Source organism: Mya arenaria, chromosome 14 (genome assembly GCF_026914265.1).
Source record: "Mya arenaria isolate MELC-2E11 chromosome 14, ASM2691426v1".
Lineage (NCBI taxonomy): Eukaryota > Metazoa > Mollusca > Bivalvia > Myida > Myidae > Mya > Mya arenaria.
The window spans coordinates 24,629,403-24,742,589 of NC_069135.1; the positions used below are offsets into that span (position 1 = coordinate 24,629,403).

General features: G+C 34.2%; 7 protein-coding genes across 10 annotated transcripts; 4 read left to right on the forward strand and 3 right to left on the reverse strand.

Moving 5' to 3' along the window:
- Positions 1–5,488: 5,488 nt before the first annotated feature.
- On the reverse strand, positions 5,489–8,236 carry LOC128215943 (melatonin receptor type 1A-like). The gene is made up of 2 exons (XM_052922543.1): positions 8,228–8,236; positions 5,489–6,298 (listed from the first exon to the last, which is right to left on the reverse strand). Exons 1-2 carry the CDS (start codon positions 8,234–8,236, stop codon positions 5,489–5,491), a joined length of 819 nt encoding a protein of 272 aa, XP_052778503.1.
- Positions 8,237–15,000: 6,764 nt separating this feature from the next.
- Positions 15,001–17,223, forward strand: LOC128216941 (uncharacterized). Its single transcript, XM_052923668.1, has 4 exons — positions 15,001–15,342; positions 15,532–15,806; positions 16,099–16,222; positions 17,085–17,223. The coding sequence occupies exons 1-4, from the start codon at positions 15,249–15,251 to the stop codon at positions 17,162–17,164; spliced, it is 573 nt and encodes a 190-aa protein (XP_052779628.1). The 5' UTR covers positions 15,001–15,248; the 3' UTR covers positions 17,165–17,223.
- Positions 17,224–20,166: 2,943 nt separating this feature from the next.
- Positions 20,167–29,112, forward strand: LOC128215944 (uncharacterized). Its single transcript, XM_052922544.1, has 6 exons — positions 20,167–20,299; positions 20,485–20,949; positions 26,438–26,697; positions 26,898–27,021; positions 27,792–27,956; positions 28,297–29,112. Exons 1-6 carry the CDS (start codon positions 20,218–20,220, stop codon positions 28,740–28,742), a joined length of 1,542 nt encoding a protein of 513 aa, XP_052778504.1. The 5' UTR covers positions 20,167–20,217; the 3' UTR covers positions 28,743–29,112.
- Positions 29,113–38,467: 9,355 nt separating this feature from the next.
- LOC128216861 (uncharacterized) lies at positions 38,468–52,705 on the reverse strand. The gene is made up of 6 exons (XM_052923550.1): positions 52,497–52,705; positions 45,731–45,987; positions 42,420–42,543; positions 41,140–41,331; positions 40,841–40,930; positions 38,468–40,643 (listed from the first exon to the last, which is right to left on the reverse strand). The coding sequence occupies exons 1-6, from the start codon at positions 52,588–52,590 to the stop codon at positions 40,042–40,044; spliced, it is 1,359 nt and encodes a 452-aa protein (XP_052779510.1). The 5' UTR covers positions 52,591–52,705; the 3' UTR covers positions 38,468–40,041.
- Positions 52,706–67,296: 14,591 nt separating this feature from the next.
- LOC128217084 (uncharacterized) lies at positions 67,297–73,640 on the forward strand. The gene is made up of 5 exons (XM_052923953.1): positions 67,297–67,459; positions 68,722–68,981; positions 69,184–69,307; positions 70,832–71,017; positions 71,416–73,640. Exons 1-5 carry the CDS (start codon positions 67,363–67,365, stop codon positions 71,904–71,906), a joined length of 1,158 nt encoding a protein of 385 aa, XP_052779913.1. The 5' UTR covers positions 67,297–67,362; the 3' UTR covers positions 71,907–73,640.
- Positions 73,641–74,136: 496 nt separating this feature from the next.
- On the forward strand, positions 74,137–98,614 carry LOC128217083 (copine-8-like). Of its 4 annotated transcripts, none has more exons than XM_052923949.1 (20): positions 74,137–74,642; positions 75,893–75,933; positions 76,192–76,238; positions 77,803–77,906; positions 79,264–79,303; positions 79,825–79,898; positions 81,747–81,778; positions 82,863–82,891; positions 83,491–83,594; positions 83,979–84,083; positions 84,759–84,800; positions 86,121–86,196; positions 87,489–87,607; positions 88,188–88,340; positions 89,175–89,250; positions 90,085–90,212; positions 92,078–92,180; positions 93,033–93,090; positions 93,743–93,816; positions 94,654–98,614. In XM_052923949.1, exons 1-20 carry the CDS (start codon positions 74,566–74,568, stop codon positions 94,852–94,854), a joined length of 1,683 nt encoding a protein of 560 aa, XP_052779909.1. In that variant the 5' UTR covers positions 74,137–74,565; the 3' UTR covers positions 94,855–98,614. The 4 variants fall into 4 exon arrangements, with proteins under 4 accessions (XP_052779909.1, XP_052779912.1, XP_052779911.1 ...); XM_052923952.1 differs by lacking the exon at positions 74,137–74,642 and adding an exon at positions 74,779–74,827; XM_052923951.1 differs by lacking the exon at positions 74,137–74,642 and adding an exon at positions 74,870–74,958.
- A 3,628-nt stretch (positions 98,615–102,242) lies between these two features.
- On the reverse strand, positions 102,243–109,242 carry LOC128217725 (putative Dol-P-Glc:Glc(2)Man(9)GlcNAc(2)-PP-Dol alpha-1,2-glucosyltransferase). The gene is made up of 3 exons (XM_052925074.1): positions 109,088–109,242; positions 107,789–107,986; positions 102,243–105,239 (listed from the first exon to the last, which is right to left on the reverse strand). Exons 1-3 carry the CDS (start codon positions 109,235–109,237, stop codon positions 104,175–104,177), a joined length of 1,413 nt encoding a protein of 470 aa, XP_052781034.1. The 5' UTR covers positions 109,238–109,242; the 3' UTR covers positions 102,243–104,174.
- Positions 109,243–113,187: the final 3,945 nt, after the last annotated feature.

Below are 113,187 nucleotides of genomic sequence, written 5' to 3' on the forward strand. Positions count from 1 at the left end.
AGTGCATATACACTTTAAAATAAAACTAGGTATGTTGATCAAGGAGTACCGCCTTGGACCGGTCAGTTAAATATAAATTTACTTGGGGTTTAAACCAGTTTGTGAGCACAACATCACTATTATCCCATCAATCCCGAATAAAGTTATTCTTTAATTTTCTATTCATACATAAAACCGAGGTGTGTATATCAAGGATTTTTAGGTACCGTTTTAGTGGGGGTTTAAACCAGTTTACGTGTACAAACCTCACTCTTATCCAAACACTCCTGTTTTTGAGAAATAATGCATCTTTAAGTACAATGGGACCTTAAGTCGGTGCAAGGGCGTTGGCCATGACTTCTTTTCGCATAAATATTCTGTTTTTCACGTGAGGTATATTCATAGTCAGAAACAATTTTAAGGTAAATAATTTAGTGAAGTATATCAATTGAAATTCTTGGAATTAGTATTGTTTATTTATTCAAGATTGTTATTTTGATCAAAGGATTTACTTAAACAGTAGGGGATGACCAGACGTTTTGTTGGTTGAAACCTTAATGCATGCTTATGATTTAATCTAAGCAGTACCTATGTTAGTCATTGCTCATTTGCATAACAGCAGGATAAGAATATAAACTGACTTGACATGCAGTAAAAACACACCAAGAATCTTTAATGAATACAAGTATACACATACTGTATGTTGAATTTTGCTGATAATTGCCCTGCTTACTTAGGTTTCAATGACAGTGTCAATGCGTTTACCAAACCACATATCAACGGCGTTAGTTGGATGTTTGTTATCATATGGCGTTGTGAATTTTGTGTGTGCTTGTTTGGCATTGATCCTCGTGACTTCTAAAGGATCTCGGTAAGCTTTTATGCTACTGTGCTTCCATTGTTTTGTTTGAAATTGCGGCATGACTTTTATCAATTTTCGTTATCCAGTAAACAACTATGTGATAACATTTTCTATGTTTAAAAGCGTTATAAGGGAAATTATGTGATGAATGGGAGGCCATATGATAGCCACAACTTACATCTCGATAAGCGAAAGCTGGATAATTTCCGCATATTGTTTCTAATGGCTTCTGAATAACCTTAGATTGCTTGCCTTTTGGAATTTGTATGACCATTATGATGCATTGAACTGGTCAGATTAAACACGACCACAAGATAATTGGTGGATGTTTTCATTCTGATTTTGTGATTTGTTATCATCTCCTACGTTCCTGTAAACTGTAATTGAGTATTTGAATCCTTGGAATTAAACAGACAGTTGGAGTAACACTTATTTTTGTAGTTTTTTTAGAAAACAGCTGCATTTTTAATAGAGAATTCAGAAATTAAACAGTAGCAATAGGGTGTTGCATATTCAAATTTTCTTTGGTCTTCTTCTTTCCTTTATGGGGCTATTTCCATTGCGATTGCTACGAAAAGGGTTTGGAAATTATCGCTTATCTGAAAATTACCATTTTTGTTATCAGTAGCTGTGTATTAATGTCCATCTAAATATTAAAAATAATATATGTTTCATACGTTACTCATACGCATGCATCTTTTAATTCTCAATATAAAACTTCATTACTTTCATTAAAATTAATAAAACAATTATATAGTCTGCATATATTATTTACATTCATACTGTAATGTGTATTACAGATTTGCGGTACAACACTAAAATATTACATTCATACTGTCGAAATAATTGGGGGTTCTTGAGCAACAACATATATAATAATATTTTATTCATATATACCCTGTAGGGACTTTCTTCATACCAAGGATGTAAATTCGTTCTGTCATTTTAATCTGATGAAACCATATCCTGTCGCCATAACACTTCGTGCTTTTTACATAACTTCGTTATTGTATCATAAATGCATCCCCCTGCGGCCTACTGCGGAAGGAAAAGCGGAATTACCAGACAACAAAAATGAATCTTACCATTTGTATAAGTATTCAACATAGGTCTGCAAGAGGACGAATACATTCAAAAAGGGTAACCTTACAGATATTTAGAATCAATACGGTGACAAAATTGTCTTTAATTAAGAGAATCAGTCCAAATCTATTAGTTATATGTGTGTGCGAATTCGGCCCGAAAACATTCTAACAATGTTTAATTGCAAAAATGTTGAATATATTAATAACGCATTGGAAACTGTAGGGGCAAACGCAGATGCCATGAAAACATGAATACCCTGTTTAAAAGCACAATGATAAGCCCTAACATACACGTCAAGGGATACACACGAAACAAACAAGAATCAAAATGTCAAATTACTTACCTCAACTTTAAAAAAAATGAGATATTTATCGTGATTATTAACAAGAATTCAAACTATGAGAATATTCATTATTTTTCAATAAGAAGGCACATTGTCGTTTTATAAAAAAATAAGAAGTTAATTTGAGACAAATGTAAACAGTGCACGAGTGAAAATCTACATGTCGACTGTCCTGGAAATTTTGAATTAATCACTATCAAACTTAAAATGTAACATAAGTTCAAAGACAACAACCCATATCAACAAAAAAAACGTCCTTCGTTACCGAATCCATTGGCACTTTGTGAGCATGTTTTGGGTCAAATTTTAAATTGCTTTGCGCATTTTGCTTCTAAAATGTGTTTTCGTTTATTCATTGCATTTGCTTACTAACATTAAACATTTAAAGTACAAGGTATTTTAAATTGTGTAAAGAAGTTTATATCTATTGAATATTTACAATACCCTAAGCAATTTCAACTAGGAAAAACACAAACATGTGTCATTTTCGTTTCAAAAGAAGCGTTTCGAGTTACGGTGATGTATTTCATATAATCAAATTTGTCATACATCATAATAATTGTACCAAATCAATAAGATAATAACAATCGATTTATATAATATATTGTGTATGTTTTGACATTATAGCAATAGTAATAGTAACGAAGGTTTATGTACTGTATTAATGTAGTATATGTATACTACATTCAAAGAGGAAATATCATGGTGTGTAATAAAATAAGTTATTATCACTTCTAAAACATATTGATTTTAAAGTATATGCATGTTATGTTATCTAACAAACTGATATAGTTGCACATTTATGATAGAAAAATATAACATTTTAATAAGGACCTGGTGCACGTTTTAACTACTGAAAAGTACAATAAACATTTTGCAAAATCTAAGGTCAAATGAAAAGGAAATTGTGTTTTGCGTAAATATAAGTAAGTTTATTTTGTTTGAAATAATTATTTGAAAAAAAGAAATGAAAACAATTTTGGAAACGAAAGTTTATTTAAAATAATTAAAATAATTATGATAATACAATGTATTTACGTTTAGTTGTTTAATAAATGTTATACATTGTTTTGTATGTCTCATACAATCATAATTGGCTTAAGATGGCGTTTGGTATGGTAATCAAACCATAACATAGATTATATTTGTTCAAGAGTCATAAACGATTTCTATGCATTTTTGTACTATATGCATTTTACCAACATAGTTTTTAGCAATCGTTTACATAACGTTTCAAAAACTTTACTTCGATGTCGTTCTGTCAGTAATGAGAAATAAAAAAATATTTGCTTTTGAATCTGATTCTGAAATCAATGTTTAAGTGTAAGAAAACTTCGTTACTGTCGACTCTTTGGACCCTAAGCACAAAATAAAGGTTTTGGTCTAAAATACATGCGAGGTATAATGTCTGTTTTTGACAAAGACTATCTTGATACAATATAAAGTATTTTAAGGAACACAAGTATAAAATTAAACAGTTTAAATCTGTCTTGATTTTTGTGTTTGGACCATTGCGATATTAAGCATCATATGTTTGCAATGTTCAATTGATGTTCACTTTACATAACTTTGATATAAGACATGATGGCACGTCAATTACTTAAACATTAATACACAAAAACAAACATAAAACCTTCGTTACCATTCTGTAACGAAGGTTTATTGCTATATATTTTCAGTTTCATTGCGAAACGTGTTTGCTTTGATTGTGCAGCAGCATTCCATGAGAAACTGAAAGACTTTATTAAGGGGAAAACGACCCTTTTAAAAAGGGTGAACACTGCTGCGAAAAAAGGCAACTTATATATATTTATTGTGAAAGGCTCTCTGCATGTATAAATGTCTGTGAAAATAAAATCTTATTTTCTCTAATTGGTGCCAGCTATGGTGTTTGGTGGTGTAAGGGAAGGCAACACTGACTGCAGACATAAGCATTTTAAGCTATTAATGAAATAGCGTAACAAATGCAAAGGTCGCAAGTTTTAGGTAACGAACGTTAAAGTAACGATGGTTTATTTTTAAGATGATAATAGCGAGTTGTTATTCCTGGAAATGGCAAACCTTTGTAATAATTCGCATTATGGAAGTGCGGGCTCCAATACTAACAACTAACATAATTTGTTTTAACAACTGCTTACAGTGTCAGTGAAAGTAAATGGAAACGAAAGTTTAATCAATTAATTTACAGAAGGATTCCTAGTTAAATTGAGGTGATTTTCGTCTGACCAAACATCCCTGTAACGTGTGCTTCGGAATTGAAACATATTGTAAAGTTTGAACATTGATTTAAACTGATAGTAAACAATATTCATACAATATATGTAAACAAGTTATGTACCTAATATGTAGGAAAGTAAAGGTAAGCAAAATATGTTCATTAAAAGTGTTTTTCATTAGTAGATATATTTCACTTGAGAAATAGATAAATATGGCCAATGAAATACTGGTTTATGTTTTTCTTAAAATCTTTATGAGCATGAAAACTGTGGCGGCGCCGATAACGAAGGTTCAAAATATTGCATTTTGCTTCAAAAGTTTCAGTTAATTTTTGATCAGGAAGAGAGCAATGACTAAACAATAACTTGCCTTACCAAGGTAGAGTATATGATGAGGAAAAATGAGTTTGTACATAAGTATTTTTTATAGGAAACCTGGAACATTAAATGGACCGAAATGCGCATTCGTATTGATAATCAGTGAGCACGCAAACTTTACCGAGACGAAATTAGTGGGCTTAGTCGCCTTAATAGTGTTGGTGTCATTGGGGCCAGGACATTCCTGGGCTTAATCAAGCTTATGGGAACCCAGTCTAACACTAAGCCACTGTAAATATGCATCTATAGTGTTCTAAGTACAAGATGTAACATTAACAAATTCATTACTAAAATTCTTATTTCCAATGTCTAGCATTCCAATGTAATGTTATTATCGTTCTCAAAGATACCGGCGGAATAAATGTTTGCAAATATGTAATTCTTTCTTTCTAGAACATGGCTAACTTATGACAATAAAACGTTGTGGATATATCATATACCACTTTTAAACTTATAGTTTATATATAGAAATCCTTGTTTACACATGAAACAGAAGCAGACAAAATAAATAAACTCAATTTTCACATTAGGTAATGCAAAACAATGAAACAGGAAAAAAAAATGGGGAAAACACCATCTTTTGTCACTCTTGCAGTATAATATTTGCCGTTTTGAGGCATTGGATTAGGAGTGTCTAATGGCTTCGATGACTTTTACCTGATGTATTTCTATTCTGTGCACACGAGTGTTTGTCTGTTTTTTGCAAAACAATAGCATTTTAAAAACCTCATTGAACGCCTTTGCAAAATGTTTATTTGTCATAAAGTAAATAAACCAGTTCATAGACGGGTGCAGATGGGCAAATATAGTGATGTTTAGATGAACTTCGTGAGGAAATGTGTCTTTCGAATCGATAACAATTAGAAGGGCGTAGGGCGTCCAGCATGACACAAATACGGCGTAAATTAAGAACAACGTTTTAGCAAGGCGGAAACTCTTCAGAGGCCCGTCGGCACTGTATGATTGAGAGGTTTGCTTCTGTATTCGACGTCTATGTTTCCGGACGTAAATATAAATCCTCAGATAGCATAAGCCCGTGATGATGGAAGGTATCCATACCAAAATGACAGAAAATATAATCGTGAATGGGAAGGTCTCCATTCTGTCCCATATACATTCTAAACTTTTTCGGTCAAAACCATGGTCACCAAAGCCTACAGTATTCATCAAGACGAGAATTACTCCTACAGAGTATACCGATAATGATATGGCGCAACAGGTTTTCTTAGTAAATATTTTGTTATAGATGTCGTTGGCACAAATGTAAACATATCTGTTCAAGCTCATGGCTGCAATCGTCATCAACGACGTCACACACGATATGGTACAGATACTGGCAACAACCTTGCAGAGACCCGGTACACTGCCAAAAAACTCCTCCCCCTCCAGCTTGGCTGAAATTGAAACACAGTTAAATATAAAACAGTATATGACCTATATCGATTATTTAAGAGTAGTAGTAATATTGAATGCTACAATAGTACTGCAGGTGCTGAAAGTTGGGACCTGGCTTACTATGTGTTTCAAATATCCCCTGTATAACAATAAGTTTATCCGTTAAGACAATTTATACAGAAAATTACAAATCCTGGCAATCACTAGTATTGAAATATTATTTGATAGTATTAAGCAAATGTAAAATAAAAAAGTAGTTCTTTAGATTTATGTACAATACACTTTACGTTTTAATTACATTTAAACATACTTGAGTGACCACCCTGGAAGAAAATTTAAAATTAAGTGGCCTTCCATAGTGCAAATGTCGTTTGAAGGATCAAAATTTGAAACGAATAAACTATCAATAGTTTTGACGTTTAATAATTAGCAAGCATAAATCCGTTGCAATATGTGTAGTATCTGTAATAAGGAGTTGAACACATTTTGAGAAAAAAGATATTTTCATATTTCCAGTAAAAAAAAACATTTACATTTTTCCAGAATTGGTTTTATACAATATGAGTATGTTTTGTGTCAAATTGTCTGTTATATCCACTCAACAATGTTTTGAGGCACTGTGCTGTTGGGGGCTATTTAAAAAAAAGATATTTGCATTTTTGTAACCATGAAGTTATTTTGATCCATTATTGTTCATTATTCTATTGAATATAAATCAATGCCGATACCTCAACATCTTTTTTAAACCTAAGATTGCTTTTACGCTTTGTGGGAAATGAGGTAGTTTATAAATTGTATGAGTAAACACCAAACAAGAGCTGACAGATAATTATAAGAGAAGAATAGACACACGTTATTCAATTTCCAAAAGCGTTGCTGACTCTATTTCAATATCAGGGATTTTCTAACATATTTTTAGAAATTATAAACAATAGAGCTGAAATTGAAAACCTGAACGAGATTTACAAGAATCAGAGCAAAGGCATTACAAATAGCCTTTTCTCCATCAATTTGTTATCAATCTGATCATACTCGATTTAATTAGATTTAGCCACTGAGCTATGTAGTTTTATATAAAAAGGAAACATGGTTTTGTTTCACCTTTTTATCTTGCGTGGTTGGTAAAGCAATTTAATTGGATATTGTATAATGAAAGCTTAATTGCATTGGGATTTTTCTTCTTTTAACTCAAGATTTCCCAAGTGCGTCTAAAAGTCGTTATTGTACTTATGTGGTATCATGTGTACCTAAGATCTAAATAAGCAGTTGAATGGAAACAGCATATTGATTACAATTCTAGAAAATGGCAAATTGTGACTCAATATACACGTATTTTATTTTTTACTGTTATTTATTTCTCCATTGTTTTTTTTTGCGATACATTAATAAGCAATGATACAGTTATAGATAAGGATAAATTGACAGACAACGATACATTCATATGTAACAATACTTGATAGAAAACGATGCATTGATATACAGAGCTAAATTCATTTATATATCTTTACATTGATGTAGACAACGATAAATTAATAAAACACGATCAATTATCAGCTCTGTATTTTTCCCAATATTGTTATGCATTGCTCTTTATCATATTTGAGTTCACTATATAAGTTGTTATTTATCTGGTATAACATTATGGTAATTTGAGGATTAAATCCATACAAGTGCCTTGTCAACTATATGTTGTTTAAAAGTTTAAATACAATTGCACTTCATTTTGCTGACCAGTCCAAGGCGTAACTTCAACATTTGTTAAACATATGTGTTGATGTACGTGGTGTCTGTGCTATCAACCGGATCTGCCTTTAAATTGTTTCTCCTAAGGTTCTATTGTATTGAAGTATTTTAAGAGTGTTCTAAAAGTTGCAATTGTGTAATATGCATTTTTGCGAATATTCAACTCATAATATATGGCATTGTTTTGTTTTGTTTTTTAAATCAAATTTTCCGGACGCATTTTACTTCAGACATTATGCAGTACATGAAACACATACTTTATCAATAAACTGTTCTCGCGGTTTTATGTACACGTGTCCGTTTTGGGAAAATACGGACTACTTCTTTGAAATATACACATTAATTTTTCCTTAGGATATTCCTTCCTTTATTTTTAATTTAACCTTTAAAACCATATTTTTTTAATTTTTTTAGATTTTAATAAAGGTAATAACTCCGCTTGGCCTCCGACTCATTCTCCATACGTCACGCGACGCGAATAGGTAGACGCCGACTCATTCGTGGTAAGGTCATCCATAGGTCCATCCTGGTCACCTTCTCAGACCGCTTCCAAGTAGGCCATATTCTGAAAAATGCAAACAAGCTTAGAAATACAAATATCAGTATAAATAGAGACTACCCTGCCGAAATATCAAACGCAAGGCGCGAGCTATGGCCTGAATATATGAAGGCAAAAAGAAATCTTGGACCAGACCGTGTTAAACTTCGATACCCAGCGGCATTAGAAATCGACAAAATGGTGACAGAAGACAAATTTCCTGACTGGCATATTATTATCAACAGGCCAAGAGACAGTGATATTCACCATGCTGTTGAATCTACTGTTAAAATAAACACTATCTTCATGACCGAACAAGCTAACACAAACCTTAAAGCAAATCCAAAAGTTGAGGAGTCGAGGCCCCCACACCGCCGGCTGCCTGATATGGAGACAGAAAACTCGCAGCCGTCCGACACAGATGACTCTGACTCCGAATGTAGCTACGCCTCGGTTATGGCTAATCGTCAAACATTGGCCCAGCAAGCGCAGACCCCACAAACAGTAACCTATGCACAATGAAAGCCGCGCCCAGGCTCCACGTCACATCCCACTCCGGAAAGCGGGGAAAGAAGTGTGGCCAATAGTGCTCCCCCGTCGGTGACCAACGCCCACGCCGTCCCGCCGGTGACAGACGCCCGTGCGACCCCGCCGGTGATCAATGCATCTGTGGCTCCGCCTTTACCGAAGTCCCAGCGGCCCCGCCTATCAACAACGCCCCTGCGGCTCCACTTGTGACAAACGCCCCAGGAGGTCCGAATAGCATGTCAAAGGCCTAGGACTGGCCGGCGAGGGTCCCTGTGCCAGACAACAAGCGTCACCTTGACAACCTGAAATTTGGGACATTGAATGTTTGTGGACTTAAGCAAAGAATGCAATACGAAGAATTTACGAAACTTATAAATGAATTTTTGTGTAACAGAAACTAAGTTAGATATGCATGACATTATTTTGTTAGAAAATTATACTTTTTTATCAAAACCCAGAATGCAAAAAACTAAGCGCAAGTCTGGTGGAATAGGTGTATACATTAAATCGTCTCTTAAGAATTTTATTAGAATTGTAGAAATTGTTTGTGAATATGTATTATGGATGGAAATATCGAACGACATCTTAAATCTATCACATCCCTTGTTAGTAGGAACTATTTATGTACCTCCTGATAATTCCAAATATTATAACAATGATATTTACTCTTCACTCGAACAAGAAATCATCACTATGGTAGCCAAATCGCCAAACCTGTTACTTACAGGTGATACCAATGCCCATACCTCTAATCTACCCGATTTTATCAAGGTAGACGGTTTCCTCGCAGACTATTTTGATTTTGATGAGGAACTATTTAAGTATATGAATGCAGCTGAAATCCTAGAAACACTTCAAATTCAAATTAACAGACACACCACAGATAACAGAGTTAATATAGCTGGTCAGAGATTATTAGACATCTGTAAAACAATAATCTGACAATTTGTAACGGAAGACTAGGAAATGATAAACACATTGGCAAAAGTACATTTAGACAAAATTCAGTCATTGACTATGATATTGTATCCACTTCGCTCATCGATAGAGTTGTTTCCTTTGATATAAACGAATTGGACTGCCTGTTTTCGGATGGCCATAACCTTCTTAGATTAACTTTAAATATCAAATGCAAAATACCCGCCAAACAACTAAACGAAAACCCAGATGACAGTAAAATAACAAATCCGAAATGGAAAGACACAAAATCAATAGAATTCACCCAAAACATAAACGCCCAGAAAATAGAAGAAACGATGAGCTATTTATCAAATATTGATGTAACTAATGCAGAAAACCTCATTAACCTCGCAACCAACAACATCTCTGAATATTTAACGAGTCTGCACACAAAACTTTTAATAAAAGAGCAAAATATAATTATAATACTAATAATAAACCGTGGTTCGGTCCAATAAGCCAAAATGCTAGAAAAATGTATAACCAAGCAAAAAAGAAATACCAGTTAAATAAAACTGAACTCACTAAAGATAACTTAACACAGGCAAGTAAACATTATAAAATGATAATGAATAAATTTATTCGCAAGCAAAAGCACAATAATGAAATTAGGTTAAGAAAACTTAATTCAAAGAACTCCAAAGACTATTGGAAAGAATTAAATAGTTTAAACAAAAAGACCAATATCAAATACCCTGAGCTCAGTAAGATGTACGAGCATTTTAAAACACTTGGGTCAAACGATAATGAAAGCAGTGGACCGAAACCCGCTCTTTTAAAAGAAAATGAGATTAACAATGACGATATTATTTTGAACTCCACAATTACAAAACAGGAAATTGAAAAGGCAATCAGTAAATTAAAACATGGGAAGGCTTATGCAAACGACCTTATTCAAAATGAGTACATTAAATCTACTAAAGACACTATGCTACCAATTTATGAAGGTCTATTCAACGCCGTTTTCGACAGTGGAATTATCCCACAATCTTGGCAGGAAGGTATTATAAGACCCATATACAAAAATAAAGGGTCAACAGAGGACCCGGCTAACTATAGACCAATCTGTATCTTGAGCTGCCTCGGCAAACTATTCTCGTCAGTTTTAAATGAAAGACTTAACAGATATCTCAAAACCCAGGAAATACTCCGTGAAAATCAAGCAGGTTTTAGATCATCATATTCTACGATTGATCACATATTCACTCTTAATTTCCTTTTCGACTACATGAGACTCTCTAAAGATAAGCTATTTATAGCATTTATAGATTTTTCTCAAGCCTTTGACTCAGTCTGGCACGATGGTCTCTACCATAAACTTCTATTTAACCAGATTAACGGGAAATTTTTCAGAGCCATAAAGTCTATATATGAAAACATCAAAACATGTGTAAAGATAGACAATAAAAAGTCATGCCATTTCAAAAGTACATGCGGAGTCAAACAAGGCGATCAAATAAGCCCAGTGCTGTTTAGCTTATACTTAAATGATCTGGAAACATATATACGTTCAAACATAAACACAGGCATAACGATCGAGAGTGAAACGATGACAAATTTCTTCAACCTGCTAATTTTACTTTATGCTGACGATACAGTCCTTTTTGGTCGCAATGAAAAAGATTTCCAAGATACACTTCATGTGTTCCAAAATTATTGCAATCAATGGAAACTAAACATTAACAAAGGTAAAACGAAAATAATGATGTTTGGTGCCAGAAAAACAGATAAATTCCGTTTTAGGATTGAAAATGATAATATTGAAATTGTTAAAAGCTATAAATATCTCGGAACTCTTTTCTCAAGCAATGGAAGCTTTAAATCAGCAAGACAACATATAGCTAACCAAGCAAACAAAGCAATGCACTTACTATTACTAAGAATACATAATCTTGATATTCCAATAGACTTACAATTAAAACTTTTTGACAGCACTATTCTACCAATACTTACATACGGATCGGAAATTTGGGGGTTTGAAAATATTGATGTCATTGAGAAAGTACATAATGACTTTCTGAGGAAAATCACTAATTCCAGGAAAAGCACACCAATGTATATACTTTACTCAGAACTTGGAAAATCCCCCTTAATATAATTATACGCTCGAAAATGATAAAATTTTGGTCAAAAATCCTAGATCCTAACTCTCTTAAACTGGCATCGTCATGTTATCACTATATGCTACATACGCAATTAAAGTCAAAATGGTTAGTTTACATACAAAAAACACTAAACGATGTAGGCCTTTCAAATGTTTGGTTCCAACAAGCATCTATAAACCTTAAGTCGCTCGACAAATTGGTAAAACACATTCTAACTGACCAGTTTAAACAGTCCTGGCATGCAAACATCAATAATACAAATAAAAGCAAAAACTTTAACCTATTTAAAGAAGACACTGAACAAGCTCTCTACCTAAAGATCTTATACAGAAATGATGCTCTAACTTTATTTAGGTTCAGATCTGCAAACCACAAATTAGCTATTGAAAGAGGTAGATGGCAAAGCACAACCAAGGCTTATAACGAAAGAGAGTGTGATTTTTGCTCATTAGACATTGGCGATGAATTCCACACGCTACTAGTCTGTAAGAAATTCAAAAACCAAAGAATTAAATACATCTCACCATTATTTGTTAACCGCCCTAACATTGTGAAATATAAGCTATTAATGACAAGTACAGATATAGACACTCTTGAAAATTTATGTAGGTTTATTCGAATTATATTTAAATCATGCAACCGAACTTAACAATACTTCACATCATATTCTAACATATAAAATTAAAATTAAAAAACAAAAAAGGATAAAAGATATAACACAGCACTTTACTGAAAGAAATAGAAAAAAACAACAACTTACCCTACAAATAAATCCTTAGCTTCATCAGTCGCCGGTGCCCAAATTTACAACCAAATTATTCGTTCATTCACTAAAATATTCCCATTCATGCATCCGCACTAAAATCACGCAGAAAACGAGGAACAAATACATCTACACTGGCGTACGCTTTGTTTACTCATCTGTCGTTTAATATTCATAACTGTAACCTTATCCGCTATGTATAACTCATTCTTAACCCAAATTTCTAGTATTGTATATATCTTATCCATAATGAACAATAACACTCCCCCCCGGTAATGTCATGCCAATACAAGTAGATATCTATTACATTTTATTAAATATTAATTGATACTTAACCTTGAAACGTATTTGTCTCCATATTGAATTTCAGTGTCGTTATGATATGTATAAATTGACTATATCTGTAGAATGATTGATATTACCAAATACATGATTACCTTCACTTGTGTAACATGCAAATCTGATACTACTATCACTGGTCTCTGTATAACATTGTACTTGCCATTGATATGTTTTCACGAAAAATTATATAGCCAGACAGAGCCCCTGTTGTTTTATACCGCGGTCTAAACAACGTAGTTGACACGGTGTGATTATGCCCCATTTTGTAGACGGGATAAAACAACAGTGGCCCTGCTAAGCTTTTATACGTCATGTACATGTATATATGATTATTGTATTTCGTACTATTAATCAGTTATTTCGAATTTCTGTACCCGATTACCAATATTTTAACATGCGTTTTTTTTTATATATCCTATTCATGTTGTTGCATACATTGTAACCTGAATTAGTAAATAAAACGAGTTTGAGTTTGAACTCAAGTACTCAAAACATAAATAGAAATGTAATTTTCTGTTCCAAATTGTAATATTTGATTTTTTTTCAAATTGCTGATTTTTTCCCCCGTTTCGGCTCATATGGAAAATTCTCCAATTGGAGTTTGCCAAAACCCCGCGGGGGACCTAAAATCCAATTGGTGGCCAACGGGAGAAATCAATTTTGGAATTAAAATTTTCATATTTCTTAAAACTTTTTTTTTAATTTTACTTAAAATATTTCTTATTTAATGGGCAAACTTTCTATGTGTCGCTTTTGAAGTTGATATCTAAGATAATAAAAAAACTAAGTTTGCAAGTAAACCGGATTTGCAAACTTACACCGGATGCTGTTATAATAAATTTCCAGTATTAGAGCCAACGTTTACGTTTTGCAAGACAAGACCTAGGCCATGACAATACCAGTATACCATGCATTTGGAAAATTCAACAACAAAATACGATTCGGAGCAATGCAGCAAAATCATATAGAGCTTTTAATTTTATTATATTTATTTTTCAAAATGTTTATAACAATGTTAAAACAATTTTCCCAATTTTTATAAGCCTTAGAAGAGAAAAATTGATTGGCAATAAAAACGTTTATTGTGTACATTGAATATTGCATTCTTAATATCTTTAAATTCTATTGAAGCATTTAAAAAAGAAAATGTATAATGAGTAGCACAAAATGTAGATTAATTAACACAAATTTAGAAACCTTGTATGTTTGGTTAATCAAAGGTCTAACTCAAAATACATGTAACTCTTTTCTGATTACTTATTTCATTAAAATATTAAATAGCATTTCCAGTTTATTTAAAGGGATTCGTTCATACAATATTTTATAGTGCAAACTATTACAATGATAAAACAACTTTTTCCACCATCACCACTTCATTAACTCCAGTATAAACGGACACCGGAGACCGGAGACCGGATATCGAACGCTCAAGACCTAAGACCGCCGATTATGCTTATTACCTACAGGATTAATGTTTGAACATCGAATACAATCGATCAGAACAAAGTAAATAAACCCCATTACGTATATACCTGCACATGACCTAAAGAGCATATTGCAGTGTACAACACATTTAAAAAATATAGAATATAACATTGATATATTAAGTTATTACTGTAATCAATAAACTCTGAATATTAATATGTGAATATTATATGTCAAAGGGCAGATAACACCAATTCGAAAGTGACTACGTAGGGTAACGTCAAGTAGGATAATAAAAGAGTGTATGACACATTTCAAGCAACGGATTGTTGTCATGGACAGGCATCGCTCTGACATGGTGAAGTTTGAGACCTGTTTAAACACAAGAGTGATAAGGTATTTATAATATCGATGATAGCAATGCCCAACCATGCCATAATATTGCTGTCGGGCGTATTGTGCAATAGAAAGATGAGTCACGTGATAAATTGTCAGACTGCTGAAACTTGATACTGGCTGCACAATATTGGAAACATACATTGAAGCATGCTCAGAAAGCGGTAGTTAAGTTCTGCAAATACAAGAATGGAAAATGGCAAATGTTTGGAAGTTTTTCTGTGTTATTTATGTGTTCATATCATCCCGTTGTTATGCTTCAGTTGTGTATTCATCAACGGTGGTAAGTTTATCATTCGTATGTAGTGGGTCAATATTTGGCAAACTTTAAAATAATAAATTTATCTCTTTTTTGCATCGTATAATGTAAAATGACATAGCTATAATATAAATATAATGAAATGTGTTAAAATTGTTAACAGAAATGATTTTTGTTTCAAAACAAATAACAAGTTTAATGCATTTCTTTAAGCGCAAGACATGTACGTCACAAACAGCACGTGTGGAACAGAATTTTCATTAGATCCGTCGGATGATATACGCTTCCATTATGACGGTGGCAAGGTGTACGACCCGAATCGATCGATTTACGGAAGATGTGAGGTCAAGATAACAAATAATCATAAAGGCGCAGAGTTATGTGTATGGGCACCGTACTCGAGATACACCGGAGTAAAAAATATAGACTGGACTCTCAAGTGTTCAGAAATGTTCCAGTTTGGATTCACATACAGATTAAACACAATGGTAATGCTACACCGTGACAAAGATTTTTATTATTGTAGTTTATATACTTCATTTAATGCTGATAATCAAACAACAACATTATAGTCCTTTCAACGAATTGTGTAAACGGGGCAGTCCGTTGTCTAGTAACCAGTATCAGCCAGTAGGGTACAAATCATCCCTGGTGGGCTCCAACCAACGAATTTTTAAGTGAGAAGCGCAAACTTTGAGAAAATAATGTGACAGTCATGCACCTAGCCTCCTGATAATATTGTGCCATAGCATAGTTTTGTGTTTTTTTTCTGTTTTTTAGTCGTGCGATGAGTTTTTGATCAATGAAAAATGCGATATTGCCAAGATAGCGTATGCAACCTTCCGTGAACCTTTCTTCCACGATGAGGGTCTTTTCATAGTCAGGATTTTCGCCCGTTACAGAGGTATTTACTGATTATGATTCAATATTGTTTAACCATATTAAAAGCAAAAAGCTACAGAAACATGCTCAGTAGCAAAATGTTTAAACATAAACCCGGCTTAGTGGCAATGGGCAAACGCAAAAGACATAGAACACAAAATCACAAACAAGAAACATAGAACAGCACAAAACTCTACAAACAGCACAGTGCATAAATACTATATATATAAAATAATTGGTTTATCAAGAATTGTTAGGTACTGCCTTGGAACGGTCAGTAAAATGTAAATATACTGGGGGTTTATACCAGTTTATGTTCACAAACCTCACTCTTATCCCAACAATCATTAATAAAGATAAAACGCAAAAGGTAAATCTTATCAAAGTATGCATTAACTTGAGGAAACTTATCAATAAAACAAATAATAACAAAAAACGAAAAGGTAAACCCCAAGTACTTCTATGATTAGAGATCCCAACTCTATCTGCAGACGGAGGGAAACAATTCAGAGCACCTAATGCAAATACTTTTCAAAGATACGATGCAGTCATCGTTAGAAACCAAAAACATCACACACAGTCTGCCTTATAAAAAAAGGTTTAAAACTGTGTGATTATAGAGTTTCATAATAAAAAGCACCATTGTACAAAAACTGGGAACAAATAAAGAAAAACATTATTAAAAATAAAAGCGACTTTATGATTGATAACGTAAAATATTTGAAGAAAATTAAGTCACAGCCAAAACACTCGGAGTCAGTCAACACGTGTTCGCCAAAAAAGATTTTAAAGATAACATGAATTAGCAAATTCTTCATAAAAATCAAAGCATTGAAAGTTTAGTTATGAAAAGATGCTATATTCAACTCAATATTTTGTTTCAGGTATTCAACAAGAAGGCAAGTGCTCTTCAAAACATTGCCTTTATATCCACGGTTTAAATAAAATCCAAGTTATTTATTAAGTCTATCTGCCCAACTACCTGCTGGAAACATTTTAATTTTACGAATTTTCTTTAAAACATCACCATAAAAATCGGGATGAGCAATACTATCAGCAACGAGCGATTGAAGACTACTATTGTACTTTGATATGAGATTATAATGGCCATTAACAAACTTTTAGAACGTTTTCCCTAATTTAAAATATCTGAAACCCTGTTTTAGAGGTTGTTGCGTCATAAGTTTACTGCGAGAGCTGAAATTTTGTACATGTTGGTCTTTCTTTACTAGATATAATTTTCCTAGTGATGGCAAATATATTTGTTGAAATTGAAACAACGAATTATACGAGAACATTTCCGACCAGTTGTTTGTGCTTCCATTTTAAATCTTATTTTTACTCAGATTCACTTAATAACAAACGTACCTACCTCAATTAATTGATTCTACAGATTTAAGCAGTTATTTGTATATTATATTGTTTTTAAATATATATACATATCTTCACAGAGTCAAGACTGAATGAAATAAACTACACGGTTTGTTAGGTCGATGACACAAACATGTAACTGGAACCAGTTGAGTAACCATTCGCGTATTATCATTTAAAACCTACCGAGAAAGCCTTTAATAGCGTAACACCAATACAGAAATGACAGTCAGGTTAAAAGTTACAATTTTACCCTAAATTACAAAAACCTATCAAAACACAAATATTCATACAATAATATATAAGCAATATGATTGGAAAAGGCGTCTTATACATGCGCAATATATTCTTTGGCTTTCAGCAACAAACTATTTCACTTACTTAGGAGTAGCTGTCTGGCATGGATCAAGATAACAGTATTCTAATACCAATTCAATGTCATTACAATGTTTGTGTTAAAAATTGCAGGGTGTCAGTACGTTTATGGTTTGCTGTGGTAAAGTAAACAGACATACATATGCAAGTTTTTATTTTATACTTATATATAGTAAATATTAAATACACATAATTTACTGAATACAAACTCTTAACAATTCATGCTAGATTAATTCATTAATTTAATTACATTTATTTATTACATCACATTAATTCAATATATAAGCATTTCCTTGTCAATTCATTTAACATTATTTAAAAAGAAAGAAAATAGTAAGTTTGCATAAGCATTTAAAAAGCTTTCAATGTAGTAAAGGTAGCATGTTGGTGAATAAAACAATGTTTTATTATTTGTTAAAGTTCTAATGACATATTGAAATAAAAAAGGATCAACATCAATGTTAGTAAAATATAGACTATTTGTGGAAGTTATCTATGTTGTATGTGTTCTAATCACACTTGTGTTACAATGTCCCAAGTTCATTCATCTAAACTTATGTTACAAATGCAATACAAAAAAGCATGAGAACATATATCATAAACTAAACATAAAGTGGCATTGAAAATATTAAACATAGTAAGCTTAAAAGTAAGTTTTCATTATATACATTCAAATTTTCTAAACATTAGTATGTATTACATTTAAATAGTTACACTTGGCACCTTACTAAAACTGTTTCAGTAAGGTGCCATGTGTGACTTTTTCAGGAATTTACATAAATTTATGAATTTGATAATATCATCATCAGGTTTAAATTTGTAATATTTCTTTGAGTTTTAATCATTTGGAGACCGATATAATTGTGTTTCAATAAACATATTTCTATATTCAGCAAACTAACTTCACTCAAGCTCTTAGTGTAATGCAGCAGCAGTACTGTTTTTATCACAAAACTCACATTTTGCTTTTCAATTTTAATTGGCAGTCAATGATTTCCAGATTTTAGGCTATAATAAATATCTTTAAAATTATGCAGGCGTTTTAACTAGATAGTCTCCAAATTGCGTTCTTATGTTTTTATATAAATACAACATTTTCTTGTCGTATGTTAAGCAGAATACAACTCGAGTATAATTGAATTAAGTTTTCATGCCATAACGTATTTAGATATTCATGACTTCAAATATTGGTCATACCACATTAAACACAGATGATTTGTGTTATGCAATGGAGTTTTTTTCTGATTTATTTTAGCATACATATTTGTTCAAGTCGCGAGTATAAGCAATGATTTATGAATAATCACTTGTGCATCGGTATCTATTTACAATTGTTTTACACCGGTTTCTCAATAGACCCTACAAATATAACATCAATTCTAGTAGAACAAAGAGTAAATTCGTATTCGGCACTCTGGTTCATATACAAATCTTGGTTTAATAGGTATTATCTGGAGTTTGTTTTCGCTACAATAAGTTCCATTTACATATAAAGCATTTTGTATATCTCCACCACTTTCTGAGATACTAAATGCATCGTCAGCATACTGAAGTACAAAACGTTTTAAGGTATTTGTTAATGTTTGGTCATCATCATGATGTTTTTTATAACCGCGCCATTTTCCTTAGTACTGTTTTTGGAAAATGTCTTGCAAAGCGTTGGCAAAAAATGATAAGAACCTGACCGCAATATAACATGGAAAGAAATTAGAACATGTTCCATTTACTCGAAAACATTATTAAGCCTTTTCATACATACGTTTTACAACATTGAAAAACTTTAATTCAATAGTTTTCTTACTTTAAACATAGTAAATTTCAAATAACGGAATCAAAAGCAGCTTTCAATTTAATGCATGTACAAAGCAACTGTTTGCAAGAAGAATGCAGCTTATCTATACGCATCTTTAATTCAAGCATATTGTCTACAGTCGAAAACTTAGGTCTGAAACCGGCTTGAAATTTGCTTATCATATCATATTTTTAAGCTTATTGCAGGAGTTTATAATTTAATAAGGACAAAAATTTAACATGAACGTCAATAGCTTTCAAACGTTACTACGGAATGATATTGTACGGTGACAAGCCGGATCATACATGTTCCCAGAATATCGTTGAAAGTGACAGGTATACTAATCTACGTATACAAACAGTATATATGTGATAGTAAGGTCAAGATTATTTACAGCTCCAACCACTACTTGGCATTATGAACAAGAAGTAGATGTTGACTACTACAACAACTTTGAGAAGGAGGATACTCCTTGGATCATGATATTAACAGCCATTTTTGGTAGTTTCATCTTGATATGTGCATGCTTGTGCAGAGTTTGTAAAAGTCAAGCTGGCCCAGGTATGTGTTTGTGTTACCATATTTTCCATATTTAATTAAACAAAACCTTCTTATTTTAAATTGAATAGCGATAGCTTGTAAAACAAATGTTAATCTCTTCCTCTTTCTATTAAATAATATCTATATTGTAAGGCGTGTCCGTATATATGGTGTTAACTATTTTGATTGTCTTCTTGTACACACAGGTCAGCATTTCGGAATGAACAGTTCACCCAATGAGCCTTTTCAAGTAGATATGGCGCCAATTCTAACAGGAAGAGATTCGTCTCTTCCTCCTTATTTAACCGGTACGGACTTTAATCTTACAAATCACCCTTCAGCTCAAAATGGAGTATGCAATGTTTTTCCTCAGCTGGCATCAGCTTCACCACATAGTGGAGAACCACCTGAAAATGGAGCATACACTGTTCCTCATCGATTGCCATCAGCACAATCACAATGTGACGAACAACCAGAAAAAGGAGCGAACAATAGCAAGTATAGCGTTGAAGACAGTGAAAATAGACACACATATAGAACACCATATTTCTCAACTAGTAAAAACAATGTAACAAATCCGATTCACACTGGAACTGATTTGTCAGAGTTGCCTCCACCTCCGACCTATGACATGGTCATGTCTGCAGATAGCCTTTATTTGTCCAGTGAAAGTGATTATCGCACATATACACGAACTAATGCTGTCTCTAATCATTATTCGTAACAGGTTTTATGCAAGTTTTGGAATCTCGGACATCTCGAAGAATATTCGAAAACATATTTATTTACTTGTGTTTATTTTTCTGTTTTAAATTTGACGTCCTGGTTTGTACAATGATACAGTTATAATAAGAATATATAAACATCTAGTTTAATCATTCAATTGACTTAGGCAATGTGTCAAATATACCTTTTGAATGGCTGGTGAGTTAGAACTGTTGCTCTGGCTGGATTAATTCGTTTGCAGGTGATGTCTGTATCTAGTCGTTGAGTACTGGACGTCAGCTTATCATTTAATATGCTGTGTTTGACTGTATACTTCATTGTGTTTTTAAGGTAATTTTGACTCCGGTTATCTATATTTAGTATAGATGTGTACTTACTTTGATTTTTTTTCGATGTGATGATCGATAAAGTTGTCCGATTATCCAACACCTAGTGTATACACTTCCGTGCAATCCAGTTTCCCTTGGCCAAATATATATTAATAGAGATAGTCTGTGCCTTAGTTTGGTCTTTTCCGTTGGCCATTAGCCTTAGGTCTTTGCTATGTTTTGTTAAATGTTCGGCTATTGGACTTATTCCTGTAGTTTCCATTGTCTTATTCAGCGTCTTCAATTAAAAAGAGACACCTTGTAAACCATCATTGATTACTCATTTACTTCCTATTATGACTGCACGTTTGCACATTTAAGGCGCTCAATATAGGTTGATGCAAATAAATGATACAATTTTAATGTATTAGTATGTATAACTTATTTGACTTTGATAATTGAAGCAAAAAATGCATATGATTCAGGTACAACTGAAAATTTAATAGCGATGTTTTGGTGTTTTAACACAAAGGAATTTGTGACCACGTAGTTATCAATATAAAAAAATCATTTATAAAGGCTATTATAATTTTATCTGTACCTAAATGCCTTTTTGATTTTATCATTAAATTCAAATAAATCAAACATGATGATGCATTAAAATAAAATAAAAACTGAATTTGCATAAACCTATATTGTGCGCCTTTAGTGGATAGCATTGGTTGTTTTGCACCGTCGATTTGTTAGACATTTCACTCGGTCTAAAACAAAAGGTTATGGTATTTTTCTTCGTGTATTGCGTGTAACTCTTAACCTTTCATGAAACTTTATAGCCACTGTATTGGTCACGTCGGGCATATTTGATTAACATTGCACGATGTCTAACACTAGTTAAGGCCATCGAGTTAGGTAAAATGGACTGTGAAGTTTTGTCCTACACCCATCTGAACCCTCAGGTATAATGGTCAGCATGGGATGTTGTGCACCCGCAACTCTAATGAAGTCCATCTAAGAAATGGAACTTGGCATGAAAAATATGACTGAACAATCTTATTTCCGAATGCCAGTGTGCCATGTTATTGTAAATGTATTGCACCTACCCTTATGGGAATGCTTAAGAACAAAAATTTCAAAAACGCGATTTATAAGCTTGACCAGAAATGAATTCATGCGTTGAAATATCAATGTCTATGTACACGATCTAGATATTGAGGGGCGGATCCAGAATTCGACGTTACAGTAGATGAGGCGAACTTAGTTAGCTAAACTTAGGACATTCCTACGACCTTTCACACGAAACCGAAACATATTTGGTTCTTAAAAGTTAGACAGTAAATAGAAGAATAAACTAACATACTATTTTGATGTTTTGTTTTTCCGTCTTAGAACAATTAAAAAACTATTAAAATTTAGTTTTTTGTTTCATTTTGCTTGTTAATATATGTTTTATTTCCAACTCTTATGCTTATATAATTAGGACATGGGCTAAAAATAAACCTATAAGAACTTAACCAACACTTTAAGAATGAGCCCCTTAATGAATCGTATTGGCATTTCCGCCATTAGATGTAAACCGTTGTGCGATCGATATCCATTCCAATGATTCATTGAGTCTGCTAACAGAACAAGATGCTAACCTAGACAAAACTACTATAATCAATCGAAAACAGGATAAATGCAACCTAGCAAAATGTGTAGTATTGTGCAGTGCTTTTTGTGTGCTCATTTATTCGTGTTCTTATGCTTCAACTGTGTATTGATTAACGGCGGTAAGATAAACATTGATATACAAATACAAGTGTTGCTTTATTGTATGCTTTATATCGAGGTAAATATCTAGGACGATGACCTTTAAAATCACAAAACCATATATATTTGGTTCATTGTGTGTGTAATATGCGATCCCGTTTTGTTTTGTTTTTCTCAATAATGTTTTTCATATTTGATATTTGTGTTTAATTTAACAAATTCAATTTTGTTTAAATTTAACAAGCACAAACAATGTAACTGTAACATAGTAAGTCTTCAGCTCATAAGCCCATGTACAACCGACCATTGTAGTATCTTCCCCTTGACCAAGACTAAAAGTGACTCGCTCGTGGTAAGTAAAATGCACTTTTTTAATGAAGAAATAAAGTGTGGCAAATCATAAGGAGTGTTAAAACAAACAAAAAAACGAAATGCTGGAACCCTTCAGCAATGTTGATATTTGCTCAAATATCGTCTTAGGTTTGAAGACCACAAATTTAATTAGCGTTTATAACGTGATTGAAAATTATCATTGTTTGTGTGAATGTGAACTTATTTTGGGCATTTACAATATTGCTTCCTTTATTTTGGTCTATATGTTGATTGAGACAAATTCCACGTTGTTAAATGTTCACGTCTGTCTTTAAATGGATAAATTAATTGAACTTTTATTAGCCAATAGCTTATAGAACAAGCATGCATAAATTGACAAAATAGGATGTTTTTTCAATTGAGTAATGGCAAAAATGCAAAATGTACATAGCATCAAATCTAATTCCTACCTCATATGAAACAAATATTTAGGTTATTCGTGCATGTATCATGTACGAATGTCAGCACATTATGTTGTAGGTGGTCATTTTAATTCTGTAAATGATAAAAATACATTAACATTCGTGGAAATAAACGTAGGCTTAATACTGAAACTAAAATGAACGTAAGCTAAATACTGAAACTGATATGAACGAACGCTAAATACATAAACGGAAATGACAACCGACCATTGTAGTATCTTCCCCTTGACCAAGACTAAAAGTGACTCGCTCGTGGTAAGTAAAATGCACTTTTTTAATGAAGAAATAAAGTGTGGCAAATCATAAGGAGTGTTAAAACAAACAAAAAAAACAAAATGCTGGAACCCTTCAGCAATGTTGCTATTTGCTCAAATATCGTCTTAGGTTTGAAGACCACAAATTTATTTAGCGTTTATAACGTGATTGAAAATTATCATTGTTTTTGTGAATGTGAACTCATTTTGGGCATTTACAATATTGCTTCCTTTATTTTGGTCTATATGTTGATTGAGTCAAATTCCACGTTGTTAAATTTTCACGTCTGTCTTTAAATGGATAAATTAATTGAACTTTTATTAGCCAATAGCTTATAGAACAAGCATGCATAAATTGACAAAATAGGATGTTTTTTCAATTGAGTAATGGCAAAAATGCAAAATGTACATAGCATCAAATCTAATTCCTACCTCATATGAAACAAATATTTAGGTTATTCGTGCATGTATTATGTACAAATGCCAGCACATTATGTTGTAGGTGGTCATGTTTTATTCTGTAAATGATAAAAATACATTAACATTCGTGGAAATAAACGTAGGCTTAATACTGAAACTAAAATGAACGTAAGCTGAATACTGAAACTGATATGAACGAACGCTAAATATATAAACGGAAATAAACGTAAGCTATTAAATATTGAAACTTAAATGAACGTAAGCTGAATACTAAAACTAAAAGGAACGTAAGCTGAATAAATAACCTTAAAATAACGTAAGCTGAATACTGAAACTAAAAATGAACTTAAGCTAATTATTGAAACTTAAAGATGCACTCCTACTCCTAGATAAGATTTACCACAATTGTTTAAATATATCAAAAATGATGAATTAATGTCGAAAACACTGGTTCTAATGAAGAAATGAGCATAAAACTTGGTATTTCTACCTTATGAGACTAGAGTAGACCACAGTAAATCTTTTAGCATTCACCAATCATTTAATATTGAGCGCTTTATGCTATTAAATTCACGGTTATAATTTTGTAATCAATAGTTAATATTTTTCATAAATATATTATATCGTAACTAGTTTAAGGTTTATCACTCATAACATATGTTTGTTATACATGTGTATGTATTGATTTTGAATACGAGTGTCACTTTAAATTAACGTAAGCTCTATACTGAAACTGAAATGAACGTAAGCTGAATACTGAAACTAAAAGGAACGTAAGCTGAATACTGAAACGTAATAACGTTAGCTAGATATTGAATCTTAAATGAACGTAAGCTGAATACTGAAACTGAAATGAACGTAAGCTAATTATTGAAACTTAAATGAACGTAAGCTGAAAACTGAAACTGAAATGAACGTAAGCTGAAAACTGAAACTGAAGTGAACTTAAGCTGAAAACTGAAACTGTAATGAACGTAAGCTGAATACTGAAACTAAATGGAATGTAAGCTAAATACTAAACCTTAAAATAACGTAAGCTGAATACTGAAACTAAAATGACCGTAACCCGAATACTTAAACTATTCATTATAATAATGCATTGAATTCTCCGTTTACAAATTTCCATTTAGTTCATTCCTATTCCACACATATGTGGCAGCATCAGCAAATGAGAAATCCCCATCTCTTACTAAAACATACGGTGATATTCAGGTGGCATACGTATTATAGTTTTAATCTCGTTAAAACGACGTTTAGTAACTCGTTTAAACGACTTACGTTATCTATTTAAAAGACTTACGTATTTCGTTTAAACGACTTAGTACCTCGTTAAAACGACCAACGCATCTTCTTATTTAGACTTAGTAGCTCGTTTAAACGACATAAATCGCCCATTGACTGCACACAAACATGGATGAAGAACGGCTTATTTAATGTACGTCCGATCTTTAGTATTCGACACTGCTTGCCCAAAACGTCGTTTAAACGAGTTTATAAGTCGATTTTAAGTAAGTGGTTTTGATAAATCAAATAAGATAAACTAGTATTTTATACTTAATAAGATTTTTCGAGACACTGTGGCCTAATGTGATGTTCATTTTTGTTTATCTGTTTATCAGAGCAAGTGATTAACTTCACATATCACACGTGCGGGCAAACACCAATAAAGTCATTTCTGTATGACGTCATTTACATAAAATTTGGCGTAAATTTCCATTTTGATATCAATGCATTGTTATTTTTAAGGAATTGTATGCATAAAAAAGATATATTGTTTATATGATATATGTAAATATGTGTACAATCGTAAATGATATATTTCACCGAATGACCGCTAAAAGCTATGTTTCACGAGTTCCTCTGCACTGAAATAAGCAAATAGCGTAAATACTATTCGTACTGTTTCAGAGCAAGTGATTAAGGTCACAAATGACACGTGCGGGCAGCACACCTCCTTACACTCGTATGATAAGCTACGGTTTCATTACGATGGCAGTCCATTTTACAACCTAGACGGATCTATAAATAAATGCGAGATCAAAATTATTAACGCTCTGGTAAAAACAGAGCTGTGTGTAGCTGGCTACGGAAGGCTGAAACTTCCTGTTCGATGGGAACGCTTGTGCACAACAAGGTTCCTGTTTCGCTACCACCGATTTAGCAAAGTGGTAATATTTAATACTCATTTTATAAACAATCATAATCTTAACTACACACAAATGAAGCTCTGAAAATATGCATTATTGCGCAATACTGTTATATACACTTAGTCTTTGATTACAAGTTCTTAAGTCTTAATGATTAATCAATATTTTCTTTTCATCAGAACATGGTTTTACTTATCAAATAAACAATGTTGTTCTTTCAGATGTGCTATAAATTTATGTACATTAAAGAATGTCGAAAAGCCGATGTAGCGTTTGCAGAGTTTAAAGAACCATTTTTATACAAAAACAGTGCCTTCGAAGTTGAGGTGTTTGCTGAATATAGAGGTACCATTGTTTTGTGTCTTAAATTAACTATTAAACTTTATTAAAGACAAAATGTTTAGCCGTCAGATGGTTGTCTTTAAATGATTGCATAGTATCTTTTAAGGGAGTCCACTGTAGCTCCTGTCTGATTCATTCGTTTGCAGATGATGTCTGTATCCGGTTGTTGAGTACTTGCATTTCCTGTTTATATATCAGTTTTACTTTATTCGACATTCTTTTAACATTAATGCTGGCTCCGATGAGGTCAATGTTTTTGTTTTATTTTGTAATTTTTGATAAATGTTGAGAGAAGTGTGAGCGGTTATGTGCATTTAAACTAATTTAATCCCCCCAGCAAACTCGTATACCAGTGAACAAGTGTTATACTGACCGTTCAAGAGCAGTAATCCTTCATTTATTGATAAAGGTATTTTGATGCAAGTGTTGTCAGTTTGTCGTGTCAGTGCATTTGTGTCTTATACAATAATCGTTCAGTATCGTTTGGACGCTTAACTTTTTCCTCTATAAAGGACTTGTGTCGCTGCACAATTCATTGAATTATTGATATAACTTTTGAAACAAAGCAATCCAAACTGAATGCCACCAACACAGTATGGCTCTTTGAAGAAAAACACCACAACTTAAAAAAATAATTAAAATCGCATGTACAAATAAGGATCTGCTTCTCTTTTGCTATTGTTACTTATCACAGTAATTAGAAGATGTATTGTTACGTATGCACAACGCATACGAGCTCAGGGTCAGATAAAAAAACAACTCTTATGTTACAGCTCCAACCGCTACAATAGGCAATCCTGATGATGATGAGGCTAATGATGATGGCGAGGATAGTGGTATTTCGACGTTGGGCGTGGTCTTAGCAGTCATAACAATGGTGTTGTCAGTCTGTGTCTGTGTTTGCAGTGTTAGAAGTAAGAGTGCGACAAGTGCGTCAGGTTTGTTTTGTTGATAATTCTAAACGTTTTTTTATGTTATCTTGACAAATCAAGATAGTTTTAGCTTGTTTGATAAATACCTATGCTGATACCTGTCTTATTTTTATTTTTCTTGAATGCATTGTAGTAACTTTTTCATTGTTCGACTTTAAGGTATAACAAATATTGCATACGTATATATAAATACATTTTACAACATTGTATTTATATATTGTTGTTAACGTTTTTCGTTTTTGATCATAAAATTAATTCAAATGATATAAATAAAGCAGAGGTTAGCTGGCATCAACATTTTCCCCCTTGATTGATGAAATTGTATAGTATCCCTGTTTACTGGCAGGTCGAAATACTGATGTAGACCGGATGTCCTATGAACCTTTTCAAGTAGACGTATCGGCAATTCCAAGATCAGATTCCCCTCCCCCATACGGATCCCTCGTTTTCGATCGGTTAGACAAACATGGGACTTCGGAATGGGATCCATCCCTTCCTCGATACATATGCGTTACGGATTACAATACTAAGTGTCCGTCATCGCAACTTCTAGATGGAGATCTACCCCAAGATGGCGCATGTTATGAACTTCCTCAGTTGTCATCCGCGCCACCACAAAGTGGAGATCAATATATTAGTGTACCGTTTAGTGTTCCCTACCAAGTGTCTGAAAGCGAAAGCAGACAAACATACGGAACATCAAGACATTCAACTAGTAGTGACAAGCAAGCAACCCCGAATCCGCCTCAACCTCCAATAGAGTTGACAGAGAGACCACCGCCTCCATCCTAAGAAGCTGTCGTCTCTACGGAAAGCCAATATTTGCCTTGATTGATGGCAATATAATGCAACGTACACGGACAAAAGTTGAAAATTCAAAAGAAAAACTTGTTAAGAGGCACAAGACGATGGCAAAACGACTGTAGCGAACGTATATTAACAATACTCTATGAACTTATAATTAAGCTACACATACACCAAATTAATAAAAAAAAATACACATTGCCATCACCTCTGACTTAGGCGTCGCCATTTAGATAAGGTTCAAAACCAAAATCATTCCACACCCTTTTATAGCAGACTTTTGTGAACCATTTTTATCTGATACATAAAGGTAGACAAAAGCATATCATGCTTTAGGTAAAGTTTCATAATACATTTCTCCAGATTTGTTATGTAACATTACGTAATAACTTGAAGTCATTATGTTCGCTTTTCCAATACGTTCATTAACAATTATAAAAACACAGCAACAATAAATTGCGTCACCCGCAAAACTTCTCAATGTTTCAAATATAAGAGATATTGAGGCTATCTTTTCCTTTCCATTCGCATCAACATTCACATCAACATGGACTTGACTAAGACTTAAACTCGTCTCCGTTTTCCGTTTTCCTTTATCATTACACTTGATCTCATCCTCGTTACGGTTTGCGTTCTCACGAACGACATTTCAACAACCTTTGTGCTTCCCGGTTTCACATATTTAGTTTTCTGATCTCCTCAAGTTTACTCAAGTTTACTTTTCTTGCCTACTTGCCTATGAGAAGCAAATGATCTTGTTTGCTCAACTTTCTTCACAGGGAATATATAAATACACTTGATCACCTACCGCCAACCTAACTACAGCTACCTTACTATCATAAAACATGTCTGACCATAGCCTTACCTGTGTTTTGTTTAACAAACTTATGAGCCGATGCTAGCATGTCTTGTTACTGCCTTGCCCGTTCATGAACAGGGACGTTATTAATACTTTCAGGCACTGCATACGGTATATCTAATTGAGTTTTAACACCACGACCTAACAAACTCAGAGTGTCGTGCTCAGCCGATCTGTACGTATTCATTAAATACGGCAATAAAGTATCCCGTTCGATGATTTTCTGACGCCGAGGCTTTAAGCATAGAGCACAATGTTCTATTAAACCGTTCTACAATTCCGTTGGACTGATGATGGCAGGCTGTTGTTCTAGTTTTTTTCAATTTGAAGCAAATTGCACATTTCTGCAACAAGTTCCTACCTTGATTAGAATGAATTTTGTCTGGCATCCCAACTTAGAGAATAATTGGTCTATTAACAGTTTTATAATTGCTATAGCCTCCATGCTTGCCATAGCATAACATTCTGTCCATTTTGTAAAGTAATCTGATACTACAAATATATATTTGCTACCATTTTCGGTCATCGGCAGTTCCCATAAAACGTCGACGGCTAATCTTCCCATTGGATAATCACTTCTCTGAACCTTCATCGGAGCTCTTTAGTTCGGTACCGGTCCTTTTGTTCTCTGGCATGTGTCACAACATAAGACGTACACGTTTACATCCCATCGTAATCCCTGTGAGAATTTCATCATATTCTTACGCTCTATCTGAGGTAAAACTACTTGCCATTCAAATACATCGGTACATATGATATCGAATATACAAACTAATAACCCCATTTCTCATATCTTATCTACTCAATGGATTCCACAAGGATTTAACCGCTTTCACTTGCAACTTGATTCAAATCTGGCCTGGTTCTCACTATGACCCAACCTTTCGCATGTTCAGATCATGATCCTTGTCTTGTTTATCCTGAATAGTTTCAACGCTCTGTGAACTCCCTAGAGCTTTTACTTTGTGCTGAACGTCTATCAGGACAATGATTAAATCCAACGAGCAATCTGACCTTCCATATTCTTGAAATTCATTAACCAACGTAATGAGTTATGGTTTGTTCGTGGAAGAATTTTGCTGCCAAATAGCGTTGTAGTGTTTCACAAAGAACACTTAATAAGCTAAATGTTCTTTTTTTGTCACATAATATTTCCGTTCCGACTTTCCTTGTGTCCTCCTATCATACGCTATTACACGTACGTATATTGTCATCAAATTTCTGCGAAATAACAGCGCCAATACTTTAATCAAGGCATGCACATCTTCAATCAACTCTTACTGACTTAAAAAGTCAGGTTGTGCCAGTATTTGATCATTTGTTAGCCTGGCCTTTAGATCTTCAAAGGCATTTTCGGTCTCGTATGTCCACAATAACGTTTTCCCTATTTCTCTTCACTTGTGGAGCGGTCTTAGCAATGATGAAAAATTTGTAAATAAAACTTCTATAATAACTGCACAAACCAAGAAATGACCTAGCTTCTTAGACGTTCACTTGAGCTGGCCAAATTCGAATGTAATCCGTTTTCTTCTTGTCACTTTGAACACCTTGCTCAGAAACCACATGTCCAAGAAACTCGTCCTCTTTGTCAAATAACTGACATTTACGAGGTTTCAATTTCATTCCATTTTCTTGAAATCTTTCTAATACTTGACCCAAATTATTCCTCGAATATTTTGTCCGTCACAATAGTACGATTGAGATTTTCTAAAAAAATATCCCACTGTTATCCTGCTAGACAATTTCCATCAAACGTTCGAAGGAGGCCAGGGCGTTATATAGGACAAAAGGTAAAGCTTTAAATTCAAAAAGTTATTTTCGACTTTCTAACGCCGGTTTTCCTTTTCATGATCCCTTTCCAGCTGCTAGTACCCTGAGTTGAGATCTAGGCATTAAAAACATTAGAAACTGCTAACTGGTCGAGGTTTTCATCCATTCTGGGCAATTGGTATGCGTCCTTTATTGTGACGTTGTTAAACCTTCTGTAATCAACACAAAATCGATTAGTTCTGTCTTTCTTGCCAACTAAGCCAATGTTCAAGGACTTCTGATGGTGGTACCACATGTTTCCGGAACATGGAGTCAATCTATTCATATATTTTCTTGTTCATATGAAATGATGTCCTTCTAAATGGTTCCTTGATCGGAGTTGCACTTCCAGTTGGTATTTTGTAAATTAATACTCCAGTTCGACCAATATCATCATTAGTTTCTGAAAACACGTTCCTGTACTTTGTGGGAAACAGTCATACCTCCTGCATATCATACATATCCTTCAAATGGCTTGGTAATTTTATCATTCTCTTTTCTTTATCAGCTCAGGCATAGAGCTTGCAGAAGCTACATTTGTTTCCTCATAAATACAAAAAGGGTTATCAGACAAGTTCATTACTATAACTTATAAAATGTCTTTCTTTCAAACAACGCTTCTGGCCACTAGTGCTTTTCCTTTAAAAACATATCTCTAGTGGTTCAGCTATCATATGCATAGTTCACCTATTTGCAATGACGAATTGTCAACTTTCCCAAATACTTTTTTCTCCGATCTAGGAGGCGGAATACGTACTAAATCTTTCAAAACAATGCGACAACAATCCATATAACCCAAACACATTAAATTATATATCCGTACATGTCGAGCGTGTTGTTTGTTTGTTTGTTTGTCTATTTTACAATTTGTTTGTTTCATAAAATCTAATATTAGAATGTTCTCATTTTCAATATTGGCTACGGCCACTTCCATCTCACATTTGATATCTCCTATGTTCAAACAAACGATTGTTTACCCCTTTGAATTCATGGGACTACAGGAGGCTTTGACAATGTACAGTCATCAAGTATCGTTAATTTCTTTATCGTTACCCAATCACATGTGCTTATTATAGAAAGAGATGCTCCGGTACAAGCAAACAATATATTTGCAATACGTTTACAGATGTTGTTAGAAACAAGCCGGTTTTTTGTGTACCTAAATTGTTACCATAGTTCTTCTTTCCTATCATAGCTCCTGGCTTTTCCCGACATATTATACCCGCTAGAAAAAACGATCTTTGTTCGTTAAGTTTGCATAGGTTACATACAACTATTATTTTCGTCACATGACAATGAACTGGCGTGAGACCACAGTTATTTTTAGTATATGTTTCATATAGACATTAACCTGGCTTTTCACTTTAAAACAGTCCCAATTGAAACAAAAGTAACTTGCTGCTGTAGAACAATCCAAGACACAAAATTAGATCACAAGAAAACATAGGGTTTATCAATGCGTTGTTTCACAAAATTGAGTAGTAATACATGACCCTGAGGTCAAGACGGAATAAGGCTACAAACAACCAATTTTCATAGTTCTACAGGCAAAGATTTTTTCCAATTTTTACACTGAAAACTATCAGTTTTTGCAATACATTGTAAAATTATGTTAAGCTCCATGCAAAAAGGCCAACTGTTTCCTCTCTTTCATTCAACTTTAATAAAATATTGATACTTGAACACAAGCACTTTTTTCTCTGTGTTCACACCCGGATCTTGGTCAACGGGGGCAGATAAATGTGGTCTTGAGCCTATTTAAGTAATATTTTTTTCAAAAACAGACTTCAAAACTCTTATAGTTTAACTTCAGGCTATATGCAACACATACTGAAAGTTTGGCAATTATATATTAATTACTTAAAGAATGAGACAAGTATTAGCACCTGTGGTATTTTCATGAAAAGCCGAAATAGCCATTTCCATCAAATTGTAAGCCGCAAACCTTTGAAAAGCCATTTTTTCCTTATGCATTGGAATAATCTGACCAAGTAAAATTTTCCTTGTAGCTTTCAATTGTATCTATAAAACATCTATAAAGATTTTTCCCCTTTATCGACTCAGCGTATTAAATAAACAAGAGGGCCATAATGGCCCTAAATCGCTCACCTGAGTAAAAGAGTTCAACCTTTGTAATCAATATAGCTTGATATTTGTTCTCAACGAATATTGAAAAACATACTGGTCAAACATGTTGCCTGGATAATAACTGACAGTACTTGTCACAGTTGCCTGCACACTGATATGACTTGATACTTGACTGCACACTGACAGCACTTGGTACCGATACCTGCACACTGATAGCACTTTTTTTCAGTTGCCTGCACACTGACTGGACTTTGTTCAATTGCCTACACATACACAGGACTTCGTTCATTTGCATGCACACTGACAAAACTATGTTAAATTGCTTGCACACTGAAAGAACTTTTAGTATAGATACACAAACAACAAACAGTGCACCATCCAAAAAAATCAACAAACTGCCTTAAGGTCTAAAAATCAAATATCAGAACACATTCAGCATCTTCCACTAATATCATTGCTTTTTCCATCTAGGGCAACATCACCTTCCTTCACATGTTCAAAAAACCAATGTTTTCTTGAAATACATAAAGGCTTATTCACTATCCACACAGAAAATGAGATTGTAGCTTAGAATAATCTACATGAAGTTCAATGGAAAAGTCTGATTATTAAATTTATCATTAAGTAAAATGAAATTTCTTCTAAAGAATAAAGTGTATAATAGTTATTTTAATCTATGAACCTAAAAAAGAACAATAATTACTTTAGAAGTGACTATGTTGAAGGCTTAATAAAATTTAAATATATTCCCTTGTTACTAAAAATAGAAAGTAGTGGATTCTCCAACAAAAAGGGAGACCATATAGCAAGACTTGCTGCCCTTGTTTCAAGAGTAAACTTTACTACCAGATATTAACATTTTGGCCATTTTGTTGTTGTTGTTGTCGTTGTTGATCAATCATGACCCCTTGTTGTATATTTGTAGAGGGTCTCTCAAGGAAGATTTTTGTAAAGTTTAATTGAATTTGGACTGGCAGTTTTAGAGGAGATGGGTTTTTTAAAGCAAAATAGTAAATTGGCCATTTTGTTGTTGCTGTTGTTGTTGTTGCTGTTGATCAATCCTGACCCCTTGTTGTATTTTTGTAGATGGTTACCCAAGAAAGCTTCCTGTGAAGTTTCATTGAATTTGGCCAGGTAGTTTCAGAGGAGAAATTTTTTAAGCAATTGTTGACGGACGGACGGACAGACGCCGGACAAAGACTGATCACAATAGCTCACCTTGAGCACTTTGTGCTCTGGTGAGCTAAAAATGACATAGAGCCAAACTGAAATGCTTTAACTTGTCAAATTTACGCTTTTCTGGTCCACTTATATACAAAGGTTACAGCACTGTTCAGTTTAACCAAACTTTATTAGTGATCATATGTTTATAGACTATAGTCTAAACACCACTATATGCCAAACTGTTTGCTTCCGGGACAAATGGCCCAACAAAGGAAACGGCAAAAAAACACCAAAACTGAAAGATTCATGACAATTGCTAGTGATTTCATATGTGAGGTGGCTATATGATGTAGAAAAGATAGAGACAACATTATTATGCCCATTTTTTTTAATCTAAGTATCTGTTTTGAAGGCTAGATTTGGCATAAATTTAAGAGTACAGCACTTTACCATTGTCTATAAGTTATTTTTACCTCATTTGCTATAATTCTTACTCTTTGGAATCATTTACGCACAAACAAGTACTACAGAGTTGACTTACATCTTCATTCTTCTGAAATATTTGATTCAGAGCTGCATCTCCTGGATTCAGATTGCAGGACTACTGCCGGGGGAAAGCCGCAGCTAACTAGAGCTTATTGGTACATCATAATCTGCAAGCAAGACACAAAAGCAATGTTTTACATTATCTAAAACTATTTGCTACTACTGTTAAAGTATGAAAAATGCCAGTAAACACTCATTTGAGGCATAAACAAACTTTTATGTAGTCATTAATGTGAAAAATATGCAGAAAAGTTCATGAATTCAAAGATTTTCAGGACAAATTTTATGACATATATAGTCTTTTGGACTTTTAGCAATCAGGTTTTAACAACTCAAAGGTTAATCGCAACTTATTAAATACCCAGATGCATTTTGAAAGCATTTAAACCAGACATGCCTAGAATTTCTTCTTACTTGTAGACGGTATTCCTTCCTCAGAAATCCTTGCCGAGAGCCGGTATGGAATTCCACACGAGCACTGGTTCTTGTCCTTGAAAATACCTCCGTGGCTACAGCAACCAGACTGGCTATTAAAAAAAACATTGTCTATTCACAATGGAGCTTAAATAAACAACTGTTAACTAGTTATACTATTTACGTTAACACAGTTCGTAAAAAATATGAGCTTTAAGTATATGTAGATACCAAGCAATGATATGATTTTCGATTTCATTAGGACATATTGCCTTAAATTTAATATAAAGATATTGACCACTCGTCCTGACTATGGACTAAGTTTATATTCTGACAACATTGCACAGAAATCGAGTGTTCAAATGGAGCTAATAAAGTTCTCTGATAGCTCCGTCAACAGTACTCCTATAATTGTAGTGTCCTTTTTCTATTTTATTAATGTACAAAATGACCAATTAAAGACTTCAAAATTTATCTATTCAAACTCACCTATGAAACTGAAAAACTTTAGTTAGGGCTGATATATCTTGTATAAAGGCAGAGATTAAGGATACCTTTCATTGGATTGCGTTTTGGGCTTAGGGTCAAGGTCAAGGTCACCGTTACTTAAAAATGAAACGGTTGAAACTGAATAACTATAGTTAGTGTTGACATATCTTGATTAAACTTGGTATTTGGAAAGAGTTTATGACGACCTTTCATGGAATTGCGTTTGGGAGCCATGGGATGAAGGTCAAGATCACTGAAACTAAATATAGAAAAACAGTTGAAACTGAATAATTCTTGTTAGCGTTGACATATCTTGACCAAACTTCATATATAGGAAGAATTTAAGAATATATTTCATGGGATTGTGTTTGGGTACCCAAGAGTCAATGTGAAGGTCACTTTAAAACAAAAATAGAAAAACTGAAAACGTTTAAAACTGAATCTACGACGCAGGCTAAAGTTCTTCTGTCAATTATTTCGTCGCACTTCGGCGTTTCTTTATTTTTGTTATGTATTTAAAAACAAATGCATTATCATATTTATATTCATTTGACTTTGATGATCAAAACAAAATACCATATGGGATTTCTGTACAGTTCGAACAATAATAGCCTTTATAAATGTTATATTTTCAACTTATAACTGCGTGGCCACAATTAAATTCCCAAGTTGAAAAGGCGCTTTTAGTTGTATCTGCACACATACAATCTAATATTTTAATATATTTAATATTTATCCAGTGGATATACAATATACAATATATAACTGAGTAAGTAATCATACGCTGCTTGAACGCCTTGGAATTAATTTAACACTCTTGTGTATGGGAGAACAGCAATATATGCTTAGGGCCATTTATAAGTGTACATGTACCTAGACATCAGTCATACTTCTACTAAGAGAAGTAAGCTTTCATGCATTTCACAATGAAAGAATACGAAGCGCTAAGGAAAACATTTTCATCCGAACTATCAAGTAATGGCGCAACTTAGCGCCAAGAAGATGGAGACAAAAACCAATGGCATCAAGGCTAACAAGTTCAGTTACAAAGTCATTTGAACAAATTGACAGTGCATGCACTAAAAACTCGTTAAGTAGGTGGACAGTGCTGTCACATTCGGCAATTACATGCGACAATTCCTCTTGGTAAATACAATTACATTTTATACAGTAAATGTTTCTTAAAACAGTTGTTGGTTATCACCATAGTTTGGCAAAAGCTAGCGTCGTGTTTCGAACTGATCGTTGTTTACTTACGACGTAAATGACACATGGTTGGATACATTGATGCAATATATGGAATAACATTCTAATTCTAACATTCTAACATAATAATGATATTCTAGTATTCCACATGTCGATTTCATAAGCATTGATTGTTCTTTCGACATGTGCTTTCCAGACGTGTTTGGACGGCAAAACATTCAACAATGTAATCATTTATCATATGAACAATATTATATTTTTGTAGAATATAGCAGATATCAGGAATAAATCCTGATCTAACTGTGTTTCTATCTCGTATATACATATAATACTTGCAAGTAAATATTTGTTTAGTATTACAATGTCAAGGAATGGATAATATTTTATGTAAGAACATAAGCTTTCTACTATCAGTTTCAGAACATATTCTGTGTAACCCGAGCATAGACTGTACCATGTCTGAACGTGAACGCGTTGACAATCCCTGAATTTTCTTTGATACAAAGTGTTGGAAGACACCAATTTTATTTTCATCGGATTTAGACATGTCATTCCATAGTTCAGATTCATACAAAAGTGTTGGTAGAACAACCTTTTTTACAAACTAACTGAGGTAAGAGATTTACGCATAAGGGGTGAACGCCCTGTGAAATAAATGAAAAAATTGAGTTTCGAGCCTTTTTAATTCGACCGCTTATTCGTTCGCCTATTTTCAAATTCGACTGTTTAAGTATACCGAGATGATTTGCAAAAGGTGCATTTGATATAAGAGCGTAGCCATAGACGACACTAATCGGGAGGGGACTACAACGTTTTGAAATGTTATGGTTGACGAGTTTGTAACGTTAACTTCAATATTCCATCGACGATAGTATCTATATACGACGTCAACTTGACTCTGCAGACTGTTGGGGGAAGTTGCTAGTAAGGAAATGTCGTCTGCGAATGTAGGGTTGTTATATTTAACAGATATCACCTTTGCATCATATTTTCTTTTTTCAAGTGTATGGAGGAGCTCGTCGCCGTACACTAGATACAAAAACGTAGACATGACCCTACCCTGACGGACCCCACGCACGATTTCGGAGGCGTTAGATGTCTGGCCGCTATATCTGATAACATTGAAAACGATACAAACAAAGCGGCAAATTTGTATTTCCTTAAATTTTGTACACTGTTAATATATTTCGACATCAAGAATACAAGGTATTTGTTAATTTTAGAACAGGAAGTTGTTCTACTTGATACGAGTTCACTGTAATTAAACTGAATTGTGAAATTCAAAACATGAAAAGAAAGAGTGTCAGTGATTCGTTCTGAACAAATTCGGATAGACTTGTGAAATTTTCAAACAAATGAATGGAAATGATGGAAAAACGAATTGGCAGCACAATGTTGTTGCTTTTTTCCGACTTGGCTTACTCTCAAAAACTATATTTAATTTGAAAGTAAGTTTACTCATCGTCGTGAAGCTTGAAGGTGACGGGAATACAACTGAAGTGCAGTTAAACTTTATAATTTATATACTTTAGTTAACATACAAAAGATTAACAGTTGGAGTCTTGAAATCTAATAAGGTAACGCATAATATCAACATACAATGAATGTTTTACTAACCTGAATTGGATAAACTCGTTTAATTTCATTTTATTTTTTAAATTATTTTCTTTCCCTTGTGCGAGCACACAATGACTTGTCGAGTTTTAGTAAAAGCCAAAGTATGTCAAAACTTTAAAAAAATAATTTAAAAAAACATGAGCTGTCATTAAATGAAAGATGTGAAGCAGATTTCCTTTTAATTGTTTTTAAAGGTAAAATAAAGTTAAAAATACGAGACAAAATAACAGAACTATTTTCTGCGTAATGATAAAATTGCATTCGTGTGAAACGGTTAAAAAAGGGGCGGTACTTTGCTGTTCCATTCATTGGTACAGTGACGCGTAGTTCCTCTTCGTATGAAAAATGGAAGCCTTTTTTTAATGATTTTGAGAAAAAAATGTATTACAATAAGTGTGCAAAACACTTGTAAATATAAGAATTGAAATTCACGCTCTTCACGGGAATTGCCATTTTGAGCGGGGCATTAAAGATCGCATGAATGACCCCGACATGAATTTTAATCCTTAAATAAGTGATAAAACAGGAACATAATAATTAATAAAAATAAAAGAAATGCAATAACCTATAAGGTTAACACTTAACAAAACAAACATTTTACTAACTTTACGCATCTGTCTGATAATTAGTTTTGCTATTGTGTACTTTATATTTGAAATTGCTAGGAAGAAACTGTTGCTTTTTCATTGTATTAGCAGGTTCATTGTTAAGTAAGTAGCGTGCGTATATTGACCTATCGTTGTAGATTATCCCGACGATACTATAGTACATGGTAAGAGCACTGCCTACTGGAAACCTTTCAGATATGAAAGTTGATGCATAAACAAAAAGAAAGAAAACACTCTGCAATATGGTTATGACGACAGAACATTTTAACGTTAAATTGAAACGCTAATAGTTTGCAGCGTTTCTTGTTATCATTTAAAATAAAAAAATAAACAAATTTGAATCATTTGAATCATTGAATACATGTATTAAGTTCTTATTATTCTATAGATATTACATACAGTTCAAACATTGCACTCATAACATCATGTAATTTAGTATTCAATGATAGTGTATGAAATACTTAAATTGACGACACACATGACATGATTAGTGACTAGATGCAGCATTAATGCTTGTGTCTGTGCGATAATTACTGTCACTCGTCAAATAAGGGCTATCCGCAGATACGACCATTTCATATGATGGAGGTGGAGGCAACTCTGAAAAATCTGTTGCAGCGTGAGGTGGAATCTGACTTGTTTCATTGTTATTACTAGTTGAGAAACCTGGTGTTCTATGTGTGTGTCTGTTTTCGCTCTCTTCAACGCTATACTGGACATTGTATGCTCCATTTTGAGGCGGTTCTTCACAATGTGGTGATACTGATGGCTCTTGATGAGGAACATTGTATGCTCCATTTTGACGTGGTTCTCCACTATGTGGTGAAGCTGATGGCAACTGAGGAGAACAATTCCATGCTCTGTTTTGAGGTTGTTCGCCTGTTAGTGGTGGAGCTGAAGGATGATTTGTATTCGAATCCGTAGCGGATAAATAAGGAGGAATGGATGGGTCCCTTCGTTGTGCCCCATATTTGTCCATCCCATTTACTATGAGGGAGTCATACGGGGGAGGGGAATCTGATCTTGGAATAACCAGCATATCTACTTGAAAAGGCTCGTGGGATAGCCCGGCCGTACCAACATTCTGACCTGTGTGTAGAAATATTTAATCGATCAATAGGTAGTTGATTTATAACGCATTTCTTTACAATATGGGTATTATTTGATACATTGTTTACGAAGAAAAGGACCATTTAAGAAATATGAAATACAAAAATATAAGCTATAGCTTTACTCTTGTTAGCATTCGTATGTTAGAAATATCTATCAAGGATTTATAAATATACCTGACGGGGGAGGGTAATTTGATCTTGGAATAACCGGCATATCTACTTGAAAAGGCTCGTGGGATAGCCCGTCCGTACCAACATTCTGGCCTGTGTGTAAAGAAATTTACATTGATCAATAGGTGGTTGATTTATCACGGATTTATCACGCATTTCTTTACAATATGGGTATTATTTGTTACACTGTATACGAGTAGAAAGATCTTTTAAGAAATATGAAATACAAAAATATGAACCATAGCAATACTCTTGTTAGCATTCGTATGTTAGAAATATTTATAAAGGATTTATAAATATACCTGACGAATTTCGACTTCTACTAACTCTGCATAAGCATGCGCAGAAAGAGACGAAAACAGCAACTATCGCAAATGCCACGCCCCAACTCGAAAAACTAGTTTCCGCACCATCATCATCATCATCATCATCATTATAGTTGTTGTTGTTACCACTATCACCCCCAGAATCGTAGTGCCAAGTTGTGGTAGGAGCTGTAAATAATCATGACAATTCAATCATATATACATGTTTGTTTACTTAATCTAGTACACCTGTCACGTTCTATGATATTCTTGGACAACCATCGTAGAACAATGGTACTAAATAAAATAAATATGGTACAAAATAGGTTTCTACGTATAAACGAATGTTTGATAATTTTGTAATTTCATGTAAGTGATTTAAACATAACAATCAATCAACGTGGTGTATATCCTCGAATATTAAATGCATTATAAAATAGATAAAAAAAATTTTTAATAAAAACGCATTCCTTGTATGAATACCAAAATGTTATTGATTCATAAAGATGCACTCTTACTTCCAGATAAGATTTACCACAATAAATAGTATAGTTTTAATATACCGAACATGATAGATACATATCGAAAACAATGGTTCTTATGAATGATATCGAGTTTAATTTGAAAGAAATGAGCACAAAACAAAGTATTTCTACCTTATGACAGGATAGTGATCACAGTAAATCTTTTAGCATTCACCAATCATTTAAAAAGAAATGCGCTTTCTGCTATTAAATTCACCGTTATAATATTGTTCATAGTAACTAACTAATATTTTCCATAAATGCATTATTTAGTAAGTAGTTAAGGGTTTATCACTCAAAACTTATGTTTGTTTTACATGTATATGTACTGATTTTGAATAAGATTGCCACTTTAATGGATATACGAGTACTTGAGATCTGCATATTTTTAACCGTTTAATAGAGAACCTTTTCAGCTGTATTTGTTTTGTTTAAATATATGGTAACACCATCAAATAGTTCACGTTGTTAACTTTAACAAAGTTCTGAACAAACATTGTTTGTTATTGCGTGGAACATGAAAATAGTTACAAACCTATCAAGTAAGGACTTAAAATAGAAAAACGAACAACTGGATGAACAACTGGACGAACAACCGGATGATCAACTGGACAAACAACTGGACGAACAACTGGACGAACAACTGGACGAATAAAGTCCAATAATTTGTTGTGTTAACTAATATTCGCTTTTACTCGGGCAATATAACTAGTAAAGAATACATTCACAATGACAAAAATGATTAACACATACCTCTATACCGGGTGTAAATCTTTATTTCGAAATCACCCTCTTTGAACACGACAGGGTAAAAGAAGACAGCCAACGCTTCCTCGGAGTTTTCGCAGTTTTCTTTGAACGTATATTCAAAGCACGGCTGAAAGAAAAACAATATCTTGACAAAAAATATACTAGAGTGATATTTTTTCAATAACGTTATTGTAGTGTACTTGCATAATTCTCCGCTTCTCACACAAAAAATAGTCTTGGGTTCGAGCTCACCAGGAAAGTTCTCCTGTCCTCTCAAAAAGAGTACCAGTATTGAGGCCATTTGTATAGCCATTACACGACTAATGTTAAGCAAAAGAAGAACTAAGATAGCAATCTACATTTAAGAAGCCATGAATTTAAGAAACACTTTCCTTGTCCAATAGTAATGCTCCTTATGTTAACCCTTGTTTATTTATGTTTTTTCCCATCAAAATATATAATGTATATTTATTTATTCCGTTACTCTTTATAGTTGATTTATGTTTTTGCCATATTTATGTTGTTAAAGGGGCTGTACACCGTATGATTAAATAGAGAAAAAAGGGAAATTGTCGAAAACTGACATAAACTTGGTATCGATGTGTACAATGTATTGAAACTTACTAACTGAAGTACCACATAGTTTATAATTAATTTATTTTTCGCAGTTTTTTCGTATTTTTCCATTAAAAAAAGATTACTAGGTATATCAACCTAGTAGAATTCATTCCTTATGCGTGATTGGCTAGTCGATGTTATCACGTGATATTACCAAGTTAGGTATATAGCTTAAATGATCCAACCGTTTAGGGAAAGCCTTGGTAGCACAGTGGATACAACACTGGACTGCAACTGTTTGGCGACACCGGTTCGAACCCGGTCTCCGACTCGATTTTTTTTACATTTTGGTATTTTCTTTACAATTATGATATCAAAGAGTAAAACATTTTATTAAATTACTGTCCTGAGATTCGTTACAGAAAAAAACTTTTTTGGTGTCAATCTGGTGTACAGTCCCTTTAATGGCCATAGGCTATTTTATGCCGATCTGCCAATACACTTAGAAACTTGAAACTCTGTATAAAACTTGATAACTTTTCCGCATGTTATGTTTTGGTTAGTTTGCACATGCAAGCACTTTAATTGGTCAACAGTCATTATTGGATTAATATTGACCAATCAATGAGCATTTCGACTAACTTTAACCAAACCAAAGAATTAACAGGTTTAGTCAAGTGGCTGCTGGTTTCTACTGGTTTCTAGGGTTTAGCCATTCATATCAGCTCATAGCTGTATTCACACTGGAACTAAATAAATTTAAGTAATAGAATTTCCACTTTTACCCAATTCGTACAAAAGACTAGCTATTAATAGTAGTACATAGCATACACAAATAGCAAGGATGTGAATTATTTGTTCGCTCGATTGAATACGCTGGTTTAAATATGAAACAACACGTTACACATCGTAGATTTTCATTTCAGTAAGACAATCATTCTGACAAAATTTATTTGTGTAAAATAATTAAGCCAATTTTTATCTTATTTACTTTGTCTAACCAACAGGATCAAAATGTAAAGTCTAAATTTTATAAAGACAAACATTTAACACTCATGCTTGTAGTTTCTGATTCTAAAACAATACATAAACCGCGACAGTGGCCTAGTGGTTTAGCGTCCGCCTACGGAGTGGGAGGTGGTGGATTCGATCCCTGGCCGCGTCATACCAAAAGACGTTAAAAGTTGGTACAAGTAGCTCCCTTGCCTGGCACTCGGCATTTAAAGGATAGTGCTTGGAAAAAGGTGTATTCAGTACTGGTTTAACCCAGGAAAGTTGTACCCCGTGTATCGGTGTTTTAACAGAGCATGTAAAAGAACCAAGGGGTCTCTTCGAAAAAGAGCTAGGGTATCGCACCCGGACTTCCTTGTATCCCACCACTGTCTCTTTAGCGTGCTGTCCCTTCAGCAAAAACAAACGACCCCGTTGGAAATAAGTGCTTGCACTTTCACAGGTTATCCTTGACCGCAAGGTCTAAAGAAATGCATACATACTGGAAGAAATATGTAAATATTAACTATGACGTCAGCGAGATATGAAACGTCATAGTTTCTTGTGACTAAATATTATATCTTACACAATAATAGTCATTCTTTAGTTATATACGTGTCAGCTGGATTTTTAACAGTATTATTTCAAAATGTAGTTTAGCGGACCTTATAATATAGCCGGAGACTAGCTGCGTGTAACAAACGAGTAGATTTTACAAGAAAAATATTTTACGAGTACACGCCGAAACAAAACAGAACTAGTTTAACAGAAGAAAGAACGCTATAATATAAAAAATGACCAGAAATAGTTGAGACAACTTTTTAGACTTAGTTCCGTTTAATGTTTGTGGGTTGACTCGTCGGTCACTATAACACAGTGACACGGAGGCCCTCCGTGGTCTGCACTTAAGGCGGCAACAATAGTAAGCATTCGGAACACCTCGGCCATTTTTCATCGAAAACAACCTCGGATGTATATGGACGGTTTACAATGTCAGAAATCATAACATTGAACTACGCTGCAAGTAGATCGCGTAGTAATTTTAATTTAGCAGTTTAACTTGATTACTTTACTCTTGGGAATCCTGTAATTTATATAATAATACACTTTATTGGCAATCAATTAAAACTTAGTATTAAATACAAATTACACTTTAAAGCTACACTCTCACAGATTGAACGTTTTGACAACTTTTTTATTTTTTGTATTAGAAAGAGCCAATTTATGCGAACATGCATGGAAACCAGTGATATAAGACTGATGACAAAAAATCAGATCGCAGATTTTCATATTAAAGTTAAAAAAATGATGTTTTATGCATTTTTCTTAAACCGTTAGTAACGCTTTTAGCTATTAAACATTAATTTTCAAACGGAAATATAAAAATATGCGATCTGATCTTTTGTCACCAGTCTTATATGACTGGTTTGCTGATATTTTAATACGCAAGAAAATGCTTGTTCCCAGACGAAAAATAAAAAAGTTGCAAAAACGGTAAATCTGTGAGAGTGCAGCTTTAAAACGCTACAATTAATTAATACTATTATTTAAAATTTTACTTCTACCGATGTACCGGCATACATCCGTGGTTGTTTTCGATGGAAAGTGGCCGAGGAGTTCCAAATGCCATGGTGTGGCGTGTTTACAAGGCCAATGGTACTTTTAAGGCAGTTTAAGATTCCCGTTTGTGAAAAACTTATTTTATAAATATTTTAATGTCCAAAACTGATAGATCATACATTTACTAAAATTGAAACGAGCATTACCAATACGTAATATCTGAAGCTGAAATGGAACCTTGCTGTGCACTTGTAAATCCATTCCGAAGTGTATCTTGAATACGGTGATGCAATACATAACTCTGTATCTTTATGTTTGTTGGAAATCTTGATCTCACATCTTCGGAAATGATGTCCACCTTCGTCGTACCATTTGCTACCGTCATAATGAAAATGTATAACATCCGTCGATGCAAATGAAATTATCTTCCCGCACGTGTCATTTGTGACGTAAATCGCTTGGTCTGAAACAAAACAATGGTAACATAAAAAAAATCCATATTATATAGATTTCATTTTAGTTACCACAATTAAACATATGTCATTTTAACACTACCTAATGAAACATAAGACGACATATATATATTTTGTTATATAGTCTTCAAGGCTCCTTTAGCAGCTTCAGTTAAAAACATTTACACTTCATAAAAGGAACACGGTGCTGCATAAGATGGTCTTGGTGCTGCATAAGAGGGACAGGGTTCTGCATAAGAGGGACAGGGTTCTGCATAAGAGGGACAGGGTGCTGCATAAGAGGGACATAATGCTGCATAAAAGGGACAGAGTTTTGCATAAGAGGGACATAATGCTGCATAAGAGGGACAGAGTGCTACATAAGATGTCTGGGTGCAGCATAAGAGGAACAGGGTTCTGCATAAGGGGGACAGGGTTTTGCATAAGAGGGACATAATGCTGCATAAGAGGGACAGGGTGCTACATAAGATGTCTGGGTGCAGCATAAGAGGGACAGGGTGCTGCATAAGAGGGACAGGGTTTTGCATAAGAGGGACATAATGCTGCATAAGAGGGACAGAGTGCTACATAAGATGTCTGGGTGCAGCATAAGAGGGACAGGGTTCTGCATAAGAGGGACAGAGTGCTGCATAAGACAGACAGGGTGCTGCATAAGAGAGACAGGGTGCTGCATAAGATGTCTGGGTGCAGCATAAGAGGGACAGGGTTCTGCATAAGAGGGACAGAGTGCTGCATAAGAGAGACAGGGTGCTACATAAGACGGACAGGGTGCTGCATAAGAGGGACAGGGTGCTCCATAAGAGGGTCAGAATTTTGCATAAGAGGGACAGGGTGCTGCATAAGAGAGACAGGGTGCTGCATAAGAGGAACAGGATGCTGCATTAGAGGAACAGGGAGCTGCTTAACAGGGACAGTGTGCTACTTAACAAGGACAGTGCGCTGCGTAAGAGGAACAGGGAGCTGCATTACATGGACAGTCTGATTCATTAGAGGGACAGTGTGTTGCATAAGGGGGACAGAATGCTGCATAAGAGGGACAGAATGCTGCATAAGAGGGAGAGTGTGATGCATAAGATGGACAGAATGCTGCATAAGAGGGGGAGTGTGCTGCATAAGAGGGGCATAATGCTGCAAAAGAGGGTCAGGGTGCTGCATAACAGGCACAGGGTGCTTCATAATAGGGACAGTGTGTTGCATAAGAGGGACAGGGTGCTACATAAGAGGGACAGTGTGCTGCATAAGAGGGGCAGAATTCTGCAAAAGAGGGTCAGGGTGCTGCATAACAGGCACAGGGTGCTGCATAATAGGGACAGTGTGCTGCATAAGAGGGACAGGGTGCTACATAAAAGGGACAGTGTTCTACATAAAAGGGTCAGGGTGCTGCATAACAGGGACAGGGTGCTGCATAACAGGGACAGGGTGCTGCATAAGAGGAACATAATGCTGCATAACAGGGACAGTGTGCTGCATAAGAGGGTGAGGGTGCTGCATAACAGGGACAGGGTGCTGCATAACAGGGACAGTGTGCTGCATAAGAGGGACATAATGCTGCATAACAGGGACAGTGTGCTGCATAAGAGGGACAAGGAGCTGCATAAGAGGGACACTGTGCTACATTAGAAGGTCAGGGTGTTGCGTAAGAGGGAACGTCTGCTGCATAAAAGGACCAGTGTGCTGCATAAGAGGGACAGGGTGCTGCATAAGAGGGATAGTGTGCTGCATAAGAGGAACAGGGTGCTACATAAAAGCGACAGTGTGCTGTATAAGAGGGAGATGTTCTGCATAAGAGGAACAGGGAGCTGCATAACAGGGACAGTGTGCTGCATAAGAGGGACAGGGTGCTTTATAAGAGGGATAGTTTGTTGCATAAGAGGGACATTGTGCTGCATAAGAGGGACATAATGCTGCATAAGAGGGACAGAATGCTGCATAAGAGGTAGAGTGTGCTGCATAAGAGGGACAGTGTGCTGCAGAAGAGGGACAGAATGCTGCAGAAGAGGGACAGAATGCTGCATAATAGGAAGAGTGTGCCGCATAAGAGGTACAGAATGCTGCATAAAACGGAGAGTGTGCTGCATAAAAGCGACAGGATGCTGCATAAGAGTGACAGTGTGCTGCATAAGAGGGACAGAATTCTGCATATGAGGGACAGAATGTTGCATCTGAGTGTCAGAATGCTGAATAAACGGGACAGGTTGCTGCATAAGAGGGACAGTGTGCTGCATTAGAGGGACAGAACGCTGCATAAGAGGGTCAGAATGCTGCATAGGTGAGACAGGTTTCTGCATAAGAGGGACAAAATGGTGCATAAGGGGGACAGGGTGCTGCATAAGAGTGACAAAATGTTGCATAATATGGTCAGAATGCTGCATAAGAGGGACAAGGTTCTGCATAAAAGGGACACGGTGCTGCATTAAAAGGGTCGGAATGCTGCATAAGAAGGTCAGAATGCTGCTTAAGAGGGACAGAATGCTGAATAAGAGGGTCAGAATGCTGCATAAAATGGACAGGGTGTGGCATTAGAGGGACAGGGTGCTGCATAAGAGGGACAGGTAGCTGCATAAGAGGGACAGAATGCTGCATAAGGGGGACAGGGTGTTGCATAAGAGGGTCGAGTAGCTGCATTAGAGGGTCACTATAATATATAAGAGGGTCAAGGTGCTGCATAAGAGGGACAGTGTGCTGCATAAGAGGGAAGGGAGCTGCATATGAGTGACAAAATGCTGCATAAGAGGGTCAGGTAGCTGCATTAGAGGGTAAGAATGCTGCATAAGAGGGTCAGGTTGCTGCATTAAGGGGATAGGGTGATGCATAAGATGGACAGGGTGCTGCTTGGGAGGGACTGTGTTCTGCAAAAGAGGGTCAGGATGCTGCATAATAGTGTCAGGGTGCTGCATAAGAGGGACAGGGTGCTGCATAAGATGGACAGGATTCTGCATAGAAGGGACAGGGTGTTGCAGAAGAGGGACAGTATGCTGCAGAAGACGGTCAGGGTACTGCATAAGAGAGGCAGGGTGCTGCATAAAAGTGATAGGGTGCTGGATAAGAGGGTCCTGGTGCTGCATAAGAGGGACAGGGTGCTGCATTAGAAGGTCCGGTTGCTGCATAATATGGACATAGTGCTGCATAAGAGGGACAGGATGCTGCATAGGAGGGACAGGGTGCTGCATAAGAGGGTCAGGGCACTGCATAGGAGGGACAGGGTGCTGCATAAAAGGGACAGGGTGCTGCATAAGAGGGACAGGGTGTTGCAGAAGAGGGACAGTATGCTACATTAGAGGTACAGGGTGTTGCATAAGAAGGACAGAATGCTGCATACGATGGTCAGAATGCTGCATAAGAGGGACAGGGTGTTGCAGAAGAGGAACAAAATTCTGCATAAGAGAGACAGGGTGCTGCATAAGAGGGACAGGGTACTGCATAAGAGGGACAGAATGTTCCATTAGATGGTCAGATTGCTGCATAAGAGGGACAGGGTACTGCATAAGAGGGACAGAATGTTGCAAAAGATGATCAGAATGCTGCATAAGAGGGACAGGGTACTGCATAAGAGGGACAGAATGTTGCATAAGATGGTCAGAATGCTGCATAAGAGGGACAGGGTGTTGCAGAAGAGGAACAAAATTCTGCATAAGAGGGACAGGGTGCTGCATAAGAGGGACAGTGTGCTGCATAAGAGTGACAGGGTGCGAAGTGACAAAAGAGCCCATTGTATCGGGCTGTAAATAAGTTGGACAATTAAGAATTTGACACAAATGTTTGGAATTGTGTAAATATTTAAAATTTGTATGTATTTTTATCCTAATATAAGTGTTAATCGAAACAAAAATAGAAATATTTGAAAATCTTAACCATTTAATTCTTTGAAGGCAGAAGAGTACGCATGCTGCTCATCACGAGGGCAAACACTGCTACCAAAAAAGCACAGAGTGCAGCACCCTTGCATAACTCTTTAGCTAAGATCCTTACGGTACCAATAAATAGATGCCTGTTATTTGAAAGGCTAGTGAATAGGCAACAGAACAGAACAGAACAGAACTTTTATTAGGCATAAACATTAACATGTTCGTAGCCAAATGCATATAAATACATTCACGGCGGTAATATAAAACAGTATTGACATTAATATTGTATGAGAAAAGCATAAATTCAAGAACAAATATAAATATAGCTATTCAAATACTAATAAGCAATAATTAAATTAAATTAAAGCACTTTTGCGCTTTTCAGTGGCAATATAAACAAATTTAGCAAGTTTCCTTAATAATGCTGCATTTTCAGAACTTAACAAATTACATAGTTTTTTCTTGGTTGGCCAATGACAATAATATCGTGGTAAGCACATTTGTCTACTATCTTTATAAAATGGACATACAAGAATAAAATGATATTCATCTTCAATCATATTCATATTGCAATATATGCATTTTCTATCATGTCTTGGTATATTTCTATATCTGCCTTCTTCTATAGCTAACTTGTGTGCTGAACATCGCACTCTACTTAGAGATACTTTATGGTTAACATTAGTGACACTATCGAGATATTTTTTATAACAAAATCTTGTTTTTATATCTTTATAAGTACAAAGTTTGGACGAATCATTTAAAGTCAACAATATGGAAAATATATTTAATCTTTGTCTTCAAATCAATAGAATAGACACTGTAGTTAACATAATTACATTAAATTATACAAAGGGGGAAGGGTAAACAATTAGTCAAATCGTCTACGAACACTTGTGATTCTGGTTCGTTATGTTATGTAATGAGCTGAAATATTGATGTATTAATTGAAAATTATATAAATTGATTTGTACACTTAATAATGATAATTAACGATAATAATTATATGTAAGTGGTATCACATTTTTTGTTTTTATTTTACGTCTGTCCATATTGCATGATATGACTTGCACTGTATCTTTTGACATGTTTAAATCATTTGTCATATTGACTTATTCAATTCTTCTTATTTTTCTTCTTCTTCTCTTTCTTTTTAACTGCCTCTAGTTGTTAAGTTTTAGCTATAGGTAATCACACTAGATGCTAACCATACCAGAGATCTAGTTTTAAGTTGAGCTTTTATCATCCATTTCCATAATAGCACAGTAAAATATAATTGCATAATGTATATAATGTTTCTTTAATTAACAAATACAATGTATTTGTACAAACACGTGTTCAAGTTTTGCTGTAACTTGTATGTTTTATATGACTAAATCATGCACATTTATGTTTATGCATTGCGTATTTTTTTGTAAAACTGATGCCCATATGGGCCTAGTTTTTTTAATAAACCTGAAACTATAACTGAATCTACCAACCGAAAACAGCCTCGAATGTATGCCAGTACATAAGCAGAAATAGTTCGTGAAATTTTAAATAATAGTATTAATTAAATGTAGTGTTTTAACGTGTATTAAAGTTATATTGCTAAGTTTAAATTAATTCCAATTGAAGTTATTATTGCATACATAATTAATATTCTTATGAGTAAAATCCTTAGGTTTAACTACATTACGTTTATCATAAGTAAACAATGAGAAATCATTAAATAATAATGCAACAATAAGGCGTAAAAAATAGGTTGTTTCCACAAACCAAACAGACTGTTTTTTTCCCTCCCGACCCTACACTTTTTTTTGCCGAAGTGTTGATTTTTTTTTTGGAGTTTCCTAAAAAATGTGCATTGTTTGAGTTAATAGGTTAAAGATGCACTCTTACTCCCAGATAAGATTTACCACAATTAATATAATTGTTTTAATATACCAAAAAGGATGAATAAATGTCGAGAACAATGGTTCTTATAAAGGATACCGAGTTAAATTTGAAAGAAATGAGCATAAAACATGGTATTTCTACATTATGAGACTATAGTAGACCACAGTAAATCTTTTAGCATTCATAAATCATTTAATATTTAGCGCTTTTTGCTATTAAATTCACGGTTACAATCTTGTTATCAGTAATCAATATTTTCCATAATTGTACTATATCGTAAGTAGTTTAAGGTTTATCACTCAAAAAGTATGTTTGTTATACATGTGTATGTATTGATTTTGAATACGAGTGTCACTTTAAAATTTGACCATTTATATATATATATATATATTATACTTCCCTATTGTTTGGAGATGTTTGTGGAAACAAAGAACTTGTTTTTGGCGTTACCATACATCTAGGTCAAATAATCATACATGATGCGGTTTCTAACGATTTACTGCCTAGTTGTATAGTTATAGGTCATCACACTAGATTCTAACCTTAAGATATATCCAGATCTGTATATATATATATACACACACAGCACGTCTAGAATAAGTAAAAACAGTAGGAGTTATCATTTGTCGATGGAACAGTAACATAATCCTATCATACGTGTTATCATAATCATGTAGACAGTACCCTGAATATTATATTTAGTGTACCTGTATAAGTATGCATATAGAATACATGATATAAATGATTGATCCATTACATACGATTGTTTAACTTACCTCCATTGACAAATACACGACTGAAGCATAACAACACGAGGATATGGGCACATATATAACACAGCAAAACATCACAACAGTTGCTAGTTTCCATTCTTGTATATTCAGATCTTAACTACCGGTTTTGTTTTCCAATATTGTTCAGTCAGTAACAAGTTGATATAGACGCCTGCGTCAAACAGAATAAAGCAAGGAATGATCACTGACTCACAGGTCGATCGATTGCAAAATACGACAGACGGATAACGGTTTATCCAGCTTTATGTTTAAACGCCCTACTGTAATATTAAGCGTCATCTTGTTGATAGCTCTTGGGTTAAAACAACGTGTTGTTGTTTTTTAAATAAATATACTGGTTGAGAAGCAGTTTCCGACAGTTTTTAAACGTTTTTATTGAATTATTTATACGTGTTTAAATATCTACTAAAATTGTTCACAATTTATATAACTACAGCTCAAGCTGCTATTGTCGATATATTTCTTACATGTGTGACGTCACATACAGTATAGCGTATCTAATAGGGGCGCAAAGAGGGTGCTTACGCAGTTTCCGACAATTTGAATGCGGGGCATATTTGATGTGCCTGTTGTGTGTTTTTATTATCCGTTTATTTAATATACTAAATATAAGACTGAAACCATTTAAGAAGAATATGATTGAACAATAAACATGTCTTGATTTAGTAATAGACGAACCTGCAACTATATTTTTTCCTGACTGGAACGTACATAGGTTTAAAACTTGGAGACTGACGCAAAAAAAAATGGATTCAATGTGTGTGTGTGTGTGTGTGTGTGTGCGTGTGCGTGTGCGTGTGTGTGTGCGCGTGCGCGCGCGCGCGCGTGCGTGCGTGCGTGTGTGTGCAATAAAGTGTAGAATGTCATGTATGATAGCACAAGGAAAGTGATTTACCTATCAACGAACCAACACATTGTATAAGTTTAAAGTGAAATTTGGCAACGACTTTAACTTAAATGCAACTTTTACACGTACGCGAAGCCACGCGTACAAGTTCACGTACATGTATTGTTTAGAAACCTGTCTTCATGTTTGGACGTGTACTTGATGCGACGTCAAGGCCGACAATTCTTGTTTTAAAGATATGAGCGTCGCTTCCGTACGTGTTGTATGTCTGTTTTTGTGTCCGTGTCTGTTATAGACTTATACTATATTATAATTCTGAGCTATGAATTACCAAGATGCCATGGTCATGGTCATTCAATAAGATGGTAAACAGTTGATATTCTAAGTGTTCAATACTACTAAAGAAATTTGTGTTTAACAAGGTCATCATAAACACTTTGATTTTCTTAAGGTTCCGAGTATAGAAATTTTCAACGGATTAGTTCGACTGGTTGCACTTTTAATGATAATGTATATGCACAAAAAATATCGACGGATAAGTTCGACTGGTTGCACTTTTAGTGATAATGTATATGCACAAAAAATATCGACGGATAAGTTCGACTGGTTGCACTTTAAATGATAATGTATATGCACAAAAAATATCGACGGATAAGTTCTACTGATTGCACTTTTCTATGATAATGTGCATGAACTGAACTTTCAGCGAATAGGTTCGACTTGTAGCTCTTTTCTATGATAATATGTATGAGCGGATACTTTCAACGGATTAGTTCAACATGTAGTACACACTATACAAACTGTGAATGTCATTGGACTAAAATGTCGACGGATTAGTTCGACTGGTTATAATAGCACTTTATGTGATATTTATATATAGTTCTGCTCATACACTTTATATATATATATAGTGTATGAGCAGAACTTTTTCAAACTTACCGTCTCGCAAAGTTCATCATTCCGGCTTAAATAGCTTTTAAGTCTTATTCCTTTTCGATTGAAGCAACAACAACAACAACAACAACAACACAACAATAGACCAGCAGACGATCGTTGGTGTTTGCAACGTGACGTTGTTTTGAAGAATTATTGTTATGCATATATGGAAATTGTGCTTACATTTTCATACTTTCCTATATATATGTATATGAACGGCAGCACGAGGAAATTATGAAAATGTAAACATTTAAAATAATATAAATATAATTTTATTATCATTCAAAGTTTACAGTATAAATGTACTTAAAATGAATTTGGTACAATTTCGATCTTCTCTATACATGTATTTGGATTGATTATTTCGAGTAATGAAGTAATGAAATAACATGACATGCCTGTTTTTTTACACCGTTGCGTATTCTGACTATCACTTTTAATTGTGCAAACACAGGCTTAGAATCAAAACACAAAGATAACGACTGCTGAATGTACACCCAAAGTCGACTCATCGCTTTCATGGATTAGCACCGCCGATGCGCCATGAAAGGATCGGAGCTGTAAAGTTAAGAATAATATTGAAAATATCGTAGTGAGAGCTTAGATTCACCCTTCGTATATTCAGACAAAACCGGATGTTATCACCTGAAATTGGAAGAATGAAAACAATCAAACGTGTTGATGTTTTGCTATGTGTTGATATACTCATGCTAGTATGCTACATTGATGCTGGTAAGTTTAACAATTGAACGAGCGTTATATTTATTTAATACTGAGTAACGTTTTTCCTGAAGACCTCTGTGAAGGCTATCATCAAGTATGATCATCGACATATATCAATGACACTTGTACCTAATTTTGAGTATTGTACCTTAACTTTAATTATTGAATCGCACGTGCACACGTCGGTTACGTTAGAATCACGTGCTACAATCATGCACGTTATCAATCTCGTACGCAGTGATTTCCCTTGGCGAGCAGTAAAGGTCTCTCCAACAACGTAAGAAAATAGCCGAAATTTAGTTGTATATTGTTGTGTTTTTTAGTAATTTTGTACACGTATATTTTCAGTATGTAAGTAAAGGCCCATTAAATATAATCGGTTTCAAAGATTCAACTGGCTAAATTGACCAATGAAATTGTATTCTTTTCCATCGTTTCATGTATCATGACGTGTTGTAAATAAACATTATATATTTAAACAGAGATAGAAAGAAATTAAATTCATTTTGGATATAATTATTTTTGTTTTTTAGAGCAAGTGATTGACGTCACAAAAGACACGTGCTGGTCGGAAATAAACTTAGAAAGGACCGATGTGATACGTGTTCAGTATGACGGAAGCAAGATATATTGGAAATATGTTCCTATAATGAAAAAATGTAGAATCATGATTGTAAACAATTTTGAAGACACAAAGTTGTGCATTACATCGCTATATTCAGGATACAGAGACAAAGATTGGATCAAACGATGCTCATCGATTTTCAAGTTTTCATTCATAGATAAACACGGAACTAACCCCTATCTGGTAATGTTAATTTGAACCGTTGCAAACAGAATCGGGTCTTAAAGTGAACCTTTAAACAATTCGTTTTTGCTATCATATCAAATATTAAATTCATGAAAAGAATGAATAAACTACATTACAAGATCGATGAAACATCAAAGCACGCTTTATAAAGTCAGCATTTTATTAAGTCACCGGAAACTAATACGTAATATATCACTTTGACGACATATCTAATGTAAGACATATTTCTGCATGTTGTGAAAAATATCAGAAGTAAAAACCATTGCAGCACGAATAAAATTATATTAGTTTAATGTTTGTATTTATAAAATAAGGCATCTTTATAATCTTTATGTTTCTATTGTATACTACATGCAATGCTAATTATTCATTTGGCTAATGCCACAATGTACCAACACCTACTATTTAATATCGCTTGGTAGCTTCTGGCATTAACAAGTCCGCCCGGTAAGCTCAATCGGTAGAGCGTTCGACTGTGAATAGGACAACCCGGGCTCGATTCCCGAGCGAACCAGGTGACTTCTGATGTAATTGGTTATGAAATCCTTCCTACGACCATTCGCACTGTACCACTGCCTGCCCCTGGCATGTGCAGAAGTAGTCAGTTCCTTGTAGAGGTTAAGCACCTAGTACTGGTTAATCGCCAGATAGTCTGCCCAGTATAGGTGTGCGGTGGTCGGACTGTCACTCTGGGACCCTTCAATGTGCTCACACCGGGACCCGGAGTATAAACACCCTAAACATTATCGTAACCTTTGTTTTATCAAGTGGTTTGACCTCATAAATAAGTTTCTTTGCTCCAATTGAAAAACATATATAAATGTATTATGTACCGATTCAATACGTTTTCTAGAAACAATACTTACCAATATCGGTGTCTTTTTGTGAGGACACGATAACGTCCCTGGTTGGTTCGAACCCTCGCTCTTGTGGATGAGAGCCGGACAGTTATATTACAACATGTAAAAGTAATGCATCTAATCTACAAATGCTATTGAAAAACCAATCCGCTTTGGCATGTTTTTGTGTCAAAACATTCGTTCATTTCAGAATTGCTCTGCACTTGCCACCAATGAATATTGCCACTCTTCCATTGAAGCGACTGCTGTTCTAGCTTTCTCTGACCCTCCTTTCAGACTCAAGAGTGATTTCGTGATCAAGATCGCCAGAAAAATAGGTATTATTATGGAAGCCCTTGTTTTAACTTATTGATATAAAAAATAGTCTAAATATTTAAAACATACAAATAATTATAAATAGAAAATAATTAAAGCTACTCTGTCACATATATACCGTTTTTGACTTGAAATGAACCAATTCTTGCGTATATGTCTGGAAATAGTGATTTAAGAAAGCTGACTAAAGATAAGATCTCAATTTTTAGCTCGACTATTCGAAAATAAGGAGGCTATACTACTCGCCCCGGCGTGGCGTTTACGTCGGCGTTAATGTCCGGTTAATCTGTTGGCATTTGCACTTATAAAACTAATACCCTTCATTCAATTCACTTAATACAGTTGTTCAGGACCATCACACAATGAGGTAACAAAACTCCATGTTATCCTTTATAAAAAAATATGGCCACTGATTGACTTAGGAGCTTAGGTTAAAATTAGAGGGCAAGTTGGAATTTTTATTAATGCCTTATATATCCTTCATTTAATTGACTTAATACTTTACACAATTATTGACTGCAATTTTAAAATAAGGTGACTTAACTCCATATACACACTTAATACCAATTACGGCCCTTTCATGCTTTTCTTTGGTTTTGGGGTCCCTGAGGGGCAAGGTCAAGGTCACTGTTACTATAAATAGAAAATGATTGATACTGAATAACTTTTGCTAGTTTCATGTGATTGTGTTTGGGGTCTCGAGAGTCATGGTCAAGGTCAATGTTACTGTTGCTAAAATAGAAAGATGGTTAGTACTACATATTAACTAAAATTAGGTTGACAAATTGTGAAAAATCTTGGCATATTGGTATAGTTTATGGAGACCTTTCATGGGAATGCGTTTGGGACCCTAGTGTCAAGATCACTACTACTAAAAATAGATAACCGTTTGGTATTAAATAACTTTAGTCAGGGTTGACATATTGTGACCAAACTTGGAATGTCGGAATAATAAATGGAGTACGTCCATCGGAATGGGTAATTGGCACCTAGGGACAAAGTCAAGGAGCGTAACTTAGAATAGACAAAACAGTAGAAACTCATCTCACAACAAAGGCTGATGTTTTTCTGTCAATCATTGAAAACCTGGTTTTGTTGCATTTTTATTTTGACATTTTATTGCCTTCTATTGTGTTAATTTCTAACACGTAACGGCGTATAGTCTAGATCGCTGTTCTTCGACAGCTTTCTGCATATTTTTGGTCCAAAGTTGATGTTTTATGTCAAAAAGTGTTACTATCAATTGACATTTCCGGCCGTTTTTCGAACAATTCAGATTTGTCAAATCGGTCAATCTGTGAGAACGCAGTTTTAATATTATATGTTGATATATGAACCATGTACAGTCTTCTTAAACAAACTTCTATTGGCGTTTGTTTAGTAAAAGGTATTTAACAAGCTATTCTCGGCGTTTGTTAAGTAAAAGTTGTTAACAAACAACTCTCGGCGTGTGTTAAGTTAAAGGTTGTTAACAAACTACTCTCGGCGTTTGTTAAGTAAAAGGACGTAAACAAACTACTCTCGGCGTTTGTTAAGTAAATGGACGTAAACAAACTACTCTCGGCGTTTGTTAAGTAAATGGACGTAAACAAACTACTCCCGGCGTTTGTTAAGTAAATGGATGTAAACAAACTACTCTCGGCGTTTGTTAAGTTAAAGGTTGTTAACAAACTACTTTCGGCGTTTGTTAAGTTAAAGGTTGTTAACAAACTACTCTCGGCGTTTGTTTAGTAAAATGTCTTACACAAACGACCCTCGGTGTTTGTTAATTTAAGGGTCGTAAACAAACTACTCACCATGTTTGATTAGTTAAAGGTCCTAAACAATCGGCTCTAGGCGTTTGTTAATTAAAAGGTCGATTTTAGAAAACGTGTACGAACTGAAGGTTCAACAGTTTAGCCCACGCTTCCATTGCCTTAACCTTGTTTTCAGTGTACAAGAGGTACGTTATTGCTATTTTTTGCTTTATAAGCGTTTCAAATCACTTATATGAAATCAGTACTGTCGTATCTGGTAGTATAACATTTAGTGATTTTGATATTAATACATTTTTATATCTTTACATACCATATGCAAATCATTTCTTGTTTTTTTGTCTGTAAATGAATTATTTTTAGGATGATGGATGCTGCTGCTCGTTCCCGTGTTTATTAAAGGCAAACTCATGTCAGCAGCGGTACCATCGTCGTAAGCATCGGATAATGGAAACACTGAATAAGAATTTGCCTTTCATGCGTGCTTCAAGTATGCGGAAATTGTTTCACTCCTCCTTTGTTGGCACAACATTTTTGTGAGTGTTCGTTAATTGTAAGCCTATACTTATATATATGTAGGAACTTAAATCCTCGTCAAGACACATTTGTTCAATTTAAAACATCATGAAAGATATAATTGAACAAAACTAATCAGCGGAGAAGGACAAGGATATCGGAGCAAGTGGCAGGGTTTACACGCTGATTCTTATTTTTAAGTAAAAATAAATAATGTCATGAGATTGCTTGAAGTACTGAATGAATTCGGAAGGTGTCAAATTGAGAAATCCTGAAACGAAGAATGTATCTTGTCCAAAGACCTAATTATCTCTGGCATATCTATAGTTTTGACAAACTAAAACCGTTCGGTTTGTGTTTACAGGGTGTAATTGGTGGACACAGTGTAATAATTTTGTGACTAGAAGTTTGTTTTTTTAATAATATTCAGAAGACTTTCGCAGAAGATCACCGTTAACACAGTTTCAAGTCATACAAGTCACGGATTCGTTCCGAAAACCTTGCAGGCAGACTGCGGAGCAAAAGCTTTCTGAAACCATTTTTCAGACATAACAAAAAAAAATTCATGGACGGTTTGAAGAGATTTGTGTTTGGCCAAAGCACTGCCAACCAGCGAACAGATGAATGGTGGATAGGTCGATAAACCCACATTAAGTGCTTGTGAAAGATTCGATGTGTTGCACCTTATTGATATGGAATGTTCTTGATTCTATGCAACCGAAGTACTCCAAACAGAGGTCGACCACATTGCTATTTATTGAAAATTACACAATGAACAAAAAGGAGAATATAGAAATTTGCACTGGTAAATCGGGAATGTTATTCAACGACCCAGAACTATTTGGCAAACGTGGTCGATGGATTGAAGTCATTTTCAGTATATTCAAACTTGCTCAAAACCACATCAATGCAAATGTGAAGTAATTATTTCAGAAAACAGCCCAATGTTCTAAACTCTGATACTCAGATGCCACATAATGCTAGCAAAGATTAAAACTATATGGAACAATGTTATATGGTTATGAAAGGGAACTAAATGTTTGATATGTAATTATTTAAAACATCATATGATTAACTTGTCATGTATCCTCTCTAATTAAATACGTCATTGAGTTGCTCTGGAACTGAAATACATAATAATAATCTGTGTGTCCAAATGTCCCAGTCTGATTGTCTGTATTAAACTTTTGTTTCTAGTTTCAATGAATAAAATGCATGTAATTAAACCACAATTGCGACTTTCACTATAATACCAAACGAAGAGAAAACAGACATGTCTATGTCGAGCAAGGGCCGTAATTTTACAATCATCAAATTTTTATTTTAGTGTGATGTTACTATCTGTGAATCGTTCTCTGTGTTTTAATCCAAAACTGAAATTGATAATAAGATATGGCTGCTATTTTGTAACATAGTAAATTAGTTCATATAAGTAAACAACAATCTTGAACATGTACACAATAAATGCAAAAATGGACCCGATTTTGACTATTTTTTTTGTTAATTCGTATCAAATAAATCTTGCATAAAGGATATTATTGGTGCCTACGTGAAATTCACGAAATATGATTTTAAACTCAAAGGGCTTTACCCGAGTGTCCAAGTCGCACAAGAGAGTTGGTATTTTAGAGTTAACACCGGGAAGCCTTGGTGAAGTTCCATTCAAAGCATCCCATTCGATTACGTTCATCGATAGCTGTACTCAAGTCAAGTCTCAATACTAACACATATTTAAGACATAAATATATCTCCTTTACATAGTTTACCATGTTTTATAAAGATTGTATTTGTTTGGTATTTTTACTTTTACAATTGCTTTAAAAAGTCTTAGAAAATTATAGTAAGTGACTGGTATACTTGTGTGTGTCGACAAATACGTACGTATGTGGTTGTAATGTCATGATTATTTACAGCTCCAGCTAATAGATCACCGAAAGATGATGATGGTGCTGATACAAAAAAAACCGACTTGGATTGTGATATTTACAGTGTTCGCTATTTCCATCGTTATCTGTGCATTGCTGGCCAGAGTTTGTATAGGAAGAAAGGATTCAGGTATGTGTTTGGGGTTACCTGTCCATAATTTATTTCAATTAACCTTCTTGTGTACAAAAGAACAGCGATAGCTTGTTAAGTGCTATAGGCCATCGATTTGATACATTATCGTTCTCTTCCTCAAATAATGTGCTCTCTTAAAGCATACCTATATTGTGAAGCTTAACCTGACATAGGGTATCAACTATACCTACTCATTCCTTGTGTACACAGGTCGGAACGATGGATCCAATGAGCCTTTGCAAGTAGCTATGACGGATATTCCAAAGCCTGACTCCCCACTCCCGTATAGATTGCGCATACTGGAAACAGGAAGGGACCCATCACTTCCTCCTTTTTTATCCGGTACGGATTCCACTACTCATACAATACGCCCTTCAGCTCCACCGCTCATAGACGAACCACCTCAAACTGGAGCATTCAATGTTCCTTATCGATTGCCATCAGCACCTCCACATTGTGAAGAGCCATCTCAAAATGGAGCATACAATGTCCAGTATAGCGTTGAAAACAGTGACAACAGACACACACATAGAACACCAGGTCTCTCAACTAGTAATAAAAATGAAACAAGTCAAATTCCACCAAACACTGAAACAGATTTGTCAGAGACGCCACCTCCGTCCTATGATATGGTCGTCGCTGCAGATAGTCCTTATTTGTTTAGTGATAATTAATACCGCACAGATACACCTACTAATTCTGCCTCTAATAGTTAGTAATGACATTTGAAAAAATGAAAAGTTTTTAATCGTTTATTTTAATCATTGACCTGGACAACTCGAAGAATATTTGATGCCTATCTAACATTTTTTTTGACGTCCTCGTTTGTATAATGATAAAACAATAATCCGATTAACATTAAAAGGTCACTCGTAGCATTGTCCAGTGCAACCTTTCCTCATTAATCCCACCCAGGTTTTCCAGCCCATGCATATACTTAACAAACCCTTATAATATATTATATGAACACATAGTTTACCATCTTAAATTAAGGATAGGTCAGATAGGTCCCATATGGGTCCCATATACTCGGCATTATCATAGTAAAGTAGGGCAGTGTTAGATTGTAAGGCACGATGTTGTGGCGATGATACACAAATACACAAGGAACAGATATTTTTCCGTATTTTCATATTTTTTTATTACTTATTAAAAATAAACCTTTTGCAATTGTGTTTTTAGTAGCAATTTAGTCACAAATAAAAAAATATGCAAAGAAAATTGTCACGTGGCATTTTATCGACGCGCGGATGATGAACGTGATTGAGTGAAAAAAACAATGGTTAAATTCATCTTTTAAGAAAAGGTAAAGGTTCTTATTTAACTTTTAAAGCAACTTGTAACTGATATTTATAGTAATTTGATTTTAAATAAGTGAATTACTGATTACTTTCGTGTAGAAGTATCGTTTGTGCTACGATTTTGTATTTTGTCATATAATTTCGCGATAATATATAAATTATAAAGTAAAGGCATTCGGGATGGCAGATGCCAAAACAAAACTAAAAAAAACAACGGCAAATTAATGGTTCATGCAGCTGTGGGGAACCTATTTACATATAGATATATCGACCTCCAAAGAGATTTTAACATATTCTTTTCTCTTGAATGGATTCTGACAATCATTAATCTTTTATCCAATTTAAAAGTGCACAAAGGATAGAGGCTGTACGAGGATATGAGCCAGGGTGCCACTGCTGCTAATGGTGATGATGAGGATGATGGCCCTGTTACAGCCAAAACCAACACCCCCAACATTCCAGCTACCCGTTCATTATTCGATGCTCGGCAGGGCAGAATCCAAGAAGGTAAATAGAAAATTTTAATGGAATGTAAAATGGTTTTCATAATTGAACCTTGCATCTTTTTATTATTACAAACATTAACAAACAGCCAATCACATTATTGGTTTAATGGTTCACTGTATATTACCTGAAGTGTCTTGTTTATTTTTTTATTTTTGACAGAATGTTATTCGTTCCAGATCGGGACACCTTGATCTCTGTGATTTTGGAAAACCAGCAGGAGCAATTGCGACAGCATACGCAGCTCCTTCGTCTCATCCTGGCAAGAGGTTCAGCACAAGATGCAGTTCCGAGTGAGTTGCCAGAGGGGAAATCTTTCCCCCTCAAAACTGTGGTGGATTTGGCAGCCTTCAAAGAGCGAAAGTCACAAGCGAATGCTGCAACATCCGTTGTAAGTTTCCCAAACATAGTTGACTGATTTTTTTATGAGGTGTCTTTAAATTTAAAAATGCATAATTTGAGCTTTAAAATTATATTTTGAAGTGACATTATTCATTTAAGTTTGTTTTTGAAACGTGATCTGATATTATCAATATAAGGGCAGGCACACAAACTGAGCCAGTATATGGGGCGCTGACAGTGCTTCAAATTTTAATATTTAATTGTACCACATTGAGTGTGATATCATGGTTCTGCTTGAGGGTTTTTGCTGTTTTGCATTTATATGTGGATTTACAGGCATTTTCATGCACAACGTTTTGTTCAAGGTATAATACTTGGCAGTATATGGTGGGAGTGACACAGTGGACACGGTTTCCCGAATTATGAAGACGGTGTTGACAACAAATCTGGCCCCCAATACAACCTAAAGGGAACCAAACAAAAAAAAAACTGGACGGACTCCACTTGATAAACATTTTTGTCAGTAGGTGGTTTTGTTGTTGTATATATTAAGGTGTGCTAAATGAAACTACCTATGCTGTGCATATACATCAATGGATTAAAAAAATATAACTGAGTATTAGTGTTAAAAAATGACAATCTTTTTAAGATACCTAAATTTATCTGCCTAGCTAAAATTACCATATATAGTTGACGATAAAATGCTGCTTATTTATTACTTAACATTTGATGATCACTTTGATGAAATAACTGTCTCAGATATTCATCTATCCACTAACACTATTTACAGGATGTCTACAATTGAACCCAGCAACACACTTTAGAACCGCAAGGAAATGGAGGGGCCATATAGAAGTGGCTTTCCGAGTCTCGAGGTCGTGAGGTTAGCCGCAAAGACCGAGCAAGGGTCACCCTGATGCTTCCTGAGTAGAATGTTGACTTATTTACTTACCATAAAAATTCGGATTTACGACTCAGAATTAAACCAACAAAAACTGTCAGAATATTTTTCAAATTGATTATGTACAATATGTATGCTTCTATTGTTTTATCATAAACACATCAATGTCGTGTGACATGTTATGTAGTTTGTATGCAAAATGTATCACAATAATGTAATAATGAGATATCTCCAACTTTTTCCCTAAATTTTCATATCGTTAAGGGTTTCAAGAAGAGCATTTCTTATCTATATTTATAGGCAAATCCATGTTGCTTTTACTGTTTTGTATAAACATAAGACAAACTGTCCATGACAAATAAGAGACCCATCAACAAGACAAATATGTTTAGTTTACATTTGGATGATTGTTCTAAAGAAGACTCTTAATAAGCGAAACCTGTTGACATTGAATAATAATCATAATATCTCGGAATGATGTCGGTTTTTGTTTTACTATAATATTTTCTTATCCTGGGTACACCATTTTAAACTTTGATACACACATAATAAACTTATTTTAAGATGAAGTAAGAAATTTGGCTGAATGAAATAAGCTACTTAAGGGTGTTACGCTTAAGAACTTTCGAGAAATTGGGGCCAGATGACTTTAATTATATCAACCCCATTTATTTCCTTGGCGATAACAGTGATCCTAGATTTGTACATGGTAGATACATTTTTTTAACCTTTTTTTACCTCCTTGATATACAACAACAGCGGTCGAAATTAGCACAAGCCCGCAAGCCCTGCACTGGTAAAATGTCTTCCGGGCTTGCTCAAATTCTGAATATTATATAGCAGGGCTTGTTTAAAAATATGATTTCTTGCAATAGTATAAGAATTCAGGCTTGTTCATTCAAAAGTCTTATTTCGATGCATGCAACAATGAATCAGGTCTAAATGATTTAATTTTATTATGTAAATATTTGTTATAACTGTATTTTGTAATGTAACTCAACATACATGGAGGAAATAAGGACATATATATATATATGTTTTAACATTCAGTCATGTCAGTTCACTAGTCAGTATTACAAGGTGCATTAATTGTGTTAGTCAATAGCTCTGGTTTGTGTTTAATTTTTTCTCCTTTTAAAATCTTATTTTACATGTATGATTTTTGTGATTGAATCCAATGTGCCAATTAACTTGAATGTTATGTCTAAGGGCTAGATATTATAAGAAACACATTGATTGTAACTACGTTTATTTGGACAGCCATATTATAGATCTTATATCCCGGAAGTACCGTGTTATCCCAGCATGCTATATAGATATAAATAGCAGACTACAGGAATGAGCATGGTTCATTCATAAGGATATTACATTGAAACTGTTATTTCATTTCTGGTTTGAAACGCTGCATTATGTCTAAGCAATATTGTTATACTTGAATGTGTAGATGCACTCTATGCTCTGTTTATTAGAATTGTGCGTCTTTCGATAAGTGTATTTTTTAAACACATTGGTTAAAGCATTAGGAGCTCCTCGGCCATTTTTATCGAAAACAACCTCAGAAGTATGCCGGTACATCAGTTGAAGTAGTTTGTAAATTTCTTAATTATATCATTAATTAAATGTAGGGTTTTAGAATTGTATTTATTGATCTAAGTTTAAATCGATTGCCAGTGAAGTGTATTATTGCAAACATAATTAAGATTCCCAAGAGTTAAGTCATAAAGTTTAACTGTTAAAAAATTTACTAGGCGATCACATTTTTCTTGTGTGCCACTTTTATATTGCCAGTATTACGCAAAATCTTAGTATTGTCAGTATGTTTTTTTTGTTGACTTTTTTTAGTGTACATCTTGTTTTACATTACTAATCTTTTCATGTTAATAAACTTAATAAGATAATTGCTATCTTTGTTGTGTAATGAAATATTATGTTGACATTATGTCATTTGTACTTCTCAACATAGCTGTTTGTCTAGATAACCAATGAAAGGATAGTAATGCAATAGGTGAACACTCAAGATAAAATATTTTAGGTAGTTGGAATCAATATATTATAACATGTAATAACAAAAGTAACGGTTTACCCCAAATTTATTGCTTAGGTAGGGCATATAGAGCCCACAAATACCATGTGGGACCCATATGGGTCCCATATCAAGCCCTGTTCCAAAACCCATGTGGGGCCCAAATGGGTCCCACATTCAGCCCATATGGGTTGCCCATATGGGACCCACATGGAGCCCTGTTGCAAAACCCATGTGGGGCCCATATGGGTCCCACATTCAGCCCATATGGGACCCACATGGAGCCCTGTTGCAAAACCCATGTGGGGCCCAGATGGGTAGCCCACATGGGACCCATATGATAACCCATGTGGGACCAATATGGGTCCCATAAGTTTTGCTGGCTGGGGGGCGTGGTTACAATTGACTGGTGCATTTTATGATCGTGTCGAGTTAAGTTAAATACGATGCACTGCAATCAACAAATGTATTATCAGACAAATATGTGCTATAGTTCTCTGGTAGCTCTTATGCATTAAGGGACTAGACACCAGATCATACAATAACACGAAAAAAAGAAAAATGTAAAAAAAAAAAAATGATCTTTTTGTGTACAACGCATTAATTCTTACTTACCGATGTATCTCATCGCTTACGACACATTTCGTTATATTTATTGGCACTCGTCACGTAAGCTTCAACAGAAATTAGTAGTATAAACTAACATTTTATTTGATGTTTTGTTTTTATCATAGAACTTAGTTCTATTAAGTCATTTTTTTGTAACATGTGGTTTATTATAATGTTTTATTTACAACTCCAATAAATGAAACATATCCAGCCCATTTTGCATGCTAGCTGACTAAACCACCGAGCCATGCTGTACAGTGCTGTGAGATCGATATCCAATGAGCCTGCTTTCGAAACAAGATATTGCAAAACATACCTGCAATGAGTTAGACAAAACAACTCGGATCAATGAAAAACACGAGAATGGAACCTAACAAAATATGTTTTATTGTGCAGTGTTTTTTGTGTGCTCATTTATTCGTGTTCTGTGTTTTGATCAACGGTGGTAAGTGTGGCTTTAGATTTTGCTTATTGTCAGGGTTAATATCTAGGACGATGACCTCTGAATCACAAAGACACATATAGCTGGTTCACTGTGTGTGAAATATGCGATTTATTTTTGTATTTGCCTTCATAATGTTTCTATATTGTAGTATTTATGTCGTATTGGACAAAATCCAAATTGTTTAAATTTAACAAGCACAACCATCGTTAAGGTAAAGGTTACTTGAACGTAGTTAAGTCTTCAGTTCATCAGTCCATGTACAATCGAACATGCTTGCATTAATTGTTAGACGATAAAAAATGTGTTTGTGTTTTTGGCAAATGACCATACATCCATCATTTATACTATTACTTCAAAAGTAATGGTTACCGAAATACAACGAATGTTGACGTCATTTGTGGATGTATGCATTGTTAAGTAAACCATGTTGTTCAGGCTAGGCTGTTAATGTGAAAACAATCGTCCATATGTTCTTGGAAAATAAACGCATGCTGAATACCCATACTGATCAATTTCAGTCTGCATTTAATTCTTCATTTAAATGTTAACACCTTTCCATTTAGTGTATTCGTAGTCTGCACATAGGTGACAGTATCAGACAATGCTAGTGCGCTTGTAACATTGCAAAACACCATTGCGAGGCGACATCGCTAAATGAAACACCATTGCGAAACACCGTTGCAAAACACCATTGTTTCAATACAATTCTGCCATTAACTCTGTGTTAATGTGTATATTAGCATGAAATATAATTATGTGACGTTGTACACTGTACACATACTGCGATGTTGCTGTGCACTTAAAAAGTATACGTACATGTATACGTACCTACATTATTAGAGCCTCAATCAGTTGACATAACGTTTATTTATTAAGGTCGTACTCTTTACATTTGCACAACAGAACAAGTATAGCCATCAGGGCCATCCTTGTTGAATTTTCCGAGTTATTTTAAAACGCACAATTCCCATTATAATTGAAAACAGCTCCAAAGCCATTTAATACATCCATAAGTCTAACGCTCAAAGGCTGATAAATCACCACGATTACGAAATACCATAATTGTAGGTTGTAGTCCCAATGTAATCGTTAATCATATCATGGGTGTTAATGTTTCATATTTTAGCGGGTTTTTTCCCTGAAATGGAAATGTCATCTGCAAACAATAATTCCATCTAATTGTAAATCTGTTTCAGCATTAGTTTGCCAATACAACTCAAAGTATCTTACAAGTTTTATCCATACCATTCATATCATTTCAGAGCAAGTGATTAACGTCACAAATGATACGTGTGGCCAGCACATCTTCTTACAACCAGATTATAATCTACAGTTTCATTATGACGGCAGCCCAATTTTCAACCCAGACGGCTCCATAACAAAATGCGAATTCAAAATTATTAACTCTTTGGAAAATACAGAGCTGTGTGTATCAAGCTACGGAGAGCTGAAACATCAAATCTGGTGGGAACGCCTGTGCACATCTAGGTTCCGGTTTCGCTACCAAAGATATAGCTCGGTGGTAATACTATTTTTCACTCTTAATACCAATCATAATCTTAACTACACTAAACCAACACGAACACGGAAAATAAACATTATTGCACTAAACGCTTATATAAAGTTTTGATAAAACGTTCCTTTGTCTTAATGCCAAATACAATTTCTATTTTTTTTCAGCTGACGTCAGTTTTGCTTGTTACAAAAATGGTGTGTTTTTTCAGATGTGCCATAGATTTACGTACTTTAAAGAATGTAGAAAGGCCGATGTAGCGTATGCAGAGTTTAAACACGCCTCCACATATAAAAACAATGACTTCGACGTTGTGGTCTTTGCTGAATATAAGGGTACGATTGTTTCGTATATTACTATTGTTTCAAAAAAATAAATAAGCAAAGCATACTCCGTACTCAGTCAATAAAATCATGTTTACAATGTCATTCTGCAGCGAAAAGACTTTTAAGTCCCAGTATGTTTAGGGTTGAATCATTGAGAGAGAAAAAATAAACATGCGTATTAATATGATTGATTCCTAGATAGTGTCTGATAAAACCCCGAGGTCCACACGATGTTTTATTTAACAGAAATGTATTGGAACGGTTTCACTTAATGGACTACTCACTTGCTTTATGATAATGAGGTAGATACGTGGGCGGAGAATAGAACTTTGTTAATAGTACTGTCTCGGTCCGAAAAGAGAGCCTCTGTGCTTTTAAAAATAACTGGAGAAATACTTAATATGAAATTTTATATGAAGAAAAATACTCCCCTGTTTTTGAAATAAATGAGATGCAAGCATTTTGGAATGAAAAAAAATATCTCCTGTTTGGGGAAAATTCGCCGATTTCATCTGTCTATAGATACCAATTGTCTTGTTACCTACATTTGCTTCCAATTGATATAATTTAGCTTTGAATTGAAATACTTTATGAAAATAACAGTGTTAGTATGAATATTTTGTTTCAAATTCATTTAAACAATTTGTTCCTTAGTAAAAATATAAAAATAAATAGTAATTAAAGAAATTTAGTCTTTTTTGTTTAACAACGTCACGTGATATGCAAATTTCGTAGTAACATTTAGTGCGGTAAAATTAGAATATAGTCTAGTTTTTGTTGCATGTTCTTAATTGCGATAAATGCATTGTGATCATCCTGGCAGTTAAAAATTGTCAAAAAAGGATAAGAGATGTGATTTGGATAAACATTACCTTCGATAAGTTTACATTACTTAAACTGAGACTTTAAAGACATTTGTTTGTAGCATGCGTTTCTTGTTAGCGCATTTATAAGCCACGATTAGATTCGTTGGTTGATGTAAAACCAATGCGAACTTAACATGTGTGGATGCTTTCCTAGAAAAGAAGCCCGCCTCTTCAGAAGCCAATTACTGGAGATACGGCAACGTATATGCCAAATTACCTATGACTGCAGTTGGTTTCTTTTGATGTGGGAATTCCATCGACATGCATAGATAAATTTGAAATTCACAGGTCGGATTTCAGTTGACTTATCATTCAATGCATCGAATAGCTGAAAGAAGTAACTTTAAATTATAACGTACATTACCAGCCAATGAAATCGCCAATCAACCTTCAATAAGTAACACTTTATTATTTAGATTTGTGGTTTTAAAACTGACATGACTTCATAGTTTGGTTACCTGCCTGTTGAAAACAGGTTACCGTCTAATACATTTAGAACAATGATGAAATATATCAACTGAACAAGAAATCACTTTGGGCTTAAAGCGGTTCCTCGTCGCCAACTTCACAATTAACCAACATTTATCAATATTAATTTAACATATAAGCCTTTTCGGAATCGGCATCAACTGGAAGGCTATGAAGCAAAACATTCTTCTCATTACAGCTCCAACCACAACATGGCGCAGTTCGTATGAAGACGACGATTATGATGATGACGATGGAAGTAGTTTTTCGATGACGGGCGTGGCTTTAGGAATCATGTCTATAGTGTTTGCAATCTGCTTCTGTGTTTGCAAAGTTAGTAGAAATGAAAATACGCCAAGTGATCAAAGAACCCAAAACACGTTAGGTATGTTATTTTGCTTATATGCATTAAAGTTGTCCGTATCTTGCAAAATCAACGTAGTTATATAGTTATATTGATAAATACCTACGCTGATGCCTGAATTATTACTGCAATGCAATGCATTTGAATGCATTGGGGGAAAGGACAACAACGTTTAAATTGTTTGACTTAATGGCGCATTGTAAATATTGCATTTTTAAGGTAAAGATATATATGTATATATACGATGATTTACAACATTCTAATGACACTCTTTTTTATTTACATTTAAAATATTGTTGATTATAATTACGTATTTCGTTGCTGATCATATACATAATTCATATGATACAGATAAAGTAGATGTAAGCTGGTTTAAATACCTCATGGATATAAATTGTTCAGTCTCCCTTTACTGGCAGGTCGAAATACTGAGGTTGGCGGGCTATCACATGAACCTTTGCAAGTAGACGCATCGGCTTTTCCAAGATCAGATTCTCCTCCCCCATACGGATCCCTTATTTTTGATGGGGTGGACAAACACAGGACCGCGCAAAGGGATCCATCCCTTCCCCCATATATATCCGATAAAGATTTCATTACTAAGTGTCCGTCATCGCGACCATTGATAGCGGATCTACCTCAAGAGGGAGCATGTGATGTTCCCCCTAATTTGCCACAAGCGCCACCACAAAGTGAAATTCCATCACATAGTGGATCCAGCAGTGTTCCCTACCAAGCGACAGGAAGCGAAAGCAGACAAACAGATGGAACATCAAGACATTCAACTAGTAGTAACAATGAAACAACCCCGAATCCGCCTCAACCTCCAATAGAGTTGTCAGAGAGACCACCGCCTCCATCCTACGAAGCTGCCGTCTCTAATGAAAGCCAATATTTGCCATATGAATGAACTAATTGAAGATGCATTTAAAAGTTATTGGTTTAAACATATTTCATTGAGCAAAAGTTAACAAAATTTCAATATAAGTAAATAATTAAAATCAGGATTTGAACGGTAGAAATAAACTAATAGAGTTCCGGTCCCTGTTATGATAAATAACAATTTGCATTAAAGGCAGTTATTACTAATGAAGTAATTATAATACAAGCTCAAATTAAAGTATGTTTTAAACACAAATGATTGGATGTGAGACTTCAAATACAATAACTATAATCAAGAATAAAGTGTTTATTTAGGAGTTGACTAAACTTATATAGAATAATAAAATATAGTACGAGAAAAAAGGAATAAGAAAGATGAAGAGATGCAATATGTAAAAGCTATGTGAGATTGGGCGGTAGAAGTCGATGACTGGTTTTCAAATATTTTTGAAATGTAAATTAAACGATGAACTGCGTCGAACAGAGTGCTATTGTTCTCTTTAATGACAGGGTGACATCACCATATAATAACAAACGGAGTATTGCCTCAGTCAGAGATTGGACAGTAGTGAGCATATGTTTCCTTTGTTCAAAGGGATGACAAATGAAGAGAAAATGTTATGACGTCTGTGTACTTGCACATCTACAAAATGGTGAGAGAATAATATGGTTAACATAGAGGTGGTGATTCAGGGACCTACAATCTTTGTGGAGGCGAGTGTACGTGACCTATAGCCGACGTTTCCCAAAATAAAACATTGTGTTTTGTTGGCGTATCCAAATAGAGGTATAATTTAAAACCAGCAATATTGTTAACAGTCTTTGCTATAGCTGGGAGACGATTCCATTCAGATATTGTAGAAGGAAGGAATAAATTCCTATATAAAGATGTGCGGGTTCGGAAACTGGATATAGTGGATGAATTTCTAAGTGATCTTGTTGGAGGTTGCCCTACTGTCTGAGGAACTAAAATGTATAGTATAACCATTTTTCATTTTAAAGAAGAGAGGAAGTTTGTGTTTCTCTCGTATTAGTATTCAAAGTCTCCTAATCAGATTCGATTTGGAGCAAGCGCAGAGAAACCAGACGAGTACAACCAGTAGCTATTAGCGCACATTCCTTTTTTGTCCAGTTCATCTTTTTTTATAGTATGTACAATGACCTCAGATAGCATCTGCATACTCCAAGATTGGCCTTAAAACGAGAGAAAAAATACTTCCACAGACCGTCTACTGAGATCAAGTCGATAAGGAAGACGATTCTTAATATTAACTCTGGACCAGGCTTTATCTTTGATGAGGTTAATATGAGCATGCCAACTGCAATCATCAAAGAGAGAAATGCCTAGATGTTTGTGAGGTTCAACAGAAGGTATAGCTGTGTCGAACATATATATTCACCGGTGGATGAATGGGTTCATTTCTTTACCGAGCTATGACGAAAGATTCCGATTATGTAGGATTGAACTTTACAAGCCATCTGTCAGCCCAGAGAGATATTTTCTTTTTGTATGTTTGTAGTTTTATGCAGTCTGAGGGGAGTCGACAAAAGCAAAGAGACTCGTGTCATCTGCAAAACAGGTTTATATGTGAATCAACCTCCTTAACAATATTGTTAATATTACCAGTCTAAACTTTCCATACAGTTTAAACAGTTCTTATGGGAATGTTAGTAATGTGTGAGTATGTTTACATCTTTATAATGCACCATTTCAGTCATAATAAAATTGTATGTCCATATATGTCGAATAAACTTTATCCAATATAGTGTTCCATTTAATATAAGAGCATGTTCTGAAAATAGAAAAGAGTAACCGTTCGTATTACAATACATATTTAACTGTTTTGGTAATATACACATTATGTAGTAAACATATAATATATATGCGTGACTTAAATATAATATAATTATTACACAAACGTCAAGTAATTGTCTAATATGGCGTTAACATAACACATACAATAGCATAACAATGTACATGTACAATAAACAAACATGTACTAAAGTAACAAAACAGTTCACATCACTCCACACTCTCAGTCATAGATCGCTCAGGTGAATGCAATTCATGCTGGTTATAACTGAAAACCCAAAACCATGAATGCAATATTAAATTTAAAGAACAATTAGCAGATTATGCTATATATTGAAACCAATTCTCAAAAGCCTAATACCACAAAAATACATAATTTATCCCAACAAGTCAACCAAAAGCATGATTATACATTTCCATCACATTGCAAACACAAATAGAATAAAGTTAAAGTTAGTATGCAAATATATTCACCTCGTATGCACGACCTGCTGTTGATTTTTTTGTTTGTTTATATGCTTGATCCTATAAAACGTAACGAGTCCTTTCAAGTATTTTGGTGTAGAAGTTTCAACCGTTTCAAACAAAATTGCATTATCCCTAAAATACTATGTAGACTATACAGTACACTAAATGTAGAATGTGTTTATTTTTTTTATCTCTGGACGGTACGTTCTTGTAGCATGCGTGTATATATCTGAAATATGTTGACTTCTTTCGTCCTCAAAAGTAAAACAACACATCTGATATGATATCCTCCATTTTAGCAGGATGTGGTAGTTTCTTTTCTTCCTCCTCTGTTCAACCGGATCCTGTTTCAAATCATTGCCCGATTTAATATTAGACGTTTTGACTACATTAACAAACAAACAAAATGGCCGAGCAAGCAGTGTTTCAACCCGGAACAGGAGCGATTCCAGCAACTTTAGTGGAACTGACAGTCAGTGCAAGGTATGTATTATCATAAATTATGGCGTTGGTTTTATCCCTACAGTCCCAAGTTTTTCAATTGACAGGAAGTCATTGAAACACTTCTTGTTTACATCCTAAACTGGGTCATGGACATCATGGGAGATAATTTGTAAACAAATCTTACTGCAGAATATTAGTATTACGACGTATTTATCGCCTTAAAGGTAATACAATAATGTTTTAAGACGATTAAAAGAGATATTTCAAAAGAAATATATTTATAGAAGTTAGGCAATGGATTTCCACACGTGCTATGTTGAAACTTACGAAAAACAGTGGCATTTTGAAAGAAGAGGTAAATTGATGTAAACAACAATTGCGAAATGTCTTGCCCTACAGTAATATTGACTAAGCTTTCACACTCGAATGATTGAACCCAAAAATATTGGTCCTGTGCCATATATCAATTGCCTACTGCTGTAGTTATTTATTATTAGCAAACACATCTTTATCTGAAAAGGATCAGTAGTGATATTGACTGTCAATTTATTACTGGCGTTCTGGTTTTATTCACTGAGATTAAATATTTTTTCTTGCCATTGACTGCCTCTGACAAAATTGAATCATAAACCATGGCAGATTTATCTGGATTTAACCCTGGCACGGGAATCAACCCACAAACACTGATAGAACTTTCATTCTCCTGCAGGTTTGAAATTGTATTTATTTTGTGATCATGATTATTATTTATCATTCTTGTACATTTGACCATGCGTCGGAGTTTCATTTTGTCCGGGACAGCAATATTTAACTATCCCAGATTTTGTGAGCAATGTTTTTGGTCCTTATTCAATATTGGCTCACAAATTGATGTTTATGTGGTGTCTTTTTTTGGAAACAAAAACTAAAGGTATTGTCATAGCCTTGGTGTGGTTGTTGTCAGTGTTTTTGTGCAAAACGTGTTGAACATGTTGCCAGACTGGCAGAGTCAAAACACACATAGAGTTTCTTTCATGATTGAGAAAGGGCATGGTATTTTTTCTCTAAAAAGAGCACAACTTTAACAAGACACTGTCTTCACTTTCCTATATTGTCACACTGGAACATTCTGTTAAATTCTTCAAACATAAAGCCTAAATTTTTAAGCAACACTTACACATGTATAGTAAGGCTTATAACTCTGGCTTTAATAAATGTCAAATTATACACTTTATTTGAATAAAAAAACAGACAAGCGTTTCATTTATGACCATTTACTGTACTTTAATATTGTTACTTACTATCTTCAGAAACCTGATAGATGCAGATGTCTTCTCCAAGTCTGATCCAAGTAAGTGTTTTCATCATGGTGTCAATTGTTTCCTTAATGTAAAGTATGTGCAAGATCAGTATGCTAATTGATTTAATTGCATTTTCATATATACAGTATGTTTATTGAAGTTTATTTAGGAGGTATATCCTAAAGCTTGCTGGACAATTGGCAGAGTTGTTACAATTGGTGTGTAAGTTCATAAGTTAGATAAAATTGTGTTATGTTATGGTGTTCATGTAGCTAGTTATATTAACACTTGCCTGTACTCCATTTCAGTGGTTGTGATGTTTACAAAAGATGACAGAGAAACACAATGGAGAGAGGTAATGTAAAAAAATATGTTTCATTTTCCGATTAGTTTCTATTTGCTTGAGATAATGCAAAACAATTGAATCTCAAATTTTATTGCTGAACCTTAGAGCAAAAAATATTTTATGCCTAATTATTTCAATGCTTGAATCAAAAAAAAAAAAGCCACACAAAATCAGGTTTACACCTTTGATTATTGAATTGAGAGTTTGGATCTTTAAATAACTTTTAAAAAGTTTTACTTTATTTATATTTATAAAATACCCTAAAAAAGCTATGCAGTTGATGAATATACATATGTTTATTTATTTACGGTCAGAGTACTATAAAGAACTATCAAACGTTTTTGTTATTTTCAATTTTTACACAAATATTTTCTGTATTTTATAAAATTTATGCTTTTAAGTAATTTTTATAAATATACATCAACACTTGTCACTAGAAAATAACACAAACTAAACATTTTCAGACTAAGCCTTTTAAAAAGCGCCATTTTTCATGCCTTATTGACGCACATTTATTTTATAAATGCTGCATATATGATTGTAACCTCTTTTCCATTGGGGTAGCAATAAACTGAGTTGTTCATTTTACTGAACCCATGGTTGTGAAATATGTGAGTCCTGAAGGATGCATGTGAGCCGATTTGTAAATGATGGTACAGTAAAACTGCGATAGCTCGAGGTCGCCGGGGACCGAGCACAAACCTCGAGGGAACCGATGTTTCGAACGACCCGATTTTCAATTCTCCAGTCTGTTATGAAATATATTTCAGTGTATTTCAAGTATGAAGTAGTCTGTTTACTAATACTCCGATTATGTGTTGCATTGTGGAAATCGCTCATATGTTCAAAGGCTGTCGTTTCCTATATGTATACATAATATAAAATGTACAATTTTTTTTACAAAATGGCCTGCATAGCAAAGTGACAAAAAGGAATTCTTTTCAGAGATTCCGATGTTGGATCGATATGGTAGTGTTTATTCATATTTTATTACTCATTAACATTTCCTAACAATTAACTTCTCATAATTATCTTCTAAAATGCCCAAATCAACTAATATCGGTCATGCGTTAACAGTGTTAAACGGTTTATCACACCTTATCAATTGCCTTTCAACTGTCATTGCAATTTTTACAACCTGCGAAAATTTAATACCTAGCATTTATTAGATTATTTTGGAACACGAGTTCGGGGAAAAGTGTGAAATTATGACCTCGAGGGAGCCATAAGGTTTTGTGCATGATTTGTGTACTTGGGACCGACTATATTGCTCGACTCCTCGACATAATTAGGTTTCGATGCAGCGTAGGTATATTTTATATGAAAATAGAAGGAAAAAAGTTCGGGACCAAGCTCGGACCTCAAGGGAACGCCAGTTCTCGAATGACCGCTTGTTCGAACGACCGCAGTTTTACTGTATAATAATAGTTGGTTTTTTGTAGGCACTTTTATCTCAGTTTCTCATGTGTTTTCAGTTTGTGGACGGATGTGATCTGGGCGGTATCATAGTAGATGTCTTTTTGTAGGCACTTTCATCTCATATCAATCTACTCAATTTCTCATGTGTTTTCAGTTTGGGAGGACAGAGGTGATCTGGAATAACCTGAATCCGGACTTTGTGAAGAAGTTTGTCATGCAGTACTGCTTTGAGCAGAGCCAGAAGCTCAAGTTTGAAGTGTAAGGATATTTGATCATTATTCGAGTAATCTTTGATATTTTGAAATTGTTTCAAAATTGTGAGTTTGACTGGTCTGTTAAGACAAGGTTTATTTGATGTGGACAATTGTCTTTAATTTGTTTGTTTCAGTCTGAGATCATAATCTATTTTGCTGAGTGAGCACCAAAAGCTATATTTCATGAGTGACATAGCCTCGAGTAAAATATTTGCTTTTTGTGTACATGTGGTGCAATATATAGTGATATATAAAACTGAAATTGATAAAACTGAAATTGATTTTTTTTTTTATATATATATTATGGCTAAAAGGGATATAAAAAGGCAGTCAATTGTAGTTTATCCCTGGTCGAACCAAGGTTTCAGGAGAATGATATTTTTTTGGCAATGTCCATCCTTTAGTCCATCCGCCACTTTTTCTGTCGAGAACCATATCTTGTTCCCCCCTGATGAACTCTTGGACAAATTCAAAACTGGGTAGCATGAGATAAAAAATATGGTCACTTGGTAAAAACTTAGATTTGCTTTTTCTGGAAAATTATCATGATAATGATTGGTGGGATTTCGTTTCAATTTAGACAGAATGTTTCCCTTGATGAAATCTCACCGCATTTAAAAGTAGGTCACATGGGGTCGAAACCTAGGTCACTAGGTATTTTATATAAAATATTCGAAACATACTTAAGGCAATATATCTCACCCAATATTAATGAAACCTAAATGTTTTCTTTTGACGATATCAATGACTAGTTTGAAGCTGAGTTCATGAGGTCACTTGGTCAAATCTTTCAAAAATCATGTCAGTTTGACTGGTCACGCTTTGTTCAAACTGTGGTGAGATTGTTACCCTTGGTGTAATCTTTAAAGTGGGTCAAAAACAAGGTTAAATCTTATAAAAAATATTGGAACACTCTAGAGGCTATATTTTTTGCAATATTTTTGGTCCAATCTTCATGAAACTTAATCAGAATGTTTGCCTTGATAAAATCTTTCATGGATTGAAAGTTGGAAATGTGGGGTCAAAAACTAGGTTACTAGGTCAATTATAAATGGTGCACTTATGATATGCAATAATATTTTATTTCAAACAGTTGCATTCAAACTCATATCTCATATCCACTGTTTATAAGAGTCTATCTATTCTGCAGCTGCATGTTTCTGTTGGAATATTTCATCATCACATTATTTCCATGCCATCTACTTTGCCTATTCTGGTGGAAAGAATCAATTCAACAAATCTGCTTGTTTTTTCTTTCTATTGAGCTTCTGTTACTTGTTCGTCATAACAAAAATTCTATAGAGAGTATGTTGTTCATAATTTTGTCATGAAGTAAGTCTTACCTTAACTTCTATTTATAGGTATGACATAGATTCCCAGTCTGCAGATCTCAGCAAACATGTAAGTAATTCAGTATTTCCTGTTTGTAAGAGATGACCTCAATTTTTTGTGTTTTGTGTCGAAATGAGCACCAGCTCGCAACCTCTGCAATTGGTAAAATTGCTCAAATTTTATATAGTAGGACTTGTAAAACAAATTGATGCTAAACACCAAGAATTCTGGCTTGTTCATCCAAATATTATGACCCTATATATTAATATAATGATTACCTCTGTAATTCATTCATAAACATATATTAAGTATGCAGGGGGCCTTTCAATAAAATATTTAAGACGTAACTACATTTATCTTAAATATGCGTACACATCTCAGATTGCATTACATTGATTGTTTTCGTTTTCTCACTTTCCTAACATTGTGTTTATTTTCAATTCAGGCTTAAGTCCAATTTATACAAATATGTAGCAGGCTTATGAAAATATGAGACTAAGATAATTTCAATTTATGACTAAAATCAACTAAGATCTTTATTGAAGCAGCCCCTAGGTTGCTAACTGATGTTTTACTGTTCTTTCATTCAGGACTTCCTAGGCCGGATGGAATGTACGCTTGGAGAGATTGTTTCATCTGGCACAAGATTTTCCAAAAAGCTCTCGTAAGATATTATGTTACAATATATTATAGTTATACAGTGATATTATAGCCAATGCGAAAGTTCTGATTAATTCTGCCCAAAAATCACCAGTAGTTTTCATCTTTTTTAGCTCGACTATTCGAAGAATAGGTGGGCTATACTACTCGCCCCGGCGTCGGTGTCGGCGTCCGGTTAAAGTTTTAGGGCAAGTTGGGATTTTCACTTATAAGTCCAATACCTTTCATTCAATTGAGTTAATACTTCACACAGTTGTTCAGGGCCATCACATGATGAGGTTAGATAACTTGATATTATTCTTTACACAGATTATGGCCCCTGATTGACTATGAAACTCAGGTTAAAGTTTTAGGGTAGGTTGGGATATTTATAAATAACTTCTATACCCTTTGTTCAATTGACTTAATACTTCACACAGTTTTTCAGGACCATCACACAATGAGGTTACATAACTCCATATTATCCTTAATACAAGTTATGGCCTCTGATTGACTTTATAGGTTAAAGTTTTAGGGAAGTTGGGATTTTCACTTAAAACTCCAATACCATTCATTCAATTGACTTAATACTTCACACAGTTGTTCAGGGCCATCACATAATGAGGTTAGATAACTCCATATTATCTTTTATACAAATTATGGCCCTTGATTGACTATTGGACTTAGGTTAAAGTTTTAAGGCAGGTTGGGATATTTATTAATAACTTCTATACCCTTCATTCAATTGACTTAATACTTCACACAATTGTTCAGGACCATCAACCAATGAGGTTACATAACTCCATATCTTTAATACAAGTTATGGCCCCTGATTGACTTAGGTTAAAGTTTTAGGCAAGTAAAAGTTGAGGGCAAGTTGGGATTTTAATAAAGAAACTTCTATACCTTTCATTCAATGCACTTAATAAAATTCAAAATTATTTACGACCATCTTACAACAAGAAACATAACTCCATTTTAACCCTAAATACAAATTATGTCCCTTGAATATATATTTTTTTATTTCTTTTGACAGGCACATTTTTACATTCTTAACAAGTTTTTTACCAAGGGAAAACAAGGAGGGCTATACTATATGGTCATTGATTTTTTTTTTTTTTTTTTATTTTTTTTTTATTTAATTTCTTTTGAAAGGCATATTTGTATATTTTTTACCACATTTTCATAATGGGAAATCAATTTATTTGAATGACTTGCGTCATTTTTTGGGTGGTGGGAGGGCAGCATCAAAGTCACCTTATGTATTGAATAATTTTAGTTAGGTTTGACATAATTAGACCAAACTTGGTAATATTACATTGTTATTGTATTCACTTCTAAGTCAAAGCGGCGAAGTCGAGCGTGCTGTCTTACAACGGCACTTGTTGTTTAAGTCATTCATTTTAACCAAATTCCTTTACAGCCAAATTAAACTTCTCTCAGCATATTATATTATATAATGAAAAGCCCCCTTCTAGCATGCTATATTTTGTGCCATATAGATTTCTGAAAGGAAAACAAATTTTTCACAGTTTGTGTTAATTACTATAAATGAAAGAAAATGCTGAAATTTTAACGATTTTTTTTTTAAAATTCATCAAAATACTGTTTTCATGATTATCAAATTTTATCATCTCTTCCTAACTTGATTTTCGAAGATTGAGTTACCTTATAAAAATAGGGTTGAATCTCTTTATTTTCACAATTTGTTTGCCTTGACAGTTTCACTCATTTCTAACATTTATATTAATATATATATATATGTACATCATAATAATATGAAACAGGACAGGACAAAATGTAGTCTTTATTTTAAAGCTCATACATGTATGTATGTAAAGTTTAATTAAGATTTATGTTGCTTCTTTTTCAGAGGACCAAACATAAAGAAGGGCTCAATCTTAGGTATTTTATTAATTTCATATTTAGATTATATATATCGATACTAGATTGAGGGCCAATTCATCTGAACTTCGTTAATGTTAACAATGTTGTTAACAACATCGTCATTTACATTAATTTTTTTATTGCCCTGGAAGTTTCATGGGTACACTTATGTTCTGCAGTGTTCCTAACCAGATTTCGTTTATGTTTCAACTGTGCACATCATAAAATATTTCACCTTAAAATGGTTAACAAAGATGTTGTTAATCACGTTGTTATCTTGAACAGTTCTGAACAATTGACCCGGAATGTCCTAAAAGTTCAATAATATCCTCTCAGTTGAACAGCATTTCATCATTTTTAGTTACATGTATATGTAAGTATTCTATACATGTAGTGCCTAAATATACAAGTTTGCAATTATCTAGGAATTTCACTACAGAGTTATGAAAAGGTGCTGCGCCATCCTTTTATGGTAGCACCCCTCATGGAGACTAACGTGGGCACCCTTCTGTGTTCCTAGAATTAAATGCTTATGATCATAAGTCAGCTTTTTTATTAAAACTTAAATTATTATAAAAACATACTTTACATATTAGGCAGGTGAAACCGACTTTAAACTTCAAACACAATTTGTAACAGTTAGTGTTTATTTTTACAATGTTCAAAGTCTATTCAGCCCAATAGAATGTACCCTTTTTTCTGTAGCACCTTGTCTTTATAAAACCTGGCTAAAACCTTAAATTATAGGCATGCTATAAACATTCTGTTAAGTTTTAGTTTTATGGCCTCGAAGGCAGGTTTATAGAAGTCACTCTGTCCTTCTGTGTGTCCATCCCTGTGTCTGTCTGTTGCAACTGTGTCTCAGCTGTAACTTAATACTCGATTTTATTTCCATTATAATCAAACTTAGCAGAAATGACTAAGAATTTGGAAAGGTCATGCTTAGCATTCCTGCTCTAGCCTCAATGGTCAAGGTCCCACTTTAAGGTCAGTTGGCATTCATTTGAATTAGGCAAAATTTGAGGGCATTGTCACATTCCTGTGACAGCTCTTTTTTGCATTAAAAATGATCTTATATTTATTGATATTACTACTTTTTCAGTTAGTGCTGAAGAGCTGAGCAGTTGTAAGGTATGACACTTTCGATCTTAAGATTAATTGTAACTCATAACAAGAATATTTTTATTTAGTTTGTATTTAATTACTGAGACAGTGTAACAAAAGCTGCCATGATCTGGAGTGCATTTCAAAAAAGAACTAAGTCGATTTTAGACATAAAAGGAAATTATTTTTCTTGTTATTTTGCTACATATGTATATAATTGCCATTTATCATGAAAAGATCATTTAATAGCACTAGAGATTATTTATTATGTCATACACTTATTCAATGATATATCAAAATTAAACGCTGTAGAAATATTCAGGCCACAGTACATGTAGGTCAAGGTTAACAAAGCCATACTCTGGTAACAAATGAAATGTTGGAGAGAAACTTTGTACATTTAATGTTGCCAGAGACAATAATTTATGCACATTTGTAGCAAGGCCTTGAACTCTTGAATTAGTAAGTGTAGAGTTATGGCCCTTACTGGCTAAACAAAAAGAGATAAGTGTTGGAGTTTGCTGTGTGGAGCTCTTATTTACTTAAATTGGTTTTCACCTATATCAACATAACGATCATGAATATACTGTAAAACATGTGTTTAAGATTGCTGTATTTGATTGCAGGAACAAGTGATCATGCAGTTCAGAGCTCATAAATTGGACAAGAAAGACTTCTTTGGGAAATCAGACCCTTTCTTGACATTCTACAGAGCAAATGAGGACAATACGTAAGGAATAAAAACTGCATGCTGACTTACATGTATATACTAGGATCATGTTGTCATCTGCATGTCTGTCCTTTTACTTGAACATTTGTGATAAAATCTTTATCAAACTTGGCTACAAAGCAAAGCTATCTGAAAAAAATGCACATCAAAATTGAAGGAAAATGTCGTTTTTAGCAAAGAAAAGACTGAAGGCTTAAGCGAAGAAAAAACTGCTGTGCACAAGTGGAGAAAAAGTTGCGCTTTTTATGAAGCTGCGTTTTTATTTTGTTGGAGCTAGACATGGTTCAATTAACAACCAGATTACATTATTCACATAAGAGTAAGGTCCTTTCATTTGTACAAAAATTCTAAAACATAGTTTGAATCCTCATGCTTTCATTTCAGATTCACAGTGGTCCACAGAACAGAAGTGATCAAGAAGACCCTGAACCCAACATGGAAGCCAATGACACTTTCTGTTAGAGCCCTGTGCAATGGAGACTATGACAGGTTAGTGTTCTGGCTAGGTAAGCCATCATTGGAATAAGCTTTTTTGGATAAACATGCCTATATATTCTTACTCTAGTGATTAGCATCAACAAAATTGACTAGCCTTGTGGGCTTATGCTAATTTTGGTCTCGGTAAGCCTGTTATAAAATGAATCTTTGAATTACACAGAATAAATATATTTTTTTCATGTACAGTCTCTTTGTCAAAGTTGTTTGGACATCGCGAAATACTTCAAGATATCGAATATTTTATATAACAATAAGTTTGTTACTAAACCAAAAAAAGTTCAACATAACCAGAACATCAACATAATAGTGTTTGTCATAGCGAGTTAAGACTGTACTGGTAATTATTTCTCTGTGTATTTAGGATCTTTTATTTTTGCCAAGGTTAAATTGAAATAATATTACCGGTAACTAACACACAATTTACATATACATGTAAGATGTTTTTCTCTGTGGCACTTGTGTATTTAGGATTATGACAGTTTAGTTTTGTTAGCAAGGTTGGTTAATTTGATTAACATCAGAAAATAACTCTGAATTACACTGAAAAAAAAAATTGTTTGAATATGATATAAAAATACACTGTATTAGATATAGCTTGTAAGAATATTTTTAAAAACTGAATATGTTAACTGTTTTCAATTTATACATATTGTTCTTATATTTCAGAGCCATCAAAGTGGAGTGTTACGACTGGGATGCGGACGGAGGGTAAGGAATAAGTGAGGGAAATATGGAGGATAGTTGTACGTTTCAGTGTAGGTTTGCAATTTGATATACTGAGTATGCACTTAAAGTAAAATTTGGTGCTCACATGGTGAAAATTATGGTGAATTTATTTGGGAAAAAAAGGTTTATTTTTAATTATTTCCGTAACTTGATATGAAGGTTGGGCCTGACCCCTATCAATTTCAGGGTTCATTGGGTCAATGGTCAAGGTTTCAGTGACCTTTAAGGCGGAAAGATTGTCGAAGCTTGTCTGAGTGATAACTCAACAATGCCTGGACATTTGGTCATCAAACTAGACAGTGAGGTTGGGCCTGACCAGTAGATTACCCTTATTTATTTAAGGGGAAATCAGGTCAAAGGTCAAGGTCACAGTGACCTTGAATGCTTAAAGCTTGTCCCTGTGATAACATGACAATTCCTGCACCCATGGCCCTTAAACTTGACTTGGAGTTTGGGCCTGACGAGTTGATGACCCTATTGATTTAAGGGGTCAAAGGTGAAGGTCACAGTGACCTTGAACAAATACTCAACAATTCCTGGCCCTGTGGTCATCAAACTTGACATGAAGGTCACAGTGACCTTTAAGGCAAAAAGGTTGTCAAAGCTTGTCCGAGTGTTAACTCAACAATACCTGGACATATGGTCATCAAACTAGACATTGAGGCTTGGCCTGACCAGTAGATGACGACCCCTATTTATTTTAGGGGTCATCGGGTCAAAGGTCAAGGTCACAGTGACCTTGAATGCTAAAAGGTTGTCCGAGTGATAACTTGACAATGCCTGCACCTGTCCAATGGCCCTCCAACTTGACTTGGAGGTTGAGCCTTAAAAGTAGATGACCCCTATTGGTTTTAGGGGTCAATGGTCAAGGTCACCACGACCTTGAACATAAAAACAACTGGACAATGCTTGCACCCGTGGCCCTCAAACTTGACATTTAGGTTGGGGGGTGACCAGTTGTTGACCCCTATGTATTTTAAGGTCATGGAGTCAAAGGACACTTTGAATGGTCATAATCTTAAAACTGCCTCAAAGGCATCCAATGTCAATGGCAAATCAGCTGTCATTTCGGTCCATGCATATTTCATTCAATTGTCTAAATATTCTTGACAACATGGCGCTCAGGGGAGGCATAATGTTTGACATTGGTAATTTTGGTATTGTTTCTCAGCTCTGTGAGCGCTGACATGTATATGTCTTGAACGAAAAAAGCAAACGGTGACAACACTCATTTATATACATGATCTTTAACCTTCATACATGTATATACACGCAGGTCATTTATGAGATGCATCTTTTCAGACATGACTTTATTGGTGACTTTACAACATCGCTCCGAGAGCTTACGAGAGGGCCAGGGCAGACGAATGTGTATGAGGTATGTATGTATATATAAAAATTAAATTGTGGAGCATCTGAATTGAATTATAATACAAGTATGTCCAGTAAATACCACCATGACCATGATATGTTAGGTTTATTTCCCTTGATAGATTTAGAAATACCACTATGGCCATGATATGTGAGGTTTATTTCCCTTGATAGATTTAAAATATCATTCCAAGAAAAGAAGACAGCAAATACCACTATGGCCATGATATGTGAAGTTTATTTCCCTTGATAGATTTAGAAATACCACTATGGCCATGATATGTGAGGTTTATTTCCCTTGATAGATTTAAAATATCATTCCAAGAAAAGAAGACAGCAAATACCACTATGGCCATGATATGTGAAGTTTATTTCCCTTGATAGATTTAAAATATCATTCCAAGAAAAGAAGACAGCAAATACCACTATGGCCATGATATGTGAGGTTTATTTCCCTTGATAGATTATGAAATATCATTCCAAGAAAAGAAGACAGCAAATACCACTATGGCCATGATATGTGAGGTTTATTTCCCTTGATAGATACAGAAATAACATTCCTAGTAAAGAAGACAGCAAATACCACTATGGCCATGATATGTGAGGTTTATTTCCCTTGATAGATACAGAAATAACATTCCTAGTAAAGAAGACAGCTTAGACCACTATGGCCATGATATGTGAGGTTTATTTCCTTCGATAGATGTAGAAATAACATTTCAAGTTAAGATGAGTGTTTATACCATCATGCCATTGATCTGCACGGTTTGTTTCCCTCGATAGGTGTAATAATAACATTTCCAAGTACAAAGACATTGTGTTCATTTGGTTTAAAATAACATTACATACATCTATTAGCATTAATGTTTTAACAACATCATAGAAATACAAAACAGCATATAATGAAATACAGTGGCATGTTAATACATCAAGTTTCAAACGAATTGAACAATGTCATGTTCTATTTCTTTTACAAAACGCAAAATTAACAAATTTGGATGAATTAAGTACTTAAGGCGATTTCTTGATCATATGATTTGGAATTGTGTAAATATTAGGTTAAGGGGAAACTAAGAGATAATAGTATTCATTTTCAACAGCACTCGTGTTACAAGGATTACAGATTCTTTCTTATTGAGAGATATATTTTACTATATTTATCTGTAAATAACATTAAAAGTTTACTTAGTTATATGTAAGTATTATTATTTTTAAATTTATTTCAGTTTTATTTATATTTTTTACAATAAAACAGTATGAAAGTACATATATGGTAATGCTTGAACACTCTGGCTTCAGTGTATCAATGAGAAAAAGCGACGAAAGAAAGGTCAAAAATACCAAAACTCAGGCACAGTAGAACTGATGAATGTCCGAGTGGAGAAGGTGTACACATTCCTGGATTACGTCAGAGGAGGGTCAGTAAAATGATGAATATACTCAACAAAATTATTAAAGGGTCACTTATTAAAACAACAACTTTTCACATTCCGCTTTCATTAAAACTTTCAGGTATAACTCTCTGTACTCTTTGCCCTTTAATTCAATTAAAGACCTTGTGTTTTTCTCGATATTTCTTCCAAAAAGCCTTTTGTAAGAAGTCAGTTGTTCTAAACCAATATTTTAAGAAATTTATATTATGTGACCCAAAAGTAATTTTGTTGAGTGTATTATGAGTGGCACTTAAATTGTTCAAGTTAAACAAACATTTATTACATAGACATGATTGCATGCTAATAGAATTTCAATGTTAAAAAATGTTAGATTGACTGACCCAAAACTTACCATTTAACTTAAACTAAATGTAAATTGATTTAAGAGAGAGGAAAATTCTGTGCATTTTCAATTGAATTCATCAAATGCTTGTTTGTGTAAAATACAGTAATATTTTACAGTAAATATTTGTTCATTTACAAATACCGTATATATTTTCTATAATAATGGACAAAACAAGTACTATATTTGACTAATATTTTCTCCAATTGGCCCTTGTTTTAGGACCCAGATGAATTGTACAATTGCCATAGATTTCACAGCATCAAACGGGGACCCAAAATCCCCGAACTCCCTCCACTACAGCAGCCCCTATCATGCCAGTCCTTACTGCAATGCCTTAAGGGCAGTGGGAAATATAATCAAGGATTATGACTCGTAAGTTTTTTTTACTATTATTGTTTTTATGCTGGTGGAATTTAGTAACTGTGCGTAGTTAGAAAATCATCTTATGGTCTTTCTGATGTAGATATATTTTACTTACTAAGGCGGAATGTTGTATTGTTAGTTTGTTGAACCCAGTTACATGATATTTGGTTAGTTTTGAAAAAAATGTTTTGAAAACAGTATCATCATCCCATTTGAAAGTCTGAGTTACAAAAATGACAAAAAAAAAAATCCCTTCTAATGCAAGTGTGGTTCATAAGGCTATGACCTCGTAACATTGGTATACTTGTCAGAATTTTGAAAATATCTTTGAAATTGCTATAATCCTATTTCTGAAGATTTCTTTAGATAAATGAAATATTTTTTTACTCACACAGTAGCATTAATCGCTTGGTATATTTAACATGTTGTTAACAAAAGATATTTAAAAGACGTTGGGTTGATTTTTCAGAATTTTGTTTAAGTTAACAAACCTGTTGTTAATCATGTTGTTAACTTTAATTTATTTCTGAAAAATGGGCTGAACGTCTAATAAATTAAAAGACATACAGTCAGAGCTTTGTTAAAGTTAACAACAAGATTAATGACATTTTTGTTGTCTTTTGAATGTGAAGTTCTGATGATGTGTTCACATATTGAAATATTAATAAGCACACCTAAACAGTTGTTTCAAATCTTGTTAAAAATACAGCAGACCACTATTCATTAAACTTCCAGGGCTGTTATGATTTTAAAGTTAACATCAATGACGCAATTTGATTATTCAAGCAGTTAATATTGCAGTACGGGGTTATGATAAACTTTTTTTATGCCGGTATATTTCAGTGACCAGCTGTTTCCTGCATTAGGATTTGGTGCCCGGCTCCCTCCTAATGGAGTTGTGTCCCATGAGTTTGCTCTTGTATGTGGAAGTAGATCTTTCTATTATAACAATATTTATAAATATCACAGAAGTTTTAAAACTGTGTCTTTGGACTTTGGCCCTATGTTGACTTGCCAAATATGTTTTAATGACCATATGCTATTATGATAGTAGCTGAAAATTACAAAGACAATTTTTTTATGCCCCTCAAACTTTTACTTTGGCCATAAATGGACCATACAAGATATTAAAATAAAACTTGGTACCCTTTTTGCCAGAAACAAAATGCATATGTATAGAAAGGCCAATAACGCTAGCTTTATTAATTGTTAAGTTATGGCCCTTGTTTTACTATGAAACAAAATTGACATACGATGATGTTTGGTCTCTCATTTTTCTCTGTTATAGTACTTACCTGCTCTAAACACTATTTAAAAAATGTGAGAGTGGTGAGGTCATGGAAGGAAGCCTTTCCTTGGGTACATTCCCTTGGCCTCTCAAAAAAGACACCATGGTAGTCATAAAGCATCGTAGCGACAAATTTTAACTTTATGAAAAAATCCTAATATTTGTCAACTTTAATTTTAAATCCTCTCTACCTTTCATCAAATTTATTCATATAAACTATTTTCTTGCATATTTTCATATATTTATTGTGCAAAATACTGTTAGTTTTCTTTAAAATGAGGTTAGGAAGAACACAATTAATTACCGAGTTGAAAAGTCCACTTAAAGTTGCTTTATGAATACCGTACAAATTCTTGTTTCCATGCAAAATGTTTACATGAGTGTGGTTCATATCAGCTTATGAATGTTTTCTTAAGGAAGCTAAAATGGATTAGTATTACATTAAAAACAAACCTTTATTTTTAGAATGGTAACCCCCAGAACCCTTTCTGTGATGGAATAGAGGGCGTGGTATCAGCATACTTGAAAGCGATTACCTCGATACAGCTGTATGGACCCACAAATTTTGCTCCATGTATCAACCATGTGTCAAAGTAAGTTAACTTTTTCACTTTTTTGGACTTCAGAATGAATGTGATTAAACATTTCTATGTGTTGATCATATAACCGATGCTAAAAGTGGCACAGGTCAATTTGTCATTCATTGGTTCATCTGATTTTCAAGGAAGAAAACATGAGGTGTTGTCATAGCTCTGATGTCATCATCATCATAGCGCAAAAAACTTTTAACCTGGCAATAACTTAATATTTTGTAATGTTAAAATAAAAAAAACTCGGCCATAACTTTATTTTTTTTAAGTAATTAAAATGGACAATACGCACATATGTTGCAAGGCCTATATATAATATTTATTGAGTAATACCCTTGTTTGCTGAAAAATTTACAACAACACACCAGCATTGCTGTTCACGCTGAAGTGTTCTTGTTTTATGCAAAGGATTCATGTAAGTAACTGCACACCTGTGTTGTCATCATCAGTGGCTTCTTTACTGTTATCAGCTTTTGAGATTTAGACACCCTTCAAAATTTGAAAGATTTTTTATTTTAAAGCCATGAAATGAAGGAAGATTCATTAATTTTGATTTAAAAATCAAAATCATCACCTAAGTGCAAGAGCTCAATATCTGCTTCTATTTCTATATGGAGTTATTGAGTTATTGCACTAATTGTAAGGTAACAAAATATTCAAGGGGGAGACCCCCTCCCACACCCACACCCATTTGCAGCAGTTCGTCTTAAGTTGCTTGCCCTTTTCAAAACTACCCTGCCCTATTCAAATCCTAGCTGGAGCACTGAATACTAACAAGAAATTGACACACATGAACACATTGACAATGGGCATGTATGCAGCAAATCCCATTACTCAATGTATTTTGAGTTACATCCCTTGCCTTACATGATCAGCTAAGAAAAATAGACAAAAGTTGGAATTCACTATTGGTGCTTATTTTGTATCAGATTACTTGTTATTATAGAAAAACTCAAATCTTAGAACTGTTATGTATATGATCTTGATGATTTTGATGCTTGTTATTATGGATTTTGTTTTAGTGTGGCTGTCTTAAAGATATTTCTTTTGTTGATGGTATTGATGGCGGCATCAGTAAAACCAAGTGCAGACGAAAACTTCAACATATATTATTCAATCATGATAAAACTTGTGACAGTGTTTTTGAGCATAATGCACAAGTCAATTGTAACCCCCCCCCCCCCCCCCCCCCGGTCCGGGTAATAGCCGGGACTTTGACTATCGGTCCAGCCAACCCCGGGTAAGATCTCTGCCCTGTGGGGACAAAGTGATGGTGAAATCCCCGCCAAATGCCCCCGCACCCCAGAGACCCTAGGTAAGGCACATTCCCCGCTATATTTTGCGCGAAGACAAAACCACCGCATTCACCCGGCACTGCGAGGCCACCTGAAAGGTAAAAACATGGCCCATTTCCCTGGCTATCCCCGGACCTGGGGGGCTGAGGTTACAATTGACCAGTTAAAAAAGAGTAGATTTATGCCTTGTGCAAACAAAAACATAAGAATGAAATGAAAGTTGGTGACACTGTTTGTACAAGGTATAATGTCTTGGTCAAGTTTGATCATTGGGTTAATCACATTCAGAGTTATGCCCCTTTTACATGATAAGTGGCTTATGTCTTGTGCAGGGATTTTATTATTCAGTCATGATGAAACTTGGTGACTGTGTTTGTTGGCAAATTGTCTCAGGTCAGAGTTTATCTCTATTGACATCAAAATAAGTATTATACTTTGTTTGCCAATGATTGGCCCTCCAAACAGGTTACATATTCAATTCAAGAGAATTCTAGTGTCATTTACTTATGTTATAATCATTATAAATGAAATGAGTTCTTTGAAATAATCTTATCAATGTTATATTTCAAACAGATTTGCAGCAGCGAAGCCAAATGGAGACGAGTATTTCATCCTCCTGATTATAACAGACGGAATCATCACAGACATGCCACAGACATGTGAGGCTATTGTCAATGTGAGTTTTAGATTTGGACTTGTTTGTATTGTTTGTTTGGTATACATATCCTTTACTCATTGGCATAAGTTTAAAGTGGTAAATTGTACAACATGCTAGATTTATATATAGAGAGGATATTACATAATACATTATGGGGTCATTAAATATGAAATGAAAAAGTTTCTAAACTTGATTCAAACGAACCTTATAATATGGCGAGTTTTCATCAAATTTTGTTAACAAGTTTTGACCACAAGTGATATTCCATTTATATAATTACTACTAATTTAATTATTTACAGCGCTTAATACATAAAACCTTGCTATATGGCCCACACATTTTAAACGAAATTCATTTATGACATCACTTCAAAAGTTCTTTGTCTAGCTTTAAACAACAATTTGTACCATGTTTGAGTGTGTTTTTCTTTGATTTATTCTACACATTAACTCCAATATTGGAAAGCTAGCAAGTAGCAAGCATTACTGTTCTATAAATACCATGCAGATAATTGACAATGGTTATCACTTGTACTACACACTATTTATTGAACATTGACCTTGACAATATGTTAAGCGTGATTGGCGCTTGTGACGTCATTAATGATATAAATACATCATAAACGAAGAAGGAGCAGCTCCTGCAAGAATTACACTTTTTTTAACTAAAATATTGTTTTATATTGTAAAGATTTAATCAGGCTACCCAAGTAATCAACAGGTTCGTGAATATGGAATAGTAGTCAGTTTTACACCAGTATATCTCTCAACAAAACGTTGATGAATAAAAATACTTATGTATTATTGTACTATAATTTTTATCATTTATATTGGTTGAATTATTATATTATTTTTATATTTTATTTTGCAGGCGGCATCTCTACCCATGTCCATCATCATAATCGGTGTTGGAGATGCTGATTTTGAAGGTAACTGTATTACAATACCTAAGGAATAGTTTATATACTGTACAATTACTTATCACTGTATCACAGTTTTGTTACAGCAGAATAATTCAGCATGATCAGGTTTATTATGATGACACTGTTAAAGTGACACTCTTATTCGAAATTAATGCATATACATGTATAACAAACATCAATTTTGGCTGATAAACCTTTAACTACTTTCTAAAAAAATGCATTTAATTTTATGGATAATATTGATACTGATAACAAGATTGTAACCGTGTATTTAATAGCTGAAAGCACAAAAATATTAAATGACTTGTGAATGCTTAAAGATTTACTGTGGTCTACTATTGTCTCATAAGGTAGAAATACCGTGTTTTATGCTGAATTCTTTCAAATTAAACTCGATATCCTTCATAAGAACCATTGTTTTCGACATTTATTAATCCTTTTTGGAATATTCAAACCATATTATTAATTGTGGTAAATCTTATTTGGGATTAAGAGTGCATCTTTCAAAATATTCACTTGTATTCTATAAATCAACGTCCTTTCTCTAGTAAGTTTTTAAAACTTTATTTAAGATTCATTAAGTGGAAGAAACTGCTGCATGACTGTTGCTTCAAACAATCAATCTAGAATATCTTGCATTATAAATGTGATGTTTCAGCGATGGAGGTGTTGGATGGTGATGATGTGAGGCTGTCTTCAAGGGGCCGATACGCGGAGAGGGACATAGTGCAAGTAAGTGCGGACTGTTTATTGATAACATATTGAATGAATGGTGATCAAGAATAGTAGGTAGCAGTATTGATCAGATGTGGCAATTTTTTTTTAATAGTAATATACATAGTAAGGCTCAATAAGCATGTACTTTTCAAGTAAAAGATTTTATCAATGAGCACAAACATGCACATTCTTTGAAGCACTTGTATGCACAAACACTCACAAAAACTTTGTCTATAACTTGATCATAAGCTCTTCATGATCATCAAGGGGGCTACACTACAGATGATACGATTGCAAGAGAAAAAGAAAATGTAAAAAACTTGCACAAAATTGACATCGCTGTGTACAACGCATTGAATCTTACTTACTTCAGATGTATCAAATCACTTAAGACATGCATCTTCAGCAGTTTTTGTGCATTTTTCCAATTCAAAATCTACCATGTAAATCCCAGTAAGTTTATAAATAGTGTCAGTACATTTATCAGTATTCATAAACAGATATGATTTAAACTGGGAAACAGTTGTGCGCTATTTTTAAACAGGGAAACACAGATTAGAAAGCAATATGATTGTTGCCTATATTATTTCAACCATGTAAAGTGATGTATCATCGGCCTTGTACTAGCTCAATTTGACAATTATAAGCTTGTTTTGAGGAAATACTGTATTTTGCCAATGTTTGGACCATCTGGTGTCTAGTCCCTTTAAAGTCATATGAGTTCAACATAACAATGCATTAAAATGAGAGGAAAAATCATTCTATCATGTGTAATGTTATATTGTACCCCTTTAAGGTAAAATTAATACAGGAGTTATTCATGCATAAATAAAGACTATTCCATGATTTCAGTTTGTTCCATACAAAGAGTTCATGGGACGTTCGGGCGACAACCCTGCGGTAGTACAAGCTCGTTTGGCGCGAGAAGTGCTAGAGGAAATCCCTGACCAGTTCCTGTCATACATGAAATCCCGAAACATCAAGCCACGCCCTCCTGTACAACGACAGCTTACCATTTCTTCAATAACTTCCCTTCCTACTTCTGAGCAGTGATTGTGAAATTCAATTTTGAGTTGTGACTTTGAACTATAAATTGATGGGTACTTTTTTATGAATTCATTCAGAGACAGATGACTATTTCTTCCATTAAGTTCCCTGCCTGGATTAGAGCAGGACAGAGCAATTACATTGAAAATCAGATAAGAGTAGTGATCTTCAGTTCTGATCTTAATCATTGACTTTTAAATTGAATTTGAGCAAGGACCTTCAATCGAAATTTGATCAGTGTCCTTTAAATTGGAAAATGAGCACAGGTCTTCAAGTTGGAATTTAAGAACTCTTTATTTATTTTGACAGGGATAGCTCACCATTACTTTCTTAACTTCTAATGCTGCATCAGAAATTCAGAACAGTGATTTTAGAGTAGCTGGTATAAAATCATTTACCGGAATACTTTAGGTACATTTATATTTTGCACTTTACATTTGACCGGTTATTCAACTCCCAGTTGTTTATGAAAGTGAGCTTGCCAAGGAATGAAAACTGCTGTTTTTCTTTAAATGGGTGTTTTTCAAGCTTTTGTGATTCTTTAGTGTGACAACAATTTGCTAACAGTGATATACTGGACACATGTAAGGGCGTATAAATGTAGTATACATACATGAACAAATTTAGGTGTTTTATCACTTGTCAAAAACAAAGGGTGCCTAGATGGTCAGTCACATGAAAGGATGGAGTTCTAGCTAAAGTTATGCAAGGGTGCTGCACCCTATCCTTTTTTGGTAGCAACCCTCAGCCCTCATGGAGACCAGCATGTGTACCCTTCTACCTTCTTAGAATTGAATGCTAAAGATAATACTGTTTTAGACTTAAAATATGATTATAATTACCTACAAACTTTACATATCTGGCAGTTGAATCCTAAACCCACTCCAATTAAAAACAATTCCTAACATTTTCTGTTTGACTCATAATGTTCCAGATCTTAATTAAGGCCTATTACTGATTGGTCAGTGACATGTAAGGGTGCTTAGGCCTATTAGTGATTGGTCAGTGCCATATAAGTGTATTAAGGCCTATTACTGATCGGTCAGTGACATGTAAGAGTATTAAGGCCTATTAGTGATTGGTCAGTGCCATATAAGGGTATTAAGGCCTATTACTAATTGGTCAGTGACATGTAAGAGTATTAAGGCCTATTAGTGATTGGTCAGTGCCATATTAGGGTATTAAGGCCTATTACTGATCGGTCAGTGACATGTAAGAGTATTAAGGCCTATTAGTGATTGGTCAGTGCCATATAAGGGTATTAATTGTTAACAATAATTTACAGATTTCGCAGAAAATGCTTTTTTCGCGAAAAGCATTGGTAATGCTATTGTAAATTGAATGATTTTAATAGGCTTCAGCTTGGATTTAAAAAATTCTTTACACATGAGGAACTGCCAGTTGCTGTTTGGTGTTTGTCCTTAAAAGTTAATAGAAGAACTCAATCTGAACAAATTTGAAAAAATGTTGCCAAGTTCATAATTTTTGTGAAAGAGTACTTTAAGTTACTTGATTTTTTCCCAAAAGTAAAGATTATATAGATAATATGGAAAACTATACTCATTCTCTTGTTTGTATTAGCTGATTATCAGCATGTGATACTAATTATTGATTATTATAATCATCTGGTATATTAATGATGTTGTTTTTGTTTTCGTTTTTCCCAAATATCAATATCCAAAGTTGTGATTACTTTTTGTTGGCTGTTCGCTCAATTTTGTACAAGGTCCATATATATATTCACTAATGTCTTCAGTCTGAATTTGCAACTCAGAAAACTGAATTTCTTAAAAGATTCAAAATATCTATAAATAACTTATTTTGACAAAAGATGTGTGACTGATTGTTGAATAGGCTATTTGTAACATAAACAACAAATTTTACCCTCTTTGCTCCTGTAATATCTTTTTTATCAACAAAATCGAAAAACATTTGAGTCTTAGTTTTAAAGCTGCACTCTCACAGATCGAACATTTTGACAACTTTTTTATTTTTTGTCTTGGAAAGAGCCAATTTTTTGGAAAATCCATGGAAACCAGTTATTTAAGACTGCTGACAAAAATTCAGATTGCAGATTTTTATATATAAGTTAAAAGATTGATGTTTTATGCATTTTTCTTAAACCATTAGTAACCGTTTAAGCCATAAAACATTGTTTTCTGAACAGAAATATGAAAATCTATGCTCTGATTTTTTATCAGCAATCTTATTTCATTGGTTTGCAGATATTTACGCAAATATTTGCTCTTTCCAAGACAAAAAAATTAAAAAGTTGTTAAAATGGTCAATCTGTGAGGGTGCAAGTTTAAACTCGGACTCCTGAAATTAGTGAATAATGGCCTAGGTTATGCTCATAGCATGGATATACAATGTAGATCTGTTAAAGCATTATGTCAAGGATGATCAAGTTCAGGAATAATCCTGATGTCAGGATTGAGAGCTTACCATTTCAGATCATTTCTACCTTTGTAAAGTTTGTTTTGTAAAGTTTGTTTTTGCCGGATATTTGCATGAAAAACAGGAAGAAGTACCTTTGAGATGGACATAATAGCTTTGAAAACAGTTCATCAGAGGTCTTGTCTTATAAATTTGCTCTTAAAATTAATATTGAATATCTGGCATGGATTTTAAATTTTGGAAAAAAAAATGTAGGCGATAGCAACTAGCCTTTAACAATCCTTCATACTCAAACTTTATTTTTAGGATTGGGATTTCCGGTCTGTTATTCTCAACCTGGTATATGACTTACATGATGAGATTGTTAATTAGCATTTTGCACCATTATTACTGAATATATTTGTATTTAAACCTATTACCATGTATGTCATGACTATGATTACCTCTTGATCAATATTTAGTTAAGGTATCTGATGTACGGTTATGTGCATTTGGGAAGACTGGTTACCCCCATATGCATGCCATATATTTGAAAGCTGCTCTTGTGGTTGTTACTTTATTTGTGGTCAGTATTACACCAGTTTGCTTCAAATTTGATGTCAGAAGGGCTTCTAAAAAGCCAGTTTTGCTACTACAGCATGGATGCTTCACACCCTTTGACCCCAATTAGGGACCTAAAGCACCGGTGCCCCCCCCCCCCCCTTCTTATTACCATATGGTTTCAGACCTTCAGCTGCCAGTTCAATCACATCCCTGAAAGGCCAGCTTTTTTATTTTTTGGACATCTGATACCTTATCATAATGATATTTATTCTGTATTATTTGTTGTTTTTTGTAAAAATTGTTTCAATGTGTAAAACAGGATCGCAATATGTATTTTTGTGAGAAATATGATTATTATCAAATGTACAATATATCTCACATGTTGTGAAAATATATGTAAACAATGACTTTTGTACAGAAATATGTAATATCAGTATAATATGCAGAGGTGAACTACACTTCAGTATATATAGGATCTTAATTGTCAGAGTTGTCATTCTGATTGAATGCAAAACAAAAATATGTAACAAGTTTGGGAAGTTATTAAAAGAGCCTTTCCAAATTTTGTATAAAATGACAACAGTTGAATGATTGGTTTTATGCCATGTCATATTTGTCGCCCAAAAATAAGATTTTGTACATATTTTGGTAAAAAGGTTTCTCGCTAAATTAGTTGTGCAAATTTACTTAATTTCATGTAAGAAACGTTTTCCCTGCTTATTGTATTAACTTGTTCTATATTGCTCAATGTTAGAGCACCTTACACGTTGTAAATATATTTGCATATCTTCTGTATAGGAGGAAATAAAGATTTGATTGATTGATTGATTGATGTAATGGTTATATTACAACTAAGTAACATCAAGTGATAAATGTAATATATACTCGCCCAAAAACATCATATCATTTTTTCATGAACACCTAAAGATGTATTATTCAGCAGAGCAAACCCAGAAATGGAAATTTAAGGTTCTTAAAAATGTCAATGGAAGGTTTTGTGTTAACCATATTCATCATTTATATTTATCACATGACATCCAAACACAGTTTGATATGGTATGCTAGCCATGGGAGTATCTCATCACAATGGAAAAAATGCATCCAATGACAATAAGAGGTAAAATGAATTCCGCAAGTTCATGCAAAGTTACTACTGACATCAAGCCTATATACATATTTGAGAGTCGCCACGGAGAAGTTTGTGTTTAAATATGACAAACTGGACTTGAGTTACAAACTGGTTTAATCCTACTCCCAAACAGGAAAAGGTCAAATGTATTCTGCAACTAACTGTTTTCATACAAACTAAATAAAATACTTCTGACATATAAAGCTGTGTACTTACTTTACAGAAGTTGCAGTGGCCACTGTGAAGTTTGTGTAACACTATGTATGACAAAATCAACAAAGAAGTGCTCTGAATGTTGTTTTATTTTATTTCTGTGCAATCTGTTTTTATTTTGTCTTGGTTTGGCATGCTGAAAATATAATTTAGGCACCCACAACCATGGAAAATCATAAATCATATTTTATTTTTTTATTTATCATATTTTATTTGTTTACCATGGACCGTAACCTTAGCCAAAAGCTGTTTTAAGGCCTTTTACAAATATCATCAAAAATGTATGACCATTACTCAAAAGTCAAACTTATATATTTGTGAAGCAATAAACATTTCAGAAAAATAACTCCATTTAGTAGTTCCTTTTTTGGATGAGTGTACGTCAACTTCCTTTCTTTATAAATTAATAAAGACATAGGCCTTTTTGTACACCAGTTTATTGTGTATTGTTTATGTTTATCTGTGTCTGGTTCCAGTTGTCACTTACTATTACAGCAGCTTTTCTATTCATGACATCCTTCTTAAACATGATATTGGTGTTAAATATTTATAAGTTATGGTTGTGTTTAACTGAAAGCGCTGTCATATGACAAAACATGTACATTTAGAATTTTATGGCTTGTATTCATTTTTGATATGACATAATCTTTATGCAGCGTATGAATTTCTGAATGTTGTAAAATGTCTACTTTTTTTGAATGAAGAGGTCAGGTATTACCATTAGATTTGTGCCATCATTGTGCTAAAAAAAGATGTACATTAAGTCACATGAAACTTGGTAAACACATTCCGGGTGACAACTTAATGTTTGATTCTAAGAAGTTTTAAACCGCAGAAAATTGATTCAAAGTTTGGGCTTGAATACATAATTACCGGTACTGACCAAACATTGAGTCAAACCCCTGTGAGTAAAACAATCAAGAGTGTTTCCAAAGTAATATTGTTTCATTCCATGTACGCAAATGTAAATCATGTGTTTATATTGAATATCTGTATAATAATGAGAACACAAAAATTATGAAAATATCATCAATTTACTGAATTCAGTGTTTTATTTAATATTTTTCTGCAGGGAATTGTATAAAACTGGTTAATTCTTTGGTTTGGATAGTTAACCAAAATGTTTTGTGATTCAGGTCAATAGATGCCCAGTCTTGACTTTAACTTAATTCACGTGTTTTTTTTATAAACTTAAGACAGGAGATAACCTACAGACAACTCAAAGTTTAATACAGTTGGTTGCTGGTGTTTATTTATACATTACATTAATATATATATAATTATGTCCTTTTAAATGTTTGTATTTTGTTACTTCTATCATTATTCATTATAATGAATGAACTTTATAATAAATAAACATAAACAATGATGCATAATTTTGTTTTAAACCCACCGAAAACATTGTATGTGTATAACTAAAGCATGGTATTTTGAGATGTGAACAATGCTCAGGTGTGCACAAAATTCAAGATCACTAAGTCAAGTCTTAGAAAAATTTGTTTACCCAATAAAGGCTGCTTTTTCTATCCAATTTTTTTTAAAAACCTTATCAGAATGATATCTTGGTGATCAGAATGATATCTTGGTGAATTCTCAATCAAGTTCAATTATGGGTCATCTCCAGTCAAAATTAAATCACTTATGATCAAATCTTTCTTTACCGAATAGTGGCTTCTTTTTATCTGATCCTTGCCAAATTTGATCAGAATAATTGTCTTTAAGTTCCAATCAGATTTGAATATAGTTCATCTTGGTCAACCAACTAGATATCTAGGTTACTTGGTCAACTCTTAGAAAATCTTGTTTATGCAATATATGCTGCTCTTTACCCAATCTTTGTCAAACATTATAAGAATAATTGTCTAGATTAAGACTTGATCAAGTTCAACTACAGGTCATCTTGGTTAAAAACTAGGTCACTATGTCAAACTCAGAAAACAAATATGCAAAAGAGGTTTTTATTTCAACTGATCTTTGCCAAAACTTTATTTGAATGAGTGTTGAAGTTTTAATCAAGTATGAATATGGGAATATTTTTTAGGCAGATAACTATGTCAACTCTTAGAAAACATTCTCATGCAATACACTGATGCTGCTTTTTCATCATATCTTCAGCCATAATTCAAAAACAATTCAAGACATTCAAATGAAACTTGCATATTTCACATGTTGCCAGCATGAATTATCCAGTAGTTCTGCCCTATTTCTAAATTAAAAAAAGGGTTGGCATATACACCAAGTTACTCTTGTTTATTAGTGCCCATTTGTGTTCAGTTATGGATCTGGATAGAATTATTTGATTTGCTTAAGGTCATTATAACCTTCAACACTTCAATCACAAATTCAATAGATTTCTTCTACTTTTCAAGGTCAACTCATTCATTTGGAGTAATTGAACAGAAACCATGTACCCTATTGCTGTGACCTTGACCCTTGTCATCTTGCTATGGCAATCCTTCTCAAAAAATTTCAGTACCCTAAGTGGGGTTCTATTTATCGATTAGAAACCATGGTATTACCTAATGCCACTTTGACCTTGATCTTTTAGGGATGGTGTGTTTAACCAGTTGACATAGCTTCAAAGTTGAATTGCTTTTTACTGCTTTGGCTTCAAAAAATCAAATGGTCAAGGTTGTACATGGACAGACCTGTACACAGTCAAGGTCAAAATCTAAACCATAAGCAATGTGAACGTTAGCCAAAAGGTTGTGGTTTGGCTTGGGCGCACGTCAGTTTGGTTAGTGGTTACCAAGCCAGACAAGTGTGTTCTCTCCAGGTAACTCTGGTTTCCCCCACAACATAAGATCACACTCTCACACAACAATGTGCCAACGAGAGTGACTTAGGATAAGTTTTCATAACTTTCTTCAAAACCGTTGTAAAATATATAATGTTTAAACTATTGTAACATTCAAAGTATAGTATGTCTACAAAACCATATTCAAGGCTGTAGTTTAGTAAATGGATAAAAAAATTGTAGCCCTGAAATGGATTCAAACATTTCACAATATTCTATCATGTTCAAACATCTTGTGAAAGGTAGTTTCACACCCCTCTCTAAGCGAGGGAGAGTGTAGACTCAACTGTTGAATATTCAATCCAGAAATTTTATTATTTATTAATACATTTAGCCATGATGATAACAAATATTCGTAATGTTTTATTAACATATGATAGGTAGAAGTAATGGGCAATCAGCTGGATTGTAAATCGATTAATCGAACAGACAGACTAACTAATGAATGAGATTAATCGATAGTCATCAGAAAATTTAAAACAATACCTTCTGTGTCATTTCACATCTAGTAAGTAGGTACTGGTAATAAATAAAATCACACTTAATGCATGGCTTAAGAAAATAAAGTTAAATATGTATATAAAGTTTGTAACATGTTGTATCTTTTTCCAATAAACTGAAAAGCACATATCAATTTGTCAACAATTCAATCAAAAACAAACATTAGATATACTATGAGTAACAAAAAGTATAGTCACAAAACTGAAAAGTCCATGCATCATGATGACTCACTGGTACTATCAGTTCCTGGCTTTAATTAAACGATTACAAACTCATATAAAATCGGCAAACCAGCGATGCGGTTACGAATACGACGAATTTGGCGTCTTATGTCGGCCATTTTTAATCCATCTATAACGCGTTTAAACCATCAACAAAGCAGGTTTAGCTAACGGGTTTAAGTCTATCGGATTAAGCGCGTTATTTGTTTCGAGAAATGCAACGGAATTACGGAATGGGCTTAAACCCATTACTAATCGGTTTTGGCTTAGTAAGAGGTTTGAGAAGTTTCGAGAAATCGGGGCCAGTGCATTTACATTCACAGCAATAATGACTAGTATCAAATGGCTGAACTACTTGTAATCCCACTCTAACATTTGCCAACGAAATAAACTTAACATCTACATGATTGTGAACAAAACCGGTTTGGTCCAGAATATAATAATTTATTTCTTTGGGAAAATGTGATAATAAATGTGAAGGCGAAACAGGATGATAGCAATTTATGCAGCAAATTATGACGATCTTTATTGCGAAATCTTCACAAAGTCATGCTTATATTGACAATAAGGACCTTTATATTAAAAAGAGGAAATCTTCAAGATACAATGCATTTTTGAATTGTCACATGCAGGGCAGAAAAAGGATCGGAAAAAGACGTCATTTTGAGAAATGTGATAATTTATTGCTTAACCTAACTTGGTAGAAAAAGGGATTGGAACTAGAAATGTGTCCATAGGACACGGATGCCCCCACTTCGATTTTTTGTCACAGAAAATAAGCCATAATGATTATTCAGGATAATCTGCACATATAGGATAAGTTGAGTTGAGTTGGGTTTTACGGCATCGCAAGACTGTATAGGTTATATGGCGCCATTCAGGCAGGAAAAAACTTGTTGGATCCACATTGGACACATACTTTTCAAGAATTAGATTGGAAACATATATTTTTGAAGTATTTTTGGCAAAAAAGGGCCGTAACTCCTAAATGACTAAAGCGATTTCCATGACTATCGAACTTGATCAAGATATTATGGTCACAAACATGTGTTTAAAGTTTGGTGAGGATTGGACAAACAGTTTTCAAGAATTAGATTGGAAACATATATTTTTGAAGTATTTTTGGCAAAAAAGGGCCGTAACTCCTAAATGACTAAAGCGATTTCCATGACTATCAAACTTGATCAAGATATTATGGTCACAAACATGTGTTTAAAGTTTGGTGAGGATTGGACAAACGGTTTTCAAGAATTAGATCGGAAACAATCTTCGGGACGTACGTACGTACAGACAGACAGACGTACGTACGGACAAGGGCAACCCTATATGCCGCCACTTTGTGGGGGCATAAAAAGAGCTCATTTGACAAATTTTGCAATTTATTGTAACACCTTACAGGTGGAAATAAGGATCGGAATAAGATGTCAATTTGAGAAATAAGGCAATTAATTGCTAAACCTAACTTTAACAGGTTTTCAATTACAAGTTCGTTCCTTAACCTTTTTCAGTTCAGCCACTCATTTCCTCACCAGATAAACCTTTGGAGACCATCTTCATGAGACCACTTGAAAGGCCTTTCTGCGTACAAATATAATGTAGCTATATTCAACACTATGTACAAAAGAACCTCATGCATTAGTCCAACATTCGTTCCATAGCGCATGTTTAGTCTGTATATCAAGTATGGTAGTATAAAATAACGATATTCTAGTAATTTTTGCGGAACAGTCGCTACAACCAAGCAAACAAAGTACAAAATCTTCCAATAAATATCTCTATGCTTTAACTCAACTATAAAAGCCCATATGCTATATAGGTAGATGGGTATTAAAGCAAACTTCACATATCTGTGTCTTTTGTATATCTTATGCCATACATAAAATGTATAGTGCCGGTTGTCAGACAATAAGTACAAGTGCTCATGTGTGTAATAATTCACCATTAGAAAAGCAAGGGCAAAGAACATTATCACATACAATGGATGCTTAAGACAAAATTTTAGAAAATCAAGCATTTTGAAGGGAGATGTTAAATGAAAAACACCAAAGAAATTTGCCATGGTAAAGAAATAGAATAATTGTGGAAAGTTTAAACATGCTGTGTGTTGAGTCTTGTCTCCTACGACTATCCCGCCATTCAAAATAATAAACAATACAAATCCAATACCCACGATCAAATACCCATACACTTGCTTTAAGATGCTGGATAAAAGTTTCATCAAAAGGGTCCTTTTATTCAAGGCACAGTCTTTCAAAGTTGTAAGAGTTAACTTGAAAAGATCCCAATCACTCAGTTTATCAAGCTCATCCACTTTTTTCCCTGCAGTTTCCCTCATCCATATCGATAGCTCCTTTCTTATGGCCAGACCAGCCATGTAGATGACCCAGATCACATTGGTTTGCCTAAACAAGATGGCCGCCACTCCAAATATTGCTGCCATCTTATGGCTGTCATGGAGACAGAATAGATACATGAGGAGAACCATGAAGATGGCTCCTGGATCAGTGTAGTAGAGAAAGGTGAAGAAATAGAGAACTGGAAACCAGCCGAGGGCTAATGTACTCATTGCAAGCTTCAGGCCAGACTCATCCTGAAAATATATGATACATGTACAATACAACTGTAAACAAGGTAATTGTAAAACATATATACATGTACCCCCCTAATGGCAGCCCATCAGGCATTTCACATTAAATGTTTGTTGGGAAATGTATGGTTATGACCAACATCCCTTTAAAGTTTGATGATAGACGGTATAATAACTGACCAATTCTAAATGTTGTTGTAGGAGATGATAAGTTATAGTTTCCAGTAAATCAGGTTTATTTTCTCCTGACAGCAGTGAATAAGTTGCATGGATAAGTTAAGAAAATGGGCAATGCATATAATACAGATAGCTGCTTCAATGTCAATTGAAGTGGTAATCAATAAGTTTAAAACAATATGACAATTGTCAACTATTTGAGCAAAGTTTTAAGCAAAATTCTAATTTTACAGTTATTAATCATGGTTAAACAAGAGCTGTCACAGTATGTGACAAATGCCCCCGAATGTGACATTAACTTATGAACAAGATCGGTACATGAAAAGTTAAAAATCAAACACTGACCTTTGATGTATGCATGTGGATCTTGCATACGACACTCAATCTTTATATATATGCCAAACACATGTGCAAAGTTTTTGTTGTAAATCTGTCATATACATGACAAAATTACAGCCCAGTTATGACATCTATGTGCATATATATGCAGCATTCCATTGTGAATAAACACCTAAGTGTGACCTTGACCTTATAGGTAGGGACACGGGTCTTGCACGTGACACGTCATCTTGGTATGTCAAACACATGTGGCATGTTATTTTAAAATCTGTCCATACAAGAAAGTTACAGCCTGACATGACAACCTATACTCTATGTCCCTATATATGCAGCATTCCATTGTGAATAGACACCTAAGTGTGACCTTGACCTTAGAGGTAGGGACACGGGTCTTGCACACAACACATCGTCTTGGTATGTGGAACACATGCAGCAAGTCATTTTAAAATAGGTCCAAACAAGAGAAAGTTACAGCCTGGACCCGACAACCTATACTCTATGTCCTTATATGCAGCATTCCATTGTGAATAAACACTAAGTGTGACCTTGACCTTAGAGATAGGGAAACGGGTCTTGCACACAACACATTGTCTTGGTATGTCGAACACATGAAGCAAGTCATTTTAAAATCCGTCCATACAAGAAAAAGTTACAGCCCAGACACGACAACCTATACTCTATGTCCATATATATGCAGCATTCCATTGTGAATAACACTAAGTGTGACCTTGACCTTAGAGGTAGGGACACGGGTTTTGCACACGACACGTTGTCTTGGTATGTCGAACACATGAGACAAGTTATTTTAAATCTGTCCATACAAGAGAAAGTATGCGGTGCGATTTTAATATGCCCAACTTTGGGGGCATAAAAATAATGCTTATTTTTGAAAGATGACCATGACTGTGGTTAATCTGTTGACCTTGACCTTTCATCTGTTAATGTTAAATCAATATGGGTGTATATTAGGGGTCTACAGGTCCCAACCAAAATATCCACCAAGTGTTTTCTTTATATCAATCAGACAATGTTTTTGTGACCTTAACCTTTCACCTAATGATCTCAATATAGGGGTCTACTGCAGGTCATGACCAACCTCCATACAAAGTTTGAGGACCTTAGGCCTGAACATTTTCTATAGTAATTAATCAGATTTATAAGGTTTGGTCTACATGACAAAGGAACAGACCAACATTTGCAAAGCAATAATTATATCCCCACTTATTTGAAAGGGTGAATCTTTAAGCAATTCCTTTCAAGAAAATTGCTTCAGAAATGTGGATGCTAAATAAAATTAGCTTTCACAAGTCACCTCAAAGGCCAATACTCGCAGAATATACTCATATAACTATGATATGACATCAATAGCACATTATCACCCAAAATGTGATATGACACAATGATAGGTGAAAAGGGTCAATAGCTTTATCTGTTCTTTAAAGCCAAAGCACTAAATGACTGATGAATTTTTTGGCCGTAATAAAATCTTAAAGCAATTCCTTTCAAGAAAATTGCTTCAGAAATGTGGATGCTAAATAAAATTAGCGTTCACAAGTCACCTCAAAGGTCAATACTCTCAAAATATACTCATATAACTATGATATGACATCAATAACACATTTTTATATCGCCCAAAATGTGATATGACACAATGATAGATGTAAAGGGTCAATTGTTTTATCTGTTCTTTAAAGCCAAAGCACTAAATGACTGATCAATGAATTGTTGCATTTGGAAAAATATTGAATCCTTACACTCTGTCAGACAAGCTTTTGAGACCATCACTGAGGATATAAAACATCTCGTTTCCTTAAAATTTCCTCAACCAGCATAAAAGTCATATTTGTTTAAAAGATTTTTATAATTTTGATCATATCAGAAGGGAAAAGTTATATTCTAAATTTAAAGCATTGCACTAAGGCAACCCTTAGTTTGACGTAACACTACAACAAGTCAAGATAAGGAATCAAAATTAAATGCCAATCAAATAAAAATCTCAAATTATTCTGCATCTATCACACATCTGAAAATCTTACCAAGAACGGATTATGCAATTTCTTCAATATTGCATAGATGAGGTAGAAGTTTCCGAAGCAAAAGAGGACATTGACTCCCCTAAGCGAGTATGTTGTGCATATCTCCATTATTGAGATGTTTAGCAGTGAAGCGATGGGTTGGAGTAACCCTGCTGTCATCAGGTACAGCCCTGGCAGTGTCGTTATCATCGGGTCCCACTATAATCAGCAAAAAATAATTTGAAATTACCACAAGTTTATAAGGCCATTGTAATTTAATTTATACATGTTTGTGGGTGGGGTGTTCATAGTTTTATATAATTTTGCTTACTGTTGGTTCCAAAAACTATAATTTTGCAAATTGGATATGTCTCTTGTTGGGAGTGCCAATCATTTTCAAAATTACGTTCTAAATTAAGTAGTATGTGAAATTTAGGTAGTCCGGTCAGCGCACTCACTTCTCACCTAGGCGACCCGGTTTCAATTTCCAGCTTTGGAGCATGTTAGTTTGGTTTATTGTCACCAGGAGGGACAAGAGGATTTCCTCTGGGTACTCAAGTTACCCCCACAACACAAGACCTCATTCTCGCGTAACATCGTGCCAATGGGAGTGATTAATATAATGTGGTATTAACTTGTTTCAAAATCCTTTAAATAAGTTTAAACTATACAAGAAACGACGCAATACAATGTAACCAGGGTTTCAATGATTGACAGAAGAACTTCAGCTTTCATTGTGAGAATCAGTTTCAACTGTTTTTCTATTTTCGGTAACAGTGACCTTGACCCCAAACGCAATCCAATGAAAGGTCTCCATCAACTCTTCTTTAATACAAAGTTAAGTCAAGATATGTCAACCCCAATTAAAGCTACTCCGGTTCAACCATTTTTCTATTTTTAGTAATATTGACCTTGACACCAGAGGCCGGAATATATGTTTGCACTCTTGAAAATGTTTAAAATCTGCCTAAATCCCTACTAGAACTAGATCTGTAGCTAAAGCTTCTTACTTTTGATGTATGGTTGTTATACTGCTTCTGCATAGCAGAAAGTCAAAACATATTAGCTATCAAGGCCTCTAGTCTAAAATAATAGACGTGTTATACGGGATTCTTCCAATCCCTAACGTCATGAAGGATTTGCCATATCAAAAATCTAAAAAAAATCCGTCAACGTACAATTATTTGGACTATCAAGGCGTCGTGAAAACCTTTTTATGTGGACCACTATGTCAAGCTGAAAAACACTACTCTATCGATATAAACTATATACACAACTGTAGGTACGAACTGATTCTGTACACCATCACCTATCACTTACATGGGTAAAGTTTCCATCACAAAAGTGCTTTGCTTGAGGAACATGGAATATTTCGTCCATATAGGGGTCATTCTGTTTGCCATAAAGGTACCAGAATGTGAAAATCGTCGAAATGCTGAACAAAACAAAGCTGACAGCCAACACAAACATTTTTGAGTAAGTTCAATAACACAAAATAAATGAATTCCCGTACGCAATTCCGTACAATCAAAGATCCCGTACTGTAAGTTCCGTACCGGCAATGATTTGTTAGGTTAACGAAGGCGCAAGTCACAATATACTTCATAATTTGACATTTAATTAAACGTGTTTGTCTTTATTATTGGTTCGATAATTGAATACCAATGTAATGTGTCTGCATGCAAATAACTGAACATTTGAGCACCGCATAGTTGTTACCGTTCAGATGATATGTTAGTCATTATAAGAATCCGAAAAACAAACGATTTCTTTTCGGCGTTGAAAATTGCAAAAATATTGAAAAAGAGAACAAAAATAGAAACTGTAATAGCTTTATCGTTAATATAATTTCGATCACTTGGTGTACGTATTATGTAATCAGTAAGCAATTCTCGTTCAACAAATCAAAATTGTATTTGGTCGTCATGCATCACAACTTCAGAATAATATTGTGACCAATGGGCTCAATGAAATGACAAAGTCTGTTGTATATTGGATACCTTTAAACGTTTAAGCTTGTTTAAAGCGAAATCAACACCAATTTCTCGAACAAACTTAAGCATAACACGCTTAAGTGGTGTAACACCGTTTCAAAATCATTGGCGGGTCCAGGGGCGTTGGGCGCACCCAGCGAGCCCCCAACCCCTAAAATCGGTTAAGTTTACTTTTCATTTTAATATAGGAGTACAAAAGTAATGAAATACACCCATTTTCCAACATTTAAAACCAAGTAAGTGTCGGTGCTGTGGAAGGGGCGCAAGTCATAGCATTCGCCCCATAATTTATTTAAACATTAAAATAAAGAAAACAGGCATATCTCTCATATATTGGAAGTATGTTTCTTGTATTTGACCTTGAATAGTAATAAGAATACAACCATCATTTTACAGCCAATGAAATTGCAGATAGGCAATCATTAAGTACTAGACTTAATCTATAAGAATTTCAAATTCCGCGTGTGTCAATATGCACCTACTGCCACTCATCCGATACACACTTCCTGCGTCAGATTATGCGTTGACAATGTGTCAGTCAATGAGGATGTTTTCTAAGTCAGTTAAATGACATGAATTACAATCTTAATGATTGAGATGGGCTCGTTCGCTACGCTCACTACACCCATTCTTTATCATTAAGATCATCATTGACATCATCAAGGCATATTTCATCTAACTATTACTTGGTCAGAATATTTGTATGGAATCAGCAGTCAAACCTACTCGTTTTCAGTAATTCTGATTAACATTTGCTAAAGAATACATTATGCTGTAATTTAAGAGCCATAGAAGATAAAATCATTTTATATGTATATGTCGAGGTTATCTACAATTACGTAAAACTTATATAAAACGATTTAACTATGTTAATAATCTATCAGTCTTTCAGTTTCATAAATTACTGACATTATGTGATAAGAACGAAATTATAAATGTTCGCACGTACATATATGCAATATGCATTTGTTATAACTCAATTATTAAAAACACAACTTAAATGGACTCGCCTATTTGTTGACACGGAAAATAGTTTTCCAATAATATGAAATCACTTATATTATAATTATTTTGCTCTGTGATACCGAAAATGTAGAAAAAATACAATTGAATTATAAAAACAATTTGGTCGTAGTGGGGAGTGAACACTCGCCGGTACAGTCAGGAAAACACCCGATACCTTATCCACTTACACACAGGGACTCATACTAAGCTGATGGATATTTAAACCTTCATTGAAACATTTGTAGCATCACGTGATAATGTCAATCAACCAATTACGATACATCCTTTTGTTGAATTGCGTTACTAACGAGTTTCAAAATCGTGGAACTCAAAGACAATATTTGAGCACATATCAACATTTGTTGAATTGTTGAAGAGGTTGAAGGGATCAAGCCGTAAGTGTCGTTTATATATAGTTTTAACACTACTTATGATTTGCCACACATTACACGTCACCCCCCCCCCCCCCCCCCCTAAACATTTAACAAGCCATAAACGAGCCCCTTTTAAGTAAAAAAGTTATGATACTCTCCATCACTGTCAAGGATAGTAGGCTTTTATCTTCCGCCTATACTGGTTTAGTACTTGACTTGTATTTGTTAATATTGTTTTTTTATTTTACTAAATTGACACGTGACATGAATACATGTATATGTATAACTTAATGTCTATTAGACGCTGCACAACTGTAAAAGTGTCAAAAACACCTGTCTGTTCTGTTCTGTTCTTCTAAATTTAGTAAAGAAATGTAACTTATACTAAATTGCCAACACGTCCGTAACCAAATTGAACACAATCTATTTTGCAATGAGGAAAATATCCATGGACTAACAGATTTTGACCGTGACCATTAAGAGATAATTGTTGCATATTTACTACAAGTATGGAATCAATCCGATGCATTATATTCATTTCGATAAACGTTTACCCGATACATATGAACAATTGGTCATAAGATATAAAATGGAAATGGCAAAATTGGCGACCGCTGTGGACAAAATGTATGAAACCTGGTTTATATATATATATATATTGGTTTAAAGGCGCACCACATAGGTTGATGCAAACACATATATATTTTTTAAAGCATTATCATGTTTTGATTTCAATGATAAACACAAAAAGCACATGATTAACGTAAAGATAAAAAATATTAGCCTTTCTTAATGATATTTTGGAAGTAATAGCTACGTAGATACAAAATCCTTCAGTTAAAAAAGCGCCAAAACAACTCTACATTTTTATTCTGTACCTAAATCATATGCTTTTTTTGTTTTGATCATTAAAGTCAAATGAGTTAAACACGATAATGCATTAAAATAAAAAATAATATTTGGCATCAATCCATATCGTGCGTTTTTTAAATATTAATAAATTGCTTACGAATACATTGTGTATAAAGGAATAAAGGAACGCTCTTTATTGCTTCAACTTTTTCTTCTGTAAATAAGATCACGATGATAAGCTATATTCTGTATCAAGGATTTTAAAGCTGCACTCTTACAGATTGAACGTTTTGACAACTTTTTTTTTTGTCTTAAAAAGGGGCAAATTTTTGCGAACTTGAAAACCAGTTATACTATAAGACTGCTTACAAAAAATTAGATCGCAGATTTTTATATTTAAGTTCAAAATTTGATGTTTATGCATTTACTTAAACCGTTAGTAACGGTTTGAGTCATAAAAACTATTTTTCGAACGGAAATATGAAAACCTACGATCTGTTTTTTTGTCAGCAAACTTATATCATTGGTTTGCAGATATTTACCCAATTCCAATTCCAATTTCCAAGATAATTTTTTTTTTAAAGTTGTAAAAATGGTATATCTGTGAGAGTGCAGCTTTCAGATGAGAGATTTAAATGTATAAAGACATTCTCACATTCTGTACTTTTCTAACCATCTTTAGTTTTTAAGATATTGTATAACATGCTTGTTAATAATATTGTACAATTATTATTAATATTTTCATGCATGCAATATTTGTGTTGTTTTTTTTATGTATAACGATGAGCTGTATATGCTTAATTTAGATTAACATTCTGTTCTGTTATGTTCTGTTCTGTTCTTTATGTTCAAACTGAGCGTCCTAATCAATTTTGAAATAGAGAACAAATACATAAACACTCATGAAATGGCAGACATTTGATGCCCTTAATGGTGAATTTGTTCGAAGGCTCTTCACATTTATATTACTTACTGCAAACATTTAATTCAAAATATGTTTAATAAATGCAATACGACTTGGTAAATGGCAGCCATTTTGGATGTTGTTTTGGTTGCCAATGAAGCCAACAGTCCAACCATGCTTTCAAAAAACTTCAGACATCCCCTACCTGATAATGTCAAGAAAGTATCTAGACAAAACAAATAACGAAAGTATAGTTAGGAACTAGACTCAAGCGCAATAAAACACTGATTT

What these genes read in the sequence shown, in the direction of transcription:
- LOC128216941 (XM_052923668.1), top strand. Translation starts at nt 15,249, where the DNA reads ATGGAAAATGGCAAATGTTTGGAAGTTTTTCTGTGTTATTTATGTGTT. An exon ending in TTGTGTATTCATCAACGGTG is followed by an intron (nt 15,343 to 15,531) that starts GTAAGTTTATCA and finishes CATTTCTTTAAG; the next exon opens with CGCAAGACATGTACGTCACA. An exon ending in CATACAGATTAAACACAATG is followed by an intron (nt 15,807 to 16,098) that starts GTAATGCTACAC and finishes TCTGTTTTTTAG; the next exon opens with TCGTGCGATGAGTTTTTGAT.
- LOC128215944 (XM_052922544.1), top strand. Translation starts at nt 20,218, where the DNA reads ATGATATTAACAGCCATTTTTGGTAGTTTCATCTTGATATGTGCATGC. An exon ending in GGTGTTTGCTGAATATAGAG is followed by an intron (nt 27,022 to 27,791) that starts GTACCATTGTTT and finishes CTTATGTTACAG; the next exon opens with CTCCAACCGCTACAATAGGC. An exon ending in GAGTGCGACAAGTGCGTCAG is followed by an intron (nt 27,957 to 28,296) that starts GTTTGTTTTGTT and finishes GTTTACTGGCAG; the next exon opens with GTCGAAATACTGATGTAGAC.
- LOC128216861 (XM_052923550.1), bottom strand. Translation starts at nt 52,590, where the DNA reads ATGGAAACTAGCAACTGTTGTGATGTTTTGCTGTGTTATATATGTGCC. An exon ending in TCGTGTATTTGTCAATGGAG is followed by an intron (nt 45,988 to 52,496) that starts GTAAGTTAAACA and finishes GTTTTGTTTCAG; the next exon opens with ACCAAGCGATTTACGTCACA. An exon ending in AAATTACCCTCCCCCGTCAG is followed by an intron (nt 40,644 to 40,840) that starts GTATATTTATAA and finishes TTCTACACACAG; the next exon opens with GTCAGAATGTTGGTACGGCC.
- LOC128217084 (XM_052923953.1), top strand. Translation starts at nt 67,363, where the DNA reads ATGAAAAACACGAGAATGGAACCTAACAAAATATGTTTTATTGTGCAG. An exon ending in CTGTGTTTTGATCAACGGTG is followed by an intron (nt 67,460 to 68,721) that starts GTAAGTGTGGCT and finishes ATATCATTTCAG; the next exon opens with AGCAAGTGATTAACGTCACA. An exon ending in GGTCTTTGCTGAATATAAGG is followed by an intron (nt 69,308 to 70,831) that starts GTACGATTGTTT and finishes TTCTCATTACAG; the next exon opens with CTCCAACCACAACATGGCGC.
- LOC128217083 (XM_052923949.1), top strand. Translation starts at nt 74,566, where the DNA reads ATGGCCGAGCAAGCAGTGTTTCAACCCGGAACAGGAGCGATTCCAGCA. An exon ending in AGATTTTCCAAAAAGCTCTC is followed by an intron (nt 79,899 to 81,746) that starts GTAAGATATTAT and finishes CTTCTTTTTCAG; the next exon opens with AGGACCAAACATAAAGAAGG. An exon ending in TGCAATGGAGACTATGACAG is followed by an intron (nt 84,084 to 84,758) that starts GTTAGTGTTCTG and finishes CTTATATTTCAG; the next exon opens with AGCCATCAAAGTGGAGTGTT.
- LOC128217725 (XM_052925074.1), bottom strand. Translation starts at nt 109,237, where the DNA reads ATGTTTGTGTTGGCTGTCAGCTTTGTTTTGTTCAGCATTTCGACGATT. An exon ending in GTGATGGAAACTTTACCCAT is followed by an intron (nt 107,987 to 109,087) that starts GTAAGTGATAGG and finishes TGCTGATTATAG; the next exon opens with TGGGACCCGATGATAACGAC. An exon ending in AATTGCATAATCCGTTCTTG is followed by an intron (nt 105,240 to 107,788) that starts GTAAGATTTTCA and finishes ATATATTTTCAG; the next exon opens with GATGAGTCTGGCCTGAAGCT.